Genomic DNA, 144179 nt, shown 5'->3' with positions numbered 1-144179 from the left:
ATCATGTCAGTAGACAAGTGGGGTAAAGAGACGTTTCTATATCATGTCAGTGGACAAGTGGGGTAAAGGAGACGTTTCTATATCATGTCAGTAGACAAGTGGGGTAAAGGAGACGGTTCTATGTCATGTCAGTGGACAAGTGGGGTAAAGGAGACGTTTCTATATCATGTCAGTGGACAAGTGGGGTAAAGGAGATGTTTCTATATCATGTCAGTGGACAAGTGGGGTAAAGGAGACGTTTATATATCATGTCAGTAGACAAGTGGGGTAAAGGAGACGTTTATATATCATGTCAGTGGACAAGATGGGTAAAGGAGACGTTTCTATATCATGTCAGTGGACAAGTGGGGTAAAGGAGACGTTTCTATATCATGTCAGTAGACAAATGGGGTAAAGGAGACGTGTCTATATCATGTCAGTAGACAAGTGGGGTAAAGGAGACGTGTCTATATCATGTCAGTAGACAAGTGGGGTAAAGAAGACGTTTCTATATCATGTCAGTAGACAAGTGGGGTAAAGGAGATGTTTCTATATCATGTCAGTGGACAAGTGGGGTAAAGGAGACGTTTCTATATCATGTCAGTAGACAAGTGGGGTAAAGGAGACGTTTCTATATCATGTCAGTAGACAAGTGGGGTAAAGGAGATGTTTATATATCATGTCAGTAGACAAGTGGGGTAAAGGAGACGTGTCTATATCATGTCAGTGGACAAGTGGGGTAAAGGAGACGTTTCTATATCATGTCAGTGGACAAGTGGGGTAAGGAGACGTGTCTATATCATGTCAGTAGACAAGTGGGGTAAAGGAGACGTTTCTATATCATGTCAGTAGACAAGTGGGGTAAAGGAGACGTTTCTATATCATGTCAGTGGACAAGTGGGGTAAAGGAGACGTTTCTATATCATGTCAGTAGACAAGTGGGGTAAAGGAGACGTTTCTATATCATGTCAGTAGACAAGTGGGGTAAAGGAGATGTTTCTATATCATGTCACTAGACAAGTGGGGTAAAGGAGATGTTTCTATATCATGTCAGTAGACAAGTGGGGTAAAGGAGACGTTTCTATATCATGTCAGTGGACAAGTGGGGTAAAGGAGACGTTTCTATATCATGTCAGTAGACAAGTGGGGTAAAGGAGACGTTTCTATATCATGTCAGTAGACAAGTGGGGTAAAGGAGACGTGTCTATATCATGTCAGTGGACAAGTGGGGTAAAGGAGACGTGTCTATATCATGTCAGTAGACAAGTGGGGTAAAGGAGACGTTTCTATATCATGTCAGTAGACAAGTGGGGTAAAGGAGACGTTTCTATATCATGTCAGTAGACAAGTGGGGTAAAGGAGACGTTTCTATATCATGTCAGTGGACAAGTGGGGTAAAAGAGACGTTTCTATATCATGTCAGTGGACAAGTGGGGTAAAGGAGACTGTTTCTATATCATGTCAGTAGACAAGATGGGTAAAGGAGACGTTTCTATATCATGTCAGCTAGACAAGTGGGGTAAAGGAGACGTTTCTATATCATGTCAGTGGACAAGTGGGGTAAAGGAGACGTTTCTATATCATGTCAGTGGACAAGTGGGGTAAAGGACGTTTATCTATATCATGTCAGTGGAACAAGTGGGGTAAAGGAGACGTTTCTATATCATGTCAGTAGACAAGTGGGGTAAAGGAGACGTTTCTATATCATGTCAGTGACAAGTGGGATATAAGGAGAGTTTCTATATCATGTCAGTGGACAAGTGGGGTAAGGAGACGTTTCTATATCATGTTCAGTAGCAAGTGGGTGTAAAGGAGACGTTTCTATATCATGTCAGTGGACAGTGGGGTAAAGGAGATGTGTTCTATATCATGTCAGTAGACCAAGTGGGGTAAAGGAGACGTTTCTATATCATGTCAGTAGACAAGTGGGGTAAAGGAGACGTTTTATATCATGTCAGTAGACAAGTGGGGTAAAGGAGACGTTTTCTATATCATGTCAGTGACAAGTGGGGTAAAGGAAGACGTTTTCCTATATCATGTCAGTGACAAGTGGGGTAAAGGAGACGTTTCTATATCATGCAGTGACAGTGGGGTAAGGAGACGTTTCTATATCATGTCAGTAGACAAGTGGGGTAAAGGAGACGTTTCTATATCATGTCAGTAGACAAGTGGGGTAAAGGAGACGTTTATATATCATGTTATATCATGTCAGTGGACAAGATGGGTAAAGGAGACGTTTATATATCATGTCAGTAGACAAGTGGGGTACAGGAGACGTTTCTATATCACGTCAGTGGACGAGTGGGGTAAAGGAGACGTTTCTATATCATGTCAGTAGACAAGTGGGGTAAAGGAGACGTTTCTATATCATGTCAGTGGACAAGTGGGGTAAAGGAGACGTTTCTATATCATGTCAGTAGACAAGTGGGGTAAAGGAGACGTTTCTATATCATGTCAGTAGACAAGTGGGGTAAAGGAGACGTTTCTATATCATGTCAGTAGACAAGTGGGGTAAAGGAGACGTTTCTATATCATGTCAGTAGACAAGTGGGGTAAAGGAGACGTTTCTATATCATGTCAGTGGACAAGTGGGGTAAAGAGACGTTTCTATATCATGTCAGTAGACAAGTGGGGTACAGGAGACGTTTCTATTTCACGTCAGTGGACGAGTGGGGTAAAGGAGACGTTTCTATATCATGTCAGTAGACAAGTGGGGTAAAGGAGACGTTTCTATATCATGTCAGTGGACAAGTGGGGTAAAGGAGACGTTTCTATATCATGTCAGTAGACAAGTGGGGTAAAGGAGACGTTTCTATATCATGTCAGTGGACAAGTGGGGGTAAAGGAGACGTTTCTATATCATGTCAGTGGACAAGTGGGGTAAAGAGACGTTTCTATATCATGTCAGTAGACAAGTGGGGTAAAGGAGATGTTTCTATATCATGTCAGTGGACAAGTGGGGTAAAGAGACGTTTCTATATCATGTCAGTGGACAAGTGGGGTAAAGGAGACGTTTCTATATCATGTCAGTGGACAAGTGGGGTAAAAGAGACGTTTATATATCATGTTATATCATGTCAGTGGACAAGATGGGTAAAGGAGACGTTTATATATCATGTCAGTGGACAAGTGGGGTAAAGGAGACGTTTATATATCATGTCAGTAGACAAGTGGGGTAAAGAGACGTTTCTATATCATGTCAGTAGACAAGTGGGGTAAAGGAGACGTTTCTATATCATGTCAGTGGACAAGTGGGGTAAAGGAGACGTTTCTATATCATGTCAGTAGACAAGTGGGGTAAAGGAGACGTTGATATATCATGTCAGTAGACAAGTGGGGTAAAGGAGACGTTTATATATCATGTCAGTAGACAAGTGGGGTAAAGGAGACGTGTCTATATCATGTCAGTGGACAAGTGGGGTAAAGGAGACGTTTATATATCATGTCAGTAGACAAGTGGGGTAAAGAGACGTTTCTATATCATGTCAGTGGACAAGTGGGGTAAAGGAGACGTTTCTATATCATGTCAGTGGACAAGTGGGGTAAAGGAGATGTTTATATATCATGTTATATCATGTCAGTGGACAAGATGGGTAAAGGAGACGTTTCTATATCATGTCAGTAGACAAGTGGGGTAAAGGAGACGTTTCTATATCATGTCAGTGGACAAGTGGGGTAAAGGAGACGTTTATATATCATGTCAGTAGACAAGTGGGGTAAAGGAGACGTTTCTATATCATGTCAGTGGACAAGTGGGGTAAAGGAGACGTTTCTATATCATGTCAGTAGACAAGTGGGGTAAAGGAGACGTGTCTATATCATGTCAGTAGACAGGTGGGGTAAAGGAGACGTTTCTATATCATGTCAGTGGACAAGTGGGGTAAAGGAGACGTTTCTATATCATGTCAGTAGACAAGTGGGGTAAAGGAGACGTTTATATATCATGTCAGTAGACAAGTGGGGTAAAGGAGACGTTTCTATATCATGTCAGTAGACAAGTGGGGTAAAGAGACGTGTCTATATCATGTCAGTGGACAAGTGGGGTAAAGGAGACGTTTCTATATCATGTCAGTGGACAAGTGGGGTAAAGGAGACGTTTCTATATCATGTCAGTAGACAAGTGGGGTAAAGGAGACGTTTATATATCATGTTAGTGGATAAGTGGGGTAAAAGAGACCATTCTATATCATGTCAGTAGACAAGTGGGGTAAAAGAGACGTTACTATATCATGTCAGTGGACAAGTGGGGTAAAGGAGACGTTTCTATATCATGTCAGTAGACAAGTGGGGTAAAGGAGACGTTTCTATATCATGTCAGTGGACAAGTGGGGTAAAGGAGACGTTTCTATATCATGTCAGTAGACAAGTGGGGTAAAGGAGACGTTTATATATCATGTTAGTGGATAAGTGGGGTAAAAGAGACCATTCTATATCATGTCAGTAGACAAGTGGGGTAAAAGAGACGTTTCTATATCATGTCAGTGGACAAGTGGGGTAAAGGAGACGTTTCTATATCATGTCAGTAGACAAGTGGGGTAAAGGAGACGTTTCTATATCATGTCAGTGGACAAGTGGGGTAAAGGAGACGTTTATATATCATGTCAGTAGACAAGTGGGGTAAAAGAGATGTTTCTATATCATGTCAGTAGACAAGTGGGGTAAAGAGACGTTTCTGTATCATACAGTAGACAAGTGGGGTAAAGGAGACGTTTCTATATCATGTCAGTGGACAAGTGGGGTAAAGGAGACGTTTCTATATCATGTCAGTGGACAAGTGGGGTAAAGGAGACGTTTCTATATCATGTCAGTGGACAAGTGGGGTAAAGGAGACGTTTATATATCATGTCAGTAGACAAGTGGGGTAAAGGAGACGTTTCTATATCATGTCAGTAGACAAGTGGGGTAAAGGAGACGTTATTATATCATGTCAGTAGACAAGTGGGGTAAAGGAGACGTGTCTATATCATGTCAGTGGACAAGTGGGGTAAAGGAGACGTTTCTATATCATGTCAGTAGACAAGTGGGGTAAAGGAGACGTTTCTATATCATGTCAGTGGACAAGTGGGGTAAAGGAGACGTTTCTATATCATGTCAGTGGACAAGTGGGGTAAAGGAGACGTTTCTATATCATGTCAGTGGACAAGTGGGGTAAAGGAGACGTTTCTATATCATGTCAGTGGACAAGTGGGGTAAAGGAGACGTTTCTATATCATGTCAGTGGACAAGTGGGGTAAAGGAGACGTTTCTATATCATGTCAGTGGACAAGTGGGGTAAAGAGGACGTTTCTATATCATGTCAGTGGACAAGTGGGGTAAAGGAGACGTTTATATATCATGTTATATCATGTCAGTGGACAAGTGGGGTAAAGGAGATGTTTCTATATCATATCAGTGGACAAGTGGGGTAAAGAGACGTTTCTATATCATATCAGTGGACAAGTGGGGTAAAGGAGATGTTTCTATATCATGTCAGTGGACAAGTGGGGTAAAGGAGATGTTTCTATATCATGTCAGTGGACAAGTGGGGTAAAGGAGACGTTTCTATATCATATCAGTGGACAAGTGGGGTAAAGGAGATGTTTCTATATCATGTCAGTGGACAAGTGGGGTAAAGGAGACGTTTCTATATCATGTCAGTGGACAAGTGGGGTAAAGGAGACGTTTCTATATCATGTCAGTAGACAAGTGGGGTAAAGGAGACGTTTCTATATCATGTCAGTAGACAAGTGGGGTAAAGGAGACGTTTCTATATCATGTCAGTGGACAAGTGGGGTAAAGGAGACGTTTCTATATCATGTCAGTGGACAAGTGGGGTAAAGGAGACGTTTCTATATCATGTCAGTAGACAAGTGGGGTAAAGGAGACGTTTCTATATCATGTCAGTGGACAAGTGGGGTAAAGGAGATGTTTCTATATCATGTCAGTAGACAAGTGGGGTAAAGGATACGTTTCTATATCATGTCAGTAGACAAGTGGGGTAAAGGAGACGTTTCTATATCATGTCAGTGGACAAGTGGGGTAAAGGAGACGTTTCTATATCATGTCAGTAGACAAGTGGGGTAAAGGAGACGTTTCTATATCATGTCAGTGGACAAGTGGGGTAAAGGAGACGTTTTATATCATGTCAGTGGACAAGTGGGGTAAAGAGACGTTTCTATATCATGTCAGTAGACAAGTGGGGTAAAGGAGACGTTTCTATATCATGTCAGTAGACAAGTGGGGGTAAAGGAGACGTTTATATATCATGTCAGTGGACAAGTGGGGTAAAGGAGACGTTTATATATCATGTCAGTAGACAAGTGGGGTAAAGAGACGTTTCTGTATCACGTCAGTAGACAAGTGGGGTAAAGGAGACGTTTCTATATCATGTCAGTAGACAAGTGGGGTAAAGAGACGTTTCTGTATCACGTCAGTAGACAAGTGGGGTAAAGGAGACGTTTCTATATCATGTCAGTAGACAAGTGGGGTAAAGGAGACGTGTCTATATCATGTCAGTGGACAAGTGGGGTAAAGGAGACGTTTCTATATCATGTCAGTAGACAAGTGGGGTAAAGGAGACCATTCTATATCATGTCAGTAGACAAGTGGGGTAAAGGAGACGTTTCTATATCATGTCAGTAGACAAGTGGGGTAAAGGAGACGTTTCTATATCATGTCAGTAGACAAGTGGGGTAAAGGAGACGTTTCTATATCATGTCAGTGGACAAGTGGGGTAAAGAGGACGTTTCTATATCATGTTATATCATGTCAGTGGTAACTATCTCCAGAATTCTTTCATTGGGATCTTGATTTAATAACTCACTATTAACATTTTCGATATATTTTACATACAAGCGATAGGCGAATGCAGCAGATCATTGAATACAGGGCAGCTTCCAATTTAACCAATTCACAACTACAAGTTTCCTCTCCATTATCATAGAAAAGACATTTATGATAGGTAAGGTTTGCCAAAACTCTTGGTAGTCTGATCATTTGCTTAATGACAAGGCTAATTCGCCAATGGTTTCCAATTGTAGGTATATTTGGGTTATATACTTCCTGAACACAGACAGCACTTTCCCGTTTTCTCGTTTATTTATAACCCCGCTCGCCATCCTCGGTACGGCTTGTTTAACCAGCATTTAGTTATGTGTTAATTATGTAGAGAGAATTCTCACTTACTGCAAAAACATTTCCATGGAGAATAAAGTTATGACTATCCTTAAACAACACTTTGATCTTTTCTTGCCGCCATTTTGAAAAACGAAGGGTTCCGAATGAGTGATCCCGAATGTCGATGCTAACGAAGTGTTGAAAGTCGTTTCATGTTGATATGTTTAAAGAGTTTACGTTCTGCACTATGTCTTAAGTAAACATAACAACTGGTTCTGTCCGTTTAGGAGGACTGGTGCCAAGGTCTGTGCAGACAAAAGCCAGTATTGTAATGGTTGCGAAACTCGTGACATGGAAGATTTGCATCGGGTATACCATTGTGCTATAAACAACATTATAGCCCCTTTGTGGGAACGATCTGTACAGGGCGCGAGAGAAGGCCAGATGTCTGGGAACTCTCGACAAATCTACACACATCCCGCTCCAACAAAATAAACAATCTGTAATATAGCGTCAGGTATCATAAGACTTCCCAGAAGACATCAGACGGTGGATTGAGGCACGATACTTAGGATATAGTTAAATTAAAGCAAAGAATGGGTCATAAGGGGCGGACGTTAAATCAGTGTAAATATATAGCGTAAATATAATGTGCAAATATATAGTGTATTAAAGTGTAAATATAAAGTGTATTACAGTGTGTATATATGGTGTAAATATATAGCGTACAATGTACTTACAATGTGTAGATATATAGTGTATTAGTGTAATATACAGTGTATTACAGCGTAGATTTAGTGTAAATATATAGTGTTTATATAAAGTATATTATAGTGTAATTACAGTATAAAGTGTAAATATACAGTGTAAATATAAAGTGTAAACATATCGTGTAAATATACAGTTCGCACGAGTGAAAGATATCGAAATATTCTATCATACGAGTGAAATGTATGTTATATTTAACGGGAAACCATTTAATTTTTCTTTTTATTGCATTTCATATACTTAAAAACAAAATTTAAACCATTGAAAAATTAATATTATCAAAAAGTGCGGGAAAAAGTAATGACGTCATCTCTTTGTGCCGTTACTCCACGTCAACTTGACGGCGCCATTTTGAAAGGACTGATCAGCGCAATTTAAGCGTTTTCTGCTGTTATCGGAGAATCTGTGCGTGAATAGAGTTAATATATAGTGTAAATATACAGAGTAAATATATAGTGTAAATGTGTCGAGGAAATTTGACTGTTTTATGTTTTGTATACACTACATATTGTATGCATTGTATTCTTGAATTAATTATTTCAACATGTTTGATTCTAATACATTTAAGATGAATATACATTGTAATGGGTCAATTGAAATAATTTGCAACTTGGCAGTATGCAAATTTCTTATCATCATATATTTACATGTTTCACTGCAATCTCCTTTGTGGGCCAATCATACGGCTATTGGCCATCCATACGACGATATTTACCATTGTATGGCACTGCCACTATATAACCCTACCAATTCAGTTGCGAGTTCACCAGCTTATGAACTGCCAACTGAAATTTGAATTTGAACGACAAATAAAAAATCGCAGATGGTAAATATAAGCATTGGATGGCTTTCAGTTGGCATTCATAGTCAATATGAATGCCAACTGAAAGCCGTTCAATCCTTAAATGGGCGCAGTTGTCGTATCATTCATATGACGTCATGGTGTTTCTTGAAGACGTCAGCATACCATTTGGGAGTAAAAAGGTTTAGTTCTTTTACATATTCCTGCACCTCTTCTCATATCTTAGGTATGTGTGAAGCACACAGAGGAGTTCCGAATGACATAGATCATTACTTTTTTTCAAACCCACATAGCGCCACCTACACGTATCTCACACTCTTCATCTTTCTCAGACATACAGAACATACACAGTGCCACATTTCAAACACGAAGAGCGTCACGTTTCTCAGACACAGCACCACTTTAACACTTTTCACACACACAGCATCACCTATCTTGCACACAGAGCTTCACCATTCTCATTCTAAAACACACACAATACACACAGTGCCATCTATATTATATAGAGAGCTTCGCCATTTTCATTCTAAAACACACACAATACACACAGTGCCATCTATATTATATAGAGAGCTTCGCCATTTTCATTCTAAAACACACACAATACACACAGCGCCATCCATCTTATACACAGAGCTTCATCATTCTCATTCTAAAACACACACAGCGCCACCTATCTCAAAGATCCGCTGTTTCATTGCGAGTGTGAATAAACTCCAGGGTCATTTCAATTAGCCTTGCAAATTCTTACATTTATTAAGTAATTACGCTATCTCTAGCCATCTCTATCTGAACTCATCATCTGTCCAAACTCTCAACAACCGCACAGCCGCTGAGGTCAGGTAATCAGCAATCCTGTCTCGTAGTATTCTGTAGAGCGGTTTGATTCGCGAGCTCGATATCTGAGTGGTTTATGGAATCGTAGTATTCTGTAGAGCGGTTTGATTCGCGGGCTCGATATCTGAGTGGTTTATGGAAGGTTAGGGATCTGTAGAGCGGTTTGATTCGCGAGCTCGATATTTACGGAGTTTATGGAAGGTTAGGGAATCAGCAATCATATCTCGTAGTATTCTGTAGAGCGGTTTGATTCGCGAGCTCGAGTTTATGGAAGGAAATTAGCAATCATGTCATTTGTAGTGTTCGACACTGCGCTTTTATTCTTAAATTCGATATTTGCGGGTCTTTTTTTTTGAAAGTAAGTGAATAATGAATATAAATCATATCTCGCAGTGCTTTGGCGGCGGCAGTGGCGGCGACGGCGGCGACGTTGGCGGTTGAATCTGGTGTCTCTCACTAGACGGAGCGACGGGTCTTAGATTACAGGACAAAGTGTCTGTCTTCTTAATTTGTGTCTCTTTGTTACGTACCATTGTCTTTGTTACGTATGATTGTCTTTGTTACGTATGATTGTCTTTGTTACGTACCATTGTCTTTGTTACGTACCATTGTTTTCAATCAGCCTTACTCCAGACCCGCTGTATCCAAGAAACCCCCTTTTATGTTTACGTGCAAGTTTCTTGGTAAATGTTGTTTTCATTTTCCTCTGAAAGTAAACTCCATTTTAACGGATTACATAATACCATACTTAAATATACGTAAATGCAGTCGATGGACTGACCTTTTGACCTTGTGTCGCACGTCTGCCACCGAGTTCATGTTATTCCTTCGTATCACTGTCAAATGTTCTTAAGTTCATATAGGAAATGCTTTTTGATGTGATATTTGATGATTTTAACTCCTCCATAATGTGTCGCTAATGGACCTACTGTCCAACATTTACTTCTCAAAGGACGTGCTCACCGGCAGTTTCCGAGCAATTTTCTGTCATTTTCACACATAGAAGTATTTTTTGTGTAAGTGATGCCCCACCAGGAGGACGTGATCGTTATGTGTATAACCTTTATAGTTAAAACTACAGGAAATATCAACGGCTTCATCATCAAACTGGCTATTGAAGGTACGTACTTTTTACCTACATTATAGAATTAAGTATCAATGAATACTATTTAAAATCATATCGACTGACAATATTCTTTGATGTACAACAAGCGATCTCGTGGTAAGTCCGAGATTCAATGATTTCTGGAAGCCATCCTACTTGATGGTGGGGTATTTACTCTGGATGGGTGAACGCACCTGTTCAAGTGGTAACTCATTTTCTTGTGAATTATTACCTAATTACAGTCCCATTGACAAGTACGAACATTTTTTGCAATGTTGTAAGGAGCCCCGGAAATATTTTATTCTATTTAAAATCGAATAGGATATATGGGTTTACGGAGAGGTACCGAGATCAGTGCGGGTACAGGTGGGCTAATTGGCAGCTCTTCCTATACAGGAATTACACAGGAACATCAGAAAATCTGCCCTTTCATCTCGGAGAGTTTTTGCCTTCGATCATCATTAAGTTGACTGATTGTGATCCGATGTTGTGCGCTACAGTTGTTTTGACTTCCCGTTACACAGGTCGACCGATATGATCTCACCACTAGAGGGCGCTGCGGGCGTTTGACAAATGTGCGCACGTGTACACAGAAACAATAGATAGGGCTCCTTCATCATCTCGAGTCTAAAGACTTACCTGATGAAGTATGTGGCTTTACGTAAAGTACTAAAGAGATGCCAAAATATTCTCGATCTTGATTCCAGTGCAATTCGTGTACACTGTTACTGTTAGAATGATATCGAATGTCTTTGAAAGATCGGTACTATTCCTTTTCTAACCAGTCTATTTCTCCAAATACACCTGCATTTACATAAATTGCCTTAACATTCCCTTTCTTCCTCTGTATCGTGTACATCCGTGTCTCTAGATATTATCTGTGATTGGCGTTTCTACATAAACATTATTCTATGTGATTTGTGTCATATTGTCTCTGGTGTTCCCCCAGCATTTGCTCGTGTCTCCCTCCCTATGTTCTTTCGTATTGTTCATTTGTCCTCCCCCTACTCCCTCTTCCTTGGTTTTTTTCCTCATCTCTCTTTAACCCGGTAAGGTTACCCCTTCTAGTAAATCTTCCACGAAAACTCCTTCATCGATGTTTATTGTGTGAAAATAACTTTTACCCTGTGGTCATATTGTGCGCTGTGTGCTGAACTGGGTCACAGTGACCTCCATTATGACCTTTCAGTGCAATTCGGCAAAAGTTTGGTGAATGAACCTAACATATCAGGAATCATTACCTCTATTTTTGATTGACCTCTGTCATTAAGATCTTGATAGAAATACAAGTTTTCACCATCATATGTCGAGTGAGATATTATAAATCGATTAGGCTTCGTCATTTACGGCAACGTTCTTTAAAAATCTAAGACACTTTTTTATAATCCTTTATTAAAGTAACACGTAGAATGTAGTACCAGACCTTTACACAGAATGTGGAATGGGATATGTTTGTTCAATGTCTCCCTTTCTTTTCTTTCTCCGCCTCTATTTACCCATTCTCTCTCTCTCTCTGTTACACATTCACTCTGATCGATGTATGATTGCGTAGGAGATACAGCAAAAACACATTTAAAGAAAAGTATTTTGTTTTCTGTTGAAAGACACGGATATATCACTATGATTGTCTGTTTTATCAGACTTGTTACTATGTATAGTTGTATACTGGTTCCTCAGGCTTTGTATGATAAGACACTTAGGCCCGACAGCTGTTCACAATGCCAAGTCAAACGTAAATGATTCGACGTTATGTTGCTGCTAATGAGATGTAATCATAGGTAATTATTACTTATATCTGTGTTAGAGCCACTATCACGATGTACACATCAACTAACTCGTTACTTTTAAAGTGTTTCTATATTTACTCCGTACCTACAAACAAACACAGGTCTTAAGTCATCTTTTAAATGTCCATTAGGGAACAATTAAGACAAAAGAAAAATGAGTAGTTTATAACAAATTCATGACATCCTGTTTTGAGGATATGAAAAGAAACATTATTGATTCAGAACCATGAAACGTATTCATGCCTTTGTCTCATAGAATTCTCAGCTACCATTCACAAAACTATCCCGACACATCCAATTGTAGTTTCGTCAGAGTGCGCAGAGGGACTGCCAAATCGTTTGATATACTTCCAATCTTGTTGCATCTATTACGAATTTTACAGCTTTTGGCAAAGCGAGACGTTACGAAAGGTCTTCATGATTCCAATACACCGTTACCATGCCTACCATTCAACATCACCTCAGCAATATTGACCAAAATCTAAATAAAACTAATCTCTGGGGGCATACTTTTGCCATCATATACAGAAATCAAACATTATGTAGGCACCAATCCGTAGACTCTATTCGACATTTGAGAATTTATGCTGACGTGTTAGTCATAAGTCGGTGACCGTAATCTTCTGTTGAGAACCTGTATTGTATATGTTTCAACAGAAAACAACATAAACATTGTAATGAGCTTGTGCAGTTAAGTGGATAATGGAATATAGACGAGCGAAGACATGAGGGACTCAGAGGTTCCAAACATTTCGCGGCCATATTTGTAATTTGTTCACGTGATCTGAGGTAGCAGTGTACAGTAAAAATGCCAAATTCTGAAAAATATGGCACATGTTTTAGATATGTAAACATTGCCAGTTAACCTTACATATAACCTCTAATAAAGTATATATATTTGAAATCTGTACAACATTTGCAATTTTAATAGAGCTCTGAAGGATAAGTAAACTGATATTTTCTGTGATTTTTAGAGCTGTGAATACCATGGTAACAGCTTAAAAAATTCTCAAAAATTGCAAAATATTATGATATTTGACCCAAAATGGCACAATTCTCTACACAATTTTTTTCCTGAAACCTATTTAAAATTAAATATCTCTATCCCAAAGACAGAATTAATCTTGTTTGGACATATGTTGTAAATTAAGTTTTTCCGCTATCTTACCTTTTCTGTGGGCTGCCATTTTGCGCTGTAGGCAAAACTAAATTTCCTGTGTAAACACACGTTCGGAAAATCCGGATATTTAAAATCCGGAACCAATTTATTGATTTTTGTTTTAATAAATGTGAAGCCTGTATGTACTACTTCATACTGAATATACCAATTATAGTGTACATTTATTTTTTCATTTTTTATGCATATCATAATACAGGAGTTATTTGCTTAACAAAAAAATTGCCCATGGCCAGGCTGTCTTACTGTGGTGTGCTACCTGACGAGATATCGCGAGACACAGGGTAATTCCTAATGTAAAAGGAGAGTATAAGGTCAACTTACTAGCTCAGACTAGCGGGAATTTCCCTTTAGCCTAGTGGTAGGATGTTTGTCTTTAGAGCGAAATGTCGTTAGTTCGAGCCCCAGCGCGGGCAGGATATTTGTCATTACTCCTTCCTTTTACGGATTTGGTGCCGTTGACCACTTCAAGAGAATGCTATAGGAGATTGGGAGGCTTCTGGGAGATAAAGAACCTGGGTTGTGGTTCTCTTCAGGGGCAAAGACTTTGTGAAGGAGAGATTAATGTAAAAGTAGAGAGGTCTGTATGGTGAGGTATGTCTGTATGGTCAGGTATGTCTGTACGGTCAGGTATGTCTATATGGTCAGGTATGTCTGTACGGTCAGGTATGTCTATATGGTCAGGTATGTCTGTATTGTCAGGTATGTCTGTATGGTCGGGTATGTCTGTATGATCAGGTATGTCTGTATGGTCAGGTGTGTCTGTATGGTCAGGTATGTCTGTATGGCCAGGTATATCTGTATGGTCGGGTATGTCTGTACGGTCAGGTATGTCTGTATGGTCAGGTATGTCTGTATGATCAGGTATGTCTGTATGGTCAGGTATGTCTGTATGATCAGGTATGTCTGTATGGTCAGGTGTGTCTGTATGATCAGGTATGTCTGTATGATCAGGTATGTCTATATGGTCGGGTATGTCTGTATGGTCGGGTATGTCTGTACGGTCAGGTATGTCTGTATGGTCAGGTATGTCTGTATGGTCAGGTATGTCTGTATGGTCAGGTATGTCTGTATGATCAGGTATGTCTGTATGATCAGGTATGTCTGTATGGTCAGGTATGTCTGTACGGTCGGGTATGTCTGTATGGTCGGGTATGTCTGTACGGTCGGGTGTGTCTGTACGGTCGGGTATGTCTGTATGGTGAGGTATGTATGTATGGTGAGGTATGTCTCTATGGTGAGGTATGTCTGTACGGTCAGGTATGTCTGTATGGTGAGGTATGTCTGTATGGTGAGGTATGTCTGTATGGTGAGGTATGTCTGTATGGTCGGGTATGTCTGTATGGTGAGGTATGTCTATATGGTGAGGTATGTCTGTATGGTCAGGTATGTCTGTATGGTCGGGTATGTCTGTACGGTCAGGTATGTCTGTACGGTCAGGTATGTCTGTATGGTCGGGTATGTCTATATGGTCGGGTATGTCTGTACGGTCGGGTATGTATGTATGGTGAGGTATGTCTGTATGGTCGGGTATGTCTGTACGGTCGGGTATGTATGTATGGTCGGGTATGTCTGTACGGCCAGGTATGTTCAGGTATGTCTGTACGGTCAGGTATGTCTGTATGGTCGGGTATGTCTGTATGGTCGGGTATGTCTGTACGGTCGGGTATGTCTGTACGGTCAGGTATGTCTATATGGTCGGGTATGTCTGTATGGTTGGGTATGTCTGTACGGTCAGGTATGTCTGTATGGTCAGGTATGTCTGTATGATCAGGTATGTCTGTATGGTCAGGTATGTCTGTATGATCAGGTATGTCTGTACGGTCAGGTATGTCTGTATGGTCAGGTATGTCTGTACGGTCGGGTGTGTCTGTACGGTCGGGTATGTCTGTATGGTGAGGTATGTATGTATGGTGAGGTATGTCTGTATGGTGAGGTATGTCTGTACGGTCAGGTATGTCTGTATGGTGAGGTATGTCTGTATGGTGAGGTATGTCTGTATGGTCGGGTATGTCTGTATGGTGAGGTATGTCTATATGGTCAGGTATGTCTGTTTTGTCAGGTATGTCTGTATGATCAGGTATGTCTGTACGGTCAGGTATGTCTGTACGGTCAGGTATGTCTGTATGATCAGGTATGTCTGTATGGTCAGGTATGTCTGTATGATCAGGTATGTCTGTACGGTCAGGTATGTCTGTATGGTCAGGTATGTCTGTACGGTCGGGTGTGTCTGTACGGTCGGGTATGTCTGTATGGTGAGGTATGTATGTATGGTGAGGTATGTCTGTATGGTGAGGTATGTCTGTACGGTCAGGTATGTCTGTATGGTGAGGTATGTCTGTATGGTGAGGTATGTCTGTATGGTCGGGTATGTCTGTATGGTGAGGTATGTCTATATGGTCAGGTATGTCTGTATGGTCAGGTATGTCTGTATGGTCAGGTATGTCTGTACGGTCAGGTATGTCTGTACGGTCAGGTATGTCTGTATGGTCGGGTATGTCTATATGGTCGGGTATGTCTGTACGGTCGGGTATGTATGTATGGTGAGGTATGTCTGTATGGTCGGGTATGTCTGTACGGTCGGGTATGTATGTATGGTCGGGTATGTCTGTATGGTCGGGTATGTCTGTACGGCCAGGTATGTTCAGGTATGTCTGTACGGTCAGGTATGTCTGTATGGTCGGGTATGTCTGTACGGTCAGGTATGTCTGTATGGCCAGGTATGTCTGTATGGTCGGGTATGTCTGTATGGTCGGGTATGTCTGTATGGTCAGATGTGTCTGTATGGTCAGGTATGTCTGTATACAGACATACCCGTCCGTACAGACATACCTGGCTGTATAGACATACCCGACCATACAGACATACCCGTCCGTATAGACATACCTGGCCGTATAGACATACCCGACCATACAGACATACCTGACCAGGTATGTCTGTACGGTGAGGTATGTCTGTATGGTGAGGTATGTCTGTATGGTCAGGTATGTCTTTATTGTCGGGTATGTCTCTATATATATGGTCGAGTTTGTTGATCAATATATTTGTATTTTCTATCCAACATTACGGTGGATCGCCGACTCGAGTGCGGGTCGGCTTTTTTCTCCCTTTTCACTATGGCAGAAATTCGGATGTTAGTCGGTCCATATAAGATTTTAAATGGACGATAAAATATCAGAAATTTTCGGATTATAGCCGATATTAATGACATGTATTGATTGTTTGGTATCAATACAGTCATATATAAGTCACATTAAGAGTTTTTCTCTATGGTGGGGCCAACCATGGTCCAATTTGTAGCACAGTCACACTGAAATGCCACACCTGAACACAGCAGTATGACATCCTACCTTAACCTTATCACGACCTACCTTAACCTTATCATGACCTACCTTAACCTTATCACGACCTACCTTAACCTTATCACGACCTACCTTAACCTTATCACGACCTACCTTAACCTTATCATGACCTACCTTAACCTTATCACCTACCTTAACCTTATCACGACCTACCTTAACCTTATCATGACCTACCTTAACCTTATCACGACCTACCTTAACCTTATCACGACCTACCTTAACCTTATCATGACCTACCTTAACCTTATCATGACCTACCTTAACCTTATCACGACCTACCTTAACCTTATCACGACCTACCTTAACCTTATCACGACCTACCTTAACCTTATCACGACCTACCTTAACCTTATCATGACCTACCTTAACCTTATCATGACCTACCTTAACCTTATCATGACCTACATGTACCTTAACCTTATCACGACCTACCTTAACCTTATCATGACCTACCTTAACCTTATCATGACCTACCTTAACCTTATCATGACCTACCTTAACCTTATCATGACCTACCTTAACCTTATCATGACCTACCTTAACCTTATCATGACCTACCTTAACCTTGTCATGACCTACCTTAACCTTATCATTACCTACCTTAACCTTATCATGACCTACCTTAACCTTATCATGACCTACCTTAACCTTATCACGACCTACCTTAACCTTATCACGACCTACCTTAACCTTATCACGACCTACCTTAACCTTATCACGACCTACCTTAACCTTATCACGACCTACCTTAACCTTATCACGACCTACCTTAACCTTATCACGACCTACCTTAACCTTATCACGACCTACCTTAACCTTATCACGACCTACCTTAACCTTATCATGACCTACCTTAACCTTATCACGACCTACCTTAACCTTATCATGACCTACCTTAACCTTATCATGACCTACCTTAACCTTATCATGTCCTACATGAACCTTAACCTTATCACGACCTACCTTAACCTTATCATGACCTACCTTAACCTTATCATGACCTACCTTAACCTTATCACGACCTACCTTAACCTTATCATGACCTACATTAACCTTATCATGACCTACCTTAACCTTATAATGACCTACCTTAACCTTATCATGACCTACCTTAACCTTATCACGACCTACCTTAACCTTATCATGACCTACCTTAACCTTATCATGACCTACATGTACCTTAACCTTATCACGACCTACCTTAACCTTATCATGACCTACCTTAACCTTATCATGACCTACCTTAACCTTATCACGACCTACCTTAACCTTATCATGACCTACATTAACCTTATCATGACCTACATTAACCTTATCATGACCTACCTTAACCTTATCATGACCTACCTTAACCTTATCATGACCTACCTTAACCTCATCACGACCTACCTTAACCTTATCATGACCTATCTTAACCTTATCATGACAACAGGCTTATAAGCCCTTACCACAAGCCTAGTCGAGTAGACAGTAATAAGCCTCGGTCAAGGGACATAACAAAAAGTCGAGGTATTGTCAATTATAGGGCTATGAAAAAAGCTGATGAAGGAGAGGCAGGAGTAAAGATCACATGTGTTAGCAATGGACATTGGAAATTTTGGCTACTTCAATGTTCCTAAATAGAGGATATACATGTAAATCTTTAAACCGGTAGCGATCGCCTCTCCTTCATTTGCAGTGGTGCAATTCTTTTTGAGATTCCGATCTGCATTGACATACGTAGCTAGATATACCGAGTATTACTGAATTTTACAATTAGAAAGTCTCACATTTATACATATGATACGATATCTAGAGTATCCGTGTCCGGACTAATGGAGCAATCGCCACGTTATTGATCGTCAAGAATTACGCATCTGTACAATATTAATCACGTGTGTTGTGACGTCACCGAACATTATCTACGTCTAACCATCCATCTGTTATAAGTCGCTGTGGGATTTCGGTCGTTAATATTTGATGATGTTTTATCATAGTTTAATCGACACCGATTCATCACCTTTGTAATTATGTATTCAATACTTATAAACAAACAATCAGATTTATGAGTTCTAACATTTGACACAGCACTAGTTTAATTGAATACACTAGAAGGAATATGAACAGTTATGTATTGTATAGCAAACATAAATTGTTTTATATTACACACTTAATTAATAAAACTAACTGGCAGGTGTCAGAGTCGCCACATTCCCGCCATCGATCTACACGCGCTTCACTGATTCAGACACATCAATCATGGTCAAGGTGACGTAAACGTTTGACCGGAAGCAGGACATTATTGGCTCGTTAAGAGCCAGCGTTGGCTATAAAGCCATCAATACGTACTTTGACTGGTCGTAAACAAACAGTCTCTCCTTACTCCAGTAAGTAAATAAGAAAGTTTTGCCTAAACATTGTAGTAAATAAGTAGTCCCTAATAGGAGCGCGTGTTGATGTCGTGTTAGTGTGAGCAAATAAGGCCACCAAGTGTACATGTTAGATCAGTCGGCAGTACGTCACAGAATACAAATATAAACATGTAAATATAAAAATAAACAAAGACATTTAAATGATTAAACAGACAAACTAATAAGTTACTAAACACAATGATTTAATTGGTACTTAGCGTTAGTTTTCCAAGTACAATAACGTTGGTTCCGATATTTGTTAACGAAGTGTATAAACCCTGTTTACTGTCGAGGGTTTAAGGCCTTGTAGTACACTACAAAACTAATTTACAAATGGAAATGCATCACCTGTAATCTGATCCGTGCACCACCCACAGTCCGACATAGGCGGGCCTTACCACGACCTGTCACTCAGGGGGCCGCGTACCCTATCTACACCAATAACACGCCAAATTCATATAATACCATGAACTACCCTTTTGTTTTAATATCAAATGACTGCAATTTCATTTTTAATTTGTGTGACGGTGGTGCGTTCTATTTACCAAACTGTACACGTGGATATAAAAAAAAATCAAAAACAAAAACAAAAACTTGAAGGGCATTGAACCGTCAAATGCCAAGTTATATACTCGTTATTCCATATGTATATAAATAATACGTATCGCCACCTCGTCAAATCTGTGTACATTGTCTAAATTATTTTGTTAAAAAAACATTGTTGAATTCAACTTTGTTTACGTGTATTGTTACATTTGTAGCATACTAATAACCCTTCCCATTTTACGCGCAGTAACAAGTCTATAGTCAATGTAAAATGTTAAGGTTGCTGTGTAAAATGTTATGTAACTTTAAATGTAGAGCATGGTAAACATCAGTTTAATTCAGGACTACAACATTAGCATAATATTAAAAGTATCAATAATTGGACGTAACTGGTATCTTACTACAATCAGTACATTACGGCTAACCACAAGTATCTCAAGGTTACCGTGATGGTTTTGTGTGGTAGATAGAGCGAGGTGTTCCCGGTACACGGAGATGGGTTTGGGGAGATACTAGAGGAACCACAAGTATGGAAGTGCTTCGTTCCGCTTCATGGTTACGTTAAATCAAATCACACACGTGAAGGCTTAGAAACTAAATACCAGGAAGCAATATTTATCTTCATACCACCAGTTGTAAATATATTATTGTTACGACAATCACGGGGTTTATATCGATAAGACAACCAACTTGTTTAATATGGGACGGTGGGTGAGGCAATAGCGTTTGTAAGTTGGGCGAGGCGGTTGAGGTGTTCCGAAAAATAATGTTCTCTTAATAATAACAATAATTGGACAATGTTAGGTTTACTCCAGATTAGACTTACTAAAAATGATCAAGTAGTGATTACGGAAATTGACGGAATACTAATGTTTACACCGGAAGTAATGTACTAATGGTGTATGTCTAATACACTGTATTTCCGGTGCCGTTTGTTTTGTTACTTGTCGCATACTGAAATCACTTAAATTCTTAACAGTAATGTCCTAAATCAAGCTTCTCAGAAAACTTACTGCGAGGTCACTCAGTGTGTTTGTATCCAGCCTTGGTTTCACCTTGATCAAAGTGCATTCATCAATTTCAATCTATATTAATCTTTCTATTCACTTGGAATTAAAAGGCTATTAAGTGAACTACAATATGTAAGCGGTTTTATATAATAGTTTATGATAGATCCAAGCAATATAAGTATTGGATTTGATTTATTTTTAATCGATGTTAACAACAATAACAAATTCTATTTGGACCTGAGAACTCTACCCCCGGGATTCATTACAATATTTGTTGTGATAACATTGATCATATAGTCGACTGAAGGGAGAGACGGTATCAGATTCCTTATGTAGCCATTTTCCTGGGTGAGGAAGGTATCGATCTCGCCGATACCTATTACCGTATCTCATTTATGTAATTGTGCAAAGTCATGATCGGCGGGTTACATGTCGTCTGAATATCAGGAAATATTAATCACAGAGAAGGATACAGAATGGAGTGGGTGTGTAAAGGAATGGGTAAGGAGGGCTATGGGGTAGGTGGGTAAGGAGGGCTATGGGGTAGGTGGGTAAGGAGGGCTATGGGGGAGGTGGGTAAGGAGGGCTATGGGGTAGGTGGGTAAGGAGGGCTATAGGGTAGGTGGGTAAGGAGGGCTATAGGGTAGGTGGGTAAGGAGGGCTATGGGGTAGGTGGGTAAGAAGCTGGGGTTGGTGGGGGTAGGGTAAGGAGGGCTTATAGAGGGTAGTGGGTATTAGGAGGGCTATGGGTAGGTGGGTAAGGAGGGCTATGGTAGGTGGTAAGAGGGCATGGGTAGGGGTAAGGGAGGGGCTATGGGGTAGGTGGGTAAGGAGGGCTATGGGTAGGTGGGTAAGGAGGGCTATGGGGTAGGTGGGTAAGGAGGGCTATGGGGTAGGTGGGTAAGGAGGGCTATGGGGTAGGTGGGTAAGGAGGGCTATGGGGTAGGTGGGTAAGGAGGGCTATGGGGTAGGTGGGTAAGGAGGGCTATGGGTAGGTGGGTAAGGAGGGCTATGGGGTAGGTGGGTAGGAGGGTAGGGTAGGGTAAGAGGGCTATGGGTAGGTGGTGAGGTAGGGTATGGGGTAAGGTGGGTAAGGAGGCTGGGGGTAGGGTAGGGTAAGGAGGGTAGGGGGTAGGGTGGTAGTGGGTAAGGAGGGCTATGGGGTAGGTGGGTAAGGAGGTATGGGGTAGGTGGGTAGAGGGCTATGGGGTAGGTGGGTAAGGAGGGCTATGGGGTAGGTGAAAAGGAGGGGTTATACATTGAGGGCTGGGACGGGTGTTTCTATCAGAAGCCTGAAATGAACTCTATCAAAACATATCAGCCTGTCTAAATAATTTGATTTCAAATCTCCATTTCGTGTTTACAAATTTATTTGTAAAGATCCTTACATAGTTCAATATCATTAAAGCTCGCGGTGTCTCAGTTTGTAATGGATATTGACATTCGAAAAGTGTTCCTATTGGAACCATTTCAGTACTGTTGTGTATTTGACTAATTCAAATAGGAAGTTTGACATACCGCCATTGTTAGAGGACGTCACTTTCCCACCTTCAGGGCCGAAGAGCGGCGCCTCGTGCCCACGTGGGGGTCCTTTCGATTGCTCCACCCCATAACTGATAGTAGTAAGTTTGACAGATAGGTCTTTATATAGCAGCATTTCTATAAGAGATTAGACAAAGAATGAAAGACGAGAGAACAAGAGGTAGGATTATATTTAGAATACCTTACTCATCTCGGAACGGGTAGAACCTGACTGTACAGAAACTCTATCGTGCGGTGTACAGACAGATATTTACGACCATGGCTATTAACCTCTAATTTAGAAGAATAAAAAAGTGTCGTTTAAAAGAGCTAATGGCTACCTTTGGTATGAAATAAAATCATTAATGAAAGTGAGGATGTACCAGAAATGGTGCGAGGAATGTGTATAGAACGACAGGTATAGTAGGGTATGTTTAAACATCAAAGCTATCGAACTCACAAGCACCGAGTTGTTGACAATCGAATGCTCTTCCGACACAAAATTATAAGGACGATGTAAACTGACTATATATGTGTTAGCTCCTGCCAGGTGGTTATCACAAGGCCGCCCTGTTTTATATCCCTAACGTGTCAGGGTACCTAGTTCGACTCCCAGCCTTGAGAAGTGAACCTTCTACCCTTTATACACACCTATACGACTTTAGTATACCCCGACACGGTGAACGTCTGTAATCATTGTATTGGTGAGTCTACAAAGGCACTGTTTGGTGTTGTCTCGGTTTTTCTGTGAGAATGTGTACCACTAAAATGCACGGTATGCTGCTTCGTCTATAATTTGATATTAATAAAGTAGATATAATTTAATAACTTACAAACAAGCCATTTGATGTATAAAGTATAGATGACGTCCTCTGTGGGTTTGATTTATACAGGTATACGCCTTAAGATGTATTGTTCAGTACAGATCAGATAACCAGCATTTCAACTAAATAGGAGGCTACCTGCATAATGATTCCTCAGGCCATCGATCACCTGATTAGACGAATGCTTCATATTTACGATTTAAGTATTGCACGTCAAACCCAGGTGTCAGTTAGAAATGCACCAAGCAGAGGTTAAGTCTAAATTGAAGACTAACAATAATAAAACGACAGGGTGAAAACGTTAAATCCTGGCTCAAAACCTTGGACCGACCCAATACTGGTCAGACCTAAAACCCTGGCACACAACCTTGGACCGACCCAATACAGGTCAGACCTACAACCCTTGCACACAACCTTGGACCGATCCAGTACAGTAGATAGTGTTATACAGTATTGAGAGTGATAGTGAGAGTTTACATTGATAGTAGTCACCACGTGACGTGTTATACCGTATTGAGAGTGATAGTGAGAGTTTACATTGACAGTAGTCACCACGTGACGTGTGTTACAATATTGACAGTAGATAGTGAGTGTTTACATTGACAGTAGTCACCACGTGACGTGTGTTACAATATTGACAGTAGATAGTGAGAGTTTACATTGACAGTAGTCACCACGTGACGTGTTATACCGTATTGAGAGTGATAGTGAGTGTTTACATTGACAGTAGTCACCACGTGACGTGTTATACAGTATTGAGAGTGATAGTGAGAGTTTACATTGATAGTAGTCACCACGTGACGTGTGTTACAATATTGACAGTAGATAGTGAGAGTTTACATTGTCAGTAGTCACCACGTGACGTGTTATACAGTATTGAGAGTGATAGTGAGAGTTCACATTGATAGTAGTCACCACGTGACGTGTGTTACAATATTGACAGTAGATAGTGAGAGTTTACATTGACAGTAGTCACCACGTGACGTGTGTTACAATATTGACAGTGATAGTGAGAGTTCACATTGACAGTACTCACCACGTGACGTGTGTTACAATATTGACAGTAGATAGTGAGAGTTTTTTATTGACAGTAGTCACCACGTGACGTGTTATACAATATTGACAGTAGTGATAGTGAGAGTTTACATTGATAGTAGTCATCACGTGACGTGTTATACAATATTGACAGTAGTGATAGTGAGAGTTTACATTGATAGTAGTCACCACGTGACGTGTTATACAGTATTGACAGTAGATAGTGAGAGTTTTTTATTGATAGTAGTCACCACGTGACGTGTTATACAATATTGACAGTAGTGATAGTGAGAGTTTACATTGATAGTAGTCATCACGTGACGTGTTATACCGTATTGACAGTAGATAGTGAGAGTTTATAATGACAATATTCTCCATGACACTTTAATGCATAGATACCATTCATTAATAGACATCAGATTATCTGACAAGAACCGCTGCCGATGTCTAGATCATGGGTTACCTGGTATGGTGTTAAAACTCAACATTCGGAATATATCGGTGTTGGAAGTAAACAACTTTATTTTCCAATCAATGTTAGCCATGTCGTGTGTGACGCGGGTCGTTCACGAACCTAACACCAGTCTAGACATTCCGGGGACTTTTTCTGTGATAATGAAATATTTATCGCCTTCAGTCTATAACCTCCATAACCTGGCCGTTATCAGTTATACACGGAATTCAATCACGCCTGTTTATAAAGTGGTACACACAAAAGGAATCAGTGTTATCAGGTTTATTATCTAAAATAAGTGGTGTTTAACTATATTTGGTATTGTATCACTGAGACTGATTTAAACTCCCATTCAAGATGAAAACATGCATTCAATAAGGATACACACGGAGAACCGGAAGTAGTCCTCTCTCCAATAATGCACCGCGTTATGAATATTGAGCATGTTTGGTCCTAACAGAATGATTCTCAATATTTAAGTGCCATATTAGTAAAATAGGAATACAAATTCCCATGTGTCGCAATATACTGAAATATCGATAAGGTATCTCGAGACGCTTCCCAAGTTTCAATTATTTTTGGGTACATCTAAAACATGATGCTACTGATACAGATTTAATCTATAATATGTGCAACATTTTAAGTTATAGGATCTACGATATTCACGTAAAAACATAATATGTCCAGTTTTCATGTTAACCACTCTCAAGATGAATACCTATGAATCTTAAATACCTTACAATGTTTTGTTTTCACTGTCACGTAATTAAGGAGATATTGACATTTTTTTCCCACCAACCCATTAATATCGAACCGATATCAATTACCTACTGAATCTTATGACACAAAAACACAGACGTTTGTTATTATACAATTATGGACTTTTTACTTGGTTAATATGCTCTGATATTAACCAGAATGGAACTAATATTGACCGAGGCGAAGTGTAGTGTATTTATAGCTAATAAATACACATTATATAATAATACATATTATAGAGTTATATAGATTTAAACAGACGTTTGTTATCACATATTATAGAGTTATATAGATTTAAACAGACGTTTGTTATCACACATCATATAGTTATATAGATTTAAACAGACGATTTATTAGAAGAAATATCGAAGATCCTATGCGTTTGGGAGTGTTCAAATTTTAGATATAATAGGTTAAGAAAACATGTTTTATTTATTTGCCGTGACAAGTGTAATATTCCGTATTGTATGACATAAAAAAACAGTCTCCATATGTTGTACCCCTCTCTTTAGACTTATCGACCCCTCGTCAACATCCTTGACCGAATCGTTAAAATCTTATATCCTAGGTGTGTGAAGTCTGAATTCTCTAGCTATTGTGATAACCTACCTCGTAATTGCAAGGACAAACCTCTCTGAGACGTTGATTGTTAAGTACAAACCTTTCTGTGACGCTGATTGCGTTTATTTACACCTTTACGTGTAAAATGTAGTCACCTTTATGACTTTATATAGACACAAAATAATAGGAAGGGAGATTTATTACAACTCTCTATCGATTTTATGGTAAAGTGGGATCATCAAAGTTCACCAAGGGTAACTTCAAAAACAATCCACTGAGGGAACAATCCCGCTCCCTAATGAGAGGGATCGTGTTTTTATTGTCTCTCCCCTCCCCCTCCCCCCTCCCAAGTAGTTAAATTAGTGATTGCCCTTTTATACTACAGATAGACGATACCGAACTCCAGTAATATATGTCTGTGTCGTTTATTACAGCTTCCTTTTAAACATTTAACAGAGCACTATAGTTTCACTCGAACTTCTTCGACAGGTCAAACGTACCGAAGAGATATCTGTGCTATTTGAGAAGGATGAATATGAAAATACATTTAAAAAATATGAACGATGAAAAGGATAGTAACACCATTTAAACTTGGTGAAGTAAATAATTGTTTGGATTGATCCATATGTCTCTAACTCATATGCAGTCCGGTATATCCATTTCTCCTATCATAGTTCCCCGTCCAGAGTTTTCCGTTCAGTGCTCCCAGTCCAGAGTTCTCCGTCCAAAGTTCTCCGTCCAAAGTTCCCCGTCCAGAGTTTTCCGTTCAAAGTTCCCCGTCCAGAGTTTTCCGTTCGGGGTTCCCTGTCCAGAGTTCCCCATCCAAATTTCTCCGTTCAATGTTCCCCCGTCCAAAGTTCTCCGTTCAAAGTTCCCCGTCCAGAGTTTTCCGTTCGGAGTTCCCCGTCCAGAGTTCCCCGTCCAGAGTTCTCCATTCGGAGTTCCCCGTCCAGAGTTCTACGTTCGGAGTTCCCCGTCCAGAAATCTCCGTTCACAGTTTCCCGTCCAGAGTGTTCCCCGTCCAAAGTTCTCCGGTCGGAATTCTCCGTCCAGAGTTCTACGTTCGGAGTTCCCCGTCCAGATTTCTCCATTTAAAGTTCCCCGTCCAGATTTCTCCGTTCAAAGTTCCCCGTCCAGAGTTCTCCGTTCACAGTTCCCCGTCCAGAGGTCTCCGTCCAGAGTTTTCCGTTCAGAGTTCCCCGTCGAAAGTTCTCCGTTCAGAGTTCCCCGTTCACAGTTCCCCGTTCGGAGTTCTCCGACCAGAGTTTTCCGTTCAAAGTTCCCCGTCCAGAGTTTTCCGTTCGGAGTTCTCCGTCCAGAGTTCTACGTTCGGAGTTCCCCGTCCAGAAATCTCCGTTCACAGTTTCCCGTCCAGAGTACTCCGTTCGGAGTTCTCCGTCTGTAGCTCGGTTATATAGTATACACGACATTTATCAACACCTTTTCATTTCCTGTTGTGTGATGCTTTATATGATATGAATATCTAAATGAGAAAAAGAACAATTTTCAAACAGCACAACTTAGATCTAGACTTAAAGAATCAGTTTGTATAAACAGGTGTGTCGAGAACAACGTTAAACTATGCAGAATATGATTAAATAAAGTGAATATTTTCAACTGATAAATAACTTGTGAATACCACGAAAAAAACATTTCCTTTCAACTTAATCTGTACATGTATTATAATACACCAGGCAGTATCGCCTATAGGCCTACTCGCTAGTCACCCTCGTAAATGTTGTTAAGTTAAATTGTAGAATATATCAATGTTTCATGTCTTTTTAAACCATGAACCCAGTGATTGGTTTATGAATTCTAAAAAATACAAAAATACACATTTATGTATTTTTCTGGGAAATGCCCGATCTTGTCTGGAAGCCAATCAGGCTTATAACCGACGGTGTGAAGTTACACGAGTAGCGATGTGTGTCTATCTTGATTTCTCATCCCTGGTGAAAGGGCCGACATTCCAAATCAGCCTAATCTATGCCTAATATCTCACAAACAGACCCTTATCCGACATCTTTTAAACCAAAATTACGCTATGTATGTATATCATTTCACCTATGGTGACGTGAGCCTTTTTTCACTTTCCGGAATTCACTACACCTGGGTTCGATTTTTGTAATTATCTCACCTTTTCCATTTTTCCGAGATCCTCAAAACTAATAAGTGTATTTTAAGATCTATTCAGATATTCTTATTAGAATGTGAAAGGTACAATAATCAGACTCGCTAGAGGCATGTTTTATGCATGTATATATATATAATATAGGTACACTGTATCATACTCTAATGATTCAACTAGCAAAAATGTTACTTCGGATGCTTTCGTGAACGTTCTCAATATATTTCCTTGAAAGTCTGAATATATTAGATACATTTTCTATGCTTCGTTCTACACTTTAGACAATCACACAAGTTTCAATTGGGTATCTATCAGGTGAACGACAAATGGAAGGCTCATATAGGCGTAAAAGGAAAGGGTTGGTGTGGCCGGTTACATAGTGGTAAATACGGTATCTGTCACTCAGCTGATGGAGTAGTGTAAATACGGTATCTGTCACTCAGCTGACGGAGTAGTGTAAATACGGTATCTGTCACTCAGCTGATGGAGTAGTGTAAATACGGTCTCTGTCACTCAGCTGACGGAGTAGTGTAAAATACGGTCTCTGTCACTCACCTGACGGAGTAGTGTAAATACGATATCTGTCACTCAGCTGACGGAGTAGTGTAAATACGGTCTATGTCACTCAGCTGACGGAGTAGTGTAAATACGGTCTATGTCACTCAGCTGACGGAGTAGTAATAAATACGGTATCTATCAATCAGCTGACGGAGTAGTGTAAATACGGTATCTGTCACTCAGCTGACGGAGTAGTGTAAATACAGTCTCTGTCACTCAGCTGACGGAGTAGTGTAAATACGGTCTTTATCACTCAGCTGATGGAGTAGTGTAAAATACAGTCTCTGTCACTCAGCTGACGGAGTAGTGTAAACACAGTCTCTGTCACTCAGCTGACGGAGTAGTGTAAAATACGGTCTTTGTCACTCAGCTGACGTAGTAGTGTAAATGCGGTCTTTATCACTCAGCTGATGGAGTAGTGTAAAATACAGTCTCTGTCACTCAGCTGACGGAGTAGTGTAAATACGGTCTCTGTCACTCAGCTGACGGAGTAGTGTAAAATACGGTCTTTGTCACTCAGCTGACGGAGTAGTGTAAATACGGTCTCTGTCACTCAGCTGACGGAGAAGTGTTAAATACAGTATATGTCACTCAGCTGACGGAGTAGTGTAAATATGGTCTATGTCACTCAGCTGACGTAGTAGTGTAAATAAGGTCTATGTCACTCAGCTGACTTCGTAGTGTAAAATACGGTCTCTATCACTCAGCTGACTTCGTAGTGTAAATACGGTCTCTGTCACTCAGCTGACTTCGTAGTGTAAATACGGTCTCTGTCACTCAGCTGACGGAGTAGTGTAAATAAGGTATCTGTCACTCAGCTGACGGAGTAGTGTAAAATACGGTCTCTGTCACTCAGCTGACGGAGTAGTGTAAATACGGTCTCTGTCACCCAGCTGACGGAGTAGTGTAAATACGGTCTCTGTCACTCAGCTGACGGAGTAGTGTAAATACGGTATCTGTCACTCAGCTGACGGAGTAGTGTAAATAGGGTCTATGTCACTCAGCCGACGGAGTAGTGTAAATAAGGTATCTGTCACTCAGCTGACGGAGTAGTGTAAATACGGTCTCTGTCACTCAGCTGACGGAGTAGTGTAAATACGGTCTCTGTCACTCAGCTGACGGAGTAGTGTAAATACGGTCTCTGTCACTCAGCTGACGGAGTAGTGTAAATACGGTCTCTGTCACTCAGCTGACGAAGCAGTTTTTTTCACTCAGGAGGTAGAGACATGGCTTATCACGTCGGGTCCGGGTTTAATTGCTGTCGAACCACTCGACAGGATTTTTTTTTCTTTGTGTGTTCTTCGGAGTAAGCTTCTTTCGGTCATGTTATCATGTTATACATGGCACTTTCGGTAATCCAACTGTATGGCTGGCGTTCAAGGCTGCGTCGACACGTTATTGAAACACTTCACATTCATTTGAATCAGTAATGTAATACATGACGTCACAATACGTATGTTTCTACTTGAGAACAGTGCCATTAGCATGTTTACAGCATCGCCTGTTCCGCATTATGGTCTATTTACTTGGAGCAAATGGTTGAGTGGGAACACTTTCTTTTTCTCATATTTTCAGAAACACTTCTTTCTAAATGTAACCACGAAAGAAAATTTTGTCAAAAACAACAAGTGTATCTGCAACTACTATTTTCCTGTATGTTAGATATCACACTAGTTATGTGTGTAGTTGTTGTCACAGATTGGATGATAGATATCACACTAGTTATGTGTCTAGTTGTCACAGATTGGATGTTAGATATCACACTAGTTATGTGTCTAGTTGTCACAGATTGGATGTTAGATATCACACTAGTTATGTGTCTAGTTGTCACAGATTGGATGTTAGATATCACACTAGTTATGTGTCTAGTTGTCACAGATTGGATGTTAGATATCACACTAGCTATGTGTCTAGTTGTTGTCACAGATTGGATGTTAGATATCACACTAGTTATGTGTCTAGTTGTCACAGATTGGATGTTAGATATCACACTAGTTATGTGTGTAGTTGTTGTCACAGATTGGATGTTAGATATCACACTAGTTTTGTGTCTAGTTGTCACAGATTGGATGTTAGATATCACACTAGTTATGTGTCTAGTTGTGACAGATTGGATGTTAGATATCACACTAGTTATGTGTCTAGTTGTTGTGACAGATTGGATGTTAGATATCACACTAGTTATGTGTCTAGTTGTCACAGATTGGATGTTAGATATCACACTAGTTATGTGACTAGTTGTTGTCACAGATTGGATGTTAGATATCACACTAGTTATGTGTCTAGTTGTCACAGATTGGATGTTAGATATCACACTAGTTATGTGTCTAGTTGTCACAGATTGGATGTTAGATATCACACTAGTTATGTGTCTAGTTGTCACAGATTGGATGTTAGATATCACACTAGTTATTTGTCTAGTTGTCACAGATTGGATGTTAGATATCACACTAGTTATGTGACTAGTTGTTGTCACAGATTGGATGTTAGATATCACACTAGTTATGTGTCTAGTTGTCACAGATTGGATGTTAGATATCACACTAGTTATTTGTCGAGTTGTCACAGATTGGATGTTAGATATCACACTAGTTATGTGTCTAGTTGTCACAGATTGGATGTTAAATATCACACTAGATATGTGTATAATTGTTGTCATGGAAGGGCACGTGACTAAATAATACATCAGTATCTAAATTTTCCTTGATGAACTAAACTGACACCTGACTAAATCGTCCAAAATATACAAGGGGGACACGTTACTAAATAATTTATAATCATCCACATTACTAAATATTTGTAGAGTGTTAAGTGAGAGACTACACCAATAAACACCATTACCCGTGAGTAAGCACTTTTCGACAGATGAAAGGTTATGACACTGTCATTCATCCACTCTCATCATTTTGCAATAAAATTCACAAAATGCTTCATAATTAACCGAAAGAAATGTATACATTTAAAAAAACATCAATTATCTTTTGATATTGATAAAAATGGTTTTAATCCCAATGCATTCATGTTTTTATTTCATTATCATGTAAGTGCTAAGAGTAAAAATCATTGAATCTGACTAGAGTTTTAGACGTTTTTTATTATTTAATCACTCATAGCGACCCTGGCGAAGACAAGAGACAATTACATGTGATATACGGACTCGAGTTAAATGTAAACCAACAGATCGTTGACAATTTCAATCTAAAGGTGTTTTTGACGATCCCTATTTTCATTGATAATGTGTCATGCTGGACCGCAATGCTATCTTGTCTGTGTTTACATGAGTGAACGAAGCGAGAAATTGAGATTAGCCTACAGTGTTTGAAGTATTACAAACTTGTTATCGTTTCACTTGATGACAAATGGACGAGGTATGATACAGCTGTTTTTATAGTTTATAACCAAAAAGACAAAATCAACAACTCATGGAATGTGCTCATGTGCTTTTGTTGGTTTAGTTATATAGATGTTCAACGACGCAATGTCAAAATCGTATCGCTTTTCCATTAGTCGCCTCCGAAAGTGATACTTTGGGATACAGTAGGTCGTATTAGGCGCCTCCGACAGTCTTACCCTGGGATACAGTAGGCCACATTAGTCGCCTCCGACAGTCTTACCCTGGGATACAGTAGGTCGCATTAGTCGCCTCCGACAGTTATACCCTGGGATACAGCAGGTCACATTAGTCGCCTCCAATAGCCTTACCCTTGGATACAGCAAGTCGCATTAGTCGCCTCCGACAGTTTTACCCTGGGATACAGCAGGTCGTATTAGTCGCCTCCGATAGTGATACTTTGGGATACAGTAGGTAACATTAGTCGCCTCCGACAGTTATACCCTGGGATACAGCAGGTCACATTAGTCGCCTCCAATAGCCTTACCCTTGGATACAGCAAGTCGCATTAGTCGCCTCCGACAGTTTTACCCTGGGATACAGCAGGTCGTATTAGTCGCCTCCGATAGTGATACTTTGGGATACAGTAGGTAACATTAGTCGCCTCCGACAGTCTTACCCTGGGATACAGCAGGTCGTATTAGTCGCCTCCGACAGTCTTACCCTGGGATACAATAGGTCGCATTAGTCGCCTCCGACAGTGATACCTTGGGATACAGCAAGTCACATTAGTCGCCTCAGACAGCCATATCCTAGGATACAGTAGGTCGTATTAGTCGCCTCCGACAGTCTTACCCTAGGATACAGCAGGTCGCATTAGTCGCCTCCGACAGTTTTACCCTGGGACACAGCAGGTCGTATAAGTCGCCTCCGACAGCCATATCCTAGGATACAGCAGGTCACATTAGTCGCCTCAGACAGCCATATCCTAGGATACAGTAGGTCGCATTAGTCGCCTCCGACAGTCTTACCCTGGGAAACAGTAGGTCGCATTAGTCGCCTCCGTTAGTGATATTTTGGGATACAGCAGGTCACATTAGTCGCCTCCGACAGTCAACACCAGCAGGTTACATTCGTTTTACTGTTTGAATCTGTTGTTTACAATCAAACGCTTGATATTTTTTGGTTAATTGTACTTTTTAAAAGTTCGGTTCATTGAATGTTCTCGTTAGAATATGCTGTGTTAAGAGGTTGCTTAAGTGTTAGGTCACAAATTAAACCCTATTTCTATTCCTTTATGTCATGATGCGTTTTATTAACGGACTAAATTATCCTCTATTGTCTACAAGTATATATATTGTAACCCGCATCAGCGAAGTAAAGATCTGGTAACCGGGTACATGAGGGGATATATACCTCGTACAAAAAGACAACACAGGGATATTACGACATCAACGGACTGGCGATCTGGTAATCCAGGTTCACCAGCTCGGAGAGAAATGAGATTAAGATCGTATGTATTTTGCGAAAAGTAAATCTGCAGAAATAAAAGAAAAACAAAAAACAGATACATCAAGCATACTATACATGTACATGTACATCAATGTATTCATAAGACATTATCACAAAGAGTTTTAGAAGTACATCAAATGTCGATTTATTAATTATTGTAAAGAGAAATATTTAGAATACATATCCCAATAGATTTAGTGTAGTCAATGACAAAGCATAAAGTGTCCTGCTGGGCAGTGTTCTAGTTCTATTGACCATTAGATGGTCACGCAGGTTTACAGCACACATTCTTCATTGGGTCAGGAGTTCAGATTTAGGGTTCATATTCAAGGGCGGGAACTGGGGTGTCCTGGGTTAGCTTTACCATACCTCAGAGAAAGGGTGCTTGTCTTGTACAAGAATGGGCTAGTTTGTCTTAAACACATATATAAGTAATTAATAACTACCGATTGGACGTGATTATTCTGTTTTGAAGCGGATGAATGAAGAAAAGAAGAATAAAAGTGTAATCTATAACGGTGAAGCTGAAGTATTTATAGGGCTGGTATGTTAGACTTCATTATCCTGTCTGAGTTCAGACTGTGTCCAGACTGTGACCATATGTATTGATAGGGTAGAGATCAGACACCCCCAGTATAAATAGCCCAACAATACATTGAAATTGAAATTAAATGTGTTTGTGACAGGTCTAACTAGCTGTGTTAATTCTCGGCTGGTGTTTATTTGTCTGCCAAGCCTATCCACCTAGCACAGCATTTACACTGACAATGCTGCAGTCCCACGCGCAGTAAATTGTTTTCTTTTCCAATTGTGCTCCCCTTTATTGACCAACACTCCCATAAACAATAACTCGCCAGTTGGTCAGTGCCCCCCGCGGCGAGGAAAACTTCGTTGACCTTTGATTTCCTTTGATTGACCAGCGATTCTAAGACGAGTTTGATCACTTGTGAAATCACTTTATTTCTCTATCATCATATGTATAGATAGGAATGGCCTGTCAGAACTATACCCATTCAATGTGTTACTGACATCCAAGACGCTATAAAATGTTTTCAAACGCTATCAAGGTTTACAAAGAGCTCCCTTTTAAAAGATTCATGAACAATGGCTTGAGTCGTACCGCCTAGCATAAAAACAATATATTTTGTTAGAAAAAATCAGTCGTACAGACGGAAAACAATATATTTTGTTACAAACATCAGTCGTACAGTGGAGCATGAAAACAATAGATTTTGTTCGAAAAATCAGTTGTACAGACGAGCATGAAAACAATATATTTTGTTAGAAAAATCAGTCGTACAGACGAGCATGAAAACAATATATCGTGTTAGTCCCTATGTGTTTTACGCTAGTAAGACTTGTAACTCTGTAGGGGTCGTGGATACAGTAACTGTAATTTACAGTAACTCTGTAGGGGTAGTGGATACAGTAAGTTTAATTTACAGTAACTCTGTAGGGGTCGTGGATACAGTAACTCTGTAGGGGTCGTGGATACAGTAACTCTGTAGGGGTCGTGGATACAGTAACTGTAATTTACAGTAACTCTGTAGGGGTCGTGGATACAGTAACTTTAATTTACAGTAACTCTGTAGGGGTCGTGGATACAGTCTGTAATTTACAGTAACTCTGTAGGGGTCGTGGATACAGTAACTTTAATTTACAGTAACTCTGTAGGGGTCGTGGATACAGTAACTGTAATTTACAGTAACTCTGTAGGGATCGTGGATACAGTAACTGTAATTTACAGTAACTCTGTAGGGGTCGTGGATACAGTAACTGTAATTTACAGTAACTCTGTAGGGGTCGTGGATACAGTAACTTTAATTTACAGTAACTCTGTAGGGGTCGTTGATACAGTAACTTTACAGTAAGTTCGATAGTAACGTGTAATCACATTTATCAATACGTCTTTACATGTAAGTCATTATTGATAATTATAATGCTGCTGTTCCATCTCCTCTATACTGTGCCCTTTGTCCGACGCATTGTTTCTCGTTCGCCTCCTGGGTAGAAGGAATAGCTGTATGACGCTGTTTAGTTAATATTGACTCTACTGATCTAACTCTCATTCTTCATTAAATTGTGCTTATATTTATAAAATTATTTAGTCCTCTGGTTTTTGTGGACGGATGGCATGAGTGCGAGGAGATTAATCTTGCAGTTGATATCACATGAAAAAAAACCTGTGCTCAGCTTAGGTCAGGAAACCTAAGTAAAACGCTCTGACATTAAATCTTGAATATACGACGGTAATGACCAATCAGAAGTCGTGTCGAATGTCGGTACAATCCTTATGGACATCATAACGTGTCACGATACCTCTCTGCTCCGATTAAATGTAATTTTGTATTTCATGAATATTTGAAGAATAAAATCGATTTAATACATAATAAGTATATACGAATTAGTTAAACACCTGGCTAATTGGGAGATCCAGATTTTAATTAAGATCGGACAATTTGAAGATTATACAGAGAATTAATATGCACACAGTGTATCGGCGAGATTCTCGTCTAAACTTAAAAATATTAAAATATATGTCAACCATAATAATTTAATCATAGAACAAAACTACACTTACTGTTATATAAAATTTATGTAGAACGTCGATGATGAAGCATGACAAAGCGCGAGATTGGTTGGTGGCATACGAAACCGTGGATACAACGTGTGAGTGTTTGGTGGCATACGAAACCATGGATACAACGTGAGAGTGTTTGGTGGCATACGGAACCGTGGATACAAAGTGTGAGTGTTTGGTGGCATACGAAACCGTGGATACAACGTGTGAGTGTTTGGTGGCATAACCATGGATACAACGTGTGAGTGTTTGGTGGCATAACCATGGATACAACGTGTGAGTGTTTGGTGGCATAACCTTAGATACAACGTGTGAGTGTTTGGTGACATAATGAAACCTTGGATACAGCGTTTGAGTGTTTGGTGGCGTGACAAAAGTTTTAACAACAATTGTTACATGTAATTGCCAACACCAATAACACCTCAATAACGAGAAACTGTATTGCTGAAAGTCAACATCAACGAATAGTTATACTCTTAGAGGTCATTGGCAACAGAAAGCTGTAGTGTGGTTAACACTACAATATATAACTACAAAGTGACCTTGTTTTCTGTCGAGGTCATTGTGACACTGACTTCCGGTTTGATCTGTATTTCACTTCCGGTGTCTGCTTGTTCCAGATTCAGACACTAGGTGGGCATTGAACTGACAATCTGTATAATAAAGGCCCAGTCCAATTATGTCCATGTCCACCAATGACCCTTTTATGTATTTAAACAATGTGTCAATCAGAGAGATGTAGCTGACAAGTTCTCGCTAAATATCGATCTGTGATTACTTGTATAATAATCGATTCGGTGATTAGATCTTTCCTGGTCGTTGTGGTATTTCGCTTTGCACACTACACAAATCAAACTACATGTATGAAACTCATACATATACAAAAGGTTTGTTGGAATTTGAAGCATTTTAATGAAATCAATTACAAATAATAAAACATTTTTTCAATGACATATCAACAGTTTGACTACCCGAAGATCAGTTCACAGGATACCAAACTTCCTTAAGAATGCCAAGTTACCTAATCATCGTCTGAGGAAACCAATCCACCAGACGATCTGTAACAAGAATTCCTACTTTCCTCTTGACTTACCAGACGATCTGTAACAAGAATTCCTACCTTTCTCTTGACCAACCAGACGATCTGTGGCAAGAATTCCTACCTTTCTTTTGACTAACCAGATGATCTGTAACAAGAATTCCTACTTTCCTCTGACTTACCAGACGATCTGTAACAAGAATTCCTACCTTCCTCTTGACTTACCAGACGATCTGTAACAAGGATTCCTACCTTCCTCTTGACTTACCGGACGATCTGTAACAAGGATTCCTACCTTTCTCTTGACTTACCGGACCATCTATAACAAGAATTCTTACCTTCCTCTTGTTACCTTACATTTTCTCGCAGAAAAGAACTAGGACCAACCTTCCTTGTAGTTAAAAGACGAAGCAAACACATGGGTCCTTTTTAGTCGACCATCTAAAAATCCTAAAAGTATTTACAATGCCGAATTTCTTGATTATCACGTGACGATCTGTACCTACAGTTGCTACGTGATATTCCAGATACCTACACTTTTTCTTTAAATAGGCATCTGCTTTCTCAACAGGTCCATGTTCGGCTTATTTACGCATTGCATTTATTACATTACTTCCATCTATGTCAACACTGTGACGTCATAGGCATACAGTCGGACTATATATAATTTGTATACACAATACAGAGAATTTAAATCTTGGTGTTCGCCCCTCACGACCGGGACACGGTTAGATTTGAATGCCTTTTAACAAATATAAGAGTTTTGTCTAATCAATCGCTGGAGTAAGCTGTGGCCCGGTATGTGGAGGGCTATTGAATTGATTGTAGGTTGTGTTAGATATATAGACACAGTGGGTGTTGCTTTTCCACTTTGTACCTCTAACAATACTATACAAATCTTCAAACATTCATTTGTATTGGAAATTCCACAGAAATTGATTTTGATGAGATCTTGAAAAGTGTTCAATTTTAAAAGATTTTCTTTTTTATATACAGATAATAGCCATTGGTTGTTACCAGTACGGATTGTTGGTGATACTAAAACCAGCATTGGACGTTACTGTTTGAGCCATAACACAGATTTTGTGGTGCCATGCCATCCAGTGCATTGAGAACCGCTAACAAAATGTTTTAATATAATATGGCCCTTGAGTGAATAAAAGGTCACGGGGTTTTTACGTGCTGTAAGCACATGTCATTCGTGTAATCGTCATTGATACAGACAACAGGACAAACACTGGTAAAGCACGTTTGTACGGGGCTTATCCACTGTGAGAAGTAGTCTGTTTATGTAACGTACCTTAAATAAAAAACTCCAACCAAAGTAGTTTGTGACCATGACGGTCTAACATCTGAATCTATAAACACCAAAGGGACACAAATCAATAGACAATGTCCAGGTTTTGTCCGAGTTCTATTTCAGTAATTATCTATAGTTTACAAGAAAGATCGAGGGAAACCCATCAGGTCCGAGGGAGAAATAGATAGCCTGACTTATTGTATGGCATGATTGGGTGAGCCAAATCGGGGGGATTAATGGATCTACTATATCTAACATGATTGGGTGAGACAAATCCGGGGGATTAATATATCTACTATATCTAACACGTTTGGGTGAGACAAGTCCGGGGGATTAATATATTTACTATATCTAACCTGATTGGGTGAGACAAATTCGGGGATTAATATATTTACTATAATATCTAACATGATTGGGTAAGGCAAGTCCGGAGAAAAATGGACCTGCTATAACAGGGGTCCGATTTATCTCTTTTGATTTCATAAATCAAAACCCATTTCTGCACCTGATGACCTACACGATTTCGTTAGTCCGACCCCATTTCTGCACCTGATGACCTACACGATTTCGTTAGTCCGACCCCATTTCTGCACCTGATGACATACACGATTTCGTTAGTCCGACCCCATTTCTGCACCCGATGACCTACATGATTTCGTTAGTTCGACCCCATTTCTGCACCTGATGACCTACATGATTTCGTTAATCCGACCCCATTTCTGCACCTGATGACCTACATCATTTCGTTAATCCGACCCCATTTCTGCACCTGATGACCTACATCATTTCGTTAATCCGACCCCGTTTCTTCACTGATGACCTACATCATTTCGTTAATCCGACCCCATTTCTGTAGGTGATAACCTACAGATGTACATAATTTCGATAATCCGATCCCTTTACTGCACCCGATGACCTGTTCTGTGTCCGCGTGGCAGTTCATTAATGTATAAAGTCGTCAAGTATAATGCATACATTTCCGAGCACTGTCAATCTAACCGTGCCGTGGATGATTTGTCACGTGATTTCTTGTGCGACAGGATCACGTGATCCTGACATATTTTATGGCGTGTTTTGTGTAACAAATGTCTGTCTACTGAGAAATTTCGGATTTTATTTCATGATAACGCGTCTCAAACCTGCATTAAAATGAAATTGTGTGACATTCTATGTTTATTAGTCTCGTCACCGCGAGATTTGAAGTATTTCCTGGTACAATCTCCCAGTAATCATTAGGCAGTTGGCGCGTTATCTGACAGAATACACGTGCGCATGTTGACTTTCTTTGTTGATTGTTTCCGACATAAATGACCGTCCTATGTGGCAAGGTGGCGTTAGAATAACATCGAGGCAGGTATGCATTCATAGTGGCTTAGCTACAAGATAGACAGCTATGTGGGAAAATATGGTAACATGTCCCGTCACTGCCGCTTCGCTTCTCACCACAAATATAAATATTGTATTAATAAACCTGTTGAAATGACAATTATTTTGTGTTTATATATCCTGTATACAGTCGGAGGACAGAACATGTTGAGCGATGTGGACGGTGTGAGGGTTGTAGGGATTCAATTCAATTGAAGATAGGTCTAATTATTTGTACCTGTATTTAATTCAAATTGAACCTATCTTAAATTGAATTGAACCTATCTCTAATTGAATTGAACCTATCTCTAATTTGATTGAACCTATCTCTAATTGAATTAAACCTATCTTCAAATACAATACATGTATATCCTTAATTAAATTAAGCCTATCTTTAATATAATTGTACCTATCTTCAATTGAATTGAACCTATCTCTAATTGAATTAAACCTATCTTTAATTGAATTGAACCTATCTTCAATTATTTGAAGATAGGTTCAATTGATTGAATATATATTAACTTGGCGTTCCATAGGTGTGAGGGTTTATCGGGTGGTAGGGACAATCTATAACATATTATGAGGATGTAGACGGTGTGAGGGTGTATCGGGTTGTAGGGACAATCTATAACATATTATGAGGATGTAGACGGTGTGAGGGTTTATCGGGTTGTAGGGACAATCTATAACATATTATGAGGATGTAGACGGTGTGAGGGTTTATCGGGTGGTAGGGACAATCTATAACATATTATGAGGATGTAGACGGTGTGAGGGTTTATCGGGTGGTAGGGACAATCTATAACATATTATGAGGATGTAGACGGTGTGAGGGTTTATCGGGTTGTAGGGACAATCTATAACATATTATGAGGATGTAGACGGTGTGAGGGTTTATCGGGTTGTAGGGACAATCTATAACATATTATGAGGATGTAGACGGTGTGAGGGTTTATCGGGTTGTAGGGACAATCTATAACATATTATGAGGATGTAGACGGTGTGAGGGTTTATCGGGTTGTAGGGACAATCTATAACCGGTTATGAGGGTGTAGACGGTGTGAGGGTTTATCGGGTGGTAGGGACAATCTATAACATATTATGAGGATGTAGACGGTGTGAGGGTTTATCGGGTGGTAGGGACAATCTATAACATATTATGAGGATGTAGACGGTGTGAGGGTTTATCGGGTTGTAGGGACAATCTATAACATATTATGAGGATGTAGACGGTGTGAGGGTTTATCGGGTGGTAGGGACAATCTATAACATATTATGAGGATGTAGACGGTGTGAGGGTTTATCGGGTGGTAGGGACAATCTATAACATATTATGAGGATGTAGACGGTGTGAGGGTTTATCGGGTTGTAGGGACAATCTATAACCGGTTATGAGGATGTAGACGGTGTGAGGGTTTATCGGGTTGTAGGGACAATCTATAACATATTATGAGGATGTAGACGGTGTGAGGGTTTATCGGGTTGTAGGGACAATCTATAACATATTATGAGGATGTAGACGGTGTGAGGGTTTATCGGGTGGTAGGGACAATCTATAACATATTATGAGGATGTAGACGGTGTGAGGGTTTATCGGGTTGTAGGGACAATCTATAACATATTATGGGGATGTAGACGGTGTGAGGGTTTATCGGGTGGTAGGGACAATCTATAACATATTATGAGGATGTAGACGGTGTGAGGGTTTATCGGGTTGTAGGGACAATCTATAACATATTATGGGGATGTAGACGGTGTGAGGGTTTATCGGGTTGTAGGGACAATCTATAACCGGTTATGAGGATGTAGACGGTGTGAGGGTTTATCGGGTGGTAGGGACAATATATAACATATTATGAGGATGTAGACGGTGTGAGGGTTTATCGGGTTGTAGGGACAATCTATAACATATTATGAGGATGTAGACGGTGTGAGGGTTTATCGGGTTGTAGGGACAATCTATAACATATTATGAGGATGTAGACGGTGTGAGGGTTTATCGGGTTGTAGGGACAATCTATAACATATTATGAGGATGTAGACGGTGTGAGGGTTTATCGGGTTGTAGGGACAATCTATAACATATTATGAGGATGTAGACGGTGTGAGGGTCTATTGGGTTGTAGGGACAATCTATAACCGGTTATGAGGATGTAGACGGTGTGAGGGTTTATCGGGTTGTAGGGACAATCTATAACATATTATGAGGATGTAGACGGTGTGAGGGTTTATCGGGTTGTAGGGACAATCTATAACATATTATGAGGATGTAGACGGTGTGAGGGTTTATCGGGTGGTAGGGACAATCTATAACATATTATGAGGATGTAGACGGTGTGAGGGTTTATCGGGTTGTAGGGACAATCTATAACATATTATGAGGATGTAGACGGTGTGAGGGTTTATCGGGTTGTAGGGACAATCTATAACATATTATGAGGATGTAGACGGTGTGAGGGTTTATCGGGTTGTAGGGACAATCTATAACATATTATGAGGATGTAGACGGTGTGAGGGTTTATCGGGTTGTAGGGACAATCTATAGCATATTATGAGGATGTAGACGGTGTGAGGGTTTATCGGGTTGTAGGGACAATCTATAACCGGTTATGAGGATGTAGACGGTGTGAGGGTTTATCGGGTTGTAGGGACAATCTATAACATATTATGAGGATGTAGACGGTGTGAGGGTTTATCGGGTGGTAGGGACAATCTATAACCGGTTATGAGGATGTAGACGGTGTGAGGGTTTATCGGGTTGTAGGGACAATCTATAACATATTATGAGGATGTAGACGGTGTGAGGGTTTATCGGGTTGTAGGGACAATCTATAACATATTATGAGGATGTAGACGGTGTGAGGGTTTATCGGGTGGTAGGGACAATCTATAACATATTATGAGGATGTAGACGGTGTGAGGGTTTATCGGGTGGTAGGGACAATCTATAACCGGTTATGAGGATGTAGACGGTGTGAGGGTTTATCGGGTTGTAGGGACAATCTATAACATATTATGAGGATGTAGACGGTGTGAGGGTTTATCGGGTTGTAGGGACAATCTATAACATATTATGAGGATGTAGACGGTGTGAGGGTTTATCGGGTGGTAGGGACAATCTATAACATATTATGAGGATGTAGACGGTGTGAGGGTTTATCGGGTGTAGGGACAATCTATAACATATTATGAGGATGTAGACGGTGTGAGGGTTTATCGGGTGGTAGGGACAATCTATAACATATTATGAGGATGTAGACGGTGTGAGGGTTTATCGGGTTGTAGGGACAATCTATAACATATTATGAGGATGTAGACGGTGTGAGGGTTTATCGGGTTGTAGGGACAATCTATAACATATTATGAGGATGTAGACGGTGTGAGGGTTTATCGGGTTGTAGGGACAATCTATAACATATTATGAGGATGTAGACGGTGTGAGGGTTTATCGGGTTGTAGGGACAATCTATAACATATTATGAGGATGTAGACGGTGTGAGGGTTTATCGGGTTGTAGGGACAATCTATAACATATTATGAGGATGTAGACGGTGTGAGGGTTTATCGGGTGGTAGGGACAATCTATAACCGGTTATGAGGATGTAGACGGTGTGAGGGTTTATCGGGTGGTAGGGACAATCTATAACATATTATGAGGATGTAGACGGTGTGAGGGTTTATCGGGTGGTAGGGACAATCTATAACCTATTATGAGGATGTAGACGGTGTGAGGGTTTATCGGGTTGTAGGGACAATCTATAACCGGTTATGAGGATGTAGACGGTGTGAGGGTTTATCGGGTTGTAGGGACAATCTATAACATATTATGAGGATGTAGACGGTGTGAGGGTTTATCGGGTGGTAGGGACAATCTATAACCGATTATGAGGATGTAGACGGTGTGAGGGTTTATCGGGTGGTAGGGACAATCTATAACATATTATGAGGATGTAGACGGTGTGAGGGTTTATCGGGTGGTAGGGACAATCTATAACATATTATGAGGATGTAGACGGTGTGAGGGTTTATCGGGTGGTAGGGACAATCTATAACATATTATGAGGATGTAGACGGTGTGAGGGTTTATCGGGTGGTAGGGACAATCTATAACATATTATGAGGATGTAGACGGTGTGAGGGTTTATCGGGTTGTAGGGACAATCTATAAGATATTATGAGGATGTAGACGGTGTGAGGGTTTATCGGGTGGTAGGGACAATCTATAACCGGTTATGAGGATGTAGACGGTGTGAGGGTTTATCGGGTGGTAGGGACAATCTATAACCGGTTATGAGGATGTAGACGGTGTGAGGGTTTATCCGGGTTGTAGGGACAATCTATAACCGGTTATGAGGATGTAGACGGTGTGAGGGTTTATCGGGTGGTAGGGACAATCTATAACCGGTTATGAGGATGTAGACGGTGTGAGGGTTTATCGGGTTGTAGGGACAATCTATAACCGATTATGAGGATGTAGACGGTGTGAGGGTTTATCGGGTGGTAGGGACAATCTATAACATATTATGAGGATGTAGACGGTGTGAGGGTTTATCGGGTTGTAGGGACAATCTATAACATATTATGAGGATGTAGACGGTGTGAGGGTTTATCGGGTTGTAGGGACAATCTATAACCGGTTATGAGGATGTAGACGGTGTGAGGGTTTATCGGGTGGTAGGGACAATCTATAACATATTATGAGGATGTAGACGGTGTGAGGGTTTATCGGGTTGTAGGGACAATCTATAACATATTATGAGGATGTAGACGGTGTGAGGGTTTATCGGGTTGTAGGGACAATCTATAACCGGTTATGAGGATGTAGACGGTGTGAGGGTTTATCGGGTTGTAGGGACAATCTATAACCGGTTATGAGGATGTAGACGGTGTGAGGGTTTATCGGGTTGTAGGGACAATCTATAACATATTATGAGGATGTAGACGGTGTGAGGGTTTATCGGGTTGTAGGGACAATCTATAACATATTATGAGGATGTGGACGGTGTGAGGGTTTATCGGGTGGTAGGGACAATCTATAACATATTATGAGGATGTAGACGGTGTGAGGGTTTATCGGGTTGTAGGGACAATCTATAACATATTATGGGGATGTAGACGGTGTGAGGGTTTATCGGGTGGTAGGGACAATCTATAACCGGTTATGAGGATGTAGACGGTGTGAGGGTTTATCGGGTGGTAGGGACAATCTATAACATATTATGAGGATGTAGACGGTGTGAGGGTTTATCGGGTTGTAGGGACAATCTATAACATATTATGAGGATGTAGACGGTGTGAGGGTTTATCGGGTTGTAGAGACAATCTATAACATATTATGAGGATGTAGACGGTGTGAGGGTTTATCGGGTTGTAGGGACAATCTATAACCGGTTATGAGGATGTAGACGGTGTGAGGGTTTATCGGGTTGTAGGGACAATCTATAACCGGTTATGAGGATGTAGACGGTGTGAGGGTTTATCGGGTTGTAGGGACAATCTATAACATATTATGAGGATGTAGACGGTGTGAGGGTTTATCGGGTTGTAGGGACAATCTATAACATATTATGAGGATGTAGACGGTGTGAGGGTTTATCGGGTTGTAGAGACAATCTATAACATATTATGAGGATGTAGACGGTGTGAGGGTTTATCGGGTTGTAGGGACAATCTATAACATATTATGAGGATGTAGACGGTGTGAGGGTTTATCGGGTTGTAGAGACAATCTATAACATATTATGAGGATGTAGACGGTGTGAGGGTTTATCGGGTTGTAGGGACAATCTATAACCGGTTATGAGGATGTAGACGGTGTGAGGGTTTATCGGGTTGTAGGGACAATCTATAACCGGTTATGAGGATGTAGACGGTGTGAGGGTTTATCGGGTTGTAGGGACAATCTATAACATATTATGAGGATGTAGACGGTGTGAGGGTTTATCGGGTTGTAGGGACAATCTATAACATATTATGAGGATGTAGACGGTGTGAGGGTTTATCGGGTTGTAGGGACAATCTATAACATATTATGAGGATGTGGACGGTGTGAGGGTTTATCGGGTTGTAGGGACAATCTATAACATATTATGAGGATGTAGACGGTGTGAGGGTTTATCGGGTGGTAGGGACAATCTATAACATATTATGAGGATGTAGACGGTGTGAGGGTTTATCGGGTGGTAGGGACAATCTATAACCGGTTATGAGGATGTAGACGGTGTGAGGGTTTATCGGGTTGTAGGGACAATCTATAACATATTATGAGGATGTAGACGGTGTGAGGGTTTATCGGGTTGTAGGGACAATCTATAACATATTATGAGGATGTAGACGGTGTGAGGGTTTATCGGGTTGTAGGGACAATCTATAACATATTATGAGGATGTAGACGGTGTGAGGGTTTATCGGGTGGTAGGGACAATCTATAACATATTATGAGGATGTAGACGGTGTGAGGGTTTATCGGGTGGTAGGGACAATCTATATCCGGTTATGAGGATGTAGACGGTGTGAGGGTTTATCGGGTTGTAGGGACAATCTATAACATATTATGAGGATGTAGACGGTGTGAGGGTTTATCGGGTGGTAGGGACAATCTATATCCGGTTATGAGGATGTAGACGGTGTGAGGGTTTATCGGGTGGTAGGGACAATCTATAATCCGGTTATGAGGATGTAGACGGTGTGAGGGTTTATCGGGTGGTAGGGACAATCTATAACCGGTTAAATTGTGTGTGCATCACCATTCATTATAAGTACAACAAGCATGTAACATTGCTCTATTGTCCATAACATCAGTTTTCAATTCAATTGGATTTTAAGATGAATACTGAGTAAATTAACGGATTTAGATACAGTCTATTGTAGTGTATGTCCTCGAGTCCCGGAGGTGTATGGAATGTGTTACGGATATCTCATTGGATAACATGCAGTAAGTTAAACATTTTGTTATCTTTTTGAGAGGCCGTTGTTACTGAAATGATTAATGCCTCCGAAGCACGTGTATTTTGAAGGAATGAATACAAATATATTTAGGAAATTCTCTAGCTTGATTTGTACTGTTCTGCCAGTCGATCTCGAGGCCTGGTATGCTGGCCATAAGGTTCGCGTCTGTATCAAACCGTGTACACATACCGCCTTGGAGACCAGGGTTAAACAAGTTTATCATCTGTCCGACGAGAGCTTTACAGTCGATGATATGTGTGAGGAAAAGCTCGTGTAAATCTTCGGCATACCTGGGACACGGTACCGTCTCTACATCAAAGGCAGTAGCGACAGGAATGTCACACACCTGACAGAGGATTCCAGTTATATTCCACGCTAATCACCGACTCAGCGTCGTATTGAATACAAGTGTCAAGGGCACACATGCATGCACGCGCTTTTCATATACATGTCTAAATTTATGTTTCCGTACAACAATTTTGGTCCCTTACTTTTTCGTCCGGAGATAAAGCCAACGTACTTTTCCTTTTCTATAGGACACGTTTACACACCATGCATGTGTGATATTGTTGACAAACATTTTGTCCCGTCTTATATATTGGCAATGAGAACAGAGTGAGAGCAAAGTAATCATTCAGCTCATTTGGAGTTAAATAGGAGATATCTCCCGAGGAGAGTGGACGATTCCATTACTCCCATATTGCACAAATACTCGTGAGCGTTTTTGTCTTATTTTTTTTTTAAATGAAAATTGAATAGATTCAATGACGAAGCCCTGTAGAACTTATTTATAAGTGTGAAGTATCGGTATGCATGTATTTATGATAATTGAGTTCCCACTGCTGTTGGCGCATGTGTTTGGCCGTTTTGTTTTCATTATCTCGTGTCCCGGTGATTCCCCTAATCCATACATCACGTGCCGGACCGGTGTTGGTCCGTTAGACTCCTGAAGTCCGTCCCGCTGTTCTCGACACGGACGGGAATGTTTCCATGTGATGTATAGCCACGCTGTGTGGGGCGGACAATGTGGGGCCCCAGGGCCCCGGGAAACATCTTCAGATGTTAGTTATCCATTAGAAAACACATCAAACGGTCACTCGATGTCGTAAAAACTGAAGGCCATAATCACGAGAACAGATTTCAGGCTACTTTTAGTAAAACGTTTCAAACACTCAAGGCTAACCTGTCACTTCTAAATTGCTACAAAAAAGGCAAAGTATTTCAAGGAAGTTATCGGGTATCGGATATAAAATGGCGCCTCGATCTGTTTTGTTTCCTGTATACGGAACAACAATGGGAGTCACGCTTGTCTATGTTCCAAACAGAGGCGGTTTTACACCAAGAGTTCAACAAACCAAGATCAAAACGTTCCGGTGTCATAGATGTTTGTATACAAGTCAAGAAGGAGGGAAGAGAGCTAATGTCATTGGCCAGGTCAAGTATACGGTCCAGGGGGTCAACGACGTCACTGGTCTGGTATCTTAAGCTGAGTAGGGCCTCGTATTTTAATAAAACAGTTCTTTCGTTTCATTTTAAAACTATTGTAATATTAGAAGACATTTAAGTGCCAATTGAATGTTTTGTATGTTTATGACGTTTCTGTCGTATTCCTGGTGTATCACCCGTCCGTCGGGTTCATCCGGATTGACGGTTTGAACTGTAAGAGTACACAGGAATAGAAGCACGCGCTGTCGTTGTCATGACAGGACGTGACACTCGTCAATATAGACCTATTCCGACAGTTTATATCGCCAGGTTATCAGCCACGTGATGTCGTTTCCGCCCGTGTCCGATGGCAATTTAATTTGATTCATAAATTACAAATTACAAAAATATCAAAATTCACCAGCAATTGGTGACGCGGCTGAAAACGAAACCAGTGAAGTTCTATTTATTGCCTAACAGGATCCCCGGTAATTAGAAGTGGTGTGTGATACTGTCCCCAAGTACGACGGAACTGCTACCAGATCACTATATCGGATGTCAAGAGTGTAAAAACGAGACAATAATATATACTGGACCACGTGTCTTGTATATAACAGATGTGTCGTAATTAAAATTATAGGATGGTCTCAAACATCACACAACTGTTATGGCGGGTACCAATTACCAATACCGATCGGCTATGCTAGCTAGAACAAATTCGCAAGATATATCTATAAATGTGTCAGAAAGTCGACACACAAGGGCAAGCTATGTCTATAAATGTGTCAGAAAGTCGACACACAAGGACAAGATATGTCTATAAATGTGTCAGAAAGTCAATACACAAGGACAAGATATGTCTATAAATGTGTCAGAAAGTCGACACAAGGACAAGATATGTCTATAAATGTGTCAGGAGGTCAACACACAAGGGCAAGATATGTCTATAAATGTGTCAGAAAGTCAACACAAGGACAAGATATGTCTATAAATGTGTCATAAAGTCAACACAAGGGCAAGCTATGTCTATAAATGTGTCAGAAAGTCGACACACAAGGACAAGATATGTCTATAAATGTGTCAGAAAGTCGACACACAAGGACAAGATATGTCTATAAATGTGTCAGAAAGTCAACACACAAGGACAAGATATGTCTATAAATGTGTCAGGAGGTCAACACACAAGGGCAAGATATGTCTTTAAATGTGTCAGAAAGTCGACACAAAGGACAAGATATGTCTATAAATGTGTCAGAAAGTCGACACACAAGGACAAGATATGTCTATAAAAATGTCAGAAAGTCAACACACAAGGGCAAGATATGTCTATAAATGTGTCAGAAAGTCGACACACAAGGACAAGATATATCTATAAAAATGTCAGAAAGTCAACACACAAGGACAAGATATGTCTATAATGTGTCAGAAAGTCGACACACAAGGACAAGATATGTCTATAAATGTGTCAGAAAGTCAACACACAAGGGCAAGATATGTCTATAAATGTGTCAGAATGTCAACACACAAGGGCAAGATATGTCTATAAATGTGTCAGAAAAGCAACACACAAGGACAAGATGTGTCTATAAATGTGTCAGAAAGTCGACATACAAGGACAAGATATGTCTATAAATGTGTCAGAAAGTCGACACACAAGGCAAGATATGTCTATAAATGTGTCAGAAAGTCGACACACAAGGACAAGGTATGTCTATAAATGTGTCAGAAAGTCGACACACAAGGACAAGATATGTCTATAAATGTGTCAGAAAGTCGACACACAAGGACAAGATATGTCTATAAATGTGTCAGAAAGTCAACATACAAGGACAAGATATGTCTATAAATGTGTCAGAAAGTCAACACACAAGGACAAGATATGTCTATAAATGTGTCAGAAAGTCGACACACAAGGACAAGATATGTCTATAAATGTGTTAGAAAGTCAACACAAGGGCAAGATATGTCCATAAATGTGTCAGAAAGTCAACACACAAGGGCAAGATATGTCTATAAATGTGTCAGAAAGTCGACACACAAGGGCAAGATATGTCTATAAATGTGTCAGTAAGTCGACACACAATGACAAGATATGTCTATAAATGTGTCAGAAATTCGACACACAATGACAAGATGTGTCTATAAATGTGTCAGAAAGTCAACACACAAGGCAAGCTATGTCTATAAATGTGTCAGAAAGTCGTCACACAAGGGCAAGATATGTCTATAAATGTGTCAGTAAGTCGACACACAATGACAAGATATGTCTATAAATGTGTCAGAAAGTCGACACACAAGGCAAGCTATGTCTATAAATGTGTCAGAAAGTCACACAAGGACAAGATATGTCTATAAATGTGTCAGAAAGTCAACACACAAGGCAAGATATGTCTATAAATGTGTCAGAAAGTCAACACACAAGGGCAAGATATGTCTATAAATGTGTCAGAAAGTCAACACACAAGGGCAAGATATGTCTATAAATGTGTCAGAAAGTCGACACACAAGGACAAGATATGTCTATAAATGTGTCAGAAAGTCGACACACAAGGGCAAGATATGTCTATAAATGTGTCAGAAAGTCGACACACAAGGACAAGATATGTCTATAAATGTGTCAGAAAGTCGACACACAAGGACAAGATGTCTATAAATGTGTCAGAAAGTCGACACACAAGGGCAAGATATGTCTATAAATGTGTCAGAAAGTCAACACACAAGGACAAGATATGTCTATAAATGTGTCAGAAAGTCAACACACAAGGGCAAGATATGTCTATAAATGTGTCATAAAGTCAACACACAAGGACAAGATATGTCTATAAATGTGTCAGAAAGTCGACACACAAGGGCAAGATATGTCTATAAATGTGTAAGAAAGTCGACATACAAGGGCAAGTTATGTCTATAAATGTGTCAGAAAGTCAACACACAAGGGCAAGATATGTCTATAGATGTGTCATAAAGTCAACACACAAGGACAAGATATGTCTATAAATGTGTCAGAAAGTCAACACAAGGACAAGATGTGTCTATAAATGTGTCAGAAAGTCGACACACAAGGACAAGATATGTGTATAAATGTGTCAGGAGGTCAACATACAAGGGCAAGATATGTGTATAAATGTGTCAGGAGGTCAACATACAAGGACAAGATATGTGTATAAATGTGTCAGGAGGTCAACATACAAGGGCAAGATATGTGTATAAATGTGTCAGGAGGTCAACATACAAGGACAAGATATGTGTATAAATGTGTCAGGAGGTCAACATACAAGGGCAAGATATGTGTATAAATGTGTCAGGAGGTCAACATACAAGGACAAGATATGTCTATAAATGTGTCATAAAGTCAACACACAAGGGCAAGTTATGTCTATAAATATGTCAGAAAGTCAACACACAAGGGCAAGATATGTCTATAAATGTGTCAGAAAGTCAACACACAAGGGCAAGATATGTCTATAAATGTGTCAGAAAGTCAACACACAAGGACAAGATATGTCTATAAATGTGTCAGAAAGTCAACACACAAGGGCAAGCTATGTCTATAAATGTGTCAGAAAGTCAACACACAAGGGCAAGATGTGTCTATAAATGTGTCAGAAAGTCGACACACAATGGCAAGATATGTCTATAAATGTGTCAGAAAGTCGACACACAAGGGCAAAGATATGTCTATAAATGTGTCAGTAAGTCAACACACAAGGGCAAGATATGTCTATAAATGTGTCAGAAAGTCAACACACAAGGACAAGATATGTCTATAAATGTGTCAGAAAGTCAACACACAAGGACAAGATATGTCTATAAATGTGTCAGAAAGTCAACACACAAGGCAAGATATGTCTATAAATGTGTCAGAAAGTCGACACACAAGGGCAAGATATGTCTATAAATGTGTCAGAAAGTCGACACACAAGGACAAGATATGTCTATAAATGTGTCAGAAAATCGACACACAAGGGCAAAATGTGTCTATAAATGTGTCAGAAAGTCAACACAAGGACAAGATATGTCTATAAATGTGTCAGAAAGTCAACACACAAGGGCAAGATATGTCTATAGATGTGTCAGAAAGTCGACACACAACGGCAAGATATGTCTATAAATGTGTCAGAAAGTCAACACACAAGGACAAGATATGTCTATAAATGTGTCAGAAAGTCAACACAAGGACAAGATATGTCTATAAATGTGTCAGAAAATCGACACACAAGGGCAAAATGTGTCTATAAATGTGTCAGAAAGTCAACACAAGGACAAGATATGTCTATAAATGTGTCAGAAAGTCAACACACAAGGACAAGATGTGTCTATAAATGTGTCAGTAAGTCAACACACAAGGGCAAGATGTGTCTATAAATGTGTCAGAAAGTCAACACAAGGACAAGATATGTCTATAAATGTGTCAGAAAATCGACACACAAGGGCAAGATATGTCTATAAATGTGTCAGAAAGTCAACACAAGGACAAGATATGTCTATAAATGTGTCAGAAAGTCGACACAAGGACAAGATATGTCTATAAATGTGTCAGAAAGTCAACACACAAGGACAAGATATGTCTATAAATGTGTCAGAAATTCAACACACAAGGACAAGATTTGTCTATAAATGTGTCAGAAAGTCAACACAAGGACAAGATATGTCTATAAATGTGTCAGAAAGTCGACACACAAGGGCAAGATGTGTCTATAAATGTGTCAGAAAGTCGACACACAAGGGCAAGATATGTCTATAAATGTGTCAGAAAGTCGACACACAAGGACAAGCTATGTCTATAAATGTGTCAGAAAGTCGACACACAAGGACAAGATATGTCTATAAATGTGTCAGAAAGTCAACATACAAGGACAAGATATGTCTATAAATGTGTCAGAAAGTCAACACACAAGGACAAGATATGTCTATAAATGTGTCAGAAAGTCGACACACAAGGGCAAGATATGTCTATAAATGTGTCAGAAAGTCGACACAAGGACAAGATATGTCTATAAATATATCAGAAAGTCAACACACAAGGGCAAGATATGTCTATAAATGTGTCAGTAAGTCAACACACAAGGGCAAGATATGTCTATAAATGTGTCAGAAAGTCGACACACAAGGACAAGATATGTCTATAAATGTGTTAGAAAGTCAACACACAAGGGCAAGATATGTCTATAAATGTGTCAGAAAGTCGACACACAAGGGCAAGATATGTCTATAAATGTGTCAGTAAGTCGACACACAAGGACAAGATATGTCTATAAATGTGTCAGAAAGTCGACACACAAGGGCAAGATATGTCTATAAATGTGTCAGAAAGTCAACACACAAGGACAAGATATGTCTATAAATGTGTCAGAAAGTCAACACACAAGGACAAGATATGTCTATAAATGTGTCAGAAAGTCGACACACAAGGACAAGATATGTCTATAAATGTGTCAGAAAGTCGACACACAAGGACAAGATATGTCTATAAATGTGTCAGAAAGTCAACATACAAGGGCAAGATATGTCTATAAATGTGTCAGTAAGTCAACACACAAGGGCAAGATATGTCTATAAATGTGTCAGAAAGTCAACACACAAGGACAAGATATGTCTATAAATGTGTCAGAAAGTCAACACACAAGGACAAGATATGTCTATAAATGTGTCAGAAAGTCGACACACAAGGACAAGATATGTCTATAAATGTGTCAGAAAGTCAACACACAAGGGCAAGATATGTCTATAAATGTGTCAGAAAGTCAACACACAAGGACAAGCTATGTCTATAAATATGTCAGAAAGTCAACACACAAGGGCAAGATATGTCTATAATGTGTCAGAAAGTCAACACACAAGGACAAGATATGTCTATAAATGTGTCAGAAAGTCGACACACAAGGACAAGATATGTCTATAAATGTGTCAGAAAGTCGACACACAAGGACAAGATATGTCTATAAATGTGTTAGAAAGTCAACACAAGGGCAAGATATGTCTATAAATGTGTCAGAAGTCGACACACAAGGACAAGATATGTCTATAAATGTGTCAGAAGTCGACACACAAGGGCAAGATATGTCTATAAATGTGTCAGAAAGTCAACACACAAGGACAAGATATGTCTATAAATGTGTCAGAAGTCGACACACAAGGGCAAGATATGTCTATAAATGTGTCAGAAAGTCAACACACAAGGTCAAGATATGTCTATAAATGTGTCAGAAAGTCGACACACAAGGGCAAGATATGTCTATAAATGTGTCAGAAAGTCAACACACAAGGGACAAGATATGTCTATAAATGTGTCAGAAAGTCGACACACAAGGACAAGATATGTCTATAAATGTGTCAGAAAGTCGACACACAAGGACAAGATATGTCTATAAATGTGTCAGAAAGTCGACACACAATGACAAGATGTGTCTATAAATGTGTCAGAAAGTCGACACACAAGGGCAAGATATGTCTATAAATGTGTCAGAAAGTCGACACACAAGGGCAAGATATGTCTATAAATGTGTCAGAAAGTCGACACACAAGGACAAGATATGTCTATAAATGTGTCAGAAAGTCGACACACAAGGACAAGATATGTCTATAAATGTGTCAGAAAGTCGACACACAAGGGACAAGATATGTCTATAAATGTGTCAGAAAGTCGACACACAAGGACAAGATATGTCTATAAATGTGTCAGAAAGTCGACACACAAGGGCAAGATATGTCTATAAATGTGTCAGAAAGTCAACACACAAGGACAAGATATGTCTATAAATGTGTCAGAAAGTCAACACACAAGGACAAGATATGTCTATAAATGTGTCAGAAAGTCAACACAAGGACAAGATATGTCTATAAATGTGTCAGAAAGTCGACACACAAGGGCAAGATATGTCTATAAATGTGTCAGAAAGTCGACACACAAGGACAAGATATGTCTATAAATGTGTCAGAAAGTCGACACACAAGGACAAGATATGTCTATAAATGTGTCAGAAAGTCGACACACAAGGACAAGATATGTCTATAAATGTGTCAGAAAGTCAACACACAAGGACAAGATATGTCTATAAATGTGTCAGAAAGTCAACACGAGGGCAAGATATGTCTATAAATGTGTCAGAAAGTCGACACACAAGGGCAAGATATGTCTATAAATGTGTCAGAAAGTCGACACACAAGGGCAAGATATGTCTATAAATGTGTCAGAAAGTCGACACACAAGGACAAGATATGTCTATAAATGTGTCAGAAAGTCGACACACAAGGACAAGATATGTCTATAAATGTGTCAGAAAGTCGACACACAAGGACAAGATATGTCTATAAATGTGTCAGAAAGTCAACACACAAGGACAAGATATGTCTATAAATGTGTCAGAAAGTCGACACACAAGGGCAAGATATGTCTATAAATGTGTCAGAAAGTCGACACACAAGGGCAAGATATGTCTATAAATGTGTCAGAAAGTCGACACACAAGGACAAGATATGTCTATAAATGTGTCAGAAAGTCGACACACAAGGGCAAGATATGTCTATAAATGTGTCAGAAAGTCGACACACAAGGGCAAGATATGTCTATAAATGTGTCAGAAAGTCGACACACAAGGGCAAGATATGTCTATAAATGTGTCAGAAGTCAACACACAAGGACAAGATATGTCTATAAATGTGTCAGAAAGTCGACACACAAGGGCAAGATATGTCTATAAATGTGTCAGAAAGTCAACACACAAGGACAAGATATGTCTATAAATGTGTCAGAAAGTCAACACACAAGGACAAGATATGTCTATAAATGTGTCAGAAAGTCGACACACAAGGACAAGATATGTCTATAAATGTGTCAGAAAGTCGACACACAAGGACAAGATATGTCCATAAATGTGTCAGAAAGTCAACATACAAGGGCAAGATATGTCTATAAATGTGTCAGTAAGTCAACACACAAGGGCAAGTTATGTCTATAAATATGTCATAACGTCAACACACAAGGGCAAGTTATGTCTATAAATATGTCAGAAAGTCAACACACAAGGAAAAGCTATGTCTATAAATGTGTCAGAAAGTCAACACACAAGGGCAAGCTATGTCTATAAATGTGTCAGAAAGTCAACACACAAGGGCAAGATGTGTCAATAAATGTGTCAGAAAGTCGACATACAATGGCAAGCTATGTCTATAAATGTGTCAGAAAGTCAACACACAAGGGCAAGATATGTCTATCAATGTGTCAGAAAGTCGACACACAAGGACAAGCTATGTCTATAAATATGTCAGAAAGTCAACACACAAGGGCAAGATGTGTCTATAAATGTGTCAGAAAGTCGACACAAGGACAAGATATGTCTATAAATGTGTCAGAAAGTCGACACACAAGGGCAAGCTGTGTCTATAAATGTGTCAGTAAGTCAACACACAAGGACAAGATGTGTCTATAAATGTGTCAGAAAGTCAACACAAGGACAAGATATGTCTATAAATGTGTCAGAAAATCGACACACAAGGGCAAAATGTGTCTATAAATGTGTCAGAAAGTCAACACAAGGACAAGATATGTCTATAAATGTGTCAGAAAGCCGACACAAGGACAAGATATGTCTATAAATGTGTCAGAAAGTCAACACACAAGGACAGGATATGTCTATAAATGTGTCAGAAATTCAACACACAAGGACAAGATTTGTCTATAAATGTGTCAGAAAGTCAACACAAGGACAAGATATGTCTATAAATGTGTCAGAAAATCGACACACAAGGGCAAGATGTGTCTATAAATGTGTCAGAAAGTCGACACACAAGGGCAAGATATGTCTATAAATGTGTCAGAAAGTCGACACACAAGGACAAGCTATGTCTATAAATGTGTCAGAAAGTCGACACACAAGGACAAGATATGTCTATAAATGTGTCAAAAAGTCAACATACAAGGACAAGATATGTCTATAAATGTGTCAGAAAGTCAACACACAAGGACAAGATATGTCTATAAATGTGTCAGAAAGTCGACACACAACGGCAAGATATGTCTATAAATGTGTCAGAAAATCGACACAAGGACAAGATATGTCTATAAATATATCAGAAAGTCAACACACAAGGGCAAGATATGTCTATAAATGTGCCAGTAAGTCAACACACAAGGGCAAGATATGTCTATAAATGTGTCAGAAAGTCGACACACAAGGACAAGATATGTCTATAAATGTGTCAGTAGGTCAACACACAAGGGCAAGATATGTCTATAAATGTGTCAGAAAGTCGACACACAAGGGCAAGATATGTCTATAAATGTGTCAGTAGGTCAACACACAAGGACAAGATATGTCTATAAATGTGTCAGAAAGTCGACACACAAGGGCAAGATATGTCTATAAATGTGTCAGAAAGTCAACACACAAGGACAAGATATGTCTATAAATGTGTCAGAAAGTCAACACACAAGGACAAGATATGTCTATAAATGTGTCAGAAAGTCGACACACAAGGACAAGATATGTCTATAAATGTGTCAGAAAGTCGACACACAAGGACAAGATATGTCCATAAATGTGTCAGAAAGTCAACATACAAGGGCAAGATATGTCCATAAATGTGTCAGAAAGCCAACACACAAGGCAAGATATGTCTATAAATGTGTCAGAAAGTCAATACACAAGGACAAAATATGTCTATAAATGTGTCATAAAGTCGACACAAGGGCAAGATGTGTCTATAAATGTGTCAGAAAGTCGACACACAAGGACAAGATATGTCTATAAATGTGTCAGTAAGTCAACACACAAGGGCAAGCTATATCTATAAATGTGTCAGAAAGTCAACACACAAGGACAAGATATGTCTATAAATGTGTCAGAAAGTCAACCCACAAGGACAAAATATGTCTATAAATGTGTCAGAAAGTCGACACACAAGGACAAGATATGTCCATAAATGTGTCAGAAAGTCAACATACAAGGGCAAGATATGTCTATAAATGTGTCAGAAAGTCAACACACAAGGACAAGCTATGTCTATAAATATGTCAGAAAGTCAACACACAAGGGCAAGATATGTCTATAAATGTGTCAGAAAGTCGACACACAAGGGCAAGATATGTCTATAAATGTGTCAGAAAGTCGACACACAAGGACAAGATGTGTCTATAAATGTGTCAGAAAGTCGACACAAGGACAAGATATGTCTATAAATGTGTCAGAAAGTCAACACACAAGGACAAGATATGTCTATAGATGTGTCATAAAGTCAACACACAAGGACAAGATATGTCTATAAATGTGTCAGAAAGTCAACACAAGGACAAGATGTGTCTATAAATGTGTCAGAAAGTCGACACACAAGGACAAGATATGTGTATAAATGTGTCAGGAGGTCAACATACAAGGGCAAGATATGTGTATAAATGTGTCAGAAGGTCAACATACAAGGACAAGATATGTCTATAAATGTGTCAGGAGGTCAACATACAAGGGCAAGATATGTGTATAAATGTGTCAGGAGGTCAACATACAAGGACAAGATATGTCTATAAATGTGTCAGAAAGTCAACACACAAGGGCAAGATGTGTCTATAAATGTGTCAGAAAGTCAACACACAAGGACAAGATGTGTCTATAAATGTGTCAGAAAGTCAACACACAAGGGCAAGTTATGTCTATAAATATGTCAGAAAGTCAACACACAAGGGCAAGTTATGTCTATAAATATGTCATAAAGTCAACACACAAGGGCAAGTTATGTCTATAAATATGTCAGAAAGTCAACACACAAGGACAAGCTATGTCTATAAATGTGTCAGAAAGTCAACACACAAGGGCAAGCTATGTCTATAAATGTGTCAGAAAGTCAACACACAAGGGCAAGATATGTCTATAAATGTGTCAGAAAGTCGACATACAATGGCAAGCTATGTCTATAAATGTGTCAGAAAGTCGACACACAAGGGCAAAGTATGTCTATAAATGTGTCAGAAAGTCAACACACAAGGGCAAGATATGTCTATCAATGTGTCAGAAAGTCGACACACAAGGACAAGCTATGTCTATAAATATGTCAGAAAGTCAACACACAAGGGCAAGATGTGTCTATAAATGTGTCAGAAAGTCGACACAAGGACAAGATATGTCTATAAATGTGTCAGAAAGTCAACACACAAGGGCAAGATATGTCTATAAATGTGTCAGAAAGTCAACACAAGGACAAGATATGTCTATAAATGTGTCAGAAAATCGACACACAAGGGCAAAATGTGTCTATAAATGTGTCAGAAAGTCAACACAAGGACAAGATATGTCTATAAATGTGTCAGAAAGCCGACACAAGGACAAGATATGTCTATAAATGTGTCAGAAAGTCAACACACAAGGACAAGATATGTCTATAAATGTGTCAGAAATTCAACACACAAGGACAAGATTTGTCTATAAATGTGTCAGAAAGTCAACACAAGGACAAGATATGTCTATAAATGTGTCAGAAAATCGACACACAAGGGCAAGATGTGTCTATAAATGTGTCAGAAAGTCGACACACAAGGGCAAGATATGTCTATAAATGTGTCAGAAAGTCGACACACAAGGACAAGCTATGTCTATAAATGTGTCAGAAAGTCGACACACAAGGACAAGATATGTCTATAAATGTGTCAAAAAGTCAACATACAAGGACAAGATATGTCTATAAATGTGTCAGAAAGTCAACACACAAGGACAAGATATGTCTATAAATGTGTCAGAAAGTCGACACACAACGGCAAGATATGTCTATAAATGTGTCAGAAAATCGACACAAGGACAAGATATGTCTATAAATATATCAGAAAGTCAACACACAAGGGCAAGATATGTCTATAAATGTGTCAGAAAGTCGACACACAAGGACAAGATATGTCTATAAATGTGTCAGTAGGTCAACACACAAGGGCAAGATATGTCTATAAATGTGTCAGAAAGTCGACACACAAGGGCAAGATATGTCTATAAATGTGTCAGTAGGTCAACACACAAGGACAAGATATGTCTATAAATGTGTCAGAAAGTCGACACACAAGGGCAAGATATGTCTATAAATGTGTCAGAAAGTCAACACACAAGGACAAGATATGTCTATAAATGTGTCAGAAAGTCAACACACAAGGACAAGATATGTCTATAAATGTGTCAGAAAGTCGACACACAAGGACAAGATATGTCTATAAATGTGTCAGAAAGTCGACACACAAGGACAAGATATGTCCATAAATGTGTCAGAAAGTCAACATACAAGGACAAGCTATGTCTATAAATATGTCAGAAAGTCAACACACAAGGGCAAGATATGTCTATAAATGTGTCAGAAAGTCGACACACAAGGGCAAGATATGTCTATAAATGTGTCAGTAAGTCAACACACAAGGACAAGCTATGTCTATAAATATGTCAGAAAGTCAACACACAAGGGCAAGATATGTCTATAAATGTGTCAGAAAGTCGACACACAAGGGCAAGATATGTCTATAAATGTGTCAGAAAGTCGACACACAAGGACAAGATGTGTCTATAAATGTGTCAGAAAGTCGACACAAGGACAAGATATGTCTATAAATGTGTCAGAAAGTCAACACAATGACAAGATGTGTCTATAAATGTGTCAGAAAGTCAAGACATAAGGACAAGATATGTCTATAAATGTGTCAGAAAGTCAACACACAAGGGCAAGATATGTCTATAAATGTGTCAGAAAGTCGACACACAAGGGCAAGATATGTCTATAAATGTGTCAGAAAGTCGACACACAATGACAAGATATGTCTATAAATGTGTCAGAAAGTCGACACACAATGACAAGATATGTCTATAAATGTGTCAGAAAGTCGACACACAATGACAAGATATGTCTATAAATGTGTCAGAAAGTCGACACACAAGGACAAGGTGTCTTTAAATGTGTCAGAAAGTCGACACACAAGGACAAGATATGTCCATAAATGTGTCAGAAAGTCGACACACAAGGACAAGATATGTCCATAAATGTGTCAGAAAGTCGACACACAAGGACAAGATATGTCTATAAATGTGTCAGAAAGTCAACACACAAGGGCGAGATATGTCTATAAATGTGTCAGAAAGTCAACACACAAGGACAAGATATGTCTATAAATGTGTCAGAAAGTCAACACACACGGACAAGATATGTCTATAAATGTGTCAGAAAGTCGACACACAAGGGCAAGATATATCTATAATCTCATAATCTACCCTCACATACAAAATATGACAAAAATCAACCCACATGTTTATCTGCCATGCATGTAAGGCACAAGAAATGTACCTGCTATCCCGATGGCAGGATCCGGAAATACTGTCTCGATTAAAAACCTTTTCATAAAGATATTTTTAATTTTAATTGGTATATATGTCTTTACTACTAATATGTCCCATATAAAAATGTGTAATTGGTAACGCCCTTTATACAGGTTTACACGCACATACATGTTTATGTTAATGATGATGCCCTGTATACAGGTTTACACGTACATACATTTACAGGTTTACACGTACATGTACATACATGTCTCATCTTTACCCGGCTACACATAAATCAACATTGTTTCGCTAGTATCGACCATCATTTGAGTATCCATTATTATTTTAACTTGAGCTGTTAGTCACTTCTTCACGACAATCAATATTTATCATTTAGCCGATTCGCTTGATGTGCATATCTTCTCATCAAGCTGTCCGTCATCAGAATTATACCCGAACGTTACGAAAATTACTTGGCACTAAAAAGATGACCTTGTTCATTTGGCTGATATTTTTAAGTTGTGTTTGTTGCATAATCGGTCCGTTATAAATAATACAAAGAATTCGAAAGCGAGACTATAAAACTATATGTAGAGTAGAATGAAATTCCATTCGTGGTCTTTATACATAACATTAATCATTACCACATTGGTTAGCGATCCAAGACAACCAGAGAGTTCCAGTTTGGCGCCGGGATTACTCCTCAACGATCCGCACACATTTCTACTTTATCTCGTGAACATGAAATGTCCAAGGTCATAAGGACTTTACGAACTTCCCCATATAAGATATATGATAACCTATTGCATCTTGGGACATATTTAACCGTCAATTGAGACACGAGTGACACGGGATACCGACTTGTCACGTTCTCATTCTTAAAAAAGGTTTTTTTTCTTTGAAGGTTTAAAAATTACATGAAGTTATTCTATAGCTCCGTCAAGATGTTTACGGTTATAGCATCCCCGGGTCCGCTCGTGACCTCAGCCAGCACGTGTGTTTTATGTATGGCTGCTGGTAGCACTCGGCTACCGAACCAAAAAGTCCATGGCAGGCGGATGAAAGTAAAATGATCCGAGCCCAATTGGACCTGTAAAAAGTGCATTTACATTCTAATAATATCATATAACATGGCAAGAAAATTGACATTTTATATCAATCGGAAAATTGAGTTTTTTTCACGACGGCATGGCAGCAGAAAGCGATTTCCGGAAGCAGAAACTATCTCACATAGTGTTAATTAATGGTAAAAAGCACTTAAAATGCACATACATCTTATGAAAGTTAACTGACTTGTCTAAATACCTAGTGATACAGTCCAAAGGCATGTTTATAATTAGTGATTTACCTCTATTTTTATACCTCAGAGTTAAGCGTGAGCCAGACAGCCAATCAGAGGCCTTCCTTGGGCGTTGTTTCCGTGCTGTTCATAAACTGGTATTTGGGTAACTTAAATACTTTCAATTAGTTTACACCCAAAGTTCATCTTACATTACGACAGAGTGTGATAATAGTTTAAATACAAACTCGTATATCAATGTTGAGAACACAACGATATCACGTCACGTGACATAATTAATGGCGGGAAATGATAAGTAATGTTACTGTGTAGCACGGGCACTCTGCCTCTCAGGGGTCACGTCAGTAATTAGTTCAAACCAATATAACGTCATCGCCATGGCTACGATTAGCCCAGAACGAGGCAAAAAACAACGCAATCAAACAGGGAGTGAAAACATTACCACCCAAATGTAAACATCTACATAACCGTGAAACTCGGTATTACCTATAAAACAATAAATAGAGAGCCTAAGGCAAAATAAACACTGATTGGATTCTCCAGAACGCAGTGAATTCTGTGTATTGTCAGTTGGTCCCCACACTTAACGTTCGTGAAGCAGAAGTGACACTTAGAATAGGTTCCCTTCTGAGAAGTCAGTGCTTTTAAAACGAGGTGAAAAGGCCCTCAATTCTAGGCCATCAAATCATTTCGTCCTGTACGTCGTCGTCTGTCTTCTTTGATTTCCCAAACCAATTTCAACGAAATTTTGCCGGTACCTCCAAAAGCCAAAAGAAAGGCAACCGAATTTTGAATTAGCTTGTAATGGATAAAACGCCAGCAAACATTTACAAAATGAAAGTATAAGGACGACATGTTCAGGAAGAGAAAGTTTACATAAGCGACATGTAATTAAGGACGACATCTCCTGTTACATAATAATCATTATCACCTGCATCGTATAGCAGTTGAATCAAACTGTCTTATCGACATATGTTACATAAATTGCAACACTCCAAGCGAAAATCGAAAATTTCCTTAACGAGATACGTTTGATATTATTTACACAGTAATTTATCAAAAACGCATTGATTTTGACGTTGACCAATTGCAAACAACCCCGTGCTTGTGCGCCAGTCGCCGAGAACAACTCAATACCGAGTACGACTTCTAATCACTCACGCGCTGGCCAAACCAGCGATTTTTTGTATGGCATCATAAACGTTCTTTTCTTTCAATTTAACCATTTAATGTTAATATAATGTTATATAAGCTCTAATGATGATGATGATGATGATGATGATGTTTCAAAGTTTCCAAAAACAGTTGTTGATCAAGATGGTCTCAGAGACCATAATCTCCCCCCCCCCCCCCCCCCCCCCACCACCACCCAGTTTATTCTTGTTGCCATAGTTACAATAGTTATAATTGGATATAAAACATTTCCATTGGGAGTGGAGGTGGGAAATGTTTATTCCATTTGTGTCTTGTGGGAGGTAACGACCGCAATGATCAATTCCCCCTCCGCGTGTGTCGGAGAACAGCCGCGCACTTCAAGTATTTACCTATCTTTAGAAATATGATACCTCCCATGGGGATTGTTCCTGAGTACAGGTATCCCTTTTTTCTCCTTTAAACCCCTCTCCCTCAGCTTTGATGAGTCCGTAAAAATGCACCAACACGTTCGTGCACTTTCAAGTTATGTAGACTGTATTTGACAACAATCAGAACAGGCGGAGTAACATGGTCACGGTAGATTGGTTTGAAGCCCCATACAGGTATACGGTACACTACTGGAATATGAGATAAACAGAGCTACTAGCTGGGAATAGGAACTACCTAAGCTGTAGGATTTTATAACAAAGCTCAGGTGTTTAATTCTCTAATCGTTCGTCTTCTGCAGGTAAATCCACTGTGCACGGCGCGCTGATGTGAATTTTGAACGCAGAAGGATTTTTGTACAAATTCTTATTTCGAAATTGGATTTTTGGAAGAATTGAACACCTGGACGAGAAGAGGTTTGAGGAGATCGAGGCTTGGCCATTTGGCTCGAGGGAGCCGTCCTGAAGATATGTGAGAGCAACCAGCGTCAGGACCACAGTCCGTTTACAGGTAAGTCCTTAGATTATATTTATAGCGTTTTAATTACATCATCACTGGGTTTTGAAAAATGTATAGTAAACATGCTGATGAGGTTACCACTCACATCACTTTATGTGGAATTCCTCCCGATTTTATCCCGGTATCGCAGGATTCGCGTGGAGATTGCGTCATCACTTTATGTGGAATTCCTCCCGATCGCAGGATTCGCGTGGAGATTGCGTCACCACTTTATGTGGAATTCCATCCGATTGTATCCCGGTATCGCAGGATTCGAGTGAAGATTGCGTCACCACTTTATGTGGAATTCCATCCGATTGTATCCCGGTATCGCAGAATTCGAGTGAAGATTGCGTCATCAGCGCGAGGACCTTACATCTTAAATGTATTGCGCATGCTTTCTGTCATGCGAATTCCGACGACGTTGGGTATATATTACTAATTTCTACTGTAAGGATGTTTATTTTGTAGATGTATAAACACCAGTGATCAGTCATGACGAGTGTATATGTGTATTGGTGATGGAACGAAGTGATAAATTGTGATACAGCGAGGTTTATGTAATGTTTTCTGTATATGTAATGTCACGTCAGACGTACACCTGTATCTACCTATATACGTACATAGCTGTTGTATTCCCCGTCCTAGCAGCGCGTGACATCTTAAACTACCGTAACGCCAAGTTGTTTTCCGTCTATAAGTCAGTCTTATGTTGGTGGGGGGATCTTATTATCAGGAGAAGATGGGGTTCTATTATAGAGTAGAGGACAAAGCCAAAAGTTGGTTACATTTATTGATGAAATGGGTCCCTGAAAGGTGGAGCTAATGTTTCGGACAAAACACGAGATCATAAAAAAGATAATTCACGAGGAAAGACACGTGGCTCTTTTTCGATATCAGCAGCTGCCTCATTTTCTAGCTTTCAGTTCTCTAACGACCACTTTTGGTCAATCAAATTTTCAAGATTTCTCTATTAACACCAAATGATTGAATTAAATTGGTCCACATGTGTGTCTAGACATTCCTTACCAAGGGTTGGAGATTGGCACTATATCGTAGCGCGGAATCAGAGCGTGCCAATGTGTTATCTGTCATTTGTCACTGTTGTGCAATAATATAAGTCCTGGGTTTTTAATATCTAACGTCACAGGACCCCATTTGGTACAAGACCCCATTTGGTACAAAATTTGATAAAATAGCTCCCAAATCCTCGCATGTCCATTCCATGACCCAAGATTTTATGGCGTCATAATGTAAACATAAACGGTCATTTCAGCGTCAATTTTGAGGTATGCAGCGATCCAGCTTGCTTAATACAAGATATTTAAATGGGTAAGTTATAGGAAAACATCCGTTTTGTGCATAGTTTTGCCTTTCGACGACAGTGTTATATCAACTTTTGAAATGTTTTCCGCCACATTTATCACTCCAAATGATTTCTTATAGTCCTAAAAGTCTTCGTTGTTCGTATTACACAGGTACTTGCCTTATAAAGTGAACATACACTCATTTTCAGTGTGCTGTACCTGCAATTCGAACTTCCCCGCTTCGCCATTGCAGTAAGACTATTTGTGCGCATGTCGGAAGTTGATCTCTAATACACTCTCACAGGTGCTTGATCAACGATAAGTCCGGATTTTTTAAGGCCTTTATTAAGAGTTATTTCCCTTTTACTATGAATACTTAACATAAAGGGGCATTCACTGAAAACTGAAGCGAAATAATTCAATAAATAATTTAATTCATAATAATCCTTCTTATACTTTTAACATGCATAAATGGGAAATATCCTCTCTGTACATTGGAGAAAAAGTAATTCACCATTTCCTTTCAATGATATGCATTATCATTAGCAATATTATCATGAAGAAAAAATAAATACAAATTAATATAATATTTATGACATGAATACGTATATATATATTTTTTTACATTCACCCATTCCCACCAAGCTGATATTAACACCTAAAACACTCTGGGACTCCCAATTTTTTTTCCATTCAAATGAGAATATGAACCCATTTTTTTTCTGAAAAAGACCCCATTTATAAAATGCCAAGCCCACCCTTTTGTTTCAGTCTTTATGTCCTAACTTATGGCATGACTGTAACACATGCATGAACAGGCCGGCTAGGCTAAGTGATAAAATTGATCAACATATTATATCGAACAAGATCTTGCTGGAGTATGCAACATATTCTAACATATTATTTATTATTAGTTTTAATGAATGAAAACCCAATGTACAAGTAGAACCTGTGTATAAAGGACACCTAAGAGACAAGTGTCCTTTATAGAGAGGTGTCCTACATATAGATGTTCAACAAGTTATGTCCCTTATAAACAAAGAAACAAACCAAATCTGATTACTGTACATTACCATATATATCTCCTGATTTATTATATTTAAACAATAAAACAAATGAATAAAAGACAAATTCCTAATTAATTTTTAATTATTTATACGACACAAACACTGAACTTCAGAAGTTGATAGTTTTAATAATTTATAGTAAGCCAATAGTATAAAAAAATCTTCACAATATCATCCTATAATGAATGTCTAGTCCGACAAATACTCAACATAGAAAAAAGGTAAAGATAATTCTTATTAAAACAATTTTCATTAATCATCAATATTTTGGGAAAAAAAAGGTTTGAAATATCTTTTCTATTACAACATTAACCCTTTAAAATTAAAGAGAATTTTTCTCTGATAATTTCAATCCTAAGCGTTTATTTTGAGATATATTTTCTGAAATCCATGTTGGGATTTAATTTAATAAATACCCATTTCTGGTTCAGTCAATAACTATAGTGTATACAAAGACACTCGGAACTCTCCTGCTGTTCTGTCAGATTTGCATTTGGTTGTTTTTGTAAGTAAAACAATTATGACTGACATAACTATTGCTTTATCCTCTTTTGTTGGTCTTAATAATGATTTAATTACCACCTGACCATTCTTGTTGTCTGGGCCATGGTTGAATGGCTTGCTGTCACCAGTGGGGTTGAGGAAACAAACTCCTCTGCAGATGGCGATCGGTCACTCTCTTGTAATTACTTTTGATTTTTACAGGTAACAGGACAATTAGGGACTGATATAGTGGCTTCCTAAGTTAGCATTGCTGTCGGGGGAATTGAGCAGTAAAGGCTATGTTTTGTTAGTTAGAACCTTTTTACACACAAATAACAACACGGCTATGGTTTAACTCATACTTTAATCTTTCATCTACAGAACAAATGCAATGAACTTGCAGAAGAAATATTTACATGCAAAATTTGCAACATCAGTGATCGATGTAATGATGATGAGGAAGATATCCTTTGGGTTAGATACGCTGGTACCTAATGTGGCTACTGGTTTCACCATTATCATTTGGAAAATCGTGCCAAGCCCCTGTGGGTGACATGCTACTTCTGTAAAAAGTCCTTTCATGCATATTGTTTTCCACCCAGAGTGTACCGCACATTTGAAATGAGGAAGGCATCAGATTCATCCTGGTGTTGCCAAATGTGCCCTGCAAGTTGAGAAACAATATGGTTAACTTTTAATTTCACTTCTGTTGATTGAATGTTCTTAACTCACACTATATTAGTGTTTTAGCATATACTCTATATATACATGTACATTACAATAGTATTATAACTATTTCTTTAGTCACACTTGTGAGAATTACTAGTACATTTATTCAACAATTCAATATCTTTCATTTCATCCTAACTTCCTGTATGATGTAAGTGATCAATCTAATTATATTCAAATTAATTTGTTGACATTTTTACATGAACTGTGATATCTTGTTAAATCTTACTCGTGTTATGTTGCGAGAATAACACTTGTGCTAATGTCATCATGTTTTAAATACATGTATTCAATTTTAAATAAGGTTTCTTGACTTTCCATCAAGAGTGTTTTAATTGATTGATTGATTAAAATAAATTTATTGTCATTTTAAAGGTTTTTCTTGTAATATTTCATTTCAATAATTACCCCGGGAAAAAAATAAACAAAAGAAGGCAAAATTAATAAATGATACTGCCAGTAATAGTCACCAACATGAAACAAACTTTGTGTTTTTGTTATTTTATATTATAACTGTTCAATCACAGGGACAATGATACTCAATGTAACATGTTTATAACTTTAAACTGATCAGATATGACCCCTATACATTTTATGCATACTTTTAATATTATATTGTAATGTCCCTGTGGTTCAATATGTATCCTGTAGACATACATCTGAGCTGCCCGACGGCTAGTAGGAATGTCCTCACTGGAGCATTCTACATACCTCCTGACAGCGACAAGTGCCCCTTACTTCAATATTCTAATTTAGTAATCTATTATTTATATTTTTTTATGCAATTTTCATCATCCTAAAAGAAGTATAATGTATTGCCACTTATAAAAAGTTGTGAAACCACTTTACATACATGTGCATTTATGATATTTGTCACAAAACATCGTTCAATGAAATCACGTGGACTCGAGCTCAATGGAAAAAAATACGGGAAATACGGGCCGGGATATTTGTATTTCTAGCTATTGTATTTATACACAAATGACTGATATTTTGGAAAAATACTGATGTCATAAGTAATAATATATGTATTACCATCGCAATCGCTCACATTATTGATGATATTTTTGGAAATAATTGAAAAAATCGATGTCTCACCACTTTGTACCAAATGGGGTCCTCTCTGCATGCTCCAGACCGGAAGTTACGTAACACAAAAAAAGCGGATCTATAAATAGCTATCACGTACTATTTATTTTTTGATCATGCAGTTGGAAGTACTAAAGGTTGTCTTAGTAAAATATCAACATTAATTTGAAATTCTCACGTGAGTATTTTCTATATTAGAATAAATGTGTAAAAATTGTACCAAATGGGGTCCTGTGACGTTAATTTAAACATTTTGAAAAGGAAAAGAACGAAAAGTTTAAATGGGTCAACAGTTTTGGGTATATCATGAATGATTGTCACTGATAACCCGATACGTCCACAATAGGAACGATCTACAACTCTCATAGAAAAAAAAGATAAAGTATCTTTAATCATTGATAACAAAAAATATTCTCCGGGATTTTCTTCTTCCTCTTTCGGCTATAACTTCCTTATTCTGAAAAACCGGAACTCTAACCGCAGTCATGCATGACTTCGTCAGCAAACGTACATTCATGCAAAATCTGTTGTTATGTTAATACAAAGCAAACACTTCCGTCAGAATTCCCTGAAGATCATTTCAAGGTTGTATAGGCTGAATTTACTGGTTAAGAATGTGTTCTCCTTGTGTATATTAAGTTGATTCAAAATATGTTATTTTTTCGACTATTAGCAGTACGCGTATACCACGAGAATCGTGGCCGCTCCCTGTGTCTAGTTTTATATACATATGAAAGTCCACAACGTCCTCTCATAAACGTGTAATTACAGGGGTGGTCGACGGTAATTACATGTTAAATACCTGCCTAATTAACTCGCTTTCTGCACCGAAAATGACGACATACCGAGGACAGAAAACTTCCGGTTCGGTGACACTTTAGTCTTTACTCGATATTTTATATTTATAGAAGATGATTGATATCTTATACCGAGGATGGAAGATAAAGTTTAAAAAAGAAGTTACTTCCATTTTAAATGAACCGATAATTAAAGTAAATGTAAAATGTCTTGAAGTGTTTGTTTTGCGCGTTATTAACGAAGACATATCGCTTGGACTGGGGATCCACACATAATCGTTTTTTTTTTCTATTTTCTGAGAGTTATTTTTCCATCTAGTAGTGCTTACCATGTTGTAAATTAAAACATAAAACTGCCATGGTCGAGCGTACACAGCACAGACGTTTACGTAACTGCATCCCTCCAGAGATAATTTCTGGTATTTCAGAACTTACTAGCAAAAACATTTTATTTTTAGCTGTGTATCTAATTAATACTCACTTGAATGTGTCAGAGAGCTGTTCGTGGTCCCTTATACCTAACAACATAGTGACACAATGTTATAAAAACGGTTTCCAAGTTGAATGACTGAATGGGAAGTTCACCATGAGAATTGCACCCTGCAGGAACATCAGTTTGTCAGAGGAAAGGTTTAAACGGTATTCTAAAGATTGGTATTTTGCAACTTGGCATATTTCTTGCGTGTTTCGTTTTGAAAACATCAATTTTCACTACTGGGCCAGTAATTGAGGCAGGATAGCCTGTTTAAAGTTAGTTACACGGGCAATCAAAACGTTGCATAATTTCTGACAACTTGAGAGTCTATGAATGTTGTAGCAGCTGACTTACACGTGTATTCTAGTCTGAACGATCTCGCAGGCCTCTTTTGCACGCCAACTACCCACATTCGTATCGAACCATGTTGCTAATGCAATAGATCGCCTTGGAATCGATTCCTTTTGGCCACGCACGTGTTAATGTTCTGAGACTTGTGTACATATATATCAAGAGGGAGTTGTACTTGTAACATACATCTCCCCGAACACGTAACGCACGTACATAATGCTTGTTACCATGTGTAACAGACCGTTCTACAGCAGTGTAATTGGTCTCGTTAACACGACATGTACAGAGAATGCGGACAGATTTACGCGACCCGGGGGACACATAAAACACCGTGGCCTGGTCCTTACGTACACCTGACATACACCTGACATACACCTGGTGGAACACAGACCAAAGTGTGTAGAACACAACACTTTGTTTACTCAAGCAAATGCTACAGTATACAGTAATCTCCCATTCCGTTTATACATTGAGGTGAAGAGAGAATCAAGATTGGGTCGGAACAGTTCGAAAACCTGGCTCAAGTTCATGTTGAAAACATTTCACATTCACAAATATTGTTTTAAATCACCATTGTGTACATTTCGTCACTTGACAATGGCCGTCTATTGTGTTGTGGAGTTACAAACTCCCCCTAGGGACCAGTCCATCCCGAAACAGTCCTTGACACGAATTCCTACCATAATTGTATCCCGTGATGTAGTGTTGGCAAGACCCGGGTACCCGTGACAAATCTCACCTGCAATGGTGTACTGATGACCATGCCCGGGTACCCGTGTCACCTACAGTGGTGTACTGATGGCCATACCCGGGTACCCGTGTCACCTACAGTGGTGTAGTGTTGGTCAGACCCGGGTACCCGTGACAAATCTCACCTGCAATGGTGTACTGATGGCTATACCTGGGTACCCGTGTCACCTACAGTGGTGTAGTGTTGGTCAGACCCGGGTACCCGTGACAAATCTCACCTGCAATGGTGTACTGATGGCTATACCTGGGTACCCGTGTCACCTACAGTGGTGTAGTGTTGGTCAGACCCGGGTACCCGTGTCACCTACAGTGGTGTACTGATGGCCATACCCGGGTACCCGTGTCACCTACAGTGGTGTACTGATGGCCATACCCGGGTACCCGTGTCATCTACAGTGGTGTAGTGTTGGTCAGACCCGGGTACCCGTGTCACCTACATGTGTATTTCACTAAAGCTCCTGTCTAATTTATGCCGTTTCCTGTATGTGTGTTTAAACAGTATGCGAGCCTTCCATGTGACAACTTTGTTTCTTTTGACACAATAACTTGATTAAGAAACACGTTTTCTTTAGTTTTAGAGAGAGGAAGCCTCCTCGTAATGATAGCCATTGCTTGATGAACTTCAACTCTGTATGTCGTATGTCGTATGTCCGCAGGCCTGGTCTCTGTTTAACACGGGGTTAGTGATGTCAGACTAGGAAGGATAAACGTATATAAACTATAAACGATATACAATCAACATATTTAAAATTTAACCAGATAGCCGCAACCTCGGGAGGTTTATATCTGAACGTAGTAACAACTGACACATATTAATCATGACATATGTCGGGAACAAAACACCAATGTTTACGATAGGTCGGCCTTGAATTGGTTTGATGGTATTTTTGTTTAGAGGGAAGAATATGGTGTCCTTTCTCAAGTTTGAAGTTGCAAAACGTATGCACTATCTTATGCTGTTCATCAAGGCAAAAAAGGAGCATGCTCTGCTCTGAGGATGATAATTATAATTCACAGATTAAAACGATAGCGGAAATACTTTCAGAGATGACTTAAGTTGCCATTTGAAGATCAATGATCCGGACATGATGTTGACGGGCTTGGTTCTCTACGTTATAATTACGTGATCTCCTCATCACGTGACATCAATGTCTCACCTCCCAGAGGTCAGTGGCCTTACCTGGAGACAATGTGTGTATTGTATCCCGTCCCTCGGGTCGTCCCGGGAGACAGAGACACCCAGTGTAGATGTTCGGTAATTCGGGGGTTCAGATATATCTAACATGACATTTTGATCTCCCACTTTTCCTGTTCCATTTGTTATTGATTCGGAGATTTAATCTCGATCCTTAGGTTCTAGAAGATAATTTATCACCTGAATGATCAGATATATTATAGATATATATATCATATCTGATATGTTGTTACTTTTCTAACGGGAGTCGAACCAAGTAGAAATGAAAGTTGTAAGGATATACATAACAGATGTTATTTTTTTCTATATAACGAAATCCGGATTGTACGAGGTTCGGATGGATTTCTGAAACCGAACTTTTTGTTTTGTTTTTACCAATCGGTACCAGTATCAAAGGTCATCGTCTGTCAAGGTCATGGCAAGTCAAGGTCATCAGTCAATGAAGTGTTGAATTACAATCTGACGAATCCTGGTACGTTGTATTTAAAACTCGTTAGACATATAATCACAATGCATATCGTTAGGTTTATATACTGATATTTTCCAGACGTAAATATGGACCGTCTGTTTGTCTGAGTAGATTTGTTAGTTCTCAAGGCGTCACCCAAACTTTATCATAGAAATAAACAAAGCACGTGGAGAGAGCATGACAACCATGTCAGGTTAAAATATAGATTATTAGTAATTATGAATATTGACTATAAAGCGAAGCTTGCTGATGATATAGTTGGTATAGTGACGTGTGACAGCGTACTCGTACAATAGTCTGACTGTTACGGGTGACACCCGATACTCAGGATACTCTCACATAGATTTAGGATACCTGATAGGTTATTCTAGAAACCTGACCCGACCAAGTATTATCTCCACCGGTCCATAGTGGATTGTGTGGGATACCCGTCTTATATTCCTCGCTACAGAAGTACATCTTTCAGAAATTCCTTTCCCTCAATGAAATGACGATGAATGATTATTTCGTCGCTGGTGTCGTTTTTGTGATGAGGCGTTGTCTCGTACCAGGTTTAAACAGATCTTCCGGACTGATGACCACGTCTGTCTGAGGTAAAAACAACAAATACCCGTCCGGAATAACGAGTAGTTCGGATTATAGTGGACTTAAAGTACATGACTCCTGCAATATATTTGTTATCAATGTCTACTGGAATCTATTTGATTGTACAAATGACACACCTAAAGTGAAAAAAAACTAAGTTGTACCTGTATAAAGTATACAAATAAGGTTTATTTTAGACTAGATACATTTAATCAAACAAAAAACAAAATCAACCCAAAATTTGTAAGTCTTGAAAAAAAAAGAAGAAAAAAAAAAAACAACAAAAAAACCCCAAAAAAACAAACAAACAAACAAAAACGAGTATCGCCTGGGTATAAAAAATCCTCCGCTAGAGAGAATGAGATCGTACCGGAGAAATCGGACGATTGTACCCATTATAGACTATCCGTGGGACCAGTGGACGATTGTACCCATTATAGACTATCCGTGGGACCAGTGGACGATTGTACCCATTATAGACTATCCGTGAGACCAGTGTACGATTGTACCCATTATAGACTATCCGTGGGACCAGTGGACGATTGTACCCATTATAGACTATCCGTGGGACCAGTGGACGATTGTATCCATTATAGACTATCCGTGGGACCAGTGGACGATTGTACCCATTATAGACTATCCGTGGGACCAGTGTACGATTGTACCTATTATAGACTATCCGTGGGACCAGTGTACGATTGTACCCATTATAGACTATCCGTGGGACCAGTGGACGATTGTACCCATTATAGACTATCCGTGGGACCAGTGGACGATTGTACCCATTATAGACTATCCGTGGGACCAGTGGACGATTGTACCCATTATAGACTATCCGTGGGACCAGTGGACGATTGTACCCATTATAGACTATCCGTGGGACCAGTGGACGATTGTACCCATTATAGACTATCCGTGGGACCAGTGGACGATTGTACCCATTATAGACTATCCGTGGGGACAGTGGACGATTGTACCCATTATAGACTATCCGTGGGACCAGTGGACGATTGTACCCATTATAGACTATCCGTGGGACCAGTGGACGATTGTACCCATTATAGACTATCCGTGGGACCAGTGGACGATTGTACCCATTATAGACTATCCGTGGGACCAGTGGACGATTGTACCCATTATAGACTATCCGTGGGACCAGTGGACGATTGTACCCATTATAGACTATCCGTGGGACCAGTGGACGATTGTACCCATTATAGACTATCCGTGGGACCAGTGGACGATTGTACCCATTATAGACTATCCGTGGGACCAGTGGACGATTGTACCCATTATAGACTATCCGTGGGACCAGTGGACGATTGTACCCATTATAGACTATCCGTGGGACCAGCGACGACAAGCAGACACTTTGAGGCCTACGATTGCAGTCACTATTGACTATCCGTGGAGCCAGCGAACGATTGCACCCATTATAGACTACCATGAGATGCTAGTAGTAGGTCAATATCATCGAGATTTGCCAAAATGCTCAATTACATAATTCTATTGGTTGAAGAGTTATAACAAAATTCTTTTGAACCGAAGCCAGACTGTCGTGTTCATTTTATCTGATGGCCTCGTTACTTCAGGAATCTGGTCTGCATGTCTGTAAAAGAGAGATTTATAGCCGTGTAAAATTTAAACAGCGATGTCATAATCCAGGCTGGGTCACAAACCATAAATGATCGGCGGGAATCATTTCACGGGACAGCAAAGTACCAATCAATAACGGAAACCAGTTGATAGTTGATGTTGATAACAATAAGATTGTACATGAGGTATAATAGGTGATTACTACAGGGTTTGTATCAATTATATTGACTATTGTTGTTAGTCCGGATAGAAGAGCACGTGGGATCTTTCTGTGGTCGAGCATACATTTTCACGATCGGGGAATCGAACCCCAGTCGCCTAGGTATAAGGCGAGCATATTACCTCTGCGCTGTCCAACGGTTGCTGTGCATTGCAATAACAGGTGGGAATCTGAACAGCCGTCAGCCGGAACGGATATTATTTAGAGGCGTATTGGTACACAGGTGTGATATTAAGTGTTAAACATGAATAAATAAAGACAATGAGCGTTGGTTAAGATAACGGTAATTTAGCGATATAAATTCCACATAGCTCGTGTCAACGTGAATGGGCGGGTTGTCCATTATGGCACGTTCACGTGACAGAAATGGTACCTACACATTCTCACAAACCCGAAATAAAACCTATTCATTGACATAAGTACAATGCATTAATTCAGTAACCCGCATGTTTTTATAGATTGATCGACTTCCCTTTAGCCTACTCCTACAGAATTTACTACATACCTCGATCAATCAACAGTCACGTGACTTTCGTAATGCACGGGTAAGGCCAGCACGTCCACTCGTAAAGCTACATATGCGGCTGTGACATAGTATACCTACGTCAGCAAAGTACCGCTCCCTATATAAGGGTTTATGTACTATTTCAAATCATCAATTACATATTCAATCAGCTTTTAATTTAAAAAATTCAACATTAAAGACCCTCTAAGAAAAGGATTTGCTGTCGGTATGGATACTTTACCATGACGAAATATAAAAGGCAATATGTACAGTAGATAATTGGGTGTACAGCATGTTACAGCATAATCATATTTAACAAAATTATATCGATATTTTTCATAACTTCCTGATCTCACGATCGGCTGTCAATGCACGAAACCTGTCGCCATCCAATCGCAGAAAATGAATATTATTATCTATCCTTAACCATCATTCGTCTTCAACTGTCGCTAGGATTCCGTTGATATACAGCATGTTTCTATTTTAACACCCATTTCTCAAGAAACAGTCTAATATAAAGGGTCTCAGAATCACATAACAGTCATATTATAGGAAAGGTTTGAAAGGGACAATAGCTATTTACGGCGTACGGCATATTGCAATTTTGCAAAACCTAACTTCCTTTTCCGACACTTAATACCAATTTCCGGTGTACGGATACACACAGTGACCACTGTTTACAACCAAAATGGCGGACCATCGACCTTAAACAGCTTCCACTCTTATTTAATAGAGCTATATCTCGTTACCATTAAACTCCTATTTTATTGTTACTGGGTCCTGTCCATGTAGACATGTCTCCCCATAATACAGGGAGTACGAAAGCCATGACGTCACTAGACGCCAAATGCTGTCCGTGGGGGTCAAGGCGTACTTTGAAGGGGTGCAAAAGTTTGAAGTGTTTACAATAGTGAGTAGATCGAGGGAGGGCTGAATGGCTGTTTATGACGACAGACGTCACTATTGAAATGTTACATTATAGTAGTTATAACAGCTGTCCATTTGAATGAATCACACACGATATATATATACAGACACAAGTGTTTGCCAATCAAAGAAATCAGAATTTCCTTGGATTCATCATTAAGGAAATCGTGCGGCAAAGATTTTATATCGTTATTGCTGAGCTCGGTTAGTGTTTTACACGGTAATAGGTATGGAGGGTTAAACATCTTCCCAGAGATGTGCACACAAAGACGCGGCCTCGAACTTTAAATGTTAAACCATATTCAGGTCCGATACTTGAACTAGATTGAATTTACTGATCAAAATAGAAAAACTATACACGCCATGATTTAATCGACACGAACGCTTTACCTATTCAAAATAATCTAATTTTGCTAGTTTGCATTCTTTTGATGAATACGCGAAACGGAGGTTACTGAGATGTTAATGCTTTTCATTTCGGCGTAAAATATGCATCATGTTTATGTATATACACTTATCGATACATCCCGAACGGCTAAAACGTTTACTAGTGATCTCCAAAACTCTACTTAAATGTTTCTATACCACCACTAGTATTTCTCTATACCACCACTAGTATTTCTCTATACCACCACTAGGTCTCTATACCACCACTAGTATTTCTCTATACCACAACTAGTATTTCTCTATACCACCACCAGTATTTTTCTATATCACCACTAGTATGTCTCTATACCACCACTAGGTCTCTATACCATCACTAGCATTTCTCTATACCACCACCAGTATTTCTCTATACCACCACTAGTATTTCTCTATACCACCACTAGTATGTCTCTATACCACCACTAGTATGTCTCTATACCACCACTAGGTCTCTATACCACCACTAGTATTTCTCTATACCACCACCAGTATTTCTCTATATAACCACTAGTATTTCTCTATACCACCACTAGGTCTCTATACCACCACTAGTATTTCTCTATACCACCACCAGTATTTCTCTATATAACCACTAGTATTTCTCTATACCACCACTAGTATTTCTCTATACCACCACTAGATCTCTATACCACCACTAGTATTTCTCTATACCAACACTTGTATTTCTCTATACCACCACTAGTATTTCTCTATACCACCACCAGTATTTCTCTATACCACCACTAGTATTTCTCTATACCAACACTAGTATTTCTCCGTACATTTACTTCTTTCTTTTTCTAGTTACATTGATTTTCATGTACCACTCATATTTTTTTTCTGCGTATTCCCATTTTCCCATTTCCCATTTTTACGTAGCTCTTGGTAATTTCCGTAGCAATCGCGCTTCTCCGTATGTACAACTAAGTACTCGTATTTCTCAATACGTTCAAATAAAGTAGATATCTCTCCGTGCAACCACTTCTAACTCAATGTTCAGTCACTCGTAACTCTCCGTACAGACACTCGTAACTCTCCGTACAGCCACTCGTAACTTTCCGTACAGTCGCTCTTAACTCTCCGTACAGACACTGGTAACTCTCCGTACAGCCACTCGTAACTATCCGTACAGTCGCTCGTAACTCTCTGTACAGACACTCGTAACTCTCCGTACAGACACTCGTAACTCTCCGTACAACAACTCGTAACTCTCCGTACAGCCACTCGTAACTGTCAGTTTTGCCAATCGTAACTTTCCGTACAGTCGCTCGTAACTCTCCCTACAGCCAGTCGTAACTCTCCGTACAGCCACTCGTAACTCTCCGTAATGCCACTCGTAACTCTCCGTACAGCCACTCGTAACTCTCCGTTCAGTCGCTCGTAACTCTCCGTACAGTCGCTCGTAACTCTCCGTACAGCCACTCGTAACTCTCCGTAATGCCACTCGTAACTCTCCGTACAGCCACTCGTAACTCTCCGTACAGCCACTCGTAACTCTCCGTACAGTCGCTCGTAACTCTCCGTACAGCCACTCGTAACTCTCCGTACAGTCGCTCGTAACTCTCCGTACAGCCACTCGTAACTCTCCGTACTGTCACTCGTAACTCTCCGTACAGCCACTCGTACTCTGTGTCGTTACCTGGGAGACGGTATAATATATGTCCGTGTAGTTTTCCGGTACTGCACATAAATTGCGTCGTCGTTGTGCAAGGAAACGCCAACACCTTCACACATAAAAGAAATCGCTTTGATGAATCCCACTCGACCAGCGTCGCTCGGGGCACAGCGACCTAAATTTCTGGGTCATACCAGCTTGATGTAACATTTAGTTTGTAAATTATTTCAACTCGAGGAAATACGTATCGTTCTGGACGACATGACCTCAACTCTCCTCGTTCTTAAACGTTTTGTTCCCTTCATTAAACGGTAATAGCGATGGCTTTTTACCTAGTCCCATTCGTTATTTTCTCTGTTTTCCCCGATGACTATGACACAAAGAATATATGAAACAGCGTACGGAATATTTCCAGAAGACAAAAACGTCTTTATTTGAAGGAGATTTAGCATTCCGAGGACATGTTTCAAAATTGAATATTACTTAACAAGAATGTTTTTAAAACTGTGTGGGTGATTTACCAAACTGACCACCCTGGTGTCATTAGTAGGTGATGCTGCGGGTCCATTTGCTCATCATCTAAACACGCATAAAACAGTGGCCCTAAGCTTTTCAGCGGATTGATAAATGCTAAACTCTTAATTATAAATGAGCCTTGTTTGCATCAAATGAGCTATTTTCTTTCTTATGCAGCTGCAGACAGAGTCTACATGTACCGACAATCCGTCAAAAAACGACCGCCGTTACGGGTTAGAGTTTAGAAGGACTGTGAAACATGTCGGATTTCACTTTGTACATTGATAAGTTCGGATTTGACAGTGAAAACACGGGTCCACCCAGATATCAGCTTTACAACATTTCTCAAATCCTTTTTGATAGAGATAAAAAAGACGATTAAAGTCGGAGTTAATAATAGTTGTCAGTTTGTGTGTGTACACCACCACCAGAGGGGCAGTGGGTCTGGCCTTCAACACAGAAATACCGTATTTGTCTGCTTAATTTTAATCTAAAAATGGGCACTGGGGTCTGTTGTATTGGGGACAAATGGAAACGTTGCAAAATGTTCAAACTACGGATGAAAAATCGACTGCGGTTGATGTTTATTAAATATATAATGTATATAAACAATATTAAACATACAAAACACATGTATGTCCTGAAATATAGAAATACCGATATATCTTAAATACATAATCCTGATTTGCGCAACACTTAATCATCCGTCGAAGATAAATGGTACAGGTCTGAGCAAACGACAGCTATCATGCATTGTACATGGCATTGTTATAACGTGTAAGTGAATATCATTGATAGCGATGATAATCACACACAGATCCACGCCAGTCTCGTTTACTGACCCCCCGTGTGAACGAGGCCTAGTCATCGGGAAGGTGTCGTTGGGCTGGGTTCTCATTCAGGCTAATTAAGATAAGGGGCACCTGTTTTACCTGGTCGGTTGTATATATCTGCACACCACCCATACGTGGGAATACACCTATATAGCACTGCAATCTCAATTCTACCATAATTAAGTGATATATCTTAAACAACAGCCATTTTCCGGATAAAGGTCGGATCTGGATTTAGAAATCCTAATCTACGTCGAAACGAAGCTTTGAAGGTTGACGGCTTTATTAATGCAGTCTCACACCTTGGTGTGTCGTCCGACAATGTTGACCGGCCCATTACAACTACATAACATCTGTTTCTCTTGTCATGTCCACTTCACCTCCGGACCTTACACTGACCAACGCATATTTATGTAAATTAGTCATGCGCAGATAATCACTGCAACTCCGTGTCCGATCGTCGTCTACAGCAATTAGAGGGTATTTTTGTAAATAATGGAGGATGTAAAAATATAATACGCGCTAGAGTTTTTCCCATAATTATATACCTTCTCTCATTGAAGAGTTCGTTTGATGTGATGCATCACTAATCTGACCGACAGTCCAGATGGGAGGTAGTTGGGCTTTGTGGATGACCACAATTCAGTCCGTCCTGTCTTTGTATGTAAAATATTGAGACATCTTTCACGAGAGTCGTGTGTCGATCTGAGGTGAACGAGGACGCGTGCGTGAGGATAATTCTCTCTTGTTAAAAACTAATTGTCATGGTTCAGTGCTCAGCGAATAACTGGAACTCGGAAATAAATTAATTCGTTTTTGTATTAATTAAGTTTTTAACGGTGATAATACAAATCCTTCTCCGTCTGTGTCTCGGGAAATCCACGTGGAATTGTGATAGCGCATGCCGGTAATGTTCGGTGGATTAACTTTGGACAATGTGGTCGAAATCATTTTTTTCGAAAGCTGAAAAAATCTTAATCTTACACCACGGACTCTTATCCGTGATTAAACCTTACACCACGGACTCGGGTCCGTGATTAAACCTTACACCACGGACTCGGATCCGTGATTAAACCTTACACCACGGACTCGGATCCGTGATTAAACCTTACACCACGGACTCGGGTCCGTGATTAAACCTTACACCACGGACTCGGATCCGTGATTAAACCTTACACCACGGACTCGGATCCGTGATTAAACCTTACACCACGGACTCGGATCCGTGATTAAACCTTACACCACGGACTCGGATCCGTGATTAAACCTTACACCACGGACTCGGGTCCGTGATTAAACCTTACACCACGGACTCGGATCCGTGATTAAACCTTACACCACGGACTCGGGTCCGTGATTAAACCTTACACCACGGACTCGGATCCGTGATTAAACCTTACACCACGGACTCGGATCCGTGATTAAACCTTACACAACGGACTCGGGTCCGTGATTAAAACTTACACCACGGACTCGGGTCCGTGATTAAACCTTACACCACGGACTCGGGTCCGTGATTAAACCTTACACCACGGACTCGGGTCCGTGATTAAACCTTACACCACGGACTCGGACCCGTGATTAAACCTAACACCACGGACTCGGATCCGTGATTAAACCTTACACCACGGACTCGGATCCGTGATTAAACATTACACCACGGACTCGGATCCGTGATTAAACCTTACACCACGGACACGGATCCGTGATTAAACATTACACCACGGACACGGATCCGTGATTAAACATTACACCACGGACTCGGATCCGTGATTAAACCTTACACAACGGACTCGGATCCGTGATTAAACCTTACACCACGGACACGGATCCGTGATTAAACCTTACACCACGGACTCGGATCCGTGATTAAACCTTACACCACGGACACGGATCCGTGATTAAACCTTACACCACGGACTCGGATCCGTGATTAAACCTAACACCACGGACTCGGATCCGTGATTAAACCTAACACCACGGACACGGATCCGTGATTAAAACTTATACCACGGACACGGATCCGTGATTAAACCTTACACCACGGTCTCGGATCCGTGATTAAAACTTATACCACGGACACGGATCCGTGATTAAACCTTACACCACGGACTCGGATCCGTGATTAAACCTTGGATTCAGATCCGTGATTAATTTTATTCCTACCAAGAAATAAAACTACAGTTTTCATCATAAAAAAATTTCATCGCGCGATTTCAAATCAACTTTCGTCAAAAAACATTCTGTCTGTAAACTCATTTTATGTTTAAATTGTCCACTTAAAAGTAAATGTTGTTGTCACTAGAGAGTCATATAATTCCTTAAATATGTGCACGTGTAAATGATATATGGAAATCGTTTATGAAAGAAAAACATATCGCCACGATCTGTGAGAAATGATGATTGCGGATTGCGTGGGAATTTGTATGGTTGATAGTAGATAGAGAGTGTAAGAGTTTCGTAGTAGTAGTAGTAGTGGACGCCTCTTATCTCAAAATACAATTGTGTTTTCCCCTAATATTTAGAATTGGTACACGAACATTTTAACCTCACGGAGATTGCCCTGAAGTCAAAGTCTGAGAATGTTTAAATCCATGCTGTGGTAGTTGGGGACTGCACTTTTCGAACTAATGATTGAGCGGCCGGGATTACAGGCTATATTGGTATCACATGTGGCACATGACTTTACAAAAGAGTTTTACCTTTTGTCCACACGAATTATCTCAAATAAAAACACGAGTTTTGTTAAAGTTCACTGATTATGTTAAATGCACGTGCTATTGAAATAAAATTTCAATATTTGAATTTGAATTATTTTAATCACAAATGTTTTCACGGCGTGTTTAAACATCGGATTTTCAAAGTAATGGGAAACGACTTTTAGAAATATGTTGATTTGTAAAATGGTGAAGACTTCAGAAGGACTCTAGTTATAGGTCACTGTAAGTGGTTTCAATTTCAAATCAAATACGGTGATGTAACTCTTAACATAGTATCCTAGTAGAAATTCATGAATCCTTAATAAATACGTATTACCAGTAAGCGTGTGACATTTACATTCTATAGAAAAGGCGGTGCTACTCCAAACACTTCAAAAATAAACTCGCTATACATAGACGTGTATAAAGTTTATATATAGTCGAGTGCTAGGTATTAAAAACACATTTTTCATATTATATTAGTTTTGATAGCGATCCCGCGGTCTTTGAACACTCGTCTTTACTGGAGTATGTAAAACAGGCCCGTTATATTTCTGACATTTAGCAGTACACCAGCCCCGAACACGTCACTTCCATGATCAGAAAGTTAAACAGTTATAATACTGATAATATCGCCAATGTATACCGGGAGTAAGAGAGAAAAAAGACATTAATTAACATAACTGTGTTATATTTTATCGTGTTTACGAAATAGTTGGCTCTTGTCTATTTTGTAAGTCAGTTGGTTACAACATGGACTCGGATCCGTGATTAAACATTACACCACGGACTCGGATCCGTGATTAAACCTTACACCACGGACTCGGATCCGTGATTAAACCTAACACCACGGACTCGGGTCCGTGATTAAACCTTACACAACGGACTCGGATCCGTGATTAAACCTAACACCACGGACTCGGATCCGTGATTAAACATTACACAACGGACTCGGATCCGTGATTAAACCTAACACCACGGACTCGGATCCGTGATTAAACCTTACACAACGGACTCGGATCCGTGATTAAACCTAACACCACGGACTCGGATCCGTGATTAAACCTAACACCACGGACTCGGATCCGTTATTAAACATTACACCACGGACTCGGATCCGTGATTAAACATTACACCACGGACTCGGATCCGTTATTAAACCTAACACCACGGACTCAGATCCGTGATTAAAACTTACACCACGGACTCGGATCCGTGATTAAACATTACACCACGGACTCGGATCCGTGATTAAACCTAACACCACGGACACGGATCCGTGATTAAACCTTAAACCACGGACTCGGATCCGTGATTAAACCTAACACCACGGACTCGGATCCGTGATTAAACCTAACACCACGGACTCGGATCCGTGATTAAACATACACTACGGACTCGGATCCGTGATTAAACATTACACCACGGACTCGGATCCGTGATTAAACATACACTACGGACTCGGATCCGTGATTAAACATTACACCACGGACTCGGATCCGTGATTAAACCTAACACCACGGACTCGGATTCGTGATTAACCTTACCAAGAATTGAAACTACAGATTCCATCATTAACATTTTCATCGCGCGATTTCAGATAAACTTTCGTCAAGAAACATTCTGTCTGTAAACTCATTTGTATCTAAATTGACCAATTAAAAGTAAATGTTGTTGTCACTAGAAAGTCATATAACTCTTTAAATGTTCGTACGAGTAAGTGCTATATGGAACTTATTTATGAAAGAAAATCATATGTTTTCAGCCACGTGCTTCGTGAATGTTGTAAAACAATCTTCCTGACAGGACCAGCTTAGGTATGCCTGTTATTATATATAGGAACAAAAGATCTCATTCGTGATTACAAAGTCTGTAGATTCCATTTTCTTTAATGATGGTTCTCCTTTGTGTATATTATTTTGTACCTGAAACGAGGCCGTTATTAAATTAATAACCCTCACAGTACACCACAGGGTACCGTTCTATCGTAATTAATATTTCATTAACTGACATTTATGATGAGAGCCTCTATTTAGTCTGAAGAATTCCGTGAATGTTATCGACAACATGCAGCATGTCAATCACCCGCCAAAATGTGTGAACGAACAGCATGCCGGGAAATTATTACAATGGACGTGTTTGGATCATCACAAGTTTGGCGTGTCAGTCCCCAGTGATAGGTCTTGTCTAAACAGGATATATTTTCTATATGTAACTAGTTTTATTTTTATAAACTGTTTACAAATTAGAAATAATGTTGAAGGTTGATATGCTATAAAATGGACGACACTAAACCTAGTGATCCGCGAGGAGAAATTCGACCTCGACATTTTGACGAGTAATACTCACCAGCCCCATGTTTATTGTTTCCAGTGACAGAGATTTGAAGGTTTATAATTTATGTGTAGGCTTAGCGATGTCGCCGTGGGCTACCTGGCTCTCTCCCGAGTTTATCTACCACTTCCCAAACAGTAATAACATCATATTTCTAGCTATTGTTACAAGAAAAAATGTATCAAAGAAATGTCTTAGTTAAAATTTGAATATGATAATATTTGAATATATGGACGTTTCTCGCCTGCGTTAGAACTGACAACGTCTAAAATTTGCCGTCGGCAAAGACGTGTGCAATTTCTGTATAAGAGAGGGTCTTGGTTTCTATTGACGTACAGGTAGTGATACAATGATATAACATATTATCTATTTAGAGAAACGAAATCAGAATACCGAAAGTGTAAGCATTGTCAATCACACACAAATGACCCGACATTAAGTTCAGTCAATCACAGCGCGCGACTTATACTTGTAGGCATCTTCAAACTTACCCGTGACTGCTAAATCACAGTCGCCCGGGTGCTTACATTAAAATTACATGGATATTTTAAAATGACGGCCGTTTGTTTGATGACGTTGTCTGTTTGTATCATGGATACAGATAGTGTACGTAATACACAGCTAATTAGTACACTCGACAAGACTTTAATTGAATGTAGTAGAATAGCGGGATACCACTCCAGTTCTTACTATTTACACAGTAAATCTGTAGTAAATATGGAGGAGTTTTTCCTGTAAAATCTACGACATGTCGGCCGAGACAGTATTACATGCTTAACCAAGTCAGGGCAGAAACGAAATTCTGTTTCGAAATATCTAAGAGTAATTAATATTTCCATGGGGTTCGAACCATGGTGATGATGTTATACTAAGACACAAGCCGCGTTTTATTATCAATTTGATAAAAATAGGGAAATGACCGTTATTGTGCGGATAATATTAAAGTAAGGAGCTAAAGCAGTGTCGTGCTCAAGGGACGTAGATGTTCCGTGCGCGCGATAAGCCGCTATGGTAAATATTTGATTGCCACTAGTATGAACACAATAATTGTACACAGTGTTCACGAAGAGTTAGAAAGAAGGTTGAATGTTGTGTTATTCTAATAAATATTTGATTGTTATTACGTTCTGCCTTAAAACACGACAAACAATTGTTACGTACACGTGTAGAAATGGAGAAAGACAAACTATTGTTACGTACACGCGTAGGAATGGAGAAAGACAAACTATTGTTACGTACACGCGTAGAAATGGAGAAAGACAAATTATTGTTACGTACACGTGCAGGAATGGAGAAAGACAAATTATTGTTACGTACGCGTGTATCGATATCCTTGAAAAATTCACTTAAGCAGGCTCTAACAGATTGAGTTTGTCAGACGAGCCTGCTGATTGGACCAGCTACAAATGTACCAAATGCAGACGGACCTCCAATAAATCATTTTGTAAAAAAAAAATCGGGTTGCGTAGATTGGTGGAATGGTTTTCTTAGCTCTAAGTAATACCAAGCATGTTCTGTAGTTGAAATGTTCGACAAACAGAAAAAATATTCTTAACGTGACATTTTCGAGATATTAATATAATTATCATGTACGACGAGATTAAAGTAAAAACTGAAATGCTTTCTTACACATTTTGATTTCTTTATATTAAGAACTAATTTGCAGTATCATTTAAACTGCGTAACCGTTAAAGATTTATAGTTTAACAAACAAAACACAGATCCGGGAAACAAATCAAAAGTATACCATACTAATTTCTACAATAAAATCTACCGGACTTTGGGAGTATGTACATGTACATTAATAGTAAACACTTAAAAAGTACATTGCTAAATATAAACTTAGCTAGACCGATATTCCCCTCGACATCAGGGTGCTGTAAGTGTCTGATGATATTGTCCAGAACAATGGGTAAGTGGTATCAGGGTCCACGGGGCGTGTGATCGTTCCCTATTACACGAGTTAGCCAACTCCCTCTAAAAGCCCTTTAATCGCCGATATAGGTAATTTCCGGGTGTGTGATTGACAAAGACCTATTACGTACAGGTCTCACCACTCTCGGCGGGATCTAACTTTACAACTAGTCCCTTCTCGGCCCTATAAATAGGTTTGTAGACATATTTACCCCATACATATAATTGGATTGAGCGTTCCTGGTGTACTGTCGAACTAACTGTGTTGTATAAAATAGATAATTGAAAAGACAAACACTACTTGGGCGTTTTCCTCAAGTTAAGTCTTTTCGTGAACATCCCTGTTATTAAGGTACAAACATACAGTAAATCAACTCAAAGGTAAAAACCCATTTTCTATATAAAAAACTGCTTACGATTGGTAAAACAGTTCTATTCCTGGGTACACCGTATGGTTTCTTCATGTATCTCCCAACCTAATGTGTTGACCAAGCCTGCCACACCACTCCTCCTCCTCCTCCTCCTCCTCTCCTCCTCCTCCTCCTCAGTACAGCGCCCCTATTCCGTATATCGCCATACTGCACGAGCACGTGGCCACAAGACGTACCTAGTAGTGTAGTATATACAGTCGACTGGTATCAAATTGTCTCTCATGGTCATCATATTTTAAAGTCTTTTACTTTTGTTCAGTTAAGAATTCATTATTTTAAAACTCCTAAAAGTACTTAAAACCTTAAAAAGTGATATTTTCATGTAAACTGCCAGTTTGTAAACCTGTGTTAATCAACAATGGTATTGATGTATTGATTATGTGCTCACAACTATGTAATGTTAAGTGGTACAGAGTACATACCAGACCAAATTCCGGGTTGACAGGCGCACGTGAAGTGTCTGTTGACGCAAACCGTGGCTAGCAACACCACTGTGGTCGCTTTTGTCAGAAAGTACGTACCGTTAATCCGGGGTCTTGAACATGTGTAAACGAACTTGAACTCATGCGAAATAAAACATGTAATGTCTTCACATAAAACGTAAGAAAAAATACAACAAAATCTATCACATGATATCACAATAGGATATGTTTTTTATTTAAAATCTAGTGTTTTATTGCAGGGTAAAGCGACATGTTTTAGGTGGCGATCGGGTTTAGATGGTAAAATGTAACTATTTAGAGGACATGTTTATTAATGAGAAACACAATCAAAATGGCATCATTGTTACTCAATGGAGCTCAGCCTTGTTGTATCAATGGAGCTCAGCCTTGTTGTATCAATGGAGTGTTGCCTTGTTGTATCAATGGAGCTCAGCCTTGTTGTATCAATGGAGCTCAGCCTTGTTGTATCAATGGAGCTCAGCCTTGTTGTATCAATGGAGCTCAGCCTTGTATCAATGGAGCTCAGCCTTGTTGTATCAATGGAGTTCACCCTTGTTGTATCAATGGAGCTCACCCTTGTTGTATCAATGGAGCTCACACATGTTGTATCAATGGAGCTCAGCCTTGTTGTATCAATGGAGCTCACACATGTTGTATCAATGGAGCTCAGCCTTGTTGTATCAATGGAGCTCAGCCTTGTATCAATGGAGCTCACCCTTGTTGTAGCAATGGAGCTCACCCTTGTTGTATCAATGGAGCTCACACATGTTGTATCAATGGAGTGCAGCCTTGTTGTATCAATGGAGCTCACCCTTGTTGTATCAATGGAGCTCACACATGTTGTATCAATGGAGCTCAGCCTTGTTGTATCAATGGAGTACACCCTTGTTGTATCAATGGAGTACACCCTGTTGTATCAATGGAGTACACCCTTGTTGTATCAATGGAGCTCACCCTTGTTGTATCAACGGAGTACACCCTCGTTGTATCAATGGAGCACACACATGTTGTATCAATGGAGCACAACCTTGTTGTATCAATTGAGCCCATCCTTGTTGTATCAATGGAGTACACCTTTGTTGTATCAATGGAGTACACCCTTGTTGTATCAATGGTGTGCACCCTTGTTGTATCAATGGAGCTCAGCCTTGTTGTATCAATGGAGCACAACCTTGTTGTATCAATGGAGTACATCCTTGTTGTATCAATGGAGTACAGCCTTGTTGTATCAATGGAGTACAGCCTTGTTGTATCAATGGAGCACAACCTTGTATCAATGGAGCCCACCCTTGTTGTATCAATGGAGCACACCCTTGTTGTATCAATGGAGATCAGCCTTGTTGTATCAATGGAGTTCACCCTTGTTGTATCAATGGAGCTCACCCTTGTTGTACCAATGGAGCTCAGCCTTGTTGTATCAATGGAGCTCAGCCTTGTTGTATCAATGGAGCTCACCCTTGTTGTATCAATGGAGCACACCCTTGTTGTATCAATGGATCACACCCTTGTTGTATCAATGAAGTACACCCGTGTTGTATCAATGGTTCACACCCTTGTTGTATCAATGGAGTACACCCCTGTTGTATCAATGGAGTACACCCCTGTTGTATCAATGGAGTACACCCTTGTTGTATCAATGGAGTACACCCCTGTTGTATCAATGGAGCTCACCCCTGTTGTCTCAATGGAGTACACCCCCTGGTGTATCAATGGTTCACACCCTTGTTGTATCAATGGAGCTCACCCTTGTTGTAACAATGGAGCACACCCTTGTTGTATCAATGGAGCTCACCCTTGTTGTATCAATGGAGTACACCCTTGTTGTATCAATGGAGTACACCCTTGTTTTATCAATGGAGTACACCCTTGTTTTATCAATGGAGTACGTCATTGTTTTATCAATGGAGTACACCCTTATTGTATCAATGGAGTACGTCCTTGTTGTATCCATGGAGTACACCCTTGTTGTATCAATGGAGTACACCCTTGTTGTATCAATGGAGTACACCCTTGTTGTATCAATGGAGTACACCCTTGTTGTATCAATGGAGTACACCCTTGTTGTATCAATGGAGTACACCCCTGTTGTATCAATGGTTCACACCCTTGTTGTATCAATGAAGTACACCCTTGTTGTATCCATGGAGTACACCCTTGTTGTATCAATGGAGCACTCCCTTGTTGTATCAATGGAGTACACCCTTGTTGTATCAATGGAGTACACCCCTGTTGTATCAATGGAGTACACCCTTGTTGTATCAATGGAGTACACCCTTGTTGTATCAATGGAGTACAACCTTGTTGTATCAATGGAGCTCAGCCTTGTTGTATCAATGGAGCTCAGCCTTGTTGTATCAATGGAGCTCAGCCTTGTTGTATCAATGGAGACACCCTTGTTGTATCAATGGAGCTCACCCTTGTTGTATCAATGGAGTACACCCTTGTTGTATCAATGGAGTACACCCTTGTTGTATCAATGGAGTACACCCTTGTTTTATCAATGGAGTACACCCTTGTTGTATCAATGGAGTACACCCCTGTTGTATCAATGGTGTACACCCTTGTTATATCAATGGAGCTCACCCTTGTTGTATCAATGGAGTACACCCTTGTTGTATCAATGGAGTACACCCTTGTTGTATCAATGGAGTACACCCTTGTTTTATCAATGGAGTACACCCTTGTTGTATCAATGGAGTACACCCCTGTTGTATCAATGGTGTACACCCTTGTTGTATCAATGGAGCTCACCCTCGTTGTATCAATGGAGTACACCCTCGTTGTATCAATGGAGTACACCCCTGTTGTATCAATGGTGTACACCCTTGTTGTATCAATGGAGCTCACCCTTGTTGTATCAATGGAGTACACCCTTGTTTTATCAATGGAGTACACCCTTGTTTTATCAATGGAGCACTCCCTTGTTTTATCAATGGAGCACTCCCTTGTTGTATCAATGGAGTACGTCCTTGTTGTATCAATGGAGCACTCCCTTGCTGTATCAATGGAGTATACCCTTGTTGTATCAATGGAGTACACCCTTGTTTTATCAATGGAGCACTCCCTTGTTGTATCAATGGAGTGCTGCCTTGTTGTATCAATGGAGCACTCCCTTGTTGTATCAATGGAGCTCAGCCTTGTTGTATCAATGGAGCTCAGCCTTATTGTATCAATGGAGTACGTCCTTATTGTATCAATGGAGTGCAGCCTCGTTGTATCGGGTCGGTTAGAAACCTTGAGTTGAGTTTACAGCTTTCCCATTCATACCTAGATTTAAATCTGATGAATGTGTCTCCAGGGACCATCTATAATCACATCGGACCTAGAGGAGGGGATGCATGCCTAACATGTTACACACATGTTGTTTTAAATTAATGGAAATGTCTGCAAATAGATCTTTCACTAACGACTATCTTTCTCTGCAGTACTATCACAGATTCCTAACATCGTTACAAAATGAAATTTATCAGGTCTAAACTCAATGCAGACTGACCACGTCACTGAACAGGTACCCTGTATAACAGTATACCACTAGCAGGTTCAGGATTTCAATGAACATGTGTCCTGTATAACAGTATACTACGATTAGGTTCAGGATTTTATTGAACAGGTGTCCAACATAACAGTATACCACTAGCAGGTTCAGGATTTCAATGAACAGGTATCTGTATAACAGTATACCACGATCAGGTTCAGGATTTCAATGAACAGGTGTCCTGTATAACAGTATACTACGATCAGGTTCAATACTGTACACCTCGACCAGGTTCAATACTGTTCACCTCGATCAGGTTCAATACTGTACACCTCGATCAGGTTCAATACAGTACACCTCGATCAGGTTCAATACTGTACACCTCGATCAGGTTCAATACTGTACACCTCGACCAGGTTCAATACTGTACACCTCGACCAGTTTCAATACTGTACACCTCGATCAGGTTCAATACTGTACACCTCGATCAGGTTCAATACTGTACACCTCGATCAGGTTCAATACTGTACACCTCTATCAGGTTCAATACTGTACACCTCGATCATGTTCAATACTGTACACCTCGATCAGGTTCAATACAGTACACCTCGATCAGGTTCAATACTGTACACCTCGACCAGGTTCAATACTGTACACCTCGACCAGGTTCAATACTGTACACCTCGATCAGGTTCAATACTGTACACCTCTATCAGGTTCAATACTGTACACCTCTATCAGGTTCAATACTGTACACCTCGACCAGGTTCAATACTGTATACCTCGATCAGGTTCAATACTGTACACCTCGACCAGGTTCAATACAGTACACCTCGACCAGGTTCAATACTGTACACCTCGACCAGGTTCAATACAGTACACCTCGACCAGGTTCAATACTGTACACCTCGACCAGGTTCAATACAGTACACCTCGATCAGGTTCAATACTGTACACCTCGATCATGTTCAATACTGTACACCTCGATCATGTTCAATACTGTACACCTCTATCAGGTAATGACCGATAGCCGTTACTGAGAGTTACAGTAACCTTTAACTCAATGATGAAGCACAATAGTATAAATATTTAGAGATCGTAAACCCTACACCAACTGTACCTACCATTAATAAGCAACAATCGGGATCACTTAACCTTAAATAACGTCTTCAATAAGAGGCTGATAGCCATCATATAGCATTGAACTTTTTCTTATATTGATTTTGTTTGATAAATACCACATAGTTTGTAGCGAGATTAGAACCTCTATGTCAAGTGTAGCGAGGCGCGGGTTAATGCACTTTACAGAAACGTGACCTCTTGGTCACCATACAATAACACTCTTCATAACATCGCATGTAATAAAAAGTAATATGTTGTAGTACAGATTTCATATTTCAAAGTTTAAATGGATCTTTCATGATTTCAATTATTACTCATGGTTATATGAAATATTAATTTCCATCATACAAAACAGTACACAAGTTTGATTATGGCGTAGATTTTGTATTTATCTAGTAAGCGATCTGTAAAAGTTAATTTTAGTAGGCTATACAAAGCCGCACTGGCTTACGTTATTAATAGTTTGGCGTTCTGATAAAAGCCACACGAATGTATGGAATTAATGCTTGCATTAGAAACCAAATTAATTATGTTTTATTTGTCATTTGAAGTACTAAGCTAAAACCACAGTCAAACATTTGTTTAGTGTATATATTTGTGTGACATTTATAGTGTATTAAAAGTCTGCTTACAATCATTCTACACCATAGAAAAAAATCCGGACGACCCGGGTCCCACCCGGCTGTTATATTGACCGTATGCCCTTCACGAAGGAGCTAAGTGTTTAGTTTCGAATTTAAGTACTTTGGCCACCGGAAATCGTCCTAAATGTATACTGACCCAAGCCTACCAACAGATACCACTAAACGGAACATATAACTCCGAGATCAAATAAAATGGTTGACCACTGGACGGTAATACTAGGGTCCAGTTCCTAGTTCAAACTTCTGGACGAATGGTGCTGTACCGAGGGTCGACTAAAGTTGTAAAAAATAGTTTTGGTATGTTTGCATTAACAAACATTAAAGGAAACATCTGACGTCAAGTGCACGTGAGTTGTGTGAAGTAGTCACTGGTCAAGCGGCAGTCAGTAGTGGTGACCGATCACCATGGTTACCAGATCTTGAAGGAACTCTGTTTTGTATCCATCCATAAACGACATGCTTTGTAGAACTAACGCCCGTACATATAACGTTGTCTATTCGTTTATTTAAATCTATTGACTCTTCAAGACCCAATGTGTAAAATAAATAAATGTATTTGATGTCTGTTCTACCTCAAAATAAATTAAAACATGCAGAGTAAAACGAAAAAGAGACCTTACTGTTGAGTTACATGCACCGTAAAGTCTATTTGATGTTTTCTATCTGTCGAGAGACCTGCACAGAATCTCGCACACAACGTTTTCATCGTGAGAGTGTGGATTTAACGTGCGGGTATACTGGACAGCGACAGGTATATAACAATCACGAAATAGATCTTCATTTTACCACTCCAGAACCAGGGAACATTTTACCACTCCAGAACCAGGGAACACACATCGTCTCATTGGTTCTGTTTCATTTCTCAGACGGGGAAGTCTGTCGTACATTGACAGCGAATTCTGACTTCCTATAGTACAATCTAAATGGTCTGGTATTGATAGATCACTCCTGTATACAGTGTGAAATCATTCTATTTGTGTTGGTGTAATTAATTAATGGACAAAATAAAAACAACGAAATAAGTTCGTTATTTGTAATTAAAAAGTAGCCGATACAGATTCCGCTAGGTAATGGCGATAAAATTACAAGTTATAGTTGTCCGACCTTGTACGGACTCATCAATGATGTCAGGGGCCAATAACGATGTGGTAATTGAGAAGGAGAGCTCGTTTAAATCAAATTGGACCTGAATGTTAAAAATAGAAAGGGTAATGCACTAACCCACAGCCAAAATTAGTTTTCAATTATTGCTGACATGAAACTGAATTGTTCCGCGAGGAAAAAAAACCTATATCACTTGATCTTTTGATGTTCACGCTAGACCGTATTTAGAAAACGTGTAGATAACAGGGGTATTACTTAATATAATCGGATTGTTTCCGTGACGCGTGATTTTATCCCATCACCACCAAATTTGTTTTAACTCTACAGTACGCCCCTCTTATGCAATGTTTACAGTTGAATGCCCTCGAAATTGTCGCGAAGAATCTTTGACAAAAAGCTATCACCACGAAATCTTCCCATCCCTGGGCCGAGAACACTTGGCGTGCTGAGAACAACAAGGCCACAAAGAGCTGTCGACAACATGGTCCAAAACCTGATCAAAGGCTCTCACGAAACTGTCGAGGAGATCGCGCATTCTTTAATATATTCACTTGTTTCCGAACAACTTTTACCAAATAAGCAACTGTTGCCAAAGAGGGTGAAATTGTTGAGGAGAGAAGTGATTATTATCACCACATGAATGCCATTGATGTCCTCGGCTATATTTGTCCCCCTATTGTCACCAGTACATTCCCAAGTCGGGCGGCCATTCTGCCTCGTCATGTTGTGATTCCACTACCTAGATGTTCCCATCGTAACAGAACATTAACGGTTACCACCCATCACGACGTCACTCCACTCTATCCCATGTTGGGTACTACAAACCCAAAGAGAACAAAGGGATTATTCAGGTGTATACCTCTTCTACCCGTGTACTCATCACATTGACATTGGACTCGTCCTTTTCACTGTCACTAGGACTCTCAAAGTGCTATTTAAGGGTATGTACGAAGCTAAAGATCAACAATCCTGGACACTGTAATTAAAGTGAAAACGTTTGTAACCTACCCACGGACGTGCTATTTCAAACAGCAATAAACATTGGATGTTGTTTGTTCACCTCCATGGCTTTGGGTAGGTCCGTCCCTAAGTTAGGTATACCGCTAGCTTTACCTCGGATCCTAGGTGTAGCCTGATCAGATTCTTTTTAAGGGACATCTTCATAGTAAATTCTGTAAAAACTGTTAATTCCTACTATGGTGCAATTTAACAGAAGTAATTTGATCAACTTATAATATGCAACATGCAAACCCTGCTGTTGACACGTAGTTTGTTAAGCTGTTTGTAAATTTCAACAACAACAACAACAACATGCAACATACATGTTTCAGGGGGACACAATTAGCTCATTTGTATCAAATATAATGCATGGCGTCCTACTCACAACTGTCTTTAGCACATAAAAGGAGTATTGGTTTGACCAGACTTTACTTTATGATATATGCCTAAACAGTAAACACTGATTCTATTTTGACATTGAAATAGAAATGGGGGTTGTGAAGATATCAGACAAATATTGGCAAATGAGGGGACATAAAAATAATGTTCTTATTAGACAATATACAGAACTCTAAACAATGCAAGGAGACTGGCTGTTTTGGGAAAACATGTTCAACCGCTGAATCTGGGGTAAAAGATGCATATTTCTTAAAAAAGACCGCAGACTCACCAGTTTATCAATTTTCTTAAAATGTTCTTCTTGCTATAATCAGATGTCTTAAAAGTATGATAAAGTAGCATTTTATTGATTGAAATGACCCACCTTCATGCCATATTTGTGTAATATAATTCACAGCCGCCATTTGCATTTTAAGGTAAAAACGAAATAAGTGTTTATGCGTACATAAAGTCAAACAGTGTTAAACTAATGCTCCTTCCCTGTGCTATAGACACTTGTGAGCATAACAGCTTGGATATTTTCAGGTTTTATCATTTGTGTGACTTAAAATTATCTCATGCTTCATCTTACCACAAGGTAATTCTATAGAAGAAACTGTTAGCATTTACAGCAAATTATTAGTAAATTAAGAAAATACCTATCCAAAACAAACCCATCAAAATATGACATAGTTGTCATTCGGCAACAGACACTTCTCTTGGTGCTGAAACATGATGACATGCCTGGACTAGCCTTTTCTTTTTTCTATTTTTTGTTTTTGTTTTTTGTTGTTGTTTTTTGAGGCCTTGCCATGCTGTTGGGAATCTTATGAAAGCAATGACCAGGCCTCAATTTTATCACTGTTCCGTAGAATCTCCGTGGGAAAGTATTACAGAATTTAAGGAAATTTTCCTTGCATAGACTCATTTCATGTAGATATTCTTTTAAATATAAGGCGCTAATTGATTAAAGACACATTGATGTAACATGGGGCATGATATTAAGTTGGGATGTCCGGTGATCTCACGGACAGGAGATATTTGTACAGATTCCAATTATATCTATTTTAATGTGAATATTACACTTTGTTTAATCCGCACCTTTGATCACAGTATTGCTAACTGATGCTGGGAATACATGCGTCTTAAATAATGTGTCATTATCCGCGTTATTTTGAGTACGTCATCAAATCATTCCATATTGGGCAAATAGCTGTTTAGTTATAATTTATAATGCGTTGCTTTACCTGAATACCTTTCGCTGCTATGATAACCTGCCTGCCAGGTAGATATATCGCCATTTATCTTTCCACCCCCACTCATACGACCCACTAGTTTACCTGTATACCCGGCCAGGTATTCGCCTTCAGGTGCACAGTGCCTGACAAAGGGAGGTAATTGACGGCAAGGCAATTTCACAGTCTCTAATTATCTGCTTCCGACAATAAATGCAAGAGATCTGTATATGGAAGCATTAGGATATATAGCCAAAGAGCCCCTAGGGCCTGACTGCTATGAAAGGCCGCGATATTGAAGCCCAGCCATTTTATGGCATAAATGTATTAAAATCAAGTTTATAGCTCCAGTTAAACGTTCAATTGTAGGCAGAGTGGGATTATGGCCTATTCATGTCAAATACTTGTAAAATGGATTGAAATTTGTTGTTGTGTGTTCTCTGAAAATCTTGAAGTAAGTCTTACTTAATTTGTTTGAATGTGTAAAAACATGGATATTTTATGTTTCTAGTTTCTTTTCATGAACCGTTGTTGGTTTCTCATGTAACAACAGTAAATACCACAGACTTTATAGTCTGATGACGGCTAACATCGCCACAACAGTAAACACACAAAATTAAACAGCAATACTTATCTGCCATCTCGAAATTATTTATTTTTAGGTGGTTATGTATTTTCACTATCGTTTCTTTTTCTTGTCGTATTTTTTGCCAATCTTATGTCTTTTTCTCTCCCATAAAACTTCTGTCTCGTCAATGTAGCGATAGTTTGGTAAGACTATAGCATTTGTACTGCAGTTTCTACCGGGGATAAACGACATAATACATACAGTTTAGGGCGATTGTTGTTTAACAGTAATCACGTACCCATTCATATCAAACACATTCATCATCTAACGTCAAACACAGTCTATTTATCAATTAAAATCAATTAAGCGTGTTAAAATGCAGTTGTCACCTGGTCTATTTTACCTGGTCCATTCCATATCTACACTGGGTTATCAAAATGATATTAAAAGAAGAAACCGTCGTTATCTGTACTTGTTTATAGTATAAGAGTTACTTTATAAATGCTTACGAAAGAGAAATATATCTGGCAGTTAGGACAATATCGGGTTAAATTTTCGGAAAACTACATACACAACCACATGAGAAAATATCTGTAAAATAAATGAAAACAGAGGTAAGAATTCTACGCCCTTGTGTATTAAGTTGTACTAACGAGCTTTTTACTTAGCAAATAATCACTCTGGGCCGGGCTCGCACCTGTCTTTGATCCCGAACATGAGAGAAGTTTAGACTGCAGAATTCGCTGCATCATAGGTTTCTACCTAGGTGACGTTGGGCCGCAGTAGGCATTTACACGCTGTGCAGCAGTTGATCCATTTCTGTGTTAGTCTAGAGGTCATAACCTTAGCACTGGGTCAAGTACCAAATACGTGTTATTCCTGTCTCGTAGTGCCTACCTTCATTTAGGCATTTTCGTTTGCAGTATATTAATAATAAAAAAACCATCAGTATGGAAATATCGTAAACGAATGCCAGTGTAAATATGCCGTTAAGTTAACCGAAGACAGATCGTAACGTGCTATCAATCTTCACCGTTTGTCGAGATGTCCTGATCCTAAGCAATATGTGTTTGTATTCCATGAGAGTGTTTGTCTTAAACTCTGAGATTTGACCTTGTTTTGTCTGTAGCGTGTGAAGGGTGACACCTTGACTTGTGGTCACTACAAACTGACCACTGTCCTGATACTGACCGTGTCATCAAATAGCAATGATACACACTTAGGTGTGTTGGTCAAGAATCCTCCAGATTATGTTGTTTGTACAGTAGTATCTCTTTACGAGGCGTCGCCTTAAAATCAACATTATAACTCTGCGTTTTAAATTCGTCAGGGATCCTTAGACAAACAAGATGGTAGTCCGACCACCGCAGACAAAGCATTAAGAAAACACGACAAGACTAGCAACAACATTAAAAAATATTGGAGACAAAAAATTAAAATTCCACCACCAGAAACATCCCAGATATCGACCCGCCCTCAGTATACATTAACCCATACTTACGTCATAACCGCTCTAAATATAGACAACTACGCCAAAATGTCAACACACGATTTACTTGGTGGGATGCTAATTTGTAAACTAAAAAATTGGTCCACATGTTGGTGTAGATTTAGGAGCTATAATTAATTGGTGTTTATAGTCTATTTGGTAGTTATGGTACCGATACCCCCTCCCTATGTCTCCCGTATCATACACACTATTGTAGACCGAAGCACTGTATGTTGACATATTGTCAATTATTTGCTCTTCAATTTTTGAAGGTATTTTAAAAATGCCAAGTGAATCGCGCCATTTGGTGTGTGTTGTGGCCACACTGGAGCGCTAGGCGTGGCCTAGTTACGATGTGTGTAGATCGGGCGACTCTTACACACGGACCGTATTGAGAAACCGTTCTGGCATGACCCCTTCTGATCACACATAGTAGGCACTTGATCTCATATCATCTCGATCGTCTTGTTAGGATGAACCCGGTCTTGTATTTATTGATATTCTCTATAATTTCTTAAAATTTCCATTAATTTATATAAAGATTCCACAACAATTAACTATTGAATTATAAGAGAAAAATGTAAACCCCAAATTATCGAATTATTTACTTTTCATTAAGAAAATTAATATTTGAAAAAGCCGTAAAGCTGGTGTAGGTTTCATTAACGTAAAATGAGCAGGTACTCTACCGAAAATATAAATACAGGGTGAAATGAACAGGCAGTGTGATCGACCTAGGAATCAATTAGATTTGGCTGGATCTTCTCCTGTATTGAACATTCTCACGCTTAATGGGAAGACATACTTATTAAAATATATAACCGTTATTGTCGAGGAAGCAGGCAAAAGCCTTTCATGTATTGGAAACCCTCCTCGTGTTTATCTGTATCACACAACATGGACATATCAAAGGCTTTCATAATCATACAAATTTAAATCACAATTTAAATAAATCTATTACAATACCCATGTTTTTGAACATTAACAGATATTTGGGGTGAATACGTTCAGAATTGCCATTAATATATTTATAGACTCCCGTAGATATGTATATCGTGGAGATTTATTTAATGTTCTACGAAAAACACCTTCCTTCATTAACTGTATACAAACTACATCATATTTCACGTTTGTTCCGAGCTAACCTAACAACCCTGGGCGATTGAGTAACGGTTTCCACACTTTGAGGTGAAGATGATTGAACCAACAACAACACCACACAGGACTTTGATACAGCCCCAGTGAGAGACTCGTTACGAGTGTTAGAGTATATATGATGGCGATCAGTAATCCACCGCCATGATACACGACCGTCAACACTAGAACTGTAGCTACCCAGGAACTGTGGCATGCTGGGAACGTGCTTCTGTTCTGATTTTTATTGTTATAAAGTAGCTGTTTTGTTTTAACTCATTTGTTGACCAAACATCGCATTAATAGACATACAGTCTAGGCTAAATATCATATCATAAACTAAACTTTTCGTAGATGTGAGAGAAATAAGAAAGGTGAAGTTTAGTGACCTTGTAGGATGCCTCGAGTTTTATGTAAACTCTTCAAAATATCATACCAGACTTTAGAACACAGGCACGTGCATACTATCTCGTACTATGGTCAACGTGATTTTACTGAGCACATGGCCGTTGTAATGAGTCATCCGACAATGACATTTAAATTCTTTAATATTCTATCGGCATATTTCTAAAGACTAGTAAACATATTTTCATCGTCATGTTTCTATATTTAGAATAGTAGTAATTCCTCAATTGGGTGGTAATTTGGTTACTTTCTGTTAAATGTGACTTTAAAAAGACACCACACCTTCAACTGTACTGATAGCATGTCTGGATTAATCTAAGATTGGACATTTCAAGTGGGTTGATGAACTCGACCAATCATTACTACTATGATATAAGATCGATATCTGTATAAATTTATTAGATCGCTATTTTGAAGATGTTCTGTGGCTGAATGCGTCATGGCTGGGCGACAGACCGCCTACAATTACAAATACGGACATGTTAACACCCAGAGATAACCTAACATCACTGACTGCTTTAAAAGGGAAACTTATATTAAGATAGCATGGCTCATCAAAACCACAGGGGCTATACTACCACATGTACGATGTGTGCTATTGGACATTTAATTTGTTATTCTAGGATAATGAGATATAGTACTTCAATCAATGTTTGAGATCTTGTTGGGGACGAACTTGGGGGAATTGATCACAGTTGACAAAGAAGAAGATAAAATACGTAAGTGTTTCAATATACCAATATGATAAAGAGTAGACATCATTATTATGGAGATGTAATATGATATAGATTATACATCAATATGATATAGATTATACATCAATATGATATAGATTATACATCAATATGATAAAGATTATACATCAATATGATATAGATTATACATCAATATAATATAGATTATACATCAATATAATATAGATTGTACATCAATATGATATAGATTATACATCAATATGATATAGATTGTACATCAATATGATATAGATTATACATCAATATAATATAGATTATACATCAATATAATAAAGATTGTACATCAATATGATATAGATTGTACATCAATATAATATAGATTATACAACAATATATATAGATTGTACATCAATATGATATAGATTGTACATCAATATAATATGATTGTACATCAGTATGATATAGATTGTACATCAATATGATAGAGATGTAATATGATATATGTTATACATCCATGATGTAGATATAATATAATATAGATCAAACATTTGGGTTATACAATACTCTTAAGTGAGAGTTTCAAATCTGTTCCTTGTGACAACTGTTTAGAGTGGTCATCAAATCTTGTTCTCATTACCATGTGTTAAGATGATCAATCTGTGTGTATATGATAAGTTTACATCATAGAGTAGTTTAAATTGATCCTTTGGAACAACTTTAATGACAACTGTTGAGAGGGTTCAAATCTCTGTTCCTTGTGACAGCTGTTAAGAGGGTTCAAATCTCTGTTCCTTATGACAGCTGTTAAGAGGGTTCAAATCTCTGTTCCTTATGACAGCTGTTGATAGGGTTCAAATCTCTGTTCCTTGTGACAGCTGTTGAGAGGGTTCAAATCTCTGTTCCTAGTGACAGCTGTTAAGAGGGTTCAAATCTCTGTTCCTTATGACAGCTGTTGATAGGGTTCAAATCTCTGTTCCTTGTGACAGCTGTTGAGAGGGTTCAAATCTCTGTTTCTTGTGACAGCTGTTGAGAGGGTTCAAATCTCTGTTCCTTGTGACAGCTGTTAAGAGGGATCAAATCTTTGTTCCTTGTGACAGCTGTTAAGAGGGTTCAAATCTCTGTTCCTTGTGACAGCTATTGAGAGGGATCAAATCTTTGTTCCTTGTGACAGCTGTTGAGAGGGTTCAAATCTCTGTTCCTTGTGACAGCTGTTGAGAGGGTTCAAATCTTTGTTCCTTGTGACAGCTGTTGAGAGGGTTCAAATCTCTGTTTCTTGTGACAGCTATCGAGATGTTTCATAAAATCTTTGTTTCTGGTGACAGCTATCGAGATGTTTCATAAAATCTTTGTTTCTGGTGACAGCTGTCGAGAGGGTTCAAATCTTTGTTTCTTATCACAACTATTGAGATGGTTCAAATCCCGGTTTTTTTTGTGTGATAGCTGTTGAAAGTGTTAAAATCTCTGTTCCTTGTGACAGCTGTTGAGAGGATTGAAATCTTTGTTTCTGGTGAAATCTAAAGAGAGGCTCAAATCTATTTCTGATGAAGGTTGATTGGTAGATTAACATCACTGATTATGTATATTGCACGATGACGTACACACGTTTTTATGTTGTGATTCGATGATTATCAACAGCGACAATCAAGCTTCATAGAAACCTTTTAAAGTGTTTGTCCATATATTCTCTATAACTTGTGGGAGGGACGATTCTACACGATGAGATAATCTTGCATATAAATGTAGACTTTTAAGCACATTATTCTCATGCTGTCATAATGCTTTATCTCGAAAATGTATTTCAGTTTTTGGATCGAAGAGAGAGAGAGGATAAAAAAGTTTAATGTTGCGTAATGTAAATATTCCTGTCGGCACAAACAATCAGGGGCTGGGACAAGGCTTAAGTGTAAGAGCGAAATAAACAAAGAGATCATTACAACATACTCAATATGTCTATGTGAAATTCGTTAATGCTCTCGTATCTCCCTGAAACATGTTGACTTTACTGGAATGTCTTGATGTATTGACGTTTTCGTTTATTTTGTTTCTGATTTATTTGACGTTGAGTGAAATCAAAGTAAATTCAATACAATTTTATCCAGGTAACTAATCAATTTATCGTAATTAGCCGGGACAGAAACGTGGACCAGGAACTACTGAGAAATAAAATCATTACAGTTATACATTGTGTAAACCTTTATTAGTGAAGTAGAAGTCGTGGGAGGTAGACAAAGTAAACACCTCTCTAACACCTCCCCAACTCTATAATCATATCATAACTTATCATTAAACATCAAACCCGGCAAGTTTAAAACGCCCTCACATTTATGGTACCCCAGAAGATCTTTTCATAATTATATTTGATTCGAATACCTTCTAAACAAAACGCGAGACTGCTGAACATCTAAAACCGCTTTGAAATAATTTGTTTTACATCGCATGAAAATGTACAATATTATCGTCGTCGTTTAGGATTTTATTTGATTTTTCAAATGATTAAACTTAAAAACAGCGTTTAATCTTCTGCATGTCGACGTGTACACATTTACCAAAGCAGAGCTATCCATTCATAGTTTAGTTTGAAGTTTATGACCACGAACATATTTAAATATTATGACATTATTTATCAGATTTATAACAGATTAAGATCTCAGTATATGCTTCATATCCACCCTTACTTACAGTCATTCAACTACCTGTCTGATGTGACTAGTGTCCCTATAACAACGGCCCCTCCCTTCTACTGCCTTCCACACGAGATGGTATCAGTTTACGGCATGTTTCATTATTAATTAATATGGGATCACATTTAAACTAGAGAAAACTCTATCGCCTGATCTACACTTTCCCTCAGAGACATACATCGGGACAATGTATCTGTAGGCTTTATTTCTAGATTTTTATAAAACATTATCTTTCATCCAGGAAACCTATTTATTAATCATATTTAGAATTACAACGAAAAACATAACATTGTGATTTAAACTACACCCAGATAGAAATCAAAACTGCTTCATATAAATGCTCCACTAACTAGGATGTACGGAAGCTTTGGAAATAAGATAAAAACTTACGTCCATATATACCCCTACACGACACAGGTGTATGCTCTCCATTAATGATGTGTACTTTACACACGATATGGTAAATCAAACCACCATAACTACAATTATATCTACCAGACCTGTACTTATACGTTCAGCTGAGGGAACCTAACCTCACAGTGGCAGCCGAGGACTGAACCCTCTGGAAGAAGCTGAGAAGTAATTGTTGTTATAGAGAAATCTATAGACACCGCCAACGCTGATGTATACTAATAATTGTGTAATGATAATTGTGTAATGATAATTGTGTAATGATAATTGTGTAACGAACAAAATAGCTATTTTGTGATGTCAGTAAAGCGCATATCTTCTGCAAAAAACCCAATAAGTGTTTATCAGATGTTAAGTAATCAGGTCTTTATTGATGAGGGTTTGCTCATATTAATGAATCTGTTCAGGATAAATCTCCACACTCCTTTGTAACAAATCATTGACTCCTCTTTCCATTGTTTAACTTTTTCTGCCGATACCTGTTTCACGGGTTCACCTTTTAACCTTGCTTTACTAGTTGTGTTCCGCTTTGAGGTGTATTGTTTGGTCCTTAGACACCATTTCTTTGAAGTACGCGTCAAAAGGTTCCCGCCATGCTAATTGCTGTGGTAGGAGAGCACTTGTCTTTTTCATCACCCGGGCAGAATGCCTATAAGTCGTTACCAATTATTGCCCCCTAACGTCAACAAATGGTGCTAGGTACATACAAAACATGTCAGTCTTTTTTCTGACGAAATTGCAACCAGATAACTACCGGTACTTTACTCTCAGCCTCCACAAGTGTTGCTACTGTTTTTACGAAACGTGAATCGAATACGACCGAGGTTTCTCAGGCTCAACTTAGAATTTATATGAACATTTCCACAAAACGTCACATATGATAGCTTTTGACCCGTTTCGAGTCTCTTGAAACTGTTGGAGACGCATGTTTTTGTGTCTGAAGTTATGTCACGGCATGCAAACCTGTCTAGGGTTCGGTAACTGTAATGCACATTCCACTCATTTAGAAGTTACTGTTACAAAGCATTCCTCCCCCTAATGCTGTCGTACTTCAGCGCTGATTGCTCGCCTTGTACACGTGAGTTGAAGTGGGAGGGACACGCGAAAAAACAGGTATATCGTTAATGCAGAAATGTATCTACGTTTACAACATGCGGTGGAGGACAAGGGCCATTAAATTATGACATGTGTGTGTATGGGGGTACAAAAACACGTGTTGCATTCCATTACAGAAATGTGGATATAGCCCATATTTTATGGTCCCATTGAGGTCTGTTGGGACTCGTGTACAGATTGGATGCAGGAGTATAAACTCTGAACACTTCGTTATTAAATCTAGCAATCAAGGGCAACTCTGGTACGCAATGAAAAATAAATAAAATGTCCTTGCAAGTTTATAAGTTAGATAATATATGGCAGTAGAAAAGAAAACGTCACTGGAGACATTTTGTAGTGTTTGTAACAGCCCGCAAAATGTTTACATACTTCCAGCATCAGCATAACCACGTCTGGTTCTCTACAATGATATGATCCAATTCGTCATTGAACCCCGTTACCAGTATAACCTGTCCAAACGAGGAGTAAAAGTAGGTTGTTTTTAAATCCTTCTCATTCCTCTCCTCCCGTACCAAGGACTTTCGCTGCTGATCTAATAACATTTTACGGTTTTCGGTTTTCCCTTTGCTTTGAATGTTTGTGTTTTGTTTTTGTTTTTCTAGTGGATGTGATTCTGCTTATCGACGTCACTATTTATCGAAATGCCATTATCGTAAAAAGTGTGTAGATTATGTCAAAAGAGAAATGGCTTAAAAGGCTAATTCTATAAGTAAATGGCTCTTATGAAAAAAAACAAAAACAAAAATCTACGGAACAATACAATCCTTATCCTCCTGACCAAACACAATATTTCTTTTGTTTTTAAATTCTGACAGATATCGAATGGCTACCGCCCGGGGAAAATACAACAGTAGCAAACGATGAGATCCCTTTAACGAAAGTGAGACAAAAAATAACATATTAGTTAATCGGTCAACAAAACCTTTTAAAGAACATATTCCAAACTACGGTATAAAGAAGCAAATAAAAATTTAATCTTTATAAACAGGACTGATATATAACTGCAGTAGTTAGTCATAACTAAAATGTTTCCTGGTATATTACTCGGCATAGTCATTCTGATAAAAGTTATGGAAATTCAAATTATTTGAATCAGTAACGAGTTTTATCTTCTCTAGTAATACACCACAAGCTACTTCTATTACCTTTGAAAGCATTTATAACATTAGCAATTTCATATGTAGAAAATAACTTCTCCAGAATGCATTCATTGTGACAAGGGGAAGTAGGGGGGCTTTATATGGCACATGGCATAACCTCTTGATACTCGAGGAACTAAGAACAGACCAGAGAAGTTTTGATGAATGACGACCGTGCTGGACGGGAGTTTTTTTTTACCTCTCGTAATACGTACTGATGTATTAAGGTATGGCGCCGTGGTACACCTCAGTCATCCAAGGTCGATAATTACACCAAAACATCCTCATTAAATGCAGCGAATGCAGATGACAGATAGAGTTTAATCAAGAAAGGATGGAATATGTCAAAGTAGAAGAAAGAAGTCATCTTCATTCTAAAACCATAAAAAGACAAGAAGGTTCAATGACGACCTTAAATACAGGAAGTCATTTATTTCTGTCTCAAACTATTGTCTTCGTTTTCAGATATTACAAAATTAACGACCAAAAAGAATAATTTAGACGTCCCCTGAGTGGCCCCTATGTGTGGTTTTACCTCAGCATTCACTGCCCTATAAGGACTTGTAACATAATCACACAACGATGCGCTAAGATAGGTATTATGTAGCTATACAGTTTCGTGGCTGTAATAAAAGATGAAGATCTTCTGATGGTTCTTTCAGGTGTGAATTTTAAAATTCATACGCCGTGAAACATCCTCCGAGGGCCATTAATATTCACAAGGGTGTATGAGATGTCTTACAATGTATCCTCTGGCTGTGACACCAACCAACAACTTACCTTAATGATCGTTTATCAGTTTAAAAGTGCACTACCTGTCTTTGGGTATCCATTTGATTCGCATTTCGTATTGGTTCCTTTCTAACTTGGTTGTGAATCTCGATCATTAACAACTAATGGAAAAACTGAAGTAAAAATACACTTTCTGTAAGCACTTGTATTGTTGTTTCTTTTTGTTTTGATGTTCTTTCGATGTCCACATTTACTCAGTATTTATTTTATGAAAACGTTGGGTCCATATTTTGCTGTTATGTGTAGAGCGGAAACATGTACAGGTTTTTTTTAAACTTATAAGGACGAAGCAGTGTTAATCCCCAGTATAAATCTTCCATGTGCATCTCTGCTCTTTGTGTAGGATGAGAGAACATTAGTGAACAGCTGCGGAATGTAGACTGGTACAAACGGACACCTTGTATATTTCTAGTACATCAGTATTCATGGCTAATGTTGTTCTTTAAAACTTTTATAATTTTATCGTCTCTCTTCAACATATATGCAAATTTGCCTTGGTGTTGTGAATCGTGTCCTAAATCTACGCTTAGGAATGCGCTCTATATCTTGTTTGGATCATTTCAGACTTGACAAAATGAAGCAAAAACACGCCTGTCGTGGAAATTCGTTTTAAAAGACACGTTTAATTTTTATAGAATATAAATAATCTATTAATATGTATATTTTAACAGATTTGTGTCTATATAGACATGTTTACATGCTGGATGGTTGGGATAAATTTATTAATATTGCAGATTTACTGTTGCTTGTCACAAACAAGTTGATGCATTAACTTAAACATCGTAAAACAAATGTTTGATTTGACGAGGCGAGAGCATAGAATCGAAATTCTGTCAGAGTAAGAGTAGAACATTCTTAGATTGACCAATTAAGAAAATAGGTTTGTCAAAACAGTTTTTTTGTTGATATAGATTCCTGTGTCTTTTGAACTTTCTTGATTGAGGAGTAATGTTTGACATTGGCGAGAAATGATTTTATTATATACCACGTGTTTATAGATGATGCGGGTTTGTAAATCGACATTCTGTTTGCAGTCGCACATATTTATTTCTCCAACCCAGGAAAGATGTGCGTCTTTGTATACTATTTAGAAAATACATCCAAAGGATGTTGAAAGAAATTCTTGAATAAATTTGCGTTTTGCACCAATAACGAGCGTAATCATAGATGTTATCAGATTGCGCACCTCAGCCTTGTCGACTCGGAGCTGCGCCGTGTCGAAGTGACACGGTCCACTGAGCACGGGAATGCAGCCGTTCCCGCTCTTTGTGTGGTAAACATATTAAATATTGGGTTTGAAAATTACCTAGATCGTCAACACATCAGCTGTGTCCAAAACTCTTTGTAAGCGGCACTTCTGGTCATTGTTCAATGTTCATGTTTAGTTTCAATCCCCTTTACTCCCGAAACATAAGCCAGAGGATGATCGGAGCATCATACGACTTGGGCGTGGCTGAGAACCCGCCAACTCCACCCTCCCGAGCCCTACTGTCAGTGTATGTAGGTGAATACATCAGACAGGTGCTCCAGCTTACCTGTCGGCCGTTCTTACTGTTGTCTTCTACGTTAAACATGTTTATACATAAAACCACAGGTATTTTGTATGTAAAGACTTAAAGAAACGTATTGACCTTATGCGAATGGTATTCATAGAATTATCATTCTGCACACATTGCGTCTATGGATCTTTATGTAATTACATGTGTATGACTTGTACACAACTTTACACTGTCACATTTTTAAACCGAGTGCCAACATAGCAAGATCTCAATTGAAACCGATTGATTTTATTTTGATTTATAAAACTATGTTTCCATTTTCTGTAAGTGTTTTCTATATTTTTATGATAGTCGATGCTGATGGTAAATAAAAGCGGATTTGGTGTTCGAGAGATCGCGTAATTTCACCTTTGTCATACGTCCTTAACTACTAAAGTGTCATTATCAAGGACAACCATTCAGTCTGAACGCCCCATGGGGTAAATAAATTAATTCATGTTAAATATTTACACAACATAGCGATAACACTATATAGCAATGCTTGGCATTTTAGTCTTTTATTTATAAAAAATAATATAGTTAAAAATATATTTTTTGAAATAACTTTGAACAGCATGATAAACTATTTTTTGCGCCTCCCTCGGCACGTTGTGCTCGTGACGTATTTCCGGTTTGGCTTACTGTCTCTTCAGCTCTTGTTATAACTTCCGTATCAACATTGCTTTGTCCCCGAGTGTTTAGATTGTGGAGTTGTTTTTGAAATCAATCTCGGCCTGTATTATGTTGTTTATCTAACATTCACTAATGCCATCCTGTACCCTATTTGGATGCGAGTTAATTAATAACATATCGTTCATTATGCTTCACTAAAGCGTCTGTGAGAGCGTGATTCCTACACCCCTCTGAGAAACACAGACCTGGCGAGCAATCAGGCCCAGTGGCATCAGATGTAATGAGGGGCACAAGGCGTGAAATGTACCATATGGAACATGGTATTAATCTAGAGAATTAAAAACAAACATCTCAACTATATAAAACGTCTAAAATAGTTCTCATTACATCATCGAAATAGAGGCGTGATTGGACCCCGCTGATAGTTGCATCGTCTGAAACAGGTATGGGGTGTAATGTTGGCTAGTAATAAAACAAGAAAAATGCGGGTTTAAGAAAGAATTTAACAAAAAAATACCAGATCGCCATATGAATCTAATGTTAACAATGCACAACAAAAACATGATCAAGGTATGATTCCAAAACACTATTTCATCACATGAAGAAATAATAGCGAGTTTGTCATTTCTCTGGAAAATATAGTCGTTACTCAACCACGATAGGCGCGATATGTAAATGTAACACATTGCTCACAGTTGTGCAAGAATAAAAAGTCCTTAGCGATATTAGAGTTTATTAAGTATAGAAGAATGTATGGTCCAAAGAGATATTACAGTTTATCAAGTTTACAAAAGAATAAATTGTCCTAAGAGATATTACGGTTTATCAAGTTTACAAAAGAATAAATTGTCCTAAGAGATATTACAGTTTATCAAGTATGTAAAAGAATGAATGGTCCAAAGAGATATTACAGTTTATCAAGTTTACAAAAGAATAAATGGTTCAAAGTCCACAGAGATATCACGGTTTATTAAGTACACGATTGAGGTATATCTGGGACTTTCGTTAAGATAGTATGACAGCCCTATTAATCCCTCAATCTGATTAAAATTTGCATACATTAGTCTATAATGTATATCATTTGAAGAACAAATAAATAAGTATTTGAAAACGGGAGAGAGCCGTACTTGCGTGTTGTCACATTTTGTAATAGGACATAACACGATATTGATGATGTTGTTGAATTTACGAAAAACAAATTAAGATAAACATTTGGTGCACCAGACTGTTGTGATGCAATTAAATCACTCAACAGATAGATGATATTGAGACATCCAGTTTTGAATGAGAAAAAATACAATTTGAACATCAATTTTTGTTAGTAACATTTTACAAAGAATTAATCTCAGGGGTTCAAATTAATTTTAGATATTAGTTTTACAGGTGTTATAACTAATGTACTAGAGTATAGCATACCAATAAAATATGTAAGGTAGTCCTACTGTCCCATGGTGTATGAGAGCTTTTACCTGTGTCGACCACCTTTATAACACCGCATGGCTGGCTCTACCTGTACGGCGCGAGGCGTTCTCTGTTGATCATCACTAATGTATAAGTAAGCCGGCGAGAAGAGCAGACGCGTTCGGGATTTACCTCGGCCACCTACCCTACCGCTACGTGGAACTAGTGTTTATTTGTGAAATCGATTACATTAAGGCGAAAACGTCTTATTTGAGGATTAATAAGAAAACATCATCGTGTGTTTTTTCGTGTGTTTAATTGATAAAAAGAAAAAAGGAGAAAAAATTGAGATTTTGTGTGTTAGAGTACAGCCTCGGAGTTTACAGTATGTAACCACATTGTGTTAGTGGCGTGTTGTATTAGATTCACATCAGGATTTACCAAACGAAAACCAAAATATTTCTGTGGATTTCTTATAACTTGTGTTATTTGATTTAAATAGCTGTTGGCAGATGTGAGGCCCGTGTTGGTCCCCTTCCACAGTTCCATAATCTCCTTGCTTTGTGACACGTTGGATTTTACTCGAACCCGATGTGAAACCAAACATATTCGGTGTGGTGTATCACGACATTAAGTCTCAAGTTTGATTTTTACGGGATTTCGATATTGGATATTATTGGTGTTTACATTGTAGATGGCGGGCCGAACGTGGAAGTCGTGTCTTCTTGTGTACCTGGGGATCGGGCTGGCGTTAGCCAATGGTGAGTAGAGTAGGCATCTAAAGTACAATGTCACATTCTCTCTCGGTCAGAACTCTCCTAACATTTCATGGCGAATTTCCTCAATTTGTTTGATGTATTCTAATAATTTGATGTATTCTGAACTCTCCATAATCTGTCTAAAAATGGAAATATAGAGCTTTAAAATGACAAACCATACAGATAAAGCCCCTTGAAATACATTTTGAAAGTCGCCCAGGCTGTTTTTCACCTCCGAGTTGTAATTTGATGAAGTTGGAATGTGAACGATCATGTCTGGTAAGAGGTAGGAGCAGGTTATGAGATCTTTCACGCAAATATCCTTTTGTGAACTATTACATACTTTACTCGGTGGGGCTTTCGTGTTGTATTCAGAACGTGCCATTGTCTACTTTGTTTTCCATTTTCCATTCCTCGTACATTAAAAACACATCTTGTTTGTACTACATACAGTAACATACTTTTTTTCAATTGCCAAAGAAAATGTTTTCGCACAAAGTCTATTGATTCAATGCTATATACAATATTAACATTAAAATGCTTTTTATTTAGTGGGCGTCACTGTTTAAATTGTGTCCTTACAAATTATTAATTCGATATTCATAATCCTTCCAAAAGATTTGATAATGAAGCTCTATAAATATCCTCCTTTATGTTTGTTCCAAGGGACATTAGCGGCCTGTGTAGAACGGGGTTTTCTAAAGGAAGTAAAGCGGACGCATTTTTCTTCTTTTAAATTCATCGATCAATTTGCCTTGCTATATACTATAAATCATGTTATAAAATGTAGGATATCCATTTGTGTAATAGATAGCTCTAAATCTGTATGACATATGTCTGTACTCTACATACTGTTAATTAATTCACTGTGGGTTATAAATGATATTTCTTTGACATAACCCATAAATTTAGGTATCATTGATCAAAATATAGATTTATTATATACCATTTTATTGTAATAATTATATTTATATAACATACAATATTCATTTTAGTTGGATATGGCATTTGATACATTTAGATACTTTTATAGATTTTTTCCGCCAATTGCTAGCTTGTCAGGCTAAGCCATAGATATATTGTTACAACTAGTACCTGGTCCTTTGTTATACGTTTGACAGTAAGTATTTTTAAATCAAGAATAAAATATTTATTAGGAATTATTGACATCGGTTATTTTCTATATATGAAAATAATTAGGTACATATGAGAAAAATTAAAAAAGCACAGTAGACGTTAAAACTTAAATATTGAAAGAGGAATACACATTCCTCAAGTCCTTTGTTACAATTTAGACGTAAACAATAATACTGCTTCATAACGCCGCGTCATTTTAGGGTAGTTATGTAGCTTATCAAGGGTCGTCAATTGTCTTAATCGTACAATGTATATACGTCGTTGTATAAAGATGATCCTTATAAACGGTTCATAATTGTGTTGTTATATAACTCTAATTGTACCGAGTAATTCCAGGAATTTAAGAAACCTTTTATGTTTGATAATCCTCATCCCTTTTTGTATACACTCTATGTCATCCAGGTTTAATTGATACGGAGTCTTAGCGCTATGAGAGTGCTCGGGAAGTGTTTAGTATGTATAATTAGGGTGAAATGATAGCGCGGTATCGGAAGCGATAACAACACTTGCAGGCCACAATGTTTACACGAGAGAACTCAGGGACCTTTTGTCTTAGATAAGAAAGTTATTGAATGGGAAGGGTGGGGTGTATTATCAGTGGTATATTGTGACTGTAGACCCCCCTATCACCAGGTAACTTACAGGTGATAAACACCATTCTGGTGTTGTTAGTTGGATAGTTTCGTTTCTATCATCATTGTCAGCATACTCATTGCACAACATTTGTCAACACCTAGTATCATTCTAAGGACAATCCAAAAGAAAACATATTTAATGTAAATTTGAAAGCTTGGCGAATGCTCAAGTGATGATCATATGTTCATGATCCTGACCGTCCGCCTACAAAAGAAAAAAAAATTAGGGTCCAATTTTAAAGAATGATTCGGCTCTTTCTCTCGTTATTCTGGTCATAATTAACAAACAATTTTAAAAATTGGGATGGTTGGTTATAAAGGTAACTACCGACATAAAACCTGTCAGTCGAGACGAGGTTTTGATACTGTATAAGGATGCTTCTAAAGCATGATAGTTTCCTATGATACAGTAACATGATCAAACAGCCCTGAGATTTAAATGGACTACTTCACTCCCATAAATTTTATTCTTGTGCTTTCGTGCACGAAAATCAACAGTGCAAAACATACGCTATGCATTCACTGCAAGTAGGATTCCATGAACATAACTTAGCATTTCCTTTATGTAAGTTCGTGTGAAATCCTCACTGTATACATCCTAGTTTATTCACTCCAAACAGCTACAATTCTTTGCCAATGTATGCATAATTTTAAACTATAGCGCGGCGTTTGAAGAACATAGAAACACGTTCAAATATGTTATCAAATATGTCAATGTTTTCGTTTATAAAACATATTTTCACGAGACATTATTCAGAACGTTAGAGTTGGTGAGTGTTTATGGCTTTGTTGCCGTTTAATTTTGCCTTCAACAAGACATTTCGTTTAAATTTAAGAGATTTATTTTCACATTTGTTGTGTAAACATTTCTGCATGTACAGACGACATATGGGGATTTGCTTGGATTAGATATAGCTTTTTACAGACACCTACATGTGGGTCATTCAAAGACGAGCTAATAATGAAATCTTTTCAACAAGGTGGTTGTCAAATACATTAAGGGCTTGGAATCATATTTTGACGTTATCAATTAAAAGCTAATGCATAAACAGTACTGGTTTGGAATGTATTTTAAGATTTTTAAAACCACAAAACTTTCAGTTGAAATGGTTACTACCACACTAGCTTGTAACGCATAACAGAAACGGTCGTCCCCCTAATGCCAGACAAGGGAACACGTAACAGAAATTTGGTTTGTTAATTGAAAACATGCCCGTCTGTAATGTGATATTCCTAGATTATAAAAACTAGGATGTGATTAGTACGAAGGGGAGGAAGCTATGAAAAATAGTCCTTTGATTAAATAAATATAAATAGTTAAAATCTGGAAGTAATGAAGCCTTCAATTGGAATTTATCCGGCACATAATTTGATATAAAAAAAAACAAAAACAAAAAACGCTTTGGCTCTGTTATCAAAAGTTTGAATTCTCCTAGAATAGAAACCCATTTTGAAGAGTAGTACAATTTAAGCGGGGAAGCGCAAAAATAGAAATCACAATGATTGCGAGAGCCTTTGCTTTTATAAACCAATTTAACGCACTCAATGGTTTGCTGCGATTTTAAATTCAATTTTTATATCATCCCGTTCATAAAATAAATTTACGAGAGTCTATTATGTTGGTAAATTTAGTTCTAAACAACAAGATATAAGCTGTAAATTTAAAAACCAATTTCCTGATAACCGCTGCACACAGCTGTGAGCATAGTAGGACAGACCTGCACAATCCTACATCATGCATTTCACAAATTAACATCGGAGTTTTGGGTGGAGTTTCTCTACATCTTGTCAGGGTTCCTCGACAGTCTGAACTGTCGTAAGTTTTATTTCATATAACGCTACGGCGACATTTCTATGCAGAACATGCGTGCGAGTGTATTATGCGCCGGCTCAGGTAAAGCGTTCAGCGGGTTCTCGTTAAAGGGCCATACAGGCGATGATACGGCAGCCTTTGTAGAATACCTCAGCAGACTTTATAACGTTTAAATAAAATAACAACTGTCTTGTATAAATGTTAACATTTACTCCATGTATAGAAGATAACAAAAAATGTAGTACTCTAAAACATTTCTCCATTTTAAAGACTACACTTTGTATAAGAGGAAACATCGCGTGATCGTCATTTACCGGGAACGTTTTACATGCATGGACAAGGAAGAACAATGCATACCTGTCTTATGATTTACAATCAAATTCGATTTCTTAAGTATAATATTTCGGAAGTTTTTTAAGGCATTTTGAAATAATATACAATTTAGGCACACCCAAATACATGAATACATATCAACGCGCCTGGAATAATATCTAAATAAACCAAGGAGTGATAAACACATTATCTAGTTATATACCTCTGTATGATGAGTATCGTTTGACACAACTATGACCATGATACAATACAATCACATAGGATATATAGGGTTATTATATAATTAATGGCATGACAGGTTACTACAAAAACAAACTGAAATGAAGGTTAGGGGTTCATATTACACTGAAATCATGACGTGGTGTAATTCATACGAAATATATCATATTGGGGCTGATAATGGGATAAGAAATCCCGACATTAAATAGCTGGAACACATACTCAAATTTGTCGTACATCAAGTGGAAGGGTTAAATTTATTGTTGACAAACGACAAAATATTGTTAGGAAAATGATGTTAAAGATAATCATCAAAGACAAAGACAAATACAGATCATTGTTCACTGCGGAAATGGTACATTATCATTATATACAATTTGAATGACATATCAACACGTTTAGACTGGGTTGAGTGTCACATGACCATGACATAACCACGTGATAATGGACAGTGATAAAGGTCAATTATACAGATACAGTTATCAATTGGTATTTAATTAATCATGTAACCAGGTAGCATCCCCAGTACCTGGAGGACGAGTTACGTATCGCGTGGTCAAAAGTTATAGTGAGGCTTAGGGTAGTATGATGGGCCCACTACATCAATTGATAGTGCTGGAATGTTTGGTTTGTGTGATGTGGAGAGCGTATCATGACATTAGAAAAACTATCTCTTAGTAAACAAGAAAGGATAGATTTTCTTCTGATACCCACTAATTCGCCGACCTTAAATCCCAGGGGGCGCCGCAACTGGTAAATTAAAACATCTTGACATTTACATTTGATAGGCCCCATATCGGGATGACCTTTATCGGAGGGATTCACTAGATCAGAGATAGTACTTTCACTACACAACAACCGGACTTATACCTCAGATTATGTGGCTTTTATTTTATTCTTTCCGCTCAGTTGTTGGGGGTATTTTATGACACAAACATTACATGATATTAAACCATCTGGTCAACAACTGGTAATTAAATGTAATGCCATAACAAACTTATTACTATTTGACATAAATGTGATATGTTTTGTATGGTATGACATACATTTAAACATTTTATCCAAACAAATTAATCTATAACAGTGATTCATATATAAACTTCCCAAAACAAACAGAACTCAGTAAAATAGATTCTGTCCTACCATCAATACGGTTATAAAGACCAATAATGTTATACCACGGTAAACAGATACAACTGTCATTAAACATAATCCATAGCTTCACAGACATCAATGGTTTAAATATCATCTGAAGCAAAATAAAATATCATTTGTTCCAAGATAACAGAAAATAAATGCGAAGTAAATAATATCATATTTAGCAAAAGGACAGGCAAACAACAGAAGAATATGCATTAAAAAACGTCAGTAGTATAAATATCATCTATAGAAACAAACAAAAATGAATTTAAAATGTCAGTGGTATAAATATCATCTATAGAGAACAAACGGAAATGAATTTAAAATGTCAGTGGTATAAATATCATCTATAGAAAACAAACGAAAATGTATTTAAAAACGTGAGTGGTGTCAATATCATCAATAGGAAAACAAACAAAAATGAATTTAAAACGTCAATGGTATAAATATTATCTACAGAATGCAACAGAAAAGAGAGTTCAATGTCAATGGTGTAAATATCATCTACAGGCAAAACCGAAAATGAAAATGAAAAATAGCATATACATGTATAGCAAAACGAAAAACGTCAATTGTAATTATAGAAAACAACAGAAAATAAACCCCAAACTTCAACAGTATAAGCGCCTGTCTAGTTTAACGTGTTTTGTTAAATTCAGGTATCCCCTTAATACATGTTTATCGGTTTTTAATGTGACTGTCACGATATATATAATCAAGCTGATTAAAAACTATACCTAATGTTTCATCGCCTTCATCGTCAGACATGTGCATCCATTTAGAATGTTGTTTGAACATTATTGCCGAATTTAGTTCAGCAAACTGAGGAGTTAGATAGAATGTAGCTGTTCCAGAAATAAGTTTTGTTGGCGGGGTAAGTAAAGCTGATGATGTAAAGAGAGGGTGGTATTATTACAGGGGAAGAGTTTACACTGAGGGCCATTAAAAAGATAACAGAGACATGAAATGAACGAGTCACGCTCACTAATGAGGGATAATACCATATCTAGTGATAGGATATTTTTGTGTAGTCTTACATATTACTTTAAAGTCGTCTTTTAATTCTTCACTCTAGTGGAAACATATGTTTACCTGTTCTTACGACTCCGATACTAAACCTAGTGCAATAGTGAATTGATGTAGAGATCTTGTGTTCTACGTTGAATTACCAGTTTGATTATTTCATTATCTAACTTTTTTTCTTTAATTGGTCAATTCTTTTTAATACATTTGCTACTAGTTTTGTTTAATTTCTATCTGAAATAGAAAGAAAGAAATGTAGTCGGGGCTTCTGTAGAACTTTTAATTCTCCCAAAACCAACCCATTGCTCGTGTGTTCTTTGAACTGAATTGTTTGTCTCAATTTTTTATTTAGTTTAAAATAAAATGGCAGACATATAGCAAAAGGATCGTTAAAAATAAATTCCGGGTGTGAAATAAGGAACAAGAATACCACGGTACAGGCTAATCATTATTTTCATATCTTTTTATTTTATTATTTGTTTTTTTATGAAATTTATTGTTCCTGCTTTTAGTATAAACAGCTTTTTTTTGTATAATTATGTGTCTAAAAAATGTATATTGTATTACTATTTCCACTTGACCGCCTACTGTTGACACCCATCAATGTATCCCCGAGTTATCAAGATAATATTAAGACCGAGTAATCATTAGATTCCGTCTGATAGTTATGTGGTCACTATGGTACCTGAGGCCAGTGTCCGTTCTACCTGGCACCAACATTGTCTCTACCCTCAAGGTTAGCTGATAGTCTCCACATGAATAGCTCACAAAAGGCAATACTCAAAATAAGGTCATTTCAAGTCACGTGAACAGTAAATAAACAATCGACTGTTGTGTTAGTAGCTGTCAGTTGGTAGAAAAAGTTTAAAATATAGTTACAGTTTACGTAAGCATTATCTACGTCGACACCAAGATTTGAAATAAATGATATTATACATGATGAGAAGTTATTGATTATTTAAACAATAACTGTTATCCAAGACCACTGTTTTACGTTGAATGCTTCCTCTGTGTTTTAGTGTGTACCAAAATCGGTCCCCTTGGTATGATAACCGGGGAAATCAAGGACTGGCAAGTGACTGCCTCCTCGACGTACCCGAAACCCTGGGACAGAAAATGTGACGTCAAATATGCTCGTGTGTACCTTCCAAATAAGTACGGGTGGTGCGCAAAATACAAATCCTCCTCCGAATGGCTGAAAATTGACCTTGGAGTAGCTGCCCGGGTAAGTACAAAGAACACAACTCCACTTGATCAAAGAGACTTGGTGTTATGTAAATGCTTGTTGATATATACTTTACAAAGTCCTTAGTAGTTTATTCCAATGTACAGCATGTCATTCCCCTGTTTAAGAGGTGAACAAGCGTATACGGTGCTACTTTACATGCATATCAGCTATCACACACGTAATATATAGGTCTGTAAACGTCAGCGATTTTACAAAACCAAATACGTACATAAAAGACTTTAATAAGTATGGTAGCCTCAGAGATATGATAAAAAAAAGTCTGTAAAACAGTTGTATATGTTAATGGGGGTACGTAATCCTCAATAAAGTGTACAGAACACTCGTATAACAGTATATCACGCTTCAAGCGAAAACACCCCGACATCGTGAAGGTTTGGTGCTGAAATCCTCAACAAGTGATGATACTGTTATATTTACTAATGTTTGAGGGACAAGTAGTGTTGATGGAATGAACGTGGCAGCTCTTAAGCAACAATCAAGTCTTTGGTCATGTGCCAAATCTTACCCACTACGAAGGGTAATCCTGGGCGACATTTGTGAATCCTCCTGATAACCCGCAAATTACTAATTACCATTAACTCTGTACAGAGGTGTAAATACCAACCTTTCAAGAAATGTGGCTTTTATGTAGTTTAGATAGATTGTAGACCAAACACTGCAGCCCTTTATCATATTGATGACATTCTTTCTAGTTCTAAACGGAAACATATTGGCTTATCAAACATGACTAGTTGACAATTTCCTATATCGTATTAACGCGGACATTCGTCAGCCGGGTTGTAATACTGAGGTCTGCCATCTGGGCTGTCCTATGTGTTCAAAATACTGAAGTTTGTCGCCGGAGTTCGCAGTATTGAGGTTTTATTCGAGAGTTAAATGATAAGTTGGACAGAGTTCGTAATATTGAGGTTTTGTTTTAGAGTTAAATGATAAGTTGGACAGAGTTCGTAATATTGAGGTTTTGTTTTAGAGTTAAATGATAAGGTGGACAGAGTTTCCAATATTAAGGTTTTGTTTTAGATTTAAATGTTAAAGTGGTCAGATTTCGTAATATTGAGGTTCTATTTGAGAGTTAAATGATAAACTGCTTTTCATTAGTATTGCATAGCATAAAACCAAAGGTATGAAAAAAGGGGGGAAAATAGATGCGTCGTAAAAATGCAAATAAAGTGAGATTTAACGACACAGAGGTTCATCAGACGTCTAACACAACCCTGATTATTCAAATTAGAAACAGCGAGGTATATAAACATCACGGTTGTATCTAGTGGATATATCTTTAAACTTTATCATGGACAAAAATAGAATAGCACTCCTCGTCTCTCCTTAGACAATACCTGCATCGGATTACTAAGAGGTTTTTAAAAAATAAAAAAGATACACAAAAACGAGGACGCAGAGTCACGAGGCAGGACTAGTCCGGCATGCCTGTCCTCCAGCAAGTTCCAGCATTCTCCTAGATCATCCTCTAAATATCTGCATATATTATCTTAAATTTTAACAAAGTACTAGTCGGTACAGCCGGGAGCGAGATAGTTAAGGTGTGAAATTGCGTCTAACTTTTAACAATAGGGGGATTTCTTTTCACTGAAAATGTATACGAAAAGAATATAATCACTAGACGGATGGTTATCAGAAATAAAATGTTATTAACCACATATTCTGATACAGACGCAGTCAAGGTTGATGATTGGTGTAAATAATCACGTGACACCGGTGTAACGTTTTAGAATAACAATATCTACATGTACCTGATATAATTCCTTCTAAACAAATATATCGACAGTTTTTACAGTGAACTCCCACACCACTCGCTCTGTCCTATTATTTACGGTATAACATTGATTATGATTTATTGCACGTGCACGGTAACAATAATTTTCGCGGCCTATCTTCACCTTGTCGAGGATTATTTTCCCTGTGGCTGTTCCGCGATATAGACAAAAAGGCGGCGGAGTCGATATAAACAGACCTATTTATACTACAGAGTTGTTATCTCGTGTCTAATAGCTTACTCCATACATAAATATCATATGAATTTAAATAATACTTTCCCCTAATAAATGCTAGATTCATTATCGGTATAGGTAATGCTGTTTAAGTGTAAAGTCCACCGATAAATGGCGAGATTTACCTGTATTTACCAAGCAGTACAACCGCTGAGTTTGACGCCCAATTTATTGGCACGGATTACAAGTGTATTCGTCAGTTAGGGGAAAATTACCCAGATCAACAAAACATACGGGAGTTTATTTGACAGGTGTAATGATTATAGACAAGGCCTACACTGCCGTAGGAATCGTTATGCTAAATGACAAATGTCTGTAGAAAGCTAGTGCTTTAAAAACGAGTAATAACATTTTAATCATCATTATAAGGACCTAGTTGACATGTTTAGATAATGCGAAAATTACAATTAAAAAAATTGACAAGTGAAACATAGATTAACCCAGTCACTTTTAACGTCTCGTGTTTCTGAAAAATGACCCAGTCTCGTGTAATACGCTGTGTTCTAACCATACCAGTCTCGTGTAATACGCTGTGTTCTAACCATACCAGTCTCGTGTAATACGCTGTGTTCTAACCATACCAGTCTCGTGTAATACGCTGTGTTCTAACCATACCAGTCTCGTGTAATACGCTGTGTTCTAACCATACCAGTCTCGTGTAATACGCTGTGTTCTAACCATACCAGTCTCGTGTAATACGCTGTGTTCTAACCATACCAGTCTCGTGTAATACGCTGTGTTCTAACCATACCAGTCTCGTGTAATACGCTGTGTTCTAACCATACCAGTCTCGTGTAATACGCTGTGTTCTAACCATACCAGTCTCGTGTAATACGCTGTGTTCTAACCATACCAGTCTCGTGTAATACGCTGTGTTCTAACCATACCAGTCTCGTGTAATACGCTGTGTTCTAACCATACCAGTCTCGTGTAATACGCTGTGTTCTAACCATACCAGTCTCGTGTAATACGCTGTGTTCTAACCATACCAGTCTCGTGTAATACGCTGTGTTCTAACCATACCAGTCTCGTGTAATACGCTGTGTTCTAACCATACCAGTCTCGTGTAATACGCTGTGTTCTAACCATACCAGTCTCGTGTAATACGCTGTGTTCTAACCATACCAGTCTCGTGTAATACGCTGTGTTCTAACCATACCAGTCTCGTGTAATACGCTGTGTTCTAACCATACCAGTCTCGTGTAATACGCTGTGTTCTAACCATACCAGTCTCGTGTAATACGCTGTGTTCTAACCATACCAGTCTCGTGTAGTACGCTGTGTTCTAACCATACCAGTCTCGTGTAATACGCTGTGTTCTAACCATACCAGTCTCGTGTAGTACGCTGTGTTCTAACCATACCAGTCTCGTGTAATACGCTGTGTTCTAACCATACCAGTCTCGTGTAATACGCTGTGTTCTAACCATACCAGTCTCGTGTAATACGCTGTGTTCTAACCATACCAGTCTCGTGTAATACGCTGTGTTCTAACCATACCAGTCTCGTGTAATACGCTGTGTTCTAACCATACCAGTGTTCGTGGTTGTCATTATGACTTATAGCGAGGACTACAGATGGGAAGGATGACCTAAACATGATGAACATTCCTAGGAATCACACACGTTGTCGATATGTATTATAGTTCACTTAACAATAAGAGAGACACTAGAATATTAAAGACAGTTTTAGATCGGGATTTCCTCGATGACAAAAACAGAACGCGATTTTAGGAACCTGATACAATCAGTAGACGACGTGACTCGGAGGTGGACTTAAATGTCACGAAATTCCTTCAAGTCTTACGCTGCTGTCGTGTCCCGCCCAGATTGCCCTCAGATTACGGGGGGACTCCACAAGCAGTGAGACTTAGGCTACCCTGAGGATAATTCATCCTCGCTCAGATGACTTTATTGACGGGTATAGGTACAGACAATAGACTTGTAACAGCTAATTACACCGTACACAACAAGGTATATACACTCAGTGTCTATTAACAATCCATATCTGATAATTCTGTGTAGGGGATACTCTTAATGTATTTTACACACCTAGTCCAGAGAATTAGTTTTATTATCCAATTTAATATTTATACAAGAATATCTTAAGTAATTGGAATTATGTATATAAATGTCGTATTCCATTTGGTAATATATCCGTCTCACCTGTGCTGTTGGCAGGAAGTACTTAATTTTAGGATGTAATATTATATTTAACCAGGTGTAAAGGCTGACAAATTTCTGTCTGATGTCAGTAAATTACTCGCATGAAGTTCTACATATTTTACATTATTATATAATCTAAAAACAAAAATAATTAAGAACTAATATTTTCATTATTGAATATTTAATGAATAAAACATGTTCTATGTCTGTAATGTTTGTCTAATTATACCTCCCTGTCTACATGTGACACTAACTGACACGAACATATCTTAATTAACAAATGTCTCAGGTTATGTCACTGAAGAATGTAGATATATTAAAAGTAACATTTTGTATAAACGGTATTGCATAAGAGAATCTAGCCAGTAATTACGTCGGTTATTGTTCAGTGAAGAGACGGGGCGCTCAGTAATAAAGTTAGACACCTATACGGTGTTTAAATTCTCTGAGTATATTCTGTTCAATAAATAAGTATCCGTATTGTAAAGTCTAACATGTCCCGACATATCTCATTCATTTGCATTGATTAAATGGTGTAGTGTACTGGAATATGCTACTTAAGTTAACATGAGGTACAGAGTTAAATAATCCCGATCACATACATAATGAGATATCAAATCTTAGACGGGTAGTATACATAACACATGAAGATTAAACAATGCATACAGTTTTGTTTTATCATATAAATATTAATATATACGATGTATCTACAAAATCCAATAATATTATATCGATTTATAATAAAACAATGATACAGTATTGATTTATAATAATACAGTGTAATAGAATAATACAATATCGATTTGAAATAATACGATATCGATTTGAAATAATACAATATCGATTTGAAATAATACAATATCGATTTACAATAATACAATATCGATTTGAAATAATACAATATCGATTTACAATAAGAGGAGTAAAACTTAATAATCAAGGTCACCTTTAATATGCCCAAGGACAAAATAGTGCTTCAAATCCCGAGATAAAATGGTAACACTGTTATACTTTATATACTGAACGGTGGGGTGAGATAAAAATGGTACGAAAGGAGACAATGAACGAGAACAAGATATAACTTTTAAGGAAATACGATATCTGGGGCAGGTAAATATAGATAATAATATACTCAATAGTCTTAAAAACAAACTCCAATTACAGGTGGGAGGGAGTGAATAACTAAAAAGAAATATCGTTCTTTTATATCACAAAGGAAAGTTGATAAAACACGGAAAACACACACCACACGCAAGACGGGGATCCAATCAAAACAAAACGAAAATAAGAAACTAATATCGAAATCAGTTAAAATCTCAAAAACCTTAAGGAAAAAGACAACTAAAAACACGTATAATGATGGACCTGATTGATAGGAAAACATAAATCGGAAATGAAACGATGAACTAGAAATTATACATTCAAAGGAAAGAAACCGAGAAAAGCTCAGTGTAACGGTCTAGAGCGTGTAAGTGATGCAAAACGAAACCTTTGCTAAAGCGGATATGTGTCATTGCTTAGTGCTTAAGGGGGAATATAACATTGTTGTATGGATGACAAGAGAATCTTAGAGAAAAATAAATAAAATAAAAGGTCTTTCAACTTATCAACCAACCTCATCAATATGACCTCCAATACCTCCTTACTACTACTTACGATAGTACTATGGTTTACAGTACGACAGAATATTTGTTTAAGTGCAGACATTGAGACAATGGAAGGACTTTTCCTGTGGAATGTTTTTACTGTGATCACTGTGACCTATATTTGATGGAGTTCGTCTTGATGTGTTACAGGTAACTGGTGTGATGGTCCAAGGTCGAGGTGACGGCAAGGAATGGGTGACGTCATTTAAGGTGTCATACAGTATGGACGATTATAATGAGGAGTATGTCACCGACCAATACGGCAACCACAGGGTAAGTTTCCATGGCAACAGGCCAGGTGTCATGTGTTTAAATTATATCAAATGAAATAAGCTAGTGTATTTAATGCACTATTATTCATCAACGAAGAATATAATAAGCTCTGAATAAATGTGTTAGATAAATGTGTTCTGTATTACATATCATTGACATTGCTAACATAAAGTGTTGAATTTACAGGTATTGGAGGGAAACACGGACGCCTACTCCGTAAAACACGTCTATCTAGACCGACCAATCCTAGCTCGATATGTCAAATTCCACACTGTAGCCTGGCACAGACATCCGAGCATGCGCGTTGAGGTCCAGGGCTGTCAATGTGAGTCCCAAATTTTAATTATAGTAAGATATGTGATTATCTGCAGATGGTCAAGATGAATATATAATAATTTCGATATTTTTTTCTACATTTTTTTGGAACATTTCTTATTGAATATATTGGAAATGTTATTGAAATACATCTGCCCTTTATTCATATCGATCAATTTTGATACTTATATCTCAATAATAAGGCGACTATTCAAATTCATTTGACAAGACTAGTAACACATTCAAATATGTCCGCTCTTTTGGCAGTGTGTAAGGAATATATAGGTCTGCCGCCATACGGCCGGATCACAGCCTCTTCCTCAGGGAAAAACCGTCGGAAAAGTTCCTGTCAGCCGGATGATGGTACCGTTCTCAGTAACAAGGGCTGGTGTGCCAAGCACAGTAACAGTGAGTGTTTCACTAAAACGATAATAGACCGACATCATAAAATACAACAACAGGTGCTACAAAACAAAACACATAACACACGTAACACAACACATATAACACAACACATAACACAACACACAAATCACAACACACACACATAACATAACACATAACACAACACACAAATCACAACACACACACATAACATAACACATAACACAACACACAAATCACAACACACACAACACAACATACAACACAACACATAACACAACACACAAATCACAACACACACAACACAACACAACATACAACACAACACACATAAAACAACATAACACAACACACGTAACACAACGCACACAACGCAACACACACAACACAACACAACACACGTAACACAACGCACACAACGCAACACACACAACACACATAAAACAACATAACACAACACAAGTAACACAACACACGTAACACAACACACAAATCAAGCAGGTACCACAAGACAAAACTTGTAAAGGCATCGTAGGACAAAGCGCACACACCAAACTACATCAGTAGACATCGTGTCTGTCCTAACGAAGTGGGTTGACTTGTGGAAGATTTTGTGGAATGATGATTGCTATTTTAGTAATAAGTTTATCAGAGGGGTTATTGAATACCGAATTTTCGCTATGATAAGATCGTATCCCATTGTTTATGGTCTTTTAATTACAATTGTTATTGAATCTGATTATCAATAATAAACATACACTAATGATGATTGATCTTTAACAAGCTGTTTTAATTATAACTTTGATCAGCACGAAATGAAGTAGAAAATTCCGTTTTAATCCGCACTTTTGATTTAATGAGTGAATCAATTTATAGAGTGAATGTCAAGGTATCTAGTACATTAGTGCGTTACGCGTTAAGTTTTTTTTATAAAATAAAATGATTTCATGATCCAATGAACGAGAACTATTTTTTGAGGCGATAGGATATCATAGAATCTAGTAGTGATCTGGTTGGCTCGGACAATGAAGCATTGACATATGATGGCTGGACATCTAACCATCTGTACGCTGTACGCCTTATCTAACCAAGCATCTCCTCTCCGGTCTCAGCTTTTTTGCATGAGGTCTTTCAGGAATGTTGTTGTCTTCTCACTGTATATAGTATTCGTGGCAATCTTCACAGGTAGAGGGTTCCAGCCTATCGCAGACAATACACACACTGGTCCTCAACCTAACTCAACATGTCAAGATGGTGTTGGTTCGCGGATCTGTAATTGAAACTAGTGTGCCCATCAACAATGAGCACTAAATTGGTTAACGTTCCGTTGATAGTATGCTTATTGATGTGTGAAGGGCATGCCTGGTGTCACGCATTTTGTAACCTTGTTCATGTTTTTATAAATCTACCTCTACTGATGACATTGTTTAACAGGGAATAAAACATAGCATTTTTTTTTCAACAAGAGGTGTGCGCATGAATATCCACACGAACGCAGAGGGCATTTCGGTACAGACACGACACATGTATAGCATACATAAACAAACAGGTCAGAGGTCAAACAGGCGATAGGAGGAAGAAGATAAATATATAATATGTAAATACAGCTAAATCCAAAATCGTCGAACACCGAAGATATAGTAAAGGCTATTGAGAGGCGACGGAGTCTATTATTAGGCGGATGAACAAGCTGGAAATAAGCAGTTTAAAATCTTGTTACATATCACTGCGCACCTGCAATATACGAACCACTTAACCAACAGCCATTTCCATCAGATTTAAACTTTTCTAATATTTATAGACCCGGAGAACTAAGTGAATGAAAAGTTTTATGTATAAAATTGTATACGTTTTTGTTGGTTCGCACTCTTCATTACAGTCGTATATATTATGACCGAGTACCCAGTAAACACCGACTTGTCTGTAGATATGTTAATTTACATATCAATACTTGTAGAAGGACTTTTTGTTCAATGTATTTACATCACGTATCACTTATGACGTTATAATGTGTACGAAGATATAGGAAATAATTATTAATATGATCCGCTTACACAGGATATGATATGGTGTATTGTTGTTGTTTTGGTACCGGGTACAGTGTATCTATAGTATTTAACGAGATAATTACGACTTTCTATTTTTAGCTAACGAATAGTACCGGGTACAGTGTATCTATAGTATTTAACGAGATAATTACGACTTTCTATTATTAGCTAACGAATGGTTACAAGTAGACGTGGGTCCGCCAACCCTAATCACGGGCATCATCACCAAAGGACGAGCGGACAGTAAAAAACAACACTGGGTCACCCGGTACCGGATATCCTACAGCAACGACACCCTCTTCTGGTACAAATACAAAGATCCACAGCACACGGAACCTCGGGTATGTTCTCGTCATCATTTATTGTGTTCTACACTTCACGTCATCACTTTTTGTATCATTGTAAAATGATTTGTATCATTTCATTGAAATCAGCTCCTTGATGTCATCTTATTTGGAGTCTATTGATTTGACTGTCCCATTTCACACTTGTCCTCATACCGACTGATCTTGATACCAATTCAAACATTTTGTTTTACAATCATTATTACATGGATATTATCATTAAATGTTTACATTTACTTTTATTATTGAGGACGACAAATTATTTTGTTGAAAATGTTCTTTTGTTTCATACATTCTTCATTTCTTTCATTTTTCACATCATGATCATATATCGGTCCATTTCTGTCCTCAAATGATTTTTGATCGAGGGGGTCATTATGACAGTATACCACATAACCAAACACTTGTCGCATTTGTTGTCACCAGATCGTCATGTAATCGTCACTTAACATTTCGTCATCACGTGCACTGAATCTATGGAAAACAGACACGTGACGAACATTGTCACGTGATCTACAACAACAAACGACATGCCATGAGGATATTTTGAAAAGCACATGTATTTTGATTAACATGTATTTAATTAACGTTATACTTAACATTGTACTGTACCGGTTATATATATATATATATGTATATGAGTAACAAAATAATTCACTTGTTTTCAAAATAACACTGAGAAAGAAAATTGCACTTGTTTTGACAAGATATCATATTTTTACTATGTGAATATAATTTGTGATTAAACATTATTGGTACATTTGTACACAGTTATACTCTACTGTGTAACTAGGTACCGTTTTGTATTACTGTACACACCGTACTGTATTACACACGAGGTTATCGTAATCTACAATAACACACAGGTGCAATCCTCGATACTATAACACACAGGTACAATCCTCGGTACTAAAACACACGGTCCTACCGTTCGTTTGAATAATACATTAATACAAGACGTTGTTTTTACACAGACGGGAGACCACACTGTGCCATAAAGTTGTGTGTTAGTTCTACTAGAGACAATAGTTTTAGCCTCCTAACGTAGACCATAAGGTATACATGTAGGTGTGAGATAGGTCTGTAGAGGGGTCTACCTGTAGTTATTGTGTGTAAAATAATGTAGGTACGTTTAGCAAATTAAAAAACTACATGCGTTGATATCATGTTCACAATTCTCCTGCCTCATACGACATTCATAACCATCACATTTCATCAGAAATACCGTTTAATCATTACGTCATTATAACTCTCTCCAATCACCGTACGTCATTATAACTCTCCAATCACCACACGTCATTATAACTCTCCAATCACCGTACGTCAATTATAACTTCCCAATCACCAAACATTATAACTCTCCAATCACCATACGTCATTATAAATCTCCAATCACCATACGTCATTATAACTCTCCAATCACCATACGTCATTATAACTCTCCAATCACCGTACGTCATTATAACTCTCCAATCACCGTACGTCAGTAAAACTCTCCAATCACCATACGTCATTATAACTCTCCAATCACCATACGTCATTATAACTCTCCAATCACCATACGTCATTTTAACTCTCCAATCACCAAACATTATACTCTCCAATCACCATACGTCATTGTAACTTTCCAATCACAAAACGTCATTATAACGATCAAATCATAATACGCCATTTTAACTCTCGAATCACCATACAATATAACTGGCTTTACCACCTAAACCAAATAATCTAATACAGAACTAATAAGTACACATTATAACTTGTTGTTGTTCTCATTACATTTGTATATTGTTTATTTACTTTCTAACAATTTCGTCCAAACTGTTGCTTTTTATGATTTAATTTGCCAGATAAAGATTTATAATTATTAATTATGTTGTAAGTGTGCTTTGCTTAAGTTACAAGATCCAAATTGTCGCTATTACGTCACTCTTAACCATTTAACCATCAATGGATTACCACCGTAACCTTAATTGCAGTTTAACAACACCCGTGCTGTTTCATAATGCCTTCCCTCAATGTCAGTCCTAATGGAGAATATATATCATTGTCTACTAGGAAATGACCGGCTGATTTGATGGTATTTCCCTTCTCTTTGGAATTTCTATCAATGCTCAACTGACAATCTTCGTTTTTTAGCCTCAGAATCCGTGGTTATGGAAAACAGCGATTAACTCATCCCGTCCGATATTAATACCCGACATATATACAGAAGATGGCCTGGTAAGAACTAACCCTACAGGTGGCGCTGTCTATTCAAACTGACCTTTGGCGACACTGTGGATTTGCATATCATTTCATTTCGGGTCGTTTCGTTAATTAATCTGTATATGGCTCAATGTTAACACAGTAACAACAGTATATGTTTGTTATATGAGCTGTGAAATGGTGACATTTTAAAATATCACAGGCCAAGGGGTTATATAATTGAGGAATGTCCTTTTGCTAATGGTATGCATAACCACAGATGCTACAGTCAGATAATTAATTAGGAAGAAGAATTAGGTGCCCATAGCAAACAATAAAGGAATAGTGTATTGGTCTGATTGTTCAACATATCAATTGATATTTGGCCTTTGTTTTAATTCTAATTTTAATTCAGTTGAACAATGAAACCAGTTAGTTAAAATAGCTTGTCAGCAGATAGTTGAATTAAGACAACGTAGTTTGGTTGTCATTTTATAGATTATATTCTTCCAAATCATGCTTTAAATTGAGATTTATTATTGGTTGGACTTAGTAATAGTAAACTTTTTATAATTGTACGCATGGAATATTATACAACATGTTGATGATATTTGAATTTTAAGCACATCACAATCTGCAAGCTAGCTTGTCACGTGCACCAGATAAGATGGTAAATAACGTATTGTTTGACGAACACTTCTGATTGGCCGCCCGGACAAATGTCATGCCCGGAAATAATCACTTTCATATCACATTGCATGCGTGCATATCCACTGCCTTAACATTGCATGTCAACTTACCGTAACCCAATCCAAATCCTGTGTACTAATTGAAATATTCTGTCGAGCCTTCTCTGGCTTCTAACGATATTAATATATAACTGAAATCTAACACCATCATATTGGTATCAAATGCATGTGCAGGGAAATCCCCTTTATTTATTTTTAGACATTCGATCTCAAACACATGGTATGATTTTGCATTTCAAGTTGTACACTCGATCTCTTGTTTTCCGACGTTCATTGCACGTGCGTGTGTTGATTGTTTGAACTCCCGGAGCATGATTCTACTACACTTCCGGCAGTACGCATGGAGAAACCGGAAGTAGAATGCACCGGCACAATACGCACAATAGGATTAGGACCCCAGCACCAGTGCACTGCTAACTGTATCGTCCTGTTCTACATTCACTAATTGTCATGATTTCGATGGTATTTCAGCTTTTCGGTGGCAACAGCGATAAAAATACAGAGAGAATTCATTATATCAACTCTCCGTTCGTCGCACGCTACATCCGTTTCCACCCTCTGGAATGGCATGGCAAGATAAGCATGCGTGTCGGGTTGTATGGATGTCCCCACACAGGTATGTTATAAACCGACAGATTAAGTGTGGTCATTGGACCGTAACGAACTGATGATGACCATAACTGTCCATGATAAATACATAGAAACGTTTTCTCTCAACACATACCGACAAGTCATGCGAAAATAATAGGAAGAGTATTTACATTTCTGATGAATAGACAGGTCTTTGTTTATCGTTTACTTTGGCCGTTTCTTCTGTATCCTCGCCACATTAAACAGACATGCTTGCTTTTGTTGGAGTTATCAGTGATGTAGACTTTCATTGCCCTTGGAATGACCTTTCTGTATAAATCAAGTAGATATTTGAGAATTTATTGGACATAGTTCGGAAGGTCAAAATAATATACACTGTATAGTCTATTCTTCTCGACCTTGGGAATTCTCATCATTAGTACCTGGTTATTTTATTGCAACAATGGTTTTATTCCTACTTTAATCTTTGTTACATAAATAAGTGTCTTATATGTAATTAACCCAGATACGTATTCTGTAGTTTTACCTTTACATCATACCTCGTGTAAAACTCTATGATTGACGTTCCCGGCTGTGAGACTTACCATACTAATCTTTTGTGTCATACAGGCGGCTGTGGGGATGCGTTCATGAGAGTAAACGAGGATACGCCATGTGGTAAGTAATGTCGCCTGACTTCTCATTTCTCTTTAGAAAACTAACCCTTTTATTTTTTTCAATTATTTGATTATACCTACGTTATATATACCATGGTAGGATATAAGATGATAAGAATTTTGAAATACACCTTTTGTGCGACGTCACTTCCTGTTCCACATTATATTGATAGAATATTCTTACCTTTGACAGACAGAACACATTTCAATGCGATACACAGTAAAATATACTCATAAGTAATGCCAATAAATGTTGAACTCTTGTAGTTGAAAACCTGGCTTACAAGAAAGAGGCGTGGATTAACAGCAAGCGTCATTACAAACGTCATATCCGGAATAGGATCGTACATGGGCATGCGTCGAGGGCTGTGGACGGGAGAATAGATGTGAGTCTGTCCAGTTGTACGATCCTGGATAACCTATATGGCGACAATCCGATCTGGACGGTGGACATCGGTAAAATCAATCCTATCTCCGGTGTAGTTATTTACACATGGCAGGAGGGCACCACCATAGACAATGGCGGCGACACGACGGCGCTCGAGTCGAGTAAGTATACGTCACAATGGTAGTATCAAATTGGTTCGATGAAAATGTCCTCGGTAAAAAACATTGCTCTTTATTGGCATTTTTCGAAATATCGAAACGCAGAAAGCAATGCCGGGGTATTTCCGGATATCTAAAGCTTATCCTATACCTTTCACATATCAAGGAATGTACGAACCACATTTATAACGAGATACAATGCGTACAATATAATCTTTACAAATAACATTCTGTAGGATATACAAACAATTCTATGATAGTTCCAATATACAAATAAATCTTTGTTGATAAACAGGTTTCGAGCAATTGTAAAAGTTCGGAAATCTCAATAATTAAACAAACAATTGTTTGAACAACAAAAATTTGATCACCATTCATTGATTGAATATTGTGTAACTTTTCCAGCTGAAGGAGGCACGCCGTATAAAGACGAAATGATGAATAACCTGGATCGGCTTATAATATATGTAGATGATAAATCCAAAGGAGAAGACGACTCGAGTGTTTCCGGAAATATGTGTGGCTATGTGTCCAAAATCAATGGAGCTTTATTCTCTCAGAAAATCCACGTGCAGTGCGTGCGCCCCCAGGACGGACGGTATGTGTTGGTGGAGGCGTGGGGGGCCTCCAATAGTTGGAGCAGACTGTTCAGTGCTGTGTTATGTGAGGTGATGGTCTACGCATGATCAACAATAATACTCCAAATCAATCATTTCAAACTCATTGTGATATCCTTCAGACAGAACATAAACATGCTTCTGTTTTGAAGACAGACAATTATTTAAAAACAAATACTGCCATTCATCTGAATTTTAGCAACTTTCAGGTAAACAAGTGGTTCTCGGGACCACGTGATGTGTGGTACGGCCAGATGTTGGGGTAGAAGGTATAATGACGGAAATACAAAACAACATTCGTTTGATGTTACCCACTTTTTGAAATGTACCATCGGCTGGCCATTATTTTGCATACACACGCTCCGCATGTGTTTTCTGAGAGATTGTAATTCATTGATGAATTCTCTGTCCGGTGTAAATTTAAACCGGCATGGAATAATGGAGATCGCCACTTAACAGATATGTATTTGGTGACAAGGATCACACCATGATGGCCGCGGGCCGCGCATGCTCTGTTCAGTGTGAGGTTCAAAGGACATATATCTACCATACAGGGTAGATGCCGCCGAACCAGACAATTCACCTCGGAATATGACGGTGTGATACTCACAGTGGGATAACACAATGTGACGTGGTGCTATGTAAAGCGGATTATCCTACAGTTACTAGGACAGGTGTACACAGGTGTACTGGACGGGTACTGATGTACTTGTAGAGTCCGTGTCCTTACACAGGTGTGCTATGTACAGGGACACGATACAGGTGATATATAGGTACTCCTCTGTACCAAAGGAAGTGTAGAGTAACGCTGGTGTTTGTATCAAATACAAAAACAAACTTTAACCAGTATATGAAGTGCCTGGAACTACACTAATTAATGTCAAACGATGTTCATATCCCACGATTTCGAAGTCAACTCCAGTGGGAGTTGCTATTAGCGTTCGTGCTATTACCTATTTAAATACTTATTCCATTGTAGTGTAAACAACGTATAGTCAGTTGTGTACGCCGTATATAGGTCACATGTGTGATTCGTCATCATATGTGTGCGTGCGCAGAACTAACGGATATAGGGACAGCAGTTTGTGATGACCAAACCCATGTATAACCGTATTACCAATCTATATACAATTCGCATTGTCTAAATAGTAAGGGAAATGAGCTATATAACAACATGTCTATAACATTTTCTCTCAAAAGTATAACATAAATGCATTTGTTTTTTTAATTCATCGTTATCTGAATCTCGAGTGTCTTTTACACAGTCATATTTTTCTACGATAATTTCACGTGCTTCTAGAGCAGAACATGACGACACTGTCCTACTGATCATCGCCCGTGCTACCCTGTAATAGTGATCACCTGTAACCAGGGTATTTACGACCATATATACAGCATAATAACACGTGATCGATCACGTGTCCACCCTATACGACAAATTGTATCGATGCCATCAGCGTTATTTAAGTGTATATTATATATCAAATGATAACCTGATGGGGCCCTAAATAAACATCGACAGGACATCGGTATAAACATACTGTGTACCGTTTACTGTGAATTATGACACCACTGGGTCATTTGAAATCTATGACTGTGTTATATACAATTATAAAATAAGTACCATTGCACACGGGTGACCCGTGACATAGTTGACCGTTTTAGAATGAAAGTATTTTAATTAAGTTTGAAAGATGCTTCTCCGAATATGCAAGTAAAAATCGCAATGACGTCATCCTTACAGAACATTATCAGCGCGTGAAAACATATTTGTACCTTCGGAGAAGTCTTTTTCGACACGATGCGAGTGATATTTTGGGTATTTTTCTCTGAATAGTTATCTGTATATAACTGAGAATATAATTCTAGTGTCTAGTGTCTGGACTGAATATTGTTGTACCGTTACCGTAGTACTGCTTGTAAATAGATTATTGTTATCGATATTAATTTATATTTATTCATAATCGTCATTGCGCATGTCTGAGTGCTCGTGTGTTAGGATAAGGGTTTCGTCACACAAATGCTCCAGTTCGGTGCGTGACTAAACATAATTAAAATTAAGACCAGTTGAAATTTAATTTGATATTTTTGAATTGGTCAGTATCATTATATTTTCCAAAGGTATCAAAATAAAACTCAATTGTCTTTTTAAAAAATATTAATTGGACCATATCCAAATGCCGGTCTGTGAAGCTAAAATTGAAGCATTTGTGTGGCAAAATCCTAAAGATCGGTGTGAAAGAAAAATGTTGTTTTTGTAAATTATGTATCATAAGGATAGTCCGATGATAATAGGATTTTAAAGAATTCTCGTGAGTTCTTTCCATGTAACATTGAATCCCATTGGTGTACCTTGCATGACTAACACGTCCTTCCCGTATATAGCAGTGCCGAAATGCCCGCGTCATAATGACTGTACTCATTTTTTACCTAAATGTAAAATGGACGATTCGGAAAACTCTAAAACATCATTAGGTCGTGTTAAACGATGATCTACCTGGACTTAAACCAGGCAACTCGGAGTCCATCAAACCGTTAATATCGGACATCAAATGCCGGCGTTATATAGCCAGTGTATTCCAAATCGACCAAATAGAGGATAGGTCTATATTCTCAGAATACTGCATAACGAATTTCGGAATTGATACAAAATACCAAATGAAAGCAACAATGAATATCTTATCGATAATGTTTCGTTGATAACGACCAATCCTTCTATTCATTCGAGGGATAATATTTTTTCATTAGAATCACAATAAACAAAACCGGTGTCACACAACCCAGAATATCGAATTATAAACGTTTCTTTTTCTAATTCCAAATAAAACTCTACTCTCTCTCTCTCTATGTGTTAAGGTTCCTAGCCGGAACCCCCTGGCCCCTTAGGGTATCCTAATAGTGCTATGCCTTCCTCGGTACCATTTTAATTTCTCCACTCTGTTTTCATGATAAGATACAAATTATATGTAAAGGTGACCTCATTATCTGTGTAATGAATGACGTCATGTTGCTTTTCGACATAAGTTTGTTAAACTACAAGTAGTTGCATTTTCGCGGTTTTAGCCTCGAATTCTACATTCGAATTGAAACAAAAATGTTTGATGGTATTCAAAATAGAAATTGAATAGCATAAATGAAAAAGAAAGGAAGTACTAGTGATTTTAGGCATTTTCATAAACAATACTTAGTGGTACTTCGTAATGCATAACCATGCATTTACATTTGATATTCTTAAATTTATGCATGGTACTAATACTTTGATTGAAGAATACTTATCTTACTGTATTTGTTTGACTGTTGTGACCTTTGAACTTGACCCCAGGACCCCTTAGGCTTCCTGTGTGACCCTTTCAGACAGAGCTGTTATATCGTTGTTATCGGATGTACAAAAATGTTAATTATAATATAAAAAACCACAAAATCGTGTTGTTGTATCTGTGTTGTAAAACTGGGACCTTGTTGGTCGATCTGTTTAGTAAGGCTTGGATTTTACTGGTTGAAAAACATGACGCCAGCCATTGGTTATTCGTCACGTGACTGAAATGTTCAAACGATGTTATGTTTATTGCTAACTTTATGAAGAGGACTTCTGTAACAATATCTTTATAGGATCAGTATCGTTTTATCTTAAAAAAGGCAGTATCGCTCATCTAATTTCCAACTGAAAGGGAAAGCTATCTTTGATGTTTTGTAATCATTATGAATGAATCAGAAAGAAATAAACCTTCTGGTTTGGCCCGAAGTAATTTTGTCTGATAAAAGTAATTGAAAAGAAAATATTGAAAAAACTATATTGTATTTTGAGTTGTAGGATAAAATAATGGTCTTAGGGCCAAATCGATTCCACAGAAAAGGGACAACAGTGTAGGTAGTAGAACGGAAACCATTCGGGGATTTCCGCGATAATTACATGATTTCGCAGTTTGACGGAAAGACCCGAACTGTGTCTGAATAGCAACATTTGCATCCGTTTTAAATCAATTAGACGATGAATAAGGCAGGTATTGGAACCAGCGAAAAACATATGGATAGTTAGTATAAAAACACATGGAGAGTTAGTATAAAAACACATGGATATTTAATATAAAAACACATGGATATTTAGTATAAAAACACATGGATATTTAGTATAAAAACACATGGATATTTAGTATAAAAACACATGGAGAGTTGGTATAAAAACACATGGATATTTAGTATAAAAACACATGGATAGTTACTATAAAAACACATGGATATTTAGTATAAAAACACATGGATATTTAGTATAAAAACACATGGATATTTAGTATAAAACACATGGATAATTAGTATAAAAACACACGGAGAATTAGTATAAAAACACATGGATATTTAGTATAAAAACACATGGATATTTAGTATAAAAACACATGGATATTTAGTATAAAAACACATGGAGAGTTAGTATAAAAACACATGGATATTTAGTATAAAAACACATGGATAGTTAGTATAAAAACAACAAAGAATACCGATACAATCACGAAAACATCATTCAATATAAACAAACATATGGATGTCCAAAGAGATTCCTGAATTGTAAGGAGAATAAGACCATGTGACCCGGAAGAGAAAGCGTCTTCAGCTTCATAGAAAACACTCGCCATACCAATCTAGGTCAAGGTCTTCAAAGGACTTGGTTGTTTGACATCTTTGATGTGATCATGCCGAGTGACAGTGGAGTAACCTTGCCTTATTCATCAATGAGATTTTACTGAAACATGAGGATTCTTTTCTCAGTGCAATACCAGCAGTTTGGTACATAGACTTATCTACACGTAATCATATCGCTATATAAATGTCAATGGACCACCCGAAGGAATATCCCTTTCAGAAATTATACTCTTTAAATAAATATGTTTGTTTATCGAAATTACCGAAATATCTGCACATAGAATGTCTTTGAGAAGTTTTTGGCGTGGTTTCAAAATGTTCATTCACCAAAACCTGCTACCAAAGAATGAAAACTTCAAAGAAATTGCAAAACAAGTTTGGTCTAGATGGTGTGTACGATTTTGAATTACAAAATGCCTTCAGTGAAATATGTTTGTACTTTTTTGTGTTCTCTCACAAAGAAGAAAAATTGTTCGTGGAACATATCTATCTATCATGTCAGAATATTTACTTTTACGTAAAAATGAGCTGCATAGCTTATTGGACTCTCTACTTTCATGTTTGGGATGATAAAGCGAAGCTGTTAAAGATATAGAAGCATACTATGTTAGTGTATCTGCAGCCATCTACGGTTAGAATGTGTTCTTTATAATAGAGTAAACCAAACTCAATATGATACATTGCTTGTATGTTATAAAAATCACATGGAAGACTTGGACAGCAAATTTCAACATTTCGAATCCACATTTGATCTACATGACCAGTACAGAAAACCAAAAGGTGGATTTAATGAATGGTTTTGGATAGAGAACGTGCACCAATCAAGGGTTCACCAACACCAGAATCACTGAACATCCGAATCACTCGATCGCACGATCAGTTAAGGTGACCACACGTTAAATCACTCTGTCCAGTAGATCAGAGTTCCTCGACGTGCCTTTAACCTACACTGTTTTAAAATGTTCAACATGAAAACAACGGATAAATCACTGTATATTAGAAGCTGTCAAATCAGTGTTAACCATCCCGAGCAGGCGGAACTCTTTTCCCACAAAAATGTCGCTGTGACCTTCGTTAGTCGTACGATCGAACTCAATGTCAATGTGACAATCAGCCGAGAACGTAACGACACCTATTTATGTAACTGTTTTCGGTGTCCTGTCACAGCTTTGATTGATCAGGTTCGTGGATTTCTGATACATACTTGTACCTCAAAACACCAATACAATTTAACAGATCTACAATTAATACCGACCCAAGTTCGTTTATTTCCTGTCATTCTGTCAGTGAACCTGACGAACTCAGTAATTGATCATTATTCAATATACTATAAAGTAATAGGAGTCAACTTAATGTAGTCCAAGCTTAACAACGAGTTGTACGTTCATTTGTACTCGAGTCCAGCTTCTCTATTTTATCACTACACTTTTCTATGATTATTAGTTGTGATCCTGATAAAGGGGAATGGATATTTGATACACGAATATGAAACATATGGAATGAATTGACACCTCATCTGCTATATTCGATACTGTAAGGGGTAGGTGTTGCTTTTATTACAGAGGAGTTAAATATTACTTTTTATTGAAAAAAAAAGTGTTAATGGTACTTTTCATTGAAAGTTATTAAATGATTATCTTGCGTTTTAGTTGTTCCAAGAATACAGAAACCTGATGCATCGACAAGATTCCATGTCCTACTGTGTCAACATGATTCCATGTCCTACTGTGTCAACATGATTCTATGTCCTACTGTATAGACATGATTCCATGTCCCACTGTGTCAACATGATTCCATGTCCCAATGTGTCAACATGATTCCATGTCCCACTGTGTCAACATGATTCCATATCCTACTGTATAGACATAATTCCATATCCTACTGTGTCAACATGATTCCATGTCCTACTGTGTCAACATGATTCCATATCCTACTGTGTCAACATGATTCCATGTCCCAATGTGTCAACATGATTCCATGTCCTACTGTGTCAACATGATTCCATGTCCTACTGTGTCAACATGATTCCATGTCCTACTGTGTCAACATGATTCCATGTCCCAATGTGTCAACATGATTCCATGTCCTACTGTGTCAACATGATTCCATGTCCTACTGTGTCAACATGATTCCATGTCCTACTGTGTCAACATGATTCTATGTCCTACTGTATAGACATGATTCCATGTCCTACTGTATAGACATGATTCCATGTCCTACTGTATAGACATGATACCATATCTTCATCACGTCAATGTGAAGAAAATATGCCGCGTCATAGTCATGAGATTGTTTTTGAACTGTAACCGCGAATGACGTCCATAAAGAGCAGTGATTGGCTGATAATTGTGTTGGTCTTTGTAGGAAGCTGCCATTAACATACAGCATTACAAAGGATGTATCTAATATCATCAGGTCAATCGCTATTTCGTGTAAAAAAAAAAAAAAAAAGCATGCCGTGGCTTAGATATTAAAGTTTGCCATATCTAGTGGAATAGTCCAGCTCACTGAGACAACACACGTAGACGGGAGCGTCCGAAAGCCTTAGCTGAGAGACAAGACTACATCGTCACAGATTTAAATCAGATAGATTTCTTATCGTCCCATATTTCATTTTAATATACATGAATATGTAAATTAACATTTGAAAAATATTTGAATACATTACTATCGAAATGTGTCATGTTATTATCTGTCTATTAATTATCTGGCTATTGTAGAGATCGGAAACATTCGTGGGTAATGGTGTCGCTCCTGAATACAGAATACAATGTTAATAGCCTGTTAAATTTTAAATATTTCACAGACAAAAAAAAACTACATCATTTCAGGTACATATACATCAGATTGTCACATTGTGCATTCAATGTAGAGGACATATTTCGTCGCCCGAGAGGCGAGGTAATAATTAGCATATGCAAATGAGCAATGGAAAGTATTCACACACAACGTACGCAACACTGTGACGAGATCGTGTCCAAGTGTCAAGTCCAATGTTTATTTGACAAATGACTTTGCTGGGTTACATTTCCAATCTATATAAGCAGTAGACAATGCCGAGAACCTTCTGTACAGATAGAACAATGCAGTCAACAATATAAACAAATGTAGAGAAATATTCACGAAGTATATCATGCGTAAACCGACCCGATGCAGCAGGTATTTATTTCTACAGCTGTAAGGTATACTGGAGTAGCATTAGGACACACGCAGTACACTTTTTACCTACACTGTTTTATCCTTGTGTTTTTGTTTTACAGCGGAAATCTACACGCGTTGTTGGTTCATCTCATTTCCACCTGTTATTGTTACAAAGGTTAAAGGTCAGTCGACGCCATATGATGACTTGACATACCTCGGGTAGGTAGGATACAATTGGACGCACCTGTACACTTGTCGGTAAAACAAAATACGATGTTTGCTCCCCAAATTACTCTGAATTTCCATGACTTATTCTGTTCGTATTTATATAACTGACTGGTTCGTGAGATTGTCATTCGGAGTTTTCAACCGATACCACAAAACAGTACAGCTGGCCCGAAGTTAATCTCCCAACATTTAACTTCTCTATGGGATTTAAGGGAAATTCTAAGGAACGAACTTCTATAAATTCTGCTTTCCTATGGAACCGTTAAGATAAAGACCATTGATAAAACTGGGTCCTGTTTACAGAAAACACAATACCTTGTTATGACGCGTCGTTTCTATGTATGAACTAACATAAACTGTATTTTGATAAATAACATGTTTATCGTCAAGTCGTTGATTGTTTTAGCACAAAGAAACGACACATTTTACAATATTTACTAAATAAGGGGGCAATTGCTTCACCAAAGCGCTCCAACCAAAGATATCAAAACATCCTTCCGACACTAATTACGCGTTATAGAGACCGATATTTTGGTGGTATGACACAATCCATTGCCGCCATTGAGAGATTATGAAGGACGGTAACCCCTCTCTCTTGGTGTTGTTAAGTACACCAGTTAGATGTCATGGTTTCTAGCTCCACAATCAGATTAGTACCCCCAACATACAATTGTATCAGTGTAAATACCGAGCTCTAATGAGTTCGTCACAATAATAACCGCACGGGGGGCGACACAATAAGACGGATACATGTACACTTAGAATCTCTACAATCCACACGAGTATTTATGTCAGCTTAGACGGGTCAAAAAGCGGCACAGACAACAAAATATAGAATCAAACTTCAAATCTTCTGATCACAGCTCGCTATTTAGACCTTACAGAAATTGGTGGGTAAACTGAATGTATCATTATGTCAAGTTAGTGACGTCAAATTCACGATTAATAAAGTTCAGCTGTATGATAATTATTTCACAGAATTTACACGCGCTGGTGGAGCATTACAGGTTGTTGAGAACTCCTAAGATATCCCCAAAAACCTACACACATTATGCACATTCTTTACGCATACCATAAACTCGTTATTACGATTTTCGCATACCGCGTATCCGAATCAGGAAACATTCTCGAAGTATTAAAATATAAACTTACACCTTTTAACAAAACACTGATTCATTACATCAAATATGGATATAAACGGTTGAACAATTAAAAGACGAAACTGGATAGTTGGCATACCATTATACGACACGTGCACACGCTGACACATGCGCGTGCTTAATAGAATTAAATCAAATCGAACGAGCTTTAGAAATAAGATTATGTAAAATATCTTATCGCAATAAATAGCGATTAAAACAATATAACGGTGTGCATAAATCACAAACACGCAACTCACAACGAAAAAAGACAAAAACGGGAATGTCTACAAGATGATACGTGTATTTATTCTAAAAACGTATTTACAAAAGGTAAAGGATTAATATACATCATCATAATTATAGATTTATAATAACTCTATCATCATAATTATAGATTTATAATAACTCTTTGTAAATCAATATTGTTTTGGTATCTCAAGTGTTCATTTAATTTGCATTCAAATGAATTCTTTGTGTGAAGGGACATTTTTTTTACATTTATCCGTGAATGGTCTCTATATATGCCAAAGTTATGTCCTTTGTGTGTTTGAACTTTTATCAAATTCTAAATGTGTCTATATCTTCTTTATCACATTTACCAGAAATAATTGTGTTATCCTCTATCATATCGCC

The 144179-nt window shown here is 38.4% G+C and overlaps 2 protein-coding genes and 1 long non-coding RNA gene across 4 annotated transcripts; 2 read left to right on the top strand and 1 right to left on the bottom strand.

Annotated features, from left to right (window-relative positions):
- The first annotated feature begins 26637 nt into the window (after positions 1-26637).
- LOC117335928 (pollen-specific leucine-rich repeat extensin-like protein 3) lies at positions 26638-27417 on the top strand. The gene has a single exon (XM_033896211.1). It carries the CDS (start codon positions 26638-26640, stop codon positions 27415-27417), a length of 780 nt encoding a protein of 259 aa, XP_033752102.1.
- Positions 27418-64572: 37155 nt separating this feature from the next.
- Positions 64573-137821, top strand: LOC117335345 (lactadherin-like). 2 transcript variants are annotated; one of them, XM_033895277.1, is made up of 12 exons: positions 64573-64861; positions 112259-112325; positions 119642-119847; positions 125841-125963; positions 126150-126288; positions 126546-126686; positions 128879-129051; positions 131194-131277; positions 132462-132606; positions 133191-133238; positions 133505-133786; positions 134189-137821. In XM_033895277.1, exons 2-12 carry the CDS (start codon positions 112259-112261, stop codon positions 134467-134469), a joined length of 1689 nt encoding a protein of 562 aa, XP_033751168.1. In that variant the 5' UTR covers positions 64573-64861; the 3' UTR covers positions 134470-137821. The 2 variants fall into 2 exon arrangements, with proteins under 2 accessions (XP_033751168.1, XP_033751169.1); XM_033895278.1 differs by lacking the exons at positions 64573-64861; positions 131194-131277 and having other exon boundaries at positions 111708-112325.
- On the bottom strand, positions 68052-69747 carry LOC117335346. The gene is made up of 2 exons (XR_004534331.1): positions 69534-69747; positions 68052-68370 (listed from the first exon to the last, which is right to left on the bottom strand). It is a non-coding gene; the product is annotated as an uncharacterized LOC117335346 (long non-coding RNA).
- Positions 137822-144179: the final 6358 nt, after the last annotated feature.

This window comes from Pecten maximus, chromosome 10 (assembly GCF_902652985.1).
Source record: "Pecten maximus chromosome 10, xPecMax1.1, whole genome shotgun sequence".
NCBI lineage: Eukaryota > Metazoa > Mollusca > Bivalvia > Pectinida > Pectinidae > Pecten > Pecten maximus.
This window is presented reverse-complemented; position numbering and strand designations above follow the sequence as displayed.

Excerpts from the sequence above, each read along its gene's own strand:
- LOC117335928 (XM_033896211.1), top strand. The coding sequence starts at position 26,638 with ATGTCTCTAACTCATATGCAGTCCGGTATATCCATTTCTCCTATCATA.
- LOC117335345 (XM_033895277.1), top strand. The coding sequence starts at position 112,259 with ATGGCGGGCCGAACGTGGAAGTCGTGTCTTCTTGTGTACCTGGGGATC. Across the intron at positions 131,278-132,461 it reads TATATACAGAAGATGGCCTG|CTTTTCGGTGGCAACAGCGA; the intron begins GTAAGAACTAAC and ends ATGGTATTTCAG. Across the intron at positions 132,607-133,190 it reads GTATGGATGTCCCCACACAG|GCGGCTGTGGGGATGCGTTC; the intron begins GTATGTTATAAA and ends TGTGTCATACAG.